This window comes from Eleutherodactylus coqui, chromosome 12 (assembly GCF_035609145.1).
Source record: "Eleutherodactylus coqui strain aEleCoq1 chromosome 12, aEleCoq1.hap1, whole genome shotgun sequence".
In the NCBI taxonomy this organism is placed as follows: domain Eukaryota; kingdom Metazoa; phylum Chordata; class Amphibia; order Anura; family Eleutherodactylidae; genus Eleutherodactylus; species Eleutherodactylus coqui.
This window is the reverse complement of record NC_089848.1, coordinates 43643461-43787639: the sequence shown is the minus strand read 5'-3', so window position 1 is coordinate 43787639 and position 144179 is coordinate 43643461. Positions and strand designations below refer to the sequence as shown.

The 144179-nt window shown below is 46.3% G+C and overlaps 1 protein-coding gene across 2 annotated transcripts; it reads right to left on the bottom strand.

Moving 5' to 3' along the window:
- Window positions 1-28594: 28594 nt before the first annotated feature.
- SNRK (SNF related kinase) lies at window positions 28595-86615 on the bottom strand. Of its 2 annotated transcripts, XM_066584856.1 has the most exons (6): window positions 86358-86615; window positions 56316-57007; window positions 35182-35323; window positions 32952-33164; window positions 32672-32806; window positions 28595-30479 (listed from the first exon to the last, which is right to left on the bottom strand). In XM_066584856.1, exons 2-6 carry the CDS (start codon window positions 56902-56904, stop codon window positions 29267-29269), a joined length of 2292 nt encoding a protein of 763 aa, XP_066440953.1. In that variant the 5' UTR covers window positions 56905-57007; window positions 86358-86615; the 3' UTR covers window positions 28595-29266. The 2 variants fall into 2 exon arrangements, with proteins under 2 accessions (XP_066440953.1, XP_066440954.1); XM_066584857.1 differs by lacking the exons at window positions 56316-57007; window positions 86358-86615 and adding an exon at window positions 46164-46213.
- Between the last annotated feature and the right edge of the window lie 57564 nt (window positions 86616-144179).

The window sequence follows — 144179 nt, the reverse complement described above, 5'->3', positions numbered from 1 at the left end:
CCCCCCATTCTCTCCCCCCCTCTCCCCTTTCTCTCTCTCTCCCCCCCACTCTCTCCCCCCACTCTCCCTCTCCCCCCCCACTCTCTCCCCCCCCCACTCTCCCCCCCATTCTCTCCCCCCCCTCTCTCCCCCCCTCTCCCCTTTCTCTCTCTCTCCCCCCTCTCTCTCTCTCTCCCCCCTCTCTCTCCCCCCTCTCTCTCTCCCCCCTCTCTCTCTCTCCCCCCTCTCTCTCCCCCCTCTCTCTTCCTCTCACCCTCTCTCTTTCCCCCTCTCTCCCCCCCCTCTCTCTCCCTCCCCCCCCCCCTTCCTTCCCCTCCCCTCTCCCCCCTCTCTGTCCACTGTTCCATCTGCTCAGTGGCTGCTTCAGAAGTTGCTGCGTCTTCTCTGATGTCAGAAGAGGTACTGAAGAAATGATAAGAGAGAAGACGGCGTTACTGCGGAGTAGCAAGACTGAGCATGTGTGACCACCTTGGGACATTTACTGAGGCGGACCACAAAGACTCAATAAAAACAGCAGGTGGCGCTATTCTAACAGTCCTGGAATATCTGGAAATAGAATCACTTTTTTAATAAGTGTAAATGCTAAATATGTTTATAATTATGGGCTGGATTTAACTATAAACCATACTTTTTGTGGAACAGCCATAAAAAAAGAGGCCCCTTATCCTAGCTATAAGCTCAGTCAAGAAGGCTGACAATTGCTGGCCACATAGACCAAGGAGAGAAAAATTACGTAAGGCCTCGTAGATATGACAGAGGGCTTGTATAGCGGCACACGCAGTGTTTGTGGGGTTCGGGGGCTGCATGTTGCACCGTGTTGCACATCCACATGGTGCCGAATTATGGAGCAGTTCATCCATAATCCAATGTCCAAAATTCTGTGTACTTCCATATGAAATTGGAGGTATATGGTGGTAGAGTAGGGTGCCAAACCATGGCTTTCTACAGCCCGGCGGAGGTTCTAGTCAGCTGTAATACAGTAATGTGCATGAGCGGAATTTCACAGTTCGAGTGAACTAATTTTTTTGGCAATGATTTCCATGTTGCTCCTCTTCGGGGCGGGTTGAGGAGATGGGAGATATCTTCTAGTTGGGGACGGAATGATGTGAAGTGTTGTTTATATTTCTTCTTGTGATAGAAGCGATTTAGGCTCTTCACATAAATAAAATATTTAACGCATAAATATGGTTACAAGGCTGCATAGCTTTACTAATTCCCCCGGCGAGCGTTGCTAGAGATGGAAATGATTGCTCCTGGCCACTTGTCATTTCCTAGAGAGCAAATCTGCTGAGTTGGGACATCTGCTTTCTTGCTAGCAGTACAATACAAGACAATACCTACATCTGCTGCTCAAGGAAGAGGGGGGGAGCGCCGAGCAGGGTCTCGCTATTCTCTCTGATCACCATGCTGTTGGAGGAAGGAGGCAAACAAAAACCTTTTCATCTTGGTCTCCTGCAGGCAACTGTAACAATACAGAAAGGAAAGCCACCACAATGACGCTGCTGTATGTCAATTGTTAGAACTTCATTCATTTCAGTTTGCCTGCGGATGGCGGGACACTTCATCAGGGTCGCGTTCTGCATAAAACCTGCCATACGTATAAGCGTATGATCACCGTTAATGCAGCCAATAGTGTGAAACGAAAAAAACTGAAGCTGCTCCTATTTTTGCATGATTCTAAATAATATACACATGTGAACTAACCCATTGAAATCAATGGGTTCTATTTACTGCATATCACGTTCTTAAAAATTGCCTGCCTAATATGCGGGCCAAATACGCCCGTGGGAACGAACCATAAGGGCAACTTTAGATGTGCCACATATCGACTGAAAAATCGCTCAAATTACCCTTTTCACACACCTAATACATTCCTATTGACTTTTTTTTAGCTTATTTATGGGCTTATATTTCAAGCCTCCCCGAAAATCCTAAAAAAATCATGCTAGGGCTTATTTTCAGGGAAACATGGTATGTAAAGCCCAAGCTGACAGATCACTTATTTAAGAGATGAGCAGTGTTAGGCACCATGTATTTTAGATGGAATTATTTTCACCTACAGCTAGCTTCTAGCCACATGCAAAACTGTCTGAAAAAAGTCACTAAAAATCTGACATTTTTCAAAAAAGCACAAGGTGTGAAATTGCCATTAAAGCATAAAAATGGAGCCCAAATGCTACCAAACTTAGAGACGCTTTCACAACTGTGATAATAGATAATGACCCCTCCTGATTGTGTCTATGATGCTAAATTAAAAGGGTACAAGCTGGCAGTTATTAAACATGTGATTAATCTTTTTGACCTATGTGGCAATCATTGTCAGTGATCATGCACTGTGACCCGTAATAACCATACCAGGGGGGGCGGTACACGAGCACGAGCCGATGCCATTAGTGCTCAGGATTGGTCAATAATTACCAGGCTGAACTTGCAGCCTAACAATGTGTAAGTGGGGCTCATGTAATCACGCACTGGGGCCGCCTTCACGCAGGCGGGGAATGCTGCGGAAGTTCCATAGCATTTACAGAACGAGCCACATTTTGTAGGTTTCAAGAATCTCCAAGTGGTGCGGAAATGTTCTGCAATGTATCCACAGCATGCCCATTACTGCTGTGGAACTCAAAGCTTGAAATATTAGGGCTAAAATCTGCTGAGTGAAACACATGTTGCTGTACGGGCCTCATATTGCCGCAAATGGCGCATTCCATTTACCTGTTTATAATTTACTTGTCATGCTTGATATCGCTGAATAGATAAAATCATGACCAGATATAGGCCGGGCATATATTCCTGATTGGAGGATTTCTTGCGGAGATATGGCCAAAATGGTGAATTATGGTTTTTCAGAGGTCGTACGCATCTAACCCACCCCTCTCTAAATGACCTTAGAGGGGGCAAGGGGAGGTGTTTAATGGGGAATCCTATATAACGCGGAGCTCAAAGAACCCCTATTGACAGACCTTCAGAGGTATGCCACAGTGTATGGACTATTCCATTTCTTCCTGTGACTCCACACAAATCGGAACCTTGGGCCGAGCATCCCAAATCTGGTAGCTGTTATTTTCTCCTTGTTTTATTTTAAATACTGTCTGTTGTGTATACCTTACCTCTATTGTAACATCGTTTTCTGTATATTTTTGTATGCTTATAAATATTTAGCACTGATAGTCTTTTTTAGATTAAATCTGCAGTTTATTAGTCAAGCCTTGTCCGTTTTAAAACGAACCATAACTCCAAAGATTGCGTTCATAATTCCTAGTCCGGGTTCCAAGTTCCCTGTGATAAAAGCTGGTGTGGCAGCGAGTGTGTGTGTGGGGGTATTGCAGAGTGCTGGAGGCGTTATACCATATCAGGAGATGATTTAAGGTTTCATTCTGCATGCGTGCAGAAGCCTGGTAAAGCTGGGTACAAATCCGCTGGTATTCTAACGACTCCGTGCTTGCAACCCTGCTAGAGTGCTTGATTGAGGCTCTGCCATGAGAAAAGGTCCAGGTGGCAAGCACGCTTGGAATAGTCGATCTGTGGTAAAATGGCTACAGAGGCAGGATCGGTCGGGTCCCCACTCTCTATCCCTGACAAATATCTCTGTACTTTGCTCCATTCAGCTTTCCATCAACCCTCACCAGTTTCCCTATCTGAAGCACTGAAAAATACCCCCACAGCATGATGCTTCCACCACCAGGCTTCACTGTAGGGATGGTATTAGGCAGGTGATGAGCGGCGCCTGGTTTCCTCCGAACATAGCGCTTAGAATTGAGGTTGAAAAGTTCAATCTTGGTTTCTTCAGACTAGAGAATTTTATTTCTCACAGTCTGAGAGTCCTTTAGGTGTTCTTTGGCAAACTCCAGGCAGGCTTTCATATGTCTCTTATTGAGGAGAAGCTTCTTTCTGGCCACTCTGTCATAAAGCCCGGATTGGTAGAGTGCTGCTGTTGATGGTTGACCTTCTGGAATGAGCTCGAAAGATCTTGTGTGCAGAGTGATCACCTCTCTTATCAAGGCTTTTCTAGCCCGTTTAATTAGAGCTAGCCGACCCACCAAACTTTTTCCATTTAAGAATTATGGAGGCCGCTCTGCTCTTGGGATCTTTCAGTTCAGCAGAATTTTTGGTATCCTTCTCCAGGTCTATGCCTCCACATAATCCAGTCTCTGAGCTCTACAAGCAGTTCTTCCATCCTTGTGGCTTGGTTTGAGCTCTGATATGCATTGTGAGCTGTGTGATCTTATATAGACAGGGGGTTGTATTTTAAAATAATGCCCAATCAACTGAATTTACCGCAGGTGACTCCAAACAAGGAGTAGAAACATCTTGAAGATGATTAAAAATTAAGGCCCTTTGGTACGACACTTGAAATTTAGCTCTGGGGGCCTCCCGTTTTTCTTAAACAATTTACAAAGATTTTTAACATTCTGTTGTCACTTTGTTATTATGGGGTATTTAGTGCAGAATGATGGTGGACAAAACTTAAATTTTGTTTTACATTTTATCTCATGGCCTTGTGAAAATTGTTTAAAAATTCAACGGTCTGAAGACATTCAAAATTCATTGAATCTCTTTTTTTTTTCATTCTATCGGTGCTGTATGATACATTGAGTACCTATTAATCTTTCCATTATTTGTTGGTTGTGCTTGCCTTTCCATTTGTATAAGGCAGCACAACCAACTACGAATCAACATCACTGCTGCCTGCATGCAAGCAGATACTAGTGCAGGAACTTGAAGTGCTGGATGACGTGGGGCAGAAAGCAGGCAAGTAGTTTTTATGTTGTAGCCGATTTTCCCCAATTACCCCTTTAAATCTCTGATCAGCTCTAGCATGTCCGCTGCGGGAGGACCACCCTACAGCTATCTTCTACAGCCTCCACCGTAAGCTTAACTGCCCAGATTGGTCTAGCATTCACATGTGTTATAATAAAGACACTTAAAAGTAGCAATGGTTAAACTTTGCCCCACTTTGAACTATATTGTCTTCAGCATACATTGAAGTAGGTGTTCATTACTTAGGAGGAGGTGGTCCTGATTAAGAGCTTCTGACCTATCAAGCCCGATCCAAAACGCAGTAATTGCAGTTTCACATAAATGTGCTGCTCTGTAGCGGCTACTGAAATTGTGGATTTATGAAAAGAAATGTTCTTCTATAATACAATTACTTTGTAAAGTGCAAATTGCTGGTCCTTGAAAGGGAATGGAATTTATTTAGTGAAAGCTGCTTCTATTTCATAAGTTGTGAATAATTATTCCTATGGTTACAGATGCCCAAGAAGGTCAAAATTAATGTCGCTTGCTTTGTTTCCATAGTTATCTGTCATGTTGAGGTCAGCCGGTCCAGGATCCGCACATACCTGTAATAGCAGTTCTTTGAATATGTCTAAATAGAGATGAGCGAACGTACTCGTCCGAGCTTGATACTCATTCGAGTATTAGCGTGTTCGAGATGCTCGTTACTAGAGGCGAGCACCACGCGATGTTCGAGTTACTTTCACTTTCATCTCTGAGACAGCGCGCTTTTCTGGCCAATAGAAAGACAGGGAAGGCATTACAACTTCCCCCTGCGACGTTCAAGCCCTATACCACCCCCCTGCAGTGAGTAGCTGGCGAGATCAGGTGTCACCCGAGTATATAAATCGGCCCCTCCCGCGGCTTGCCACAGATGCATTCTGACATAGCTCAGGGAAAGTGCTGCTGGTGCCGGAGCTGCTATAGGGAGAGTGTTAGGAGTGATTTTAGGCTTCAAGAACCCCAACGGTTCTTCTTAGGGCCACATCTGACTGTGTGCAGTACTGTTGAGGCTGCTTTTTGCAGTGTTGCACTTTTTTTTTTTTTGTATGTCGGTCGTGCAGAGCATTGCGTCCTCAGTCTGCAGTAATTTTACATAGTCCAGGGCCAGTAGTGGTGAGCCAGGGACAGTGAAAGAGATATACTGTGTATATAGGCAGTGGGCTTTTCCAAAAAAATTTAGGAAAAAACATTCTATTTGGGCTGCCTGTGACCGTCCTGAGTGTACTGCGTCTCTGCTGGGGGTAGTAGTCCTAATTAATACGCAGCCAGCTAAGTGTTACAACAGGCTTGCGCAAAGTTCTTTCCTGGCTCTGCTGTGCGTTCCGTTTCTGCACTACTGGTAACACACCATGCTGAGGGGTAGGGGTAGGCCTAGAGGACGTGGACGCGGGCGAGGACACGGAGGCCCAAGTCAGGGTGTGGGCACAGGCCGAGCTCCTGATCCAGGTGTATCGCAGCCGACTGCTGCGGGATTAGGAGAGAGGCACATTTCTGGCGTCCCTACATTCATCTCACAATTAATGGGTCCACGCGGTAGACCTTTATTAGAAAATGAGCAGTGTGAGCAGGTCCTGTCGTGGATGGCAGAAAGTGCATCCAGCAATCTATCGACCACCCAGAATTCTGCGCCGTCCACTGCTGCAACTCTGAATCCTCTGGCTGCTGCTCCTCCTTCCTCCCAGCCTCTTCACTCCATTACAATGACACATTCTAAGGAGCAGGCAGACTCCCAGGAACCGTTCTCGGGCCCCTGCCCAGAATGGGCAGCAATGGTTCCGAATCCTCTCCCACTGGAGGAGTTTGTCGTGACTGATGCTCAACCTTTGGAAAGTTCCCGGGGTCCGGGGGATGAGGCTGGGGACTTCCGGCAACTGTCTCAAGAGCTTTCAGTGGGTGAGGAGGACGATGACGATGAGACACAGTTGTCTATCACTCAGGTAGTAGTAATTGGAGTAAGTCCGAGGGAGGAGCGCACGAAGGATTCGGAGGAAGAGCAGCAGGACGATGAGGTGACTGACCCCACCTGGTTTGCTACGCCTACGGAGGACAGGTCTTCAGAGGGGGAGGCAAGTGCAGCAGCAGGGCAGGTTGGAAGAGGCAGTGCGGTGGCCAGGGGTAGAGGCAGGGCCAGACCGAATAATCTACCAACTGTTTCCCAAAGCGCCCCCTCGCGCCATGCCACCCTGCAGAGGCCGAGGTGCTCAAAGGTCTGGCAGTTTTTCACTGAGAGTGCAGACGACCGACGAACAGTGGTGTGCAACCTTTGTCGCGCTAAGATCAGCCGGGGAGCCACCACCAGCATGCGCAGACATATGATGGCCAAGCACCCCACAAGGTGGGATGAAGGCCGTTCACCGCCTCCGGTTTGCACCGCTGCCTCTCCCCCTGTGCCCCAACCTGCCACTGAGATCCAACCCCCCTCTCAGGACACAGGCACTACCGTCTCCTGGCCTGCACCCACACCCTCACCTCCGCTGTCCTCGGCCCCATCCACCAATGTCTCTCAGCGCACCGTCCAGCCGTCGCTAGCGCAAGTGTTGGAGCGCAAGCGCAAGTGCGCCGCCACGCACCCGCACTACTCAGTTCCCAGTCGCCACTACTTTTCCCAATGTGCCGTCCCAGCCCTGCACGACCACGTCTCCTGCAACATTGTACGCGCCCTCACCAACGCGGTTACTGCCAAGGTCCACTTAACAACGGACACGTGGACAAGCACAGGCGGGCAGGGCCACTATATCTCCCTGACGGCACATTGGGTGAATTTAGTGGAGGCTGGGACAGAGTCAGAGCCTGGGACCGCTCACGTCCTACCCACCCCCAGAATTGCGGGCCCCAGCTCGGTGGTGGTATCTGCGGCGGTGTATGCTTCCTCCACTAAACCACCCTCCTCCTCCTCCTACGCAACCTCTGTCTCGCAATCAAGATGTGTCAGCAGCAGCACGTCGCCAGCAGTCGGTGTCGCGCGGCGTGGCAGCACAGCGGTGGGCAAGCGTCAGCAAGCCGTGCTGAAACTACTCAGCTTAGGAGAGAAGAGGCACACGGCCCACGAACTGCTGCAGGGTCTGACAGAGCAGACCGACCGCTGGCTTGCGCCGCTGAGCCTCCAACCGGGCATGGTCGTGTGTGACAACGGCCGTAAGCTGGTGGCGGCTCTGCAGCACGGCAGCCTCACGCACGTGCCATGCCTGGCCCACGTCTTTAATTTGGTGGTTCAGCGCTTTCTGAAAAGCTACCCACGCTTGTCAGACCTGCTCAGAAAGGTCCGCCGGCTCTGCGCACATTTCCGCAAGTCCCACACAGACGCTGCCACCCTGCACACCCTGCAACATCGGTTTAATCTGCCAGTGCACCGACTGCTGTGCGACGTGCCCACACGGTGGAACTCTACGCTCCACATGTTGGCCAGTCTCTATGAGCAGCGTAGAGCTATAGTGGAATACCAACTCCAACATGGGCGGCGCACTGGGAGTCAGCCTCCTCAATTCTTTACAGAAGAGTGGGCCTGGTTGGCAGACATCTGCCAGGTCCTTGGAAACTTTGAGGAGTCTACCCAGATGGTGAGCGGGGATGCTGCAATCATTAGCGTCACCATTCCTCTGCTATGCCTCTTGAGAAGTTCCCTGCAAAGCATAAAGGCAGACGCTTTGCGCTCGTAAACAGAGCCGGGGGAAGACAGTATGTCGCTGGATAGTCAGAGCACCCTCCTGTCTATATCTCAGTGCGTTGGAGGAGGTGGAGGAGCATGAGGAGGAGGGGGAAGAGACAGCTTGGCCCACTGCTGAGGGTACCCATGCTGCTTGCCTGTCATCATTTCAGCGTGTATGGCCGGAGGAGGAGGAGGAGGAGGAGGAGGAGGAGGATCCTGAAAGTGATCTTCCTAGTGAGGACAGCCATGTGTTGCGTACAGGTACCCTGGCACACATGGCTGACTTCATGTTAGGATGCCTTTCTCGTGACCCTCGCGTTACATGCATTCTGGCCACTAGAGAATTACTGGGTGTACACACTGCTCGACCCACGGTATAAGGAGAACCTTTGCACTCTCATACCCGAAGAGGAAAGGGGTTCGAGAGTGATGCTATACCACAGGACCCTGGCGGACAAACTGATGGTAAAATTCCCATATGACAGCGCTAGTGGCAGAAGGCGCAGTTCTGAGGGCCAGGTAGCAGGGGAGGTGCAGAGATCAGGCAGCATGTACAGCACAGGCAGGGGAACACTCTCTAAGGCCTTTGACAGCTTTCTGGCTCCCCAGTCAAGGCTGAGTCGGCGAGAGCACTGTAAAAGGATGGTGAGGGAGTACGTAGCCGATCGCACGACCGTCCTCCGTGACGCCTCTGCCCCCTACAACTACTTGGTGTCGAAGTTGGACACGTGGCCTGAACTCATGCTGTATGCCCTGGAGGTGCTTGCTTGTCCTGCGGCTAGCGTCTTGTCAGAGAGGGTGTTTAGTGCGGCTGGGGGAATCCTCACGGATAAGCGTACCCGCCTGTCAACCGACAGTGCCGACAGGCTTACACTCATCAAGATGAACAAAGCCTGGATTTCCCCAGACTTCTCTTCTCCACCAGCGGACAGCAGCGATACCTAAGCAATACGTAGGCTACACCCGCGGATGGAAGCATCGTTCTCTATCACCATCAAAAACGGGGACCTTTTAGCTTCATCAATCTGTGTATTCTATTCATCCTCCTCCTCCTGCTCCTCCTCCTGAAACCTGACGTAATCACGCCGAACAGGCAATTTTTCTTAGGCCCACAAGGCTCACTCATATAATTTTTGTAAACAATTTTTATACCTTTCAATGCTCATTAAAGCGTTGAAACTTGCACCTGAACCAATTTTTATTTTAACTGGGCTGCCTCCTGGCCTAGTTAGAAATTAAGCCACATTAACCAAAGCGATTAATGGGTTTCACCTGCCCTCTTGGTTGGGCATGGGCAATTTTTCTGAGGTACATTAGTACTGTTGGTACACCAATTTTTTTGGGCCCTCGCCTACAGTGTAATCCAATTAATTTTTTGCCCACCTGCATTAAAGCGGACGTTACATCGGCTGTGATGGGCACTGCAATGGGATATATTTATGTACCGCCGATGGCTTCCTGGGACCCACCCATGCTGTCGGTCCACACGGAGTTATAACTGCACGTGTCCACTTCTAAAGAACCCCAGTCTGACTGGGGCATGCAGTGTGGGCCCTAGCCCACCTGCATTAAACATGACATTACCTCAGCTGTGCTGGGCAATGCAATGGGATATATTTATGTACCACCGGTGGCTTCCTGGGACCCACCCATGCTGTCGGTCCACACGGAGTTGTAACTGCATGTGTCCACTTCTAAAGAACCCCAGTCTGACTGGGGCATGCAGTGTGGGCACAAGCCCACCTGCATTAAACATGACATTATCTCAGCTGTGATGGGCAATGCAATGGGATATATTTATGTACCGCCGGTGGGTTCCAGGGAGCCACCCATGCTGTTCGTCCACACGGACTTCACAATAGGGAGTTGTACCTGCCTGTGTCTACTTATAAAAAACCCCAGTCTGACTGGGGCATGCAGTGTGGGCCGAAGCCCACCTGCATTTAATCTGATGTTAGCTCTGCTGGCCAGGGCACTGCAATGGGATACATTTATGTACAGCCCGTGGGTTCCAAGGAGCCAGCCATGCTGTGGGTGCACACGGAATTCCCATTGCGGAGTTGTACCTGCCTGTGACTATAAAAAACCCCGGTCTGACTGGGGCATGCAGACACCTTGACAGAATGAATAGTGTGTGGCACATAGGTTCCCCATTGCTATGCCCACGTGTGCAGCTCCTGATGGCGGTGGCACAGGATTATATTTCTCATTGCTTCTGTACAGCATTGTGGGCTATCGTCCTGCCCCTTTTAAAGAGGGTCGCTGCCTAGCCGTGCCAACCCTCTGCAGTGTGTGCCTGCGGTTCCTCCTCATGGCAGACGCACTTACAAATAGGCATGAGGGCAGCTGAAGGCTGCGCAGGGACACTTTGGTGTGTGCTGTGGACACTGGGTCGTGCGGGGGAGGGGGGGGGGTTGGGCAGCATGTAACCCAGGAGAAGTAGCAGCGGAGTGTCATGCAGGCAGTGATTGTGCTTTTTTGGAGGTAGTGTGGTGCTTAGTTACGGTATGCATTGCTAATGAGGGCTCTTCATAAGTAAAAATTGTTGGGAGGGGGGGGGGGCACTCTTGCCGCTATTGTGGCTTAATAGTGGGACCTGGGAACTTGAGATGCAGCCCAACATGTAGCCCCTCGCCTGCCCTATCCGTTGCTGTGTCACTCCCATCACTTTCTTGAATTGCCCAGATTTTGACAAATGGAAACCTTAGCGAGCATCGGCGATATACAAAAATGCTCGGGTCGCCCATTGACTTCAATGGGGTTCGTTATTCGAAATGAACCCTCGAGAATCGCAAAATTTTCGTCCCGAGTAACGAGAACCCGAGCATTTTGGTGCTCGCTCATCTCTAGTCTAAAACCATTATAAAGTCAACCAGTGTATTCTTTACTCATAAACTATATTAGAAGACAGCCTGAAAGTTGAAGAATATGAAAAATTACTTGTCTTATATTTTTTGTGACCTGGAGTCCAAAGACAGGGTGGCAGTGGGTGAAATTGAACCCTGAATTAGGGTGAGCATACATGTTACATATTGCAGCCTACCAACTCTTCCCCAATGACAGAGGTTGGCGGGAGATAAGGCATTGGCCGATGTCTGGCAGCGGCTTTCTCCCCTCACTACATACAAAATACACACACTCCTGAGCCCAAGTGTATATGTATGAGGGGAGAGATAATACTGGTCAAAGGAGTGTTTCAACTGCAAGGTCTCTCGTGTACGGGCAGCCGTAGAGCCATTTACATGGAACGAGTATCATTCAAATAACCGTTGAATAGAGCAAACCGGAAGGATAATCGTTCGTCGGCCAACAATTAAGCGATCATTGGTTCACTTATGATTCAACATTATTTCGCTAGTATAAATATTTTGTTTGCTGGTTCAGTTATTGCAAAACCTTCCCAAACATTTCCAGACTCTCCTGAGATAGACCAACACTGGACTGAATAAGCCATGATGAAGAAGAATGAAACAATGTAAATGATTATTAGTGTGTGTAAATGGACGCCATTGAAAGCAAATGACGTGTTCACTCGTTCCAACAATTGCTCTGCGTAAAAACACTCTAAGGCTGCATTCACGCGAACGTATATCGGCTCGGTTTTCACGCCGAGCCGATATACATCGTCCTCATCTGCGCGGGGGGGTGGGGGGAATGGAAGAGCCAGGAGCAGGAACTGAGCTCCCACCCCCTCTCTGCCTCCTCTCCGCCCCTCTGCACTATTTGCAATGGGGAAAGGTGGGGTGGGGGTGGGGCTAATTCTCAGAACTTAGCCCCGCCCCCATCCCGCCTCCTTTCGGAGAGGAGGCAGAGAGGGGGCGGGAGCTCAGTTCCTGCTCCTGGCTCTTCCACCTCCCTCTGCAGATGAGGACAACGTATATCGGCTCGGCGTGAAAACCGAGCTGATATATGTTCATGTGAATGCAGCCTTAGGCTTGGGTGTAGTTGACTGGTTTTTGTAACAGCAGCACTTATTTTATACAACACCGCCAGCAGTGTTTATTTCCGTCCTTCAGGCCCGATCCTGGTGGATGTGTACTAAGTTGTATGGTTTATATGCTTAATGTATACTGTACATGCTTATGTCAAATGTGATGTTAGCTAATAAAATACTTGAACACAAAACTCTTAGGCTAACTTCACATGGGCGTGAATCACACCTCGATATCGCACTCGCCAACATGCGCTTTCCCTGCGGATGTGATGTGTTTTTATGTCAAAACCTATCACTTTGGGGGAAGTAGCCATGCTGTTAGCTGTCAGTGGGGAAACCTCGCACCATCTGCATCTACAATGTGCTGCGATGCTGCCGCCGGCCCCATTGAGAGCAATGGGAGATGCATTGTGAGAGCACGCCCAAAGATAGAACATGCCGCGATTTGTTTCATCGCTTGTGTGTGACTCCATTGAAAAGAATAGGGTTCATATTCATACGTCTCACAACACACACATTTCACCCGAATTTCTCATAATTGCCAGGCTGTACCTGCAAACGCAGGTGTAGCCCAACAATTAGCGCTAATACACAAGCATTAACGGCATGTAATAGTGCTAATTGGCAGACTACACCTGTGTTTGTAGGTGCAGCCCAGCAATTGTCAGGAAACAGTGAGCAGTAGTCGCTAGTGCTTATGTATTAGCGCCCTAAGCCCACTTTCACACGGCCGAGAAAATTGTGTGAGATTTCTGCTTTTCGAGCCGCACAAATATGAGCCCCAATCTTTTGAATGGAGTCATATAAATAAACAGCATGTCCTATATTTTCACGTTCCTAGGAACACATCACCTATTGATTTCAGTAGGGCAGGAAAACACATTGCATGGCGTGCAATGCAAGGTTTCTCATTGTAAACAATAAATTACCTGAAAGCGCTGCAGAATAAGTTGGCGCTATACCAATAAGATTTATTTTTTAATTTAGATGGCAATCCAAAGCAAAGGCAAGTTTGCAGGTTCCTCTGCTACCATTAAAAATAATCAAAGCCATGTTGGCTGCCTGAATCACCACTTCTTTATTGTAGAGGATCGTAAGTATACTAAAGTCTGCCCACTGGTCCCTAAGTCTCACAGCTTTGAGGACCTCACAGAGTCTTGGTGTGATCATTTGCACTGTGCCTACAGATCTCCAAGCTGGGCAGCCCAACCAGAGCAGGATGCATCTGTAGTTAGGACACCTCGAAGGTTTTTGCTAAGAGATAGGAGACACTTGGCTTGACTCAACACAGAGTGCTTTTGGAGATCAACTTCTCTATGCCTCAAAAGATCTAGGATTTAGGCCAAAACGTTTCATTATAGAACTCTGAGTTTTTGGCCAAGAAACCATATCAATGAAGGATGTCATCAGACCCAAGACTTGCATGGTTTCACTCTCTGCTGTAACAGGATTAGAGTTTGAAAGAAAAGGATGTGTTCAAACATTCTTCATCTCCTGTCTGCCTGGAGACACCTTGAGCAACGTTAAAGTTAGAATTCACCATGATCACCCATCGAATACGATGAGCCTTCTCATTGCTGATCATGAAGCTGTGTTACTGCACCGTGTTGACGGTGAGCAGAATATGAGATTGGGGTAGATCTTAAGTAGATGGAAAATAATAAACTCTTTAGACTACTGTTGTAATGACCACCACTAGTTTGGTAAAAATCCTTGGGGCTGCAGACAAGCCAAATGGGGAAAAAAAGTAAACTGAAGATGGAGAAGATCAGGACCCACACTGCCTGCTCTGTGCCTAGTATCCATTTGTTCCCTTCTTTAGGAACCACGACGACACAGGAATAGACTCCTGAAAGCATCAGAGCTGAAAGGTCAGTTTCCAAAACCCCTTTTTGGTTGAAGTCTTGTAAGAATATAAGAACTTGGAGATTGGCTCTTAAGTCAGTAAAAAAAATATGGTGGAATGCTGCTGAGGCTAGGGAACACCAAAGGATAACAGATTTGACCTTTTGCAGCTGCTGAGGTCTGTAGCCAGGCTGGAGCGAGAAAGGAATACCATTCTTTCTACTGGCAGATCCAATTTAGCATCCAAGACTGTCAAGCTTTGAGTCCTTGGAAGTGTTTTTCTAGACAGATTGTTCCCGTTTTGCTTCTAGTTTTTCCTTCGCTTAGATCTTTTGAATTGCAAACCAAAAGGGAGTCTCCTCTTAGACTTGGTAAAGGAAACACATTTGCTTTCGGCTAAGAACACCAAAATTTGTCAATTAGGGACTACTTGTGTTAAATGGCTGGCAGAGAGCAAAAATTATTTGTTAGGAATATCACCTTCCTATTGCTTAAAGGGGTTGTCCTACTTCTAGCTGTTTTGCTGTAGTAAGCAGACCACTCTGTACTTTTTGAAGTGGTCTGGGTTGGTACTGCACTCTGTACTTTCTGAAGTGGTCTGGGTTGGTACTGCAGGCAGAGTCCTACATGACTGTGACACAAAGTGGTCACAGTCTGGGTCCCTATCTTATAGGTTCATTGACATTAGCAGATAAACTAACATGTGTTGAGTAAATGGTGGCAGTTTGCTGCACGTGAGTTTAGTTTCATTTGCATGTTGCAATCATGAAGGGATTGTCAAACCCCTTCTCTCAAATAGATTGGGCTGTTTACATAAGATGTGCTGCCAACAAATAATTTTTATACCAAAAAGAGTGGATCAATGTCTTATAAGCTGTCCATTATTTCTTGCTCACGGGCCGGGCGATGATCTAAAAATCGTTAATTTGGGGTTGAAATACAATCTGTAAAAAAATAAATTAAAAACCAATCCCGCGCCTAGAAGATCATGATCTTTTTCTGCAAAACCCATCCTGCAGTTCCATCTCAGGCAGGTATATAAATGATGAGAGTTGTGGTGATTGGCTAAACAGTCTTGTCACCGGAGGCTCGAAAAGTGGTTCCTCCCCCTTGGCCTATAAGAGGCTCTCGGAGGCTCCTTGTGTGTAGTGACCTCTTTTTTCTGCTTGAATAGAGCTTGTTGACAATGACAGCTCAGCGATATGTTCAGGACATCCTGCAGCCACGTGTTCCTCTCATGGTGGCTTCCAAGAGACTGCAGGCTGATGCACGGCCGCACACACACAAGGGAGTCACAGGAAGCCCCCACAACATTGCCATGCTTCTGTGGCCTGCTTAGTTATCACCAATAGAACATGTATGGGATCATCTGGGACACAAACTTCAACAGCTTATGAGTTTGCATGTTCTAGAGGCTCAGTTACAGCAAATACGGACTGATATGCTGTAGGATCACATATGAAACCTGTATGACCCAATTGCCGATCTGTATCACATCTTGTATCTAAGCTAGAGGCTGTACAACAGGGTACTAGAACCTCCATGCCTGCCCATATCACATCTTACATCCAAGCTAGAGGTCCAACAGGGTACTAGAGCCTCCATGCCCACCTATATCACATCTTGTATTCAAGCTAAAGGCGGTACAATAAGATACTAGAGCCTCCATGCCCGACCGTATCACATCTTGCATCTAAGCTAGAGGCGGTACAACAGGATACTAGAGCCTCCATGCCCATCCATATCACATTTTGTATCCAAACTAGAGGCGGTACAACAGGGTACTAGAGTCTCCATGCCCACCCATATCACATTTTGTACCAAGCTAGAGGAGGTACAAGAGGGTACTAGAGCCTCCATGCCCATCCATATCACATTTTGTATCCAAACTAGAGGCGGTACAACAGGGTACTAGAGTCTCCATGCCCACCCATATCACATTTTGTACCAAGCTAGAGGAGGTACAAGAGGGTACTAGAGCCTCCATGCCCACCTATATCACATCTTGTATTCAAGCTAAAGGCGGTACAATAAGATACTAGAGCCTCCATGCCCGGCCGTATCACATCTTGCATCTAAGCTAGAGGCGGTACAACAGGGTACTAGAGCCTCCATGCCCATCCATATCACATTTTGTATCCAAACTAGAGGCGGTACAACAGGGTACTAGAGCCTCCATGCCCATCCATATCACATTTTGTATCCAAACTGGAGGCGGTACAACAGGATGCTAGAGCCTCCATGCCCATCCATATCACATTTTGTATCCAAACTGGAGGCGGTACAACAGGATACTAGAGCCTCCATGCCCATCCATATCACATTTTGTATCCAAACTAGAGGCGGTACAACAGGATACTAGAGCCTCCATGCCCATCCATATCACATTTTGTACCAAGCTAGAGGAGGTACAAGAGGGTACTAGAGCCTCCATGCCCATCCATATCACATTTTGTATCCAAACTAGAGGTGGTACAGCAGGGTACTAGAGCCTCCATGCCTGCCCGTATCACATCTTGCATCTAAGCTAGAGGCGGTACAACAGGGTACTAGAGCCTCTATGCCCGTCTGTATCACATCTTGTACCACCTCTAGCTTGGATACAACAGCGTGCTAGAGCCTCCCTTCAGGAAGTCAATTTTCCACAATAAATTCTCCTTTTGCTCGGATATTGTGATCTCTTACTGAGATCAGTGTTACAATCACAAAGAAAGTTTCACTCAATTCCAACAACTCCTCCTAGGGGGAGGGGGGGGGGGGTGGAGGGACTGTATTGTTTTTTGGCAATGCTTGTATTCTATACACTTGTCATCGTCTGCATCCTTGTCACAGTTTAAATAACTAAATCTTACACTAAATAGCAGAACTGTCTGTTCACATTCTCAAGTTCAAAACCCAAAGACAACATAATATCCTTGTCAGAGGCTTCCGGGATGTCCTGTTCTTTCCTACAGTAAAGGAAGCTGCCTGCTCTTCATCCAGACGGCCATTTACATGCATTGTCCTTCCTTTAGGGCTGCCAAAATAAAGGCTAATACAGCCTTAAACATTAAATACTGTATATTAGGAGTGAACCACAAAATGCTCTTAGTGTATGATTCAGCTATGACAGAGGACTTTGCCCATGTTAGACTCTTCCACCCAGTCTTGGTCTTCCCTGAAGCAGATCCGGGAGTCGGTCAGCAATACTTAGGCTACCCAGAAGCTCACGTACTGCAGCATGAAAGGGAAGAAACCATAGTCTAATAGTATGCATCTTGCATCAGCCCTTCTATCTATTTAGGTTGGGGCAACATGGTAAACCCGTCACCTGCAGTACTGCTCGCAGCAGACAATGCTGTCACAGCGCTGTGTTCACTTGCCCATTATTTTACATTTTAGTATTTTATTTAAATATAAAACAAATGTTGTACAATGTAACAATCATATGGATATATATGTATACTACAAGGCCTCTATCACATGGGCAATTGTGATATTGGCGCAAGAGAATCACAGCAATAGCGCATTTGTGTTCTGTGAACTATCTCGTTTTCTCAAAGAGACATCGCGATTTTGTAGTGCTCTTTTGGCTGGATTTTTTTGTGGTGTAGGGGCAGGGCTGAAATATAAGCCCTTTTAGCATTAAAAAAAACAAAAAAAGAACAATACATCACCTAACAGGCGCTGTCAGGTCCGCCACACTTCCTCTCTGCAGATTCGGCAGGCTCGCTTGTAGTTTTCAGCCAGCACTTCCTGGTCAGAGGTTCAAAAACCCCACCTCCGAGCAGCGCTGGCTGTGATTGGTTCTTGAGCACTGCAGCTCCGCCAATCACTGCAGCACTTGATAAACCAATCACAGCCATTCAATGCGATGACTGATTGGTTCTCGAGCACTGCAGCTCAGCCAATCACAGCTAGCACTTCCTGGAGGTAGGAGTTTTTGAACCTCCAAACCAGAAGCACTGGCTGAAACCTACAAGCAACTCTGGAGCTGCTGAGGAGACGTGCGCCGGAGCTTACGCCACCTGTTAGGCCTTATTTTAGAGGAAACAGTAAAACTTCCTACTGTAAAAGTTGCATTGCACAAAAACTGCATTTTTGTATGATGCGATAAATAAGGAGGCTCCATATGGAAACATGGGCTACAAAACATCGCAAATCGCGGCTGCATAGAGCATGCTGTGATTTTGTATTCTCGCAACGTAGCAGCCTACAAAATATCTGTACTACAAGTACTGTCACATTGCGAGAAAATGGTGAGGTTTTTGTCACCCGTGTGAAACCAGCCTAAACAGTATGAATAACGCCAGGGTAAGATATGAATGTGGAAGAACTAGTTTACACTGTATAGGCCGGGCTCACTAGACAGTGAGCGCCGACACAGCAGGTAGGCAATGACATGCATACTTGCTACATGCCAACAATCCCCTCTCTTTCGGAACTGAGCCTCTAGATCATGCAAACTCGAAGGCCCTACATGTTCTATTGGTGATAAATCTGTCAATCGGGGACCACAGTGGCTGAGCTGTCATTGCCCCTCGTACCACTACTAGGTCCATGTCCAAACTAAACCAGGAGTTGTTGCTGAAGACAATACATTTCCACTCTGCAGCAGTCCAGTTTCATCATTCACACCACTAAAAACTGTATTTATGGTATGAGCTTTGTTCTGGTATCCCTGGATATTTCTGCACTTACGTTGGTTCCGGTATGGGTATGCTGCTATCTTGTTGCTTCCAGCACAAGTAGAATACAGGCAAACTGTCCATCAGTGCAGAATGTCTTGTTCATTTCTTATGATGGGGGCTAGAGACACCAAAAAAAAAATTACACAAGGGGTTCCATGTGACTCAAGGCTGGTAGTGCCTGCAGCTTAGCTGTCCACCGTAGAGCTGGACCTTCACTAACCACCACCGAGTTATGAAAGGACAGGCAGAGCAAAAAAAGAAAAAGGCACAGGTATCACTACTCAAGGCTCTGCACATGGAAGGCAGACCGCACAATGTACGCTTTGCTGGGGTGCAGGGAAAGACAGCATCAACAGCGGCGGGTGGTAAGATCGCTGAATGCACACACCTGTTCTACTCCTATTGCTTTCTATGGGCTCCATAGAAGTACATTGACATGGTCAAGCATGTGCAGGAAGTAGCAGAAGATAAAGTACGGAAAGCCCTGATCAGATAAAGACAAGCACACAGCCTCCCTGCAAAGACCAGACCATATACAGGATAAAAAACTTTGACCACTTACCAATTTGAGGACATAGAACACGGGTACATTTACCACCTGACACTGGCACAGTAATTTCAGTTGAAGTATATTAGAAAGTGTTTTCACTTTTAAGATATAAAAAGTTATTAAGGACAATTTGGTTAATGGGAAAAATCGGGACCAGAGATTCAGCTTTTCTTTTTCTTGGGGAAGAAAGAGCAATAGCTTAAAAAAAGTTCGATTGACACAGCCGTATGAGATCTTGTTTCTTGTGGGACAAGTTGTAATTTTTAATAGTGCTATTTAATATCCTGTATAAAAAAAAATTTAAAAAAGGGGGGGATGGGGAAAACTATCAACCATGGTTAAGTGGGTTTAGTTTTTACAGGGTTCACACTGCAGTAAAAACAACATGGCCCTTGTTCTGGGATCAATACGATTACAGCGATACCAAATTTATAGAGTTTTCTATTTTTAATTATTTACATCACCATATTCTGAAACCTGTAACTTTATTTTATTTTGTGAATTGGCTATGTGAGGGCCTTTTTTTTTTATTGAACCCCCACAGGGAATTTGAACTTGTGATCAGTTGATTACTTGTACTATACACTGCAATAAATAGCGATTTCTGATATTGCCTTTCATGCCTTGCTATAGGCAGGACTGAGAAAGCATCTGTGTGTGGCATACCTAGGAGCCTTCAGAAGGCTCCAGGCTGCTATGCTAGCCCATCAGCTTTGACTGTGGCACTCAAACAGTTAACTCCCGGGTCCCACTCCATACACACTTCAGGAGCGTAGGATGTTTATAGTTGTTCAGCAGTCCTGAAGAGGTTAAGCTTCTAGGACTGAAGCCGCTATATTGACTCTACTTTCCTTAACGGTTTGGTAGTTCACCACAGCAAGGCACAACAGACCCTGTTTCCTTCCATCTTTCACTGTGCGCAGATATATTTAATTAGGCTAGAAGGAAAGAGGTTCTAGAGACCACATCGCCAAACATCACATGATTCACGGAAAAGACCGGTGAATATCAGACAGATCTATACATATGTTTCATGGACTACAGCAAGGCTTTCGACTGCACTGAATATGTCAAGCTCTGGCCGGCCCTGCATCACTTGATCAAGCTTATCAGATCACTGTATATCAATGAAGAAGCAATGGTGCCAACACTATGGTGGTACAAACTGGTTTGGCACGGGTGTGAGACAGGGCTACATATTGTCCCCATTTCCCTTCAACCTTTATGCTGAGGGGATCATGAAGAAATTAGACCTGAACTCGCCCAACATTGGAGTGAAGATCGGAGGAAGCGCCATCAACAACTTCATATGCAGATACGACTGCTGGCTGAAAGAAAGGAGGACCTAAAAAACATGATAGTGAAAAGAAAAAATAATGAGACTGCAACTTAAGCTTAAACAAAAAATCATAACAGCTGCTATTGGAAAATGGAAGCCTAAAATTAACAAAAAAAATTTGAATCAGTTCAGGAATTACTCTTCCTTTGATCAAAAGTCAACCACGATGGTGAATGAAGCCCAGAAATCAAGCATAGGCCCACATTGGGCCGCTGTGCAATGGTTGGGATGATTAAGATGTGGAAGAGCAAAGATATCACTCTAACTACCAGAAGCAGACTAGTTAGAGCCATCGCCTTTCTTATGACGACATACAGGTCTAAGAGTTGGACACTAAGAAAGGCCGACAGAAGGAGACTAGAACTTGAAATGTGCTGGTGGTGGAAATTATTATGAATACCATGGACAGCCAGGGTAACAGAGAAGGGCTGGATCGCATAAAACCAGGAACATCACCAGAAGCTAAAGTCACTAGACTGCGACTGACTTACTATGGCCACGTCATGTGTGAAAACTCGCTAGAGAAGTCAATAATGTTGTGAATGGCCAGTGAAACCAGAAGGGCCAACAAACACCACGCTGGCTTGACATCATCAAAATAGATATCAATTTTGACATCAGCAGTTAAAAGAAGCTATGCTCTAGAGCCATGTGGGTGGAAGAGTTGAATGACCTCATGCGCTTTGATGAGCTGGGAGCGGAGGAGGGTGACACCCAAGAGAATTTCTACCACACCTGGCAGACGTGGATCGCCTTCAGGTCCGCTGAGAAATTCAAAACCTGGGTGGAGTCGGGACGACTATAGAGAACTCGGAGACGTACCGAGGAGAAACCCGGGACCTGGGTGTGGCCCTCCTTTGAGACCTACTCCATTACTCCAGACCGCTCTCCGGTAAATCACCTAACCCCCTTCCCTCCCCTCCCCCTCCCTTTTTTTTTTTTTTCCCCCCCTATTATACTTGTCTGTCAGTTTTGTCTTTGTCTTGGTTTTGCAGTTAACATGGGTAGACAGTAATTACTGTCCAAGAGGGGAGGGGGAAAAAAAAAAAAGGAAACATATTTGATTTCTTGATACGGAAGTACGTTTATTCGCAGCTGGCGACACTAATCTACAACGTTTTAACTGTACTCATTTTTGGATAAACGTATGTTTACCACCTTGAAAATATGTAATAAAAATACTTTTTGAACGAAAAGAAGCCATGCTCGACAGGGAAGCATGGAGACGGTTCGCATATAAAGTCACCAAGAGTCGGATACGACTAAATGGATAGACTGATTGATTCGGCAACTAAGGGTTCAACATAAATTGCATAGCCAAAGATCTCAGTGTGAGCTTGCATTGCAAGTAATGTAACTGAATGTGGTTGCAAGTTGCCCCGACCCAATCACTGCAAGAAAGAAAGCAACAGGTTTGGGTTTTTGTGACCGCTGAGTTAACTGCTCATGTCTTAGCTAGGAATAGTAGTCCTACTTATTTTATTACTGCTCCTCAGTTAGCAGTCCCCAACAGGCTTTTCTGACCTGTCAAACTGGTGTGAAAGTCTTTTGTGGGAAAGTATGCATAAAGTAGTTGTCCCGGGCTTCAAGAAGGGTCTTAAATATAACCTTTATTATAATTGTGACTTTATGGAGATGTTACATTTAGGATACTTCTGCAGTAACATTGAGTTTGCATGAACAAGCAAACAGAATTTCTTAATGCTACCCACCCTCAAGATTTTCCGGTGAACAGTCCCCAAGGTAAAGGCTACATGTAACACTTTACATAGTGGAACATGTGGCATCACTTATTGGGGAATAGACAATACACATAGCATCCATTCACAACACACACCGGATCACACAAAGCACCAGGTTAGAAATCCATCTTCTCATTCATAATGCATTCATACATTGGTGTTAATTACATTTATAATAGGAGCAGCTGTTCATTTCCATACAGCCATATTACCCCCCAAATTTACAGTTGTTCCAGGCAGAACAACAATTTGGTCTAAATGCTGTTCATTAATCCCAATTAACATTCTGTGAAGAACATTAGATTTACCACAATGCTGCTGAAGACGTCTACAATGTTCCCAGCTTTGTATTTGTAATATACTACAGAAAGCTCCCAGTAGCCGCGTAGAAGTATGGCCGTGCATTTAGAACAGTTCCTTTACAGTCTTTACTTACCATGGGGATCATTTGTTATAACCTACTCCTACTACCGTTTATCCTCCAAAGGGGTTTCTATGAACATCATCTATTACCAATGGCAAATGTGTTCTTACACACTGAGGCACTTGCAGAACACATCCCCTTTGAAAAGGAGAACACCCAGTTGTCAATCCTATAATTGTATGAATAATTTAACAGTGGAACCTTACCATACAGAGTTCTTAAAAAAATATGTTCTGGACTTGCTATATTATGAGGAATGGTTTACATAAAGTCGGAAAAACAAAAAAAGGGCCAGGGAGTTTTTTTTTTTCTGTCAATACCCCATGCAGTAACACAAGTAACCAGCATATATTCACTTCTGACATTTTACAGGACATAACAGGCCAACAACAGAGCTTAGTGATCGATTTCTGATCTGTCACTGGCTGCAGTAGCCTGTGATGTCCCCTAAAACAGGCAGGACAGCAGTCTGTAAAACGGGAGTGGAGGACCGGGCAGTGGTGCAGGACACAGCGGGGAGTGGCGAGTACATGCCAGTTATGTTATTACATGGGAAACATGGTTAACATTACATTAAAGAGGTGGTCAGAGACAGGAGTCTATATCTATATCCCTTTCACAATGATTAGTACTTTCCATCAGGAAGCTCGCCGCAATTAGAAAAACCTATTCCCAGCTCTTGGAAAAACCCCTAAAATTTGTATGCATGTTCTTACAGTTGTTATTTCGCATTCACCAGCTGCCCACCCCCTTAGACAGCCGCAGCTCTGATGCAGGACATTTTTTTGAATTGTGACGTCAACCATCAAGTCTTATTGGTCAAGAGGGCCAATTGCCGATGGTCACGGTGATGACACCCAAGTAGTGACTGTCGGATATGTTGACGGGATAGTATGGCTTTATGGAAAGTGAATCATTCCGCTTCCACACCAATGATACAAAATACCACCGGGATCCGATCCCATTAATGTTCAACCACAATTATTTGACACAAGAAAGGCAGAAAAAACATGGGAGATAAAGATTCCTTTGTTCCACAGCTTCTTTATTTATTTGCTCTTGTCTGCAAATAAGAGGACTGACCTAACACAGGTAAAAGTTAAGCGTTTCTACGCTACTCTAATAACCCTTGTACACACTGTTGGTTGATTGGCTTTCACCATTAGGTATAGACACACTGATACTGAACACAACTTCATTTTTAGTGCTACAGCCTTACACCTACATAAGATTGTTAGATCTTCAGCTACATATTGTTGCCAGTTACATCATATACACATACAGGAAAAATACAAGACTTCATTGATTTTCACAATATTTAATTTGTACACTAATGTAACTATATGCAACTTCTGAAGACAATTGAAGGTACAAGAAAAGGTTCAGAGCACGCTAATAGTTTGGTCCGATATTATCGTAATGTAGTGCTTAAAATTTCTCCTTCCCGTTTAGAGAACAAGGGAAAAAACATGACGGACGTCACATGCACACACTCACTTGTGAACAAGTTTAGAAACAGTTTAACTGCTGTACACCCCCGGTATGTCAACCATACATGTCTAATAAGGCTATTATAATACATCTATATGCAGCATTAAATCTGTCGACACAGCCATTCAGAAGTCAGCACCGTATATACATATGTATATATAAACAGTTGGAAAACAGCAGATGCATGGGGGGGGGGGGGGGGGGGGAATTAAAAAGTGCCATTCCAAGGCTGCACATAAAAATAATATAACATATTTACAAAGCTTGGAAAGTCAACTGCAAAATAAGTTATTGCCAATGCCCTTTAAGAACAAAAAATATGGCCGTTTTTATACATTACAGTAAAATTTATCACTTTATATAATCTCTTTCTCTCTCTTTTTGCATTTACAACATATCCTGGCCTGAGTGTTGCTCAGCCAAACCTTTTCTATGGCTTTACCATGTTAAAAGGGTAATAAATAAAGCATGCTAAAAATGTGTATGTCCATTTGGTCATGAAGCTATCCGGCTAATACCAACTATACATGTCAGCTTAGTAGGTGAACAACCAGATAATAGGGGAGCGGTGAAGGGTTCGGAGAGGCGAGGGGACCAGTGTTGGACTACATCATTCCTGTCCATGTTGAAGATCTTTGGTTGGTTGTTGACGGAGCACAGGGACCAGTATGGTAGACGGTTGGCCGACATCCCGATCCGTCATCTTCTCTACATTTCGTGCTGCTTACCTTTCTTTTGAATATAACTTTTTTGAGAGAAAGCCAATTATAAGCTTTCATTATGTACGATAATGGAGCTCGTTTATATCTAAAAACCAGCAACGACACCGGGGCAGAGTTTATCAAAATGTAGCTGGACCCTACAACAACGATGACCATTCTTAGGACTTATTTAGGGGGAACATCTGGGGAAAAATAGGATGATGCCAGTAGATTGAAAACTAGTGCAAAGGGGAAAAAAATATTCTTTGATCCACATCAATCACCGGTCAACGATCTTGGGTTTTAAAAGTGCAATGTTTCCCTCAGTGAATGTCCAGCCTTGAAGACCATTTTGTTTTGGGTTGGTTTTAATTAGTGATATATTTTTTTTATAAATCCTTGTATAACCCCTTTATAAACTGTCACCTGGTGAGTCGGAAGAGCCATTTCTGCCCGAGATCCGATGAGCCGTCATGTAGTATTGCGGCCCTCTTGTATCAGACGTCACAGCTGAGGATCTGGCTGTCAACTAGTTATAATAACTAAGCCAGCCCCTATTTCTATCGATGTCGATGCAGTGACAGAAAGATGAGCTGACCTAGGGAGCCGATGGCCAATCCCTCAGACGTCACCAACACTAGAAAACTGCAATAATATTTCTTTTAATTCCTATATAATCCCTTTAACCCCTTAATGACGCAGACTTTTCCCCCCCATTTTTGTATTTTCCTCCCCCCTTAAAAAATGGTAACACCTGTATTTAGCCATTGACGTCGCTGTATGAGGGCTTGTTTTTTGCGGGACAAGTTGTATTTTTCAATGGTGCCATTTAATGTACCATATAATGTACTGAAAAACCTTTAAACAATTCTAAGTGGAGTAGACTGAAAAAAAGGAAAAAAAAAGATTCCACAGCGATACCAAATTTGTATTTTTGTTTTATGGTTTAGATGTTTTTGTTAAAGATGGCAAAAGGGGGGCGATTTAAACTTATTACTTTATTGATCTTATTTTAATTTTATTAATTGCAAAAACAAAAAAACTTTATTGATCTTATTTTTCCTTTTTTTTTGTGGGGCCACAGCCAACAATACTTTGATCGCTCCTGCAGTATGATGTAATGCCATAGCATTACACCATACTGTAATCTGACAGGCTGTCTATCAAGCCATCCCATGGGGACGGCTTGATAGGCAGTCTGCTAAGGCAGCCCTGGGGCCTTTCAGAAGGAACCCGGCTGCCATGATACCACTACGGTTTCCCTGCGATCTCGTGGGGGGGTTGACCAGGACCACCGAACATTGTTCAGGGGATCTAAATGCCGCTGTCAGAATTGACATTTAAAGGGTTAATAGCCACGATCGGCCGCGCGGCTGATTGCAGCTATTGCCCGCGGGTGTCAGCTGTAATAAACAGCTGACGCCTGCGCTGTATGAAGAGAGGTCGTCCCGCGATCCCTCTTCATACATAGGTCGCCGATACAGGCCGTCAAAAAGGCGTATTGGCGGTCGTTAAGGGGTTAATGCATCTTAGTACCAGGTAAACAGACCTGCGGCTGCTATAGAAGTTCCAAACTCCCTGGATAAGGTAAATAATGGCTAAAGGGTAAAAATACGTGTGCCTGCAGCCTCCGCTAGAGGAGCTTCGCTCAAACATTGAGGAGGTTGACGAATTTTAGGAATGATGATTATCGTTTGCCTTCGCTCGTTTTAACAAATTTTTGAACGATAATGGTTCAGTTTAAATACGAGCCAACGACAGCGACGAACAATTTCTCGTTTGAATGAGCCAACAATGCATCAGTCTAAACAGGCTGCACGAGAGCGAACGCGTTAGCGGTGACGTCACTCCTCGTTCAAACAAAAAATGGCTCGTCTAAAAGGACCCTGAGAAAAAGGAAATAAAATAACCCCCAAACCAATGAAGCCGTACTCACCCGTCCTCTGCCACAGCAACCCTGCATTCTCTCCTGCGGTCCCCTGACGGTCTCGGTCTATGTCCCTGCGGCAGTGACGTTTTGTACTGCTGGCAACTGTTGCATTTGTTTTCATCGAATCAAGGGCCACAGCTAAAGTGGTACTCCCTCCCCATCCTCTGCCCTGGCTGTCCAGCACTGCAGCTCCACAATCCCCCTCCAGTCTCTGCTTACATGCAGCCAGCCGTGAAGTCTCATATGGCTGTTGACCAATGCAGCGGTCATGTGCCAAACTCCGTGCATCATGGTTCCCATCATGGAAAGGTGATGCCAGTAGTAAGGGCATGTAACCACCATGGCCACTATTTGGCAGCAGCAGTCACATGCTGTCCACATGCAAGCAAAGACAGGGACAATAGAGCAAGTGCTAGATCACCAAGGCAAAATACAGCTTTTAATTTTTTTTATCACAATTGCAAACCACACCCCGCCCCCCCCCCCCCCCCCCCCCAAAAAAAATAGATACTCTTTAAAGGTGTTGAACTTCAAACATCCTGCAGGAAGCTCCACCCAATTGCAGTTTGCCATTGTTTTATCGTCTATGTGTATGCGGAGAACTTACAGCACTTACAAGCAGCACAAACCACTTGACGGGTGTGTTCACCAGTAGTGTCATTTGGTGCGTCTCTGCACCAAAATCTGCAACATATTTCGAGCTGTGGATTTTCGTGCGGATCCTCAGCAGATTTCACCCTTTCATTTGAAGGCGTGAGGTTTGCTGTGGATTTTCTGCACCAATTCCGCATCATGTGAACGCACCCCCAAAAATATGTAAAAACGATTCATCTCAGATCAGTCAGTCCTAAACTGGACACGGTGTTAAAAGTTGGACATTCATTGTAAATTTCCAAAAGTAATCAGATTCCATATTTCCCCCTTCAGAACTTTTTCACCTTCCCAGGCGGCGCCATGACTGAACCCGGCTGCTGTAAACTATGAATGGGCTTTATGGGGTAATCAGGTCATCCTACAAGTCATTGTAGCAAGCATTCCGCACCTTTGATTACAGTAACTACCCTAGGATTAGATCCATCTCTTTATACAAACCAGAAAGTAATTTGATTTAGAGCAAAAAAAGTTATACAAATAATTTATGTCTATTAAGCTTTAAAAATTATATTTATAGATACTATATATCGTATAAGATCATATATGGAAAAATTACTTTACATATTCGTTTAACAATAGGATTCTGGGACCTACTTGGCTCTGTAAACTACCACATACTAGTGGTTCATCATCAATCAAGTAAATGGTCTAGTGGAATTAAGGACACATATGAATTTCTGTATTAAAACCTGTAATGATGGGGCTCACAGGACCCGGGGGGAAGGGGGGGGGGGGGCCGGCGGTGAGGTGGGGTAAAAGGGGGGGGAGGTAAAAGGGGAGGTGGGGCAATGGCGGAGGGGGAGGTAAAAGGGGAGGGGGGGCAATGGCAGAGGAGGGGGGCAAAAGGGGAGGAGGGGCAAGAGGGGGCAAGGGGGGGGGAAGAGGGTAATAAGGATTGTCTTTCCTTTATGTAAAAAAAAAAAAAAAAAATGAAGGTTGCCGTAATCTTTTGGGATAATACTTTATATTGGAGGCCGATCAGACAAAAGAGGGACTTAACGTGTTCAAACACTATTTCAGTGCAGATTTAATTTGTGCAAGCCTTGGAATATAAGAAGCCACCCTAGAAGAGGATTCTACAACAAAACATTATTGCTTTGGTTCTCTCTCAGACACACAATAATACACCACAATCACAATAGTAAGGACTGGAATTATGAGAAAAAAGAAAAAAATATAAGGAAATCTAAAAAAAAAAAAAAGGTCTCCTTAGCTTAAGTGCTGAAAATGAGATTTGCAAGTGCTCCTCACAAAGTATGTTTGAAGGTCGCACTCAAAAGCGATTCCTTTTTGTTTTCGTTAAAACAATTGAAATTTACACAGTAAAAATATTCAAAATGAGCTACAAAAAAAAAAAAAAAAAAAAGGGTCAGCGAACAGCCTGCATATAAATACGTGTGCCGCCGATCTACCTGGCAAAAAAAAACGGTAATAAATAACTGCCTGTGAAGCCCACTTTAAAAAAAAAACCAAAACAGACAACAAAATGGCATAGACAAAAACAGTAAATGTTCTCAGCCTTGAACAATGGCGCCACACTGCTATGTACATCGAGCGACTGCTAAATAACGTGGCAACAGCTTGCCTGACTAGCGGTACAGAATAGTCCCTCCTTAGGATTCCGTTGGATATTCACAGATATAGTTTTTTCGCAAAGAGGTAGCTGTAAAACATTGTTCTTGAAGTTCTTGCTCTTCAGAAGTTGGAGTTCATTAGCCGTGTCTGACATTTGGTCAGAGAACAATTTTATACTGCCGGTAGGTGCGGTTTTACTGGCAGCGCCATTGGAGCTAATGCACATCTTCCAGCTGGACTTCTCCTGCACTTTGACACTTGAGAATGACAGATTTTGAGGGTCAATTATATACTTGGCCCCATTATGGATTTGGGAGCCTAGACACAAACCCATGAGTTTCAGGCTTTCTACTAGTTCTCCTGCACTTCTTGGGGACTGTTGCACTGAGTTTCCAGAACCAGCGCAAGTACGGCTGTTCCCAGAGGAATTGTTGTTGTTACCGCCAGAAGTATTGGACGGACTGCCACCTCCTTTGCTATCACTTGGACTGGTCTTGTCAACACCTGTACTTCCATTGCTTGGTTTACCTTGTCCTCCTCCATCACCTTGATTGCCTGGTGGACCTTCGCTGCTGTCTCTTCTGTGCCAGGAATAGGTAAAGCCACTATCTTTATCCAGCCGCCTCCTGCTCTCAGAGTCGTCATCACTTGTTTCCGAACTGCTGCAGCTTGATCCCCGACCTTGACTTTTCCTTCTGTGGTATCTTTTATGCACAGTACCAGGAGATGCGATGTTCATTTTTAATCTACTTAGCTTTGGGGGAAGATTTTCATCCATATCAAACTCATCATCAGATTCTCCTTCTTCAAAGATCTGGTTGAGGACTGGGGCACTCTTCCTAGATGTTAGACGATTTGTAACGGAGGGTTTGCGACGCAAAACAACTTGTGTGGCAAGGGGAATAGGCTTCTTATCTTCTTCATCTTCCTCCTCATCTTCTTCAACTCTGAAAAGACATTTCCTCCCACTTGTTGATGGGTTCAGAGCCACAGGAGGTACACCGGAAGTTGCTGGGCCAGGAAAATCTGTCACATCCTCCTTTTTCAGTGGTTCCACAAGACCTTTGTTTCGGTGGCCATTCAGCACATTTTCTGCACTGCGTGCTGGTGTAGGTGGTCCGGACACATGGGCTATTGAAGCGGCCGTTAGATCATCATCCAAGTCTTGTGGAACATCAATCTTTGTGGGCCATGATTGCCTAAGGAACAAAGTATATAGAGTTATTGTAAAGCACCAACACCACACTACAATAGCAACAGACATATATGGACACTGTTTTGCAACCCTCCAATTTTAGGACAAAATTCTACGACAAGATCGGAGGTGGAGGGCCTGTACTACCCGCAATTCTTCTCTGCCACCCCTTTGATCCACCAGGTCCTGGTTTTGGCCATTCCAAGATGGCCAATGTGATCTTCTGACTACCTAATCCTTTACAGTGCATTGGTAGTATTCAATTATACCAAGGCATTATGTCTGCGCTGACTGGCCATAGTTGTTCACATGGTCAACACTGGCCAATCAGAAAGAAGTGGACATTGTAATAGGTAGTTAAAAAATTGCTACAGCCATTTTTGACAGCTGAAAATGGAACTAGCGGATTGGAAAGGGGAAAAGAAAAAACTGGAGGTAGTACACTCCCCTCCCAGTCCTGTCCGAGGACAAAATTTTGTCCAAAATTGCAGGTTTTTAACTAATTCAGAAATAGGTGTTTTTAATGAATTGTAAAATTCTTGCAACTTCGTTTGTGGTCACAAAATAATTGGATCCCCTGTAGTTCTAAAGCCAATTTACAGATTACATTGAAAATAAATTGGCCTAAGGCAATATTCTACAAGTTTCATCTCAGCATATACATTTTGGGCCTTTCTCTTCTGCTGTTAGACACGTGCAAGGGCCCCAGCTCTGTTTGTAGTAGATTGATATTTGACTTTACTTGATTACAGTTCTCACTTAATAGGCACAATGAGAACAATCCCAGGAGCTGGCCGGTCTCTGCCCCTCGCTACGCCACTTCCAGTTGCTATGATACAAAGAACCACCACAGAACCGGCGAGCAGTCACATATTTGCATTGTACAGATTCGGTGCATATACAAAGCAGAAATAGAATGCTCGTTTAACCCATATCTAGCACTTTCTATTTAACCATTATCATGCCTTTTTATTTAAAGACCACCATTGGGGGTTCATGCAACATAAGCACAGAATATAGATGTGCTAATGATAATCAATCTGCCATTTAGTAGCCAACAGACCTGGAATACATTGATTGCTATGGACTGTTCTGGTTTTCATAAAAATTTCCCTACATTCGCCCCAGGAACTCACAACCGCGTCCCTCAATTTGTATGCAGCTGTGTACTACCAATCTCGATCCTCTAGAAGCTTACTGTATGTGAAAATAACTTGTCAATCATTTTACAGTCTTTTTACCAAGAACGTTAATTAGAAACTGTGCCTTTAGTGCTGGAAATTCCCAACAGAAATGCATATATTTTGTAAGATTGATTCTTACATTTCAAGTTTCTAACAATTCATCAGCCATTACCTTCCCCCTTGGGGGCAGGAGACTAATTATTGGAGCCAACAACGGTCATGGTCCTTTACAAGGCGGTTCCTCAATGTGACCAACCTCTATTTACAGTCCATCGTCAATAAATGAGCTTTATTCAAAAAAATACGTATAAACAAACTACTCATGAACTCGCTACTGCTGTTGACCGGGTCGGCGCCTTTATTCAATAGGGAGCAGGAAAATAGGATACAACATGGGGAAAATCAAACATGTTGGAACTTGAATTTCATCAATGGAAGCATCAGAGGATCATCCCACTAAAGACCTGAGAATACAAGTGAACTTTGGCAGAACTGATGGGATCCACCACGAAAAATCTAGCGTCTCTATAGCACCCAACGATAGATTTATATATTTAAAGAGTAACTACACTTTCCGCTAACTTTTGACATGTCAAAAGTACCGGCAGTGGGGGTCCCGCTGCTGCTCCATTGATCGCTAGAAAGAGGAGGCTGCAGCGCTCACCTGGGCTCGGCGCCCCCTCAGCTGACTTTGTTGGGTTTTCGACTCCTTCCAGCAGCTATAGACGGCCTCAGATCTATAGCGTTTTCTATAGACTGCTATGCAGACTGTCTTCTGCTGCTGCCAAAAAGCAGTGAAGACACCCAAGGGTGCACAGTGCTCGGCCCTCGTTCTAGCCATCAGTGGCGGTCTCGGCAGCGGGACTCCCACTGATCAATTCTTTTGATGTCTTTATGACATGTTGAAAAAGTTAGCTGAAAGTGCAGATACTCTAATCGTATCCAATTAAAGTATCAGCAGCAAAAACTTGCAGGGTTCAACTCAAAGTGATAGAAATGCAGAGATCAGTACCTAAATTGGGCCTTGATGTTGCTGGGACTAGCAGACCGTGTCTGGATCTCCTTTTCTTGCTTTTCTCTCAAAATCCTCTCAGCCAACAAGAAGTACGTCGCTGTAATGTGGTTGTATTTATTGGTTTCCAAGGCACTGAGGAACAAACATAAAATGAGGAATATAAGAGCGATCTATACTAGGAAGCGCAGCAATATCTGTACAGGACTATTAAACACACACCAAGTTTAGTTCACGGATCAGAAGACAATCCTGGAGGGAAGCAGCAGGAACCACTTACTCAACAATGGCATCCCGATCTGCGATGTCCCCCAGAACCATCCTCTGTATAATGCTGTTGTGTTCCTCCTCGGAGAGGTTTTTGTAGGACACTAGAGGAATGTTGTATTTTGTCGCAGGTGACGGATCAACTCCTTGGAGCCAAGGATGGTTTTCGATTTCCTCTAGAGACGCTCTTCTCTTCGGGTCTCTCTGGAGCATACGTGTGATCAGGCTGGGGACAGATGTGACAAAGCGTTAGAACATAGGAGACCGCGCGTACACAACAGAGCGGGTATACAGATGCCGACTGTAAGAAGAATTATACACAGACATTAGTGTGAGCACTTAAAAGGTTATGCTTGTTTTACATGGCGCTTTTGGTTGCAGCGCCAGTTCCATCCCTGCCATCTTTGCAGAAAACTGCATAGGGACAGAAGTAGGATGGAACCAAAAAGTGGTCAATATATGAGACCGAGACCTATTTGATTTCTGTTCCCATCAATCTTTTAAACCTCATAGACACTTACCAGAGGCTTAAAAAAAAAAAAAAAAAAAAAAAAAGGTATTTAATCCATTAAGGACCAGGCACAGTAATTTACGGCGGCTGGTCCTGGGCTTAAAGCACCGCCGATAGTAAAATTACGGTGGTGCTTTAAGCCTTCTGCCCTCTGCAATCAATCAATCAGAGGCAGTAATGGGTTATCAGCTGTTCGTAACAGCTGATAACCCAGAGAAGACGACAGGAGGGGTGTTTTAGCTGTGCAGCGTGAGCACGGCAGAGCGGCCCCATTCAACGGGACAGAGAGGCAGACTGCGCAAGCGCGTCTAATCGAGGCAGAAGGTGGCTTCAGTCAGTGCCATGGAGACGGGGACGCCAACATCGGAGGGGGTAAGTATATAACTTCTGTATGGCTAATATTTAATGCACGATGTATATTACAAAGTGCTTAACCCCACTTGCTGCCGCGAGACAACCCCTTTAAGTACAGGTAAGCCCTTACTGACAGAAAAAGAAATAGGCCATCAAGGCGAGTTTGTGCAATTGAATGACTATAAAACCAGCAAAAGCGGCGACTGCTCACTGAGGCCAAATATATAGTTTTCATAATGGGTTAGACCGTTGTGTTGATCTGCGTACGTGAAACCATTGGCACCTACACATCACCAACACTAGGTAGCAAATGTACATCTTGGGTTATTTGTCAGCGAGGTCCACAAAAGGTCTTAATTGGGCTGCTAAAAATATACACAGGAGCCATTTTTAGCATGTGTACATAGGTGTATAAAAACTGCCTCCTAAAAACAACCTTTTTTTGCCCCACCGTAGCAGTCCTCAGTTACCCATGCACATGTTACTGCTTGGGGCATTTGTCCTTTTATTTCTATAGCTGCAATAGGGTTTAGAGTGTGTAGTTGGAAATTCATAAAAGGTAGGAACCCCCAGTTGTCCGTAAAAAGCCAAAATGAGGGGGCATGGAGGTAGTCGTTGATGCATCAGTCTGGACTACCTCAGGGACATCCAATCTCCGTGCCATGTAGAACATAGCTAAAATTAGGGCTTCAGGGTATGTCTAACCCTTCCCAAAACAGTGTCGGACCTCCTCAGACTTTCAGATTTCCCAGCACTACTCTAATGTCAGGCGAGGTCTAACAGATGTTTCTAACACTATGCAGAACAGCGCTCCGATGCATATGTAATATGCATATGCAAAACAGTGTCAGACATCAGAGCTCTGTTCTGCATACTCTATATGTCAATTGGAAATGGAGTATGCAGAACAGAGCTCTGATGTCAGACTGTTCTGCGTACGTATATTACATCTGCATCGGAGCTCTGTTCTGCAAACTCTATTCATTTCTAATTGACACAAGACTCATTTCTAATTTCTCTAATGAGATCTATCATTAGAGAAATTAGAAATGGAATCTTATAATATAAAATGTCCATACAAGTATTTACAGGATTACTACAAATGATCTTTTCGATGTGAAAACACTCATAATTCACGTCTAGCTTTCAAAAACATTGCTAAAAAAATCAGCACGACAGGTCATTTTTAGGTGTTTGTTGAGTAATTCCAAAGGAATCCACAAGGCGCTTTCCCACCCAACAATATATAATAGCTTGGGATTGTGCAGGTGGTGGGGAAATGGGATTGGGAAGGGTTAATACTATAGAAAGCCATTGCTGTCGAAAGCTATAGTTTTGAATAATCTGATCATTCAAATCTAGAAAGGCCAGCACTTACTCTTTGCACTCTTTGGACACATGCTTGGGCACCGTGTATTTACAGTCCATGATCATCGTCAGAGTTTCACTGTCGTTGGCTTCTTGGAATGGAGGAGTCCCGCACACCAGCATGAACAGGATGACACCCAGACTCCAAATATCTGAAAGGACAACAGAATCAAGTCAATCTATTAGCATTTATAAGTGCCAGGTCCTGTCCGAAATATCAGTCCTACACCTGGTCTCCGAGTACTTACAGGTCCCATCCGAAACATCAGTCCTGGTCTCCAAACACTTACATTACAACTCATAAGATCCATTAACCCTTTCCAATCCAATTTGTATTCTGGTTTTCCTAGGGGGCTTACTCTATTTCTGCTGTTATACAACGGCGCTATATGCTGGCTAAAGCCAGTACTGCATGAGGTGACACGTTGGATAGGCTCTGACAGCAGAGAGGCTGGCAATATACAGTAAGAGAACCCCGACGGATGTCTTCCAACGTCGGAGCTGTACAGCCTTAAATAATAATGTCTTCAGACGTCAGACAGTGGATTGGAAAGGGTTAAGATCAAGGGGAAAGGACTCAACAGCTGATCTGGTTTCCTGATCATAACTAAGCTTTTTAGGATTAATGAAATGCATAATAGTTGAACAGATTTCCCAAAAAGTAAAGGTGCTTTTACATGGGATGATCATCACTCAGTATAACGGCATGCACCAACTGAACAACGAATGAGAAGTCATTCACTTCTCATTCGTCATTCAGTTTCTGCATGCAGATAACCAATTGTATGGTTCCATGTAAACAGGCAGCTGGTCACTTATGAACGACTGCCTGCTTACTGCGAATAGAGGCGGGTGGGCGGCATGGAACGATCTGTGACCCGTCCCGCCTCCGGTCAGTGATGATCGGTCCCGTGTAAAAGCACTAAGACTCCATAAAAGATCATGTTCCTCCAGGGCAAAACAGCAAGTAGGTTTCCAACAACCTTCAGGTTTTAAGGAGAACTTGATGGATTACTACTAGGGATGAGCGAGTATACTCGCTAAGGCACTACTCGCTCGAGTAATGTTCCTTAGCCGAGTATCTCCTGGCTCGTCCCTAAAGATTCGGGAGCCGGCGCAGGGCGGGGAGCTGCGGGGGAGAGCCAGGAGGAATGGAGGGGAGATCTCTCTCCCGCCCGCTCTCCCCTGCTCCCCGCTGCAACTCACCTGTCAGCTGCGACGGTTCCCGAATCTTTCGGGACGAGCGGGGAGATACTCGGCTAAGGCACATTACTTGAGCGAGTAGTGCCTTAGCGAGTATACTCGCTCATCCCTAATTACTACGCAAAAAAAATAACGCTAATGCCCTGATGATTTACCATCATATCACCTGTTCTGCATGAACGGACCCTCATTATGTGCTATACAAGCGGCAGGAAACCATATAAATAGCTCCATCTATTAAAGCAAAAACCTTGGCATTCTGACAATCACCTCTGCATTCTTCTATAGTTTCCACTAGAAACATTTCCTCTAGCGAAAAATGAAAAAAACACAGTCCATGGGGGAACATAGGCTGCAATTTTTGCTTTAAAAAAAAACACCCTCTAAAAATGCAAAGCGTACAACAAGACATTATGGGATCACATTAAGGGTGGGTATTTGGGATCTGTACATCAGATTCTGAATATGCCTACACACCCAACACCAGCTCCATATTTGGAACCTTTTTCAGTATGGAACTAACAGATCCCCGATAAGGTCTTCTAGAATCTCCCAAAGTAAGGTAGATGTAAGCTTAGTATATCATCATGGCCATTTGGCAGCACATCTCCGATGAACCAGAGACTGCCTTCACATCTCGCTGGTTCCTCCGTCTGGAGGTTCCATTGCGGATTCGGCACAAAAAAAAAACGGAGGAAAAATAAAAATAAATAAAAAAAACAAGACAAAAAAAACAAGACAAAAAAAACGGGCAGCTGAGTGAAAACCGAACGGTCCCCATTATAGTTAATGGGTCCCTTCAGCGCCATTCTGTTCCATCGTAAGGCGGACCCGTTCGGCCAGAGGACGAGACAAACGGAACCCTGAGAGCCGATGTGGAAGAAGCCTAATGACGAGAGTCAGAAAAATCTGTATATTTAAGAGACGTTGTTGCAACAACCGTCCAAAAGGGGAAGTTCACAACAGTATATTGTAATGTATTGCTGCACACACCCATAACAACGGGAAACATTCAGCAAACAGCGTTAAGCTGAATCTCCCAGTACCCAGGAGGTGACAAGGGCCCCTCAGGCCATGTCTGGCACTCGGTATTTACTGTAAACCTACTAGTACATGTTACTACTCTCCGGTAGGTTTTTCTCACGTCCTCCTAGTCATTCACACTACAGAACGAGTCTGACTTTAATTTTCTTAAAATGTGTGTGGCATTTCCAAGAATTTTTGTTGGACGGAGCAATGTGTTTTTCATTTATAATGAATTGCAGTCCTAGCAGAGAGCAGCGGCGTACAATCCACAATGAGAAGATTGCGCAACGCTATGGCCTCGGGCATTAATGCATTGCAAGCCAATTTCAAATAGTAGCATGTACAATAGTATGTGGAGTTTTCAAAAAAGTTCTCCAAAACGGTTCCTTCACAGGGAATGCAATCACTAGAACAAACCCGTCAGGACATCTACCCCTAGGTTTGTCTTCAAAATACGACGACATGTTTGAAAGGACCCTTACGGATCGGCTAAGCATCACTCCACCTCTTTCTTCATCTTTGACTTATCGCCCTACCGTTGTTTCTGGTAAACCGTATTTTGAATTTTGTTTTCTTCATATATTGATCCCCAATTCTGATTAACACTTTCTAAGTAGGAGGTTTACACTTCAGTGTTAGCATGCACGTAGCGTAAAGAAAAACCGCCATCTTCCCACTGACTGCTAAACCATTTTTTATTTTAGGACCAGATCTCGTTTGCCTACAATGTTTCCTGCCACTTTCAGAGTCTGATACTAGTTCACTTTCGAGTGACCCCACCACCTGATGTCAATGGTTGACTTGACATTTGCTTGACAGTAAAGGAATGGAGATCGCCCACCCAATGGATAGGGTCACCGTTAGTGCTAATACTTGTCAGATTGATCTTCAAGACCCATCTGCCAAGTGCCATGCCTTCACATAAATTCCTGCTAATTCGCCTTGAGATTATTTTTGACGCTTGTCTGGTTACAAGGATTCCATAAACAAAAAAAAGCTTTCTAAATTTGAAGTGTACCTAACTTTTCAGATGACTTCTTAGAATAAGCTGTCATGTGTACATGAGGAACACCACTATTTATGGCCTTTATATGACTTGTATCCTGTATTTTTCCTTTCTGCAGGCTATATATCGGATTCTCGGTTCTCTCAGAGCTGGTGGGAGGAGGCTGGCTGCCATGCTGTGTTCTATAGACTATACATAGAATTGCAGATTCTGGACTCCAACTCTCTGTATCACATCACCATGAAGGAAACTATAGCAATACTGAGCAGTGGAGATGCAATTTCAGTAGCTAAAACATAGTAAACTGTCACCATTAGGCCTGCACGAGTCTGTCCTCTTCTCCTCCTCCACTCTATATACTTAAATACAAATGAGGACTCCTCTCCTCCACTTTCGGTTCTGCTGTTGTCCTGACACTTAATAGCAGTGTTCAGCAAGTTAGGACGATAGATGAGCAATTTTACTTACAGTATTCTGCTGGTCACTAACGTTTCAAATAACTTGCTAAATGGATGTTCAATCATATAAAACACAAGTACAGATCGCTTTATTTACCTGAAAATGATGTTTTTGACCTGAAACATCACTCTAAAGTGCTGGCCACTAAGATTCTCCCTTCTGATTTTCTGTCCACTGCCTGTTGTGGAATGAAGTCCGTCTTTAGTAACGGAGATACAACTGATTAAAGGAAGTGGAGGAGGGTAATAACTCATGCTGCCCATCGTAGTCTATAGATAAGCAAGGGAGAGGAAGAGGTGTAACCAACAGACATTCATAGATTGGCCTACAGCCATTAGGGATTGCTTAGAACCCCTTTATACAGACATTTGTCAGGCGCCAAAGCATCCGACAGTCATCCCAGCGACAATCGCTCTTGTGCTTTCAAACAGGAGCGATGATCACCCAGCAGTGATGCATTATAATGGTTTTCAGCCGTACGCCATTATTCACAATGAATAGGCAGTCGTTTGATTATTATATCTGCTGAAACTGAACAAAGAACAATAAAGCGGACAGCATTTACAGGGAACGATCATCATTGAGATTCTAGCGATCAAGCGAGAATATGAATGATAAAGAATTCAGTATAAGACGCTCCTTACTGGGTTATAGCTGATGGAATCACATCTACACTGCTCAGTACTTCCCTAGTGTCCTCCATGCTGATGTTACTTATCTGTGTGTTACAGTTAAGGACTAGAATCCTCAGTGCATAGAACACAGCATGACAGCAATCTCCTCCGACCAGCTCAGAGAAAACTGAAAATTGGAGATAGTGTCTGCAGAGGGAAAAATACAGACAAGTCATATAACGGCCAGAAATTATTACTCATGTATACAAATGGCAGCTCACTCCGGGTCATCTGAAAAGTTAGGTACGCTTTAATGTTAATCTCTACTTTTGTTGACCTTTCAATGGGTTTGGCAGAGTAAAAGGTTGCATGAAGTGCAGGTACCCATGTTCTGGATTGAAACGGAAGGTGAAAAGGTCTCTTTGAAGGAACACATTGGGTAAACGGATATACAGTTATGTCTATAGCAGAGCCTGAGAGGGAGGTGCATGACACCAGGGGGTGGATCATGCCAGCGATTCCAAGGGCCTGCACTAGACATTTTGCACCTACCCGACAAGAGAATTACCAGGAAGAATTCATTGTTCACCAAAGCTATATCAGAACCCACGTTGCCTTCCAAGCCTCCCAGGATTACTCCTGCAGGTATGGCATACCCACTCCTCAGAAATCACCACTTGCAGGTCAAGAATCAGCCCAAGTGCCAATGCTTGTTACGGTCATTCACACTGGCGGAGAATCACTGGACCGGGGGAAGAAGGATTGACTACTATTAAAGATGATTATTATTATTATTGCTACCCGCTTACATGGGAAGGTGGGCTGCTGACCAGCAATCATTTTTTATGCCAGGATGAAAGTTAGGGTTTGCCCTTACATCTCCTGACTGCCAACATATTCAGCCAGGGCAATGATCAGGCAAACACACATTCGGGCGGTCATATCGGATCATCAGGCTGTGTAAAACAGCCAAGGCCTGACAAGAGGCTGGAGAACATGGCCTATAATATGCAGTTTATCATAGGATTACATTCCTATTACTAGAAGATCAGCAAACTCAGAGGATCTCATGACATTCTGGAAGAGTGGAAAGAGGCTTTCCGCAGAAAATGTTCTAAAATTAAATTGTGCTTCCACTGGAAAAGAAAATAATGGGCATTTTGTTGCTTCACGTCTGTCTGTTATTCGGACAAGTCGCTGTCTCCTAGGATCCCAGCCACTAAAATTAGATCATAAGCTTGAATGGGCAGAGAGCGCCTGAAAACGTCTGTGTACCGTACAGCACTGCAAGACAACGGGGGCGACTGCAACCTCCCATCGGCACATAGAAAGTAGGAATGGGGATATCAGCTGCATATCAGCCCTTCACATCCGCCATCTGCATGTATACGGCCTAATTGTTGATGCACCATGCAGCTAGGACATATATGTAAATATTCGCCCTCCGCCAGTAAAGAGGTCGGGCCGCAACGTTGTCCGTTCAACCCGTCTGATGTAATGATCAGCTCTCAGCATGAACAGGGACACACATGGCGGTCAAAGCCAGCCGAATTACCAGACCCCAAAGAGAGAAATATGGGGACCTTTAATCCAAGGTATTCCAGTGATGGCCGCTTACCCAAGAGTACAATTTGGTATGGTTGTACACCAGAGTGCAAAATGCTTTCCTTCTAAAAATTTGGGTTTTTACTTCAATGTAATCATTTGAAGAAACAGGAAAAAAAAAAAAATTTGAATTTTATACAATTTCTGCACATTTTTTATCAGTATAAAATTAAAAGCGAATGTCCCCGTCCCATAAGAAAGCCCCATCTATGCCACAAGAAATAACATTTGGCATCAAGTAAAAAGAGAGCCTTAGGCTGCCTGTCCACGGGCGAATTTTCATTGTGTTCCCCGTGGCGATAAACTGCATAGTTTCTGTATAATTGCGAACCTCATGCGCTGGTGAGAAAAGCAAGTGTTTTACCATTGACTTCAATGGGAAGCATCGCACGGCATGACAGTGCTATGCGATGCCTTTTAAAGGTCCCATTAAAACCTATGGGTGAGGATTAGATGGAATGTCCAGTGATCCTGCGAGGAGAATCAGATTCTTCACTCACGGGCAGCGAGTGCGGAGAACAGTCAGCTCTCCTCTGCTCACGGGCGGTGGCTCCTGCGGCGAAGATCTGCCACGGGATGTCGCTACGCCCGGACAGGCAGCCTAAGAGTGAATGCAGACGGCCGGGGCAGACTCCAACTAAGATTCTCGCAGTGGGATGTGACCCATGCCCCTGCAGTGACCCGCAGCTTACCTTTTCGTTGCCTTTGCTCTGCGGATGTGCGGAGCCGGCACGTCAGAGGAGGCTCACATTAAAATAGAACATGCCGCGATTGTTACTGCGAAAGTTTTCCGCGATCAAAATCCCGTCTGTCTGCATAGGATTACATAAACCAATGCAGTCCTATGGCAGCGTGCAACCGTGGAAATGCCGCATGAAATCTCGCCGCAGAATTGTCGCCCGTCTGCATTTAGCCTTAGAATGTATGGTTTTGAAAATATGAAATGTGACATTTTTGGTATCAAAGTCGTTAATGTAACTGGTGTAGATGAAGCGGGCCGGTCAGCTCTCCAGGCAAGCCTTACTTATTAAAATACTTGCACTGTCCAATGCTGGAGCACATTTCCTTAGAATGCTGAATTCAGCCACTCCTCTGTTATTCCTCCTGGAAATGCGAGTATAACTTAACTATCCCTCTTGTAAAGTCCCGCTGTCCAATCAGCAGAGACTGCTTCATGCTCTACTGACACTGGCAATTTTACATTTTACCCTGTGGGGGCTTTGGCAAATACTGATGTGTTCTGTCTAAATCCAGAAGGGAAGGAACACAAGCCCTAATATAACCTGATCTTATTGACTTCATTAAAGGGGTTGTCCCGCGCCGAAACGGGTTTTTTTTTTTTTTTTTAACCCCCCCCCGTTCGGCGCGAGACAACCCCGATGCAGGGGTTAAAAAAACAAACCGGGTAGTACTTACCCGAATCCCGGCGGTCCGGCGTCTTCATACTCACCTGCTGAAGATGGCCGCCGGGGTCTGCTCCCTCCGTGGACCGCAGCTCTTCTGTGTGGTCCATTGCCGATTCCAGCCTCCTGATTGGCTGGAATTGGCACGTGACGGGGCGGAGCTACACAGAGCCGGCATCCTGCACGAGCGATCCCATTCATAAAAGAAGAAGACCCGGACTGCGCAAGCGCGGCTAATTTGGCCATCGGAGGCCGAAAATTAGTCGGCACCATGGAGACGAGGACGCCAGCAACGGAGCAGGTAAGTATAAAACTTTTGATAACTTCTGTATGGCTCATAATTAATGCACGATGTACATTACAAAGTGCATTAATATGGCCATACAGAAGTGTATAACCCCACTTGCTGCCGCGGGACAACCCCTATATGAATTAACTTTGATTATACAAGTTTCTGTATGCAAAACAGATCTTTGGGGGGGGGGGGGGGGGTTTAACAAAAAAAACAACGTGAGAAAATTGCAAGAGGCAGTGATGAGTTTGCAGGAAAAAGCATTGCTGATGCTCAGACATCATGGTGACATCAAATGAGTTAATGACCCTAAGAATAAAAAGCTTGAATGGCTGCATCTTTCTATGCTGCATAAATTACCAAAATGACAACTTCCTGCCCTACTGCTATTGGCCAAGGCTGCCCCACCGCTATTTGCCAAGGCTGCCCCACAGACTTCCTGATCTAAGCCCCTCCCACACATTGAGAAGATTAAGACTGATCTTCATGCTCAGTATTCCCTTTACTATATACAAGAGCTGTCAGAGGTGCAGTGATTTGGGCAGCCTTAGGCCTGGTGCCCACGGCCGTGACGGCCTCCGCAAGCGGGATTCCGCAGCGGAGCCCGTCACGACCCCCCCCCCCCCCCCCCAGAGACCCCATACTCACCTCCGGATCCGCTGCCTGAATCCCGCGCCGGCCGCGTCACGCCTGGTGGGGGAAGCATTTTCACGCCATCAGCGGAAGATAGCGTGACGGACGGCTTCCATTAACTGCAATGGAAGCCTTCTGCGCGTATACCCGCGACAAATAGAACATGCCGCGGGTGAGGACGTGTAATTTCACAGTGCGGAAGTCTGCACCGTGAGCATTGCGCTTTTAGGTTCAGTAGAACCTAATAGCTGCGGGGCAACGCGGCGAAACTCCGCTCGTGGGAATTAGCCCTTAGGCCTCATGTCCACTAGAAAAATACAATCCGCGCAGATTTGCTTTAAATTTTTTTTTTTTTTAATGCGGATATCCGCACCTATTGATAGCAATGTGGCCGACCTGCACGGAATCTGCACTGAAATGGAGCATGCTGTGTTTTTTTTTTCCCGCGCATGAAAAACGCAAATCAATTAAAATGCCATTTACAGGTGCAATTTAATTGACTGCAGATGGCCAATGATTTCCTATGGGCAAAATTTCACCCGCAGAATCCGCAGTTCAATTTTGCTAGTGGACATGAGGCCTTATACAGCCCAGCCCTGTAATCTGGGCAGACCTTGTACACTGACAGAACGTGGATAACGAAGCCTTGTACGAGCTATCAAAGCATCACAGTCTGCCGAAACACTCGCTCAGGGGGTCTCACAGGCCATTGGAACATCTATTAGCCACGGGACCATCCGTAGGGAACTGCATGCGAAGGGTTACCATGGATGAGCCGCTGCACACATCACAGCAGTGAATGCACAGAGGCGATGGTGCCTGCAGCGTTGGTCTAGGAGTTTAAATTAGAAGCAAGCGTTGTGGACAGATTAACCCCGGTCACCATCTTCCGTTCGGATGGCCACACTTTGGTGTGGTGGTTGTCTGCAGAGCGGTTTCTACAAGACTGCATCGTCCCAACAGTGAAGTTTGGAGGGGGTTCTGTTATGGGGTCGGGGTGCTTCTGCTGGGATGGACTAAGGCCGTTGGTTATAGTGAAGTCAACCCTCAACACCAATGGCTACAGCGACATTCTGGACAACGTGGCATTACTTTGTTACAGCTCTTATGTCCCTACCAACATGACTGAGCACCATGTCATACAGCCGGCAGTGTTGACGCCTGGTTTGAAGAGCAGAACATCTCCAAACTTCGTTGGCCAGCACAAAGTCTGGAGATCCAAATCCCATTGAGCATCTTTGGGATGAACTACAACGCCATATTTGTGCACTGCCAACAAGCCCATCGTCTTCTGCTTCACTGTCTGATGCTCTCCTCAGATGTGTGGAGGGATCTGCCTCTATTCCTTATCAGTATCTGGAAAGCATGCCTAGGAGGTTTACTGCAGCCATTGAGGCCCAAAGGTGGCCCAACACTGTATTGAAAAATGTGAGTAAACCTGAATTTCATCACCTTCTGCGTGTCCCAGTACTTCTGTAAGCATATTGTATCTACAGAACCCGAAACCAGTCTTGTAGAAATCCTGCAGATGAGGGCAACTCTGGCTCTTCAGTTTTAGGTTTAGTGTTCCGTTAAAGAACCCTAGTCAATCCATTTTACCAATTATGAAAATTTTCCCAGATCTTTCATTAAAACTGGTTTGCTGGTTTTAGACAATATTCATTTTTTAGGACTGTAGATAACGTAAAGAAAAAATCCAAATTAAAGCTTTGAAATTCACATGTGTTTGTGGAATCTACGACAGCAGAGATGCAATCAAGAAGGAGCAACCAAAGGATTTCCTGACATGATGGGACTTGGTCATCCGATACCTTCACATGAGCACATCAGCCTCGTTTCCCTATTCTGCGTGTTCACGTATCACGGGCGAGGCAGTAGAGCGGCCGCACAAAACGGGCTTTACGTTTACTGCTTGCTGGATTGTTTATGCATCGTTGGGTTATAAACTAAGTAAAAGCTAGAGGATTTAAATAGGGATATAGAAAACTGTTCCACTTTTTGATATGGGCTGAAACGCACAGAGGCCAGTTAGAAGGATGCTGGGAGCTCTGGAGGTTCACCAATAGAACCTCAATGTTTGGCCTTAAAGAATGCGAAGGCGGGATAACGCCAGAGACGGGTAAATGACGGCAGGCGGGATAACGCCAGGGACGGGTAAATGACGGCAGGCGGGATAACGCCAGGGACGGGTAAATGACGGCAGGCGGGATAACGCCAGGGGCGGGTAAATGACGGCAGGCGGGATAACGCCAGGGGCGGGTAAATGACGGCAGGCGGGATAACGCCAGGGGCGGGTAAATGACGGCAGGCGGGATAACGCCAGGGGCGGGTAAATGACGGCAGGCGGGATAACGCCAGGGGCGGGTAAATGACGGCAGGCGGGATAACGCCAGGGGCGGGTAAATGACGGCAGGCGGGATAACGCCAGGGGCGGGTAAATGACGGCAAGCGGGATAACGCCAGAGACGGGTAAATGACGGCAAGCGGGATAACGCCAGAGACGGGTAAATGACGGCAAGCGGGATAACGCCAGAGACGGGTAAATGATGGTAGGCAACGAGTCAGATTTTATTTTCTGGCCAGACATTAAAATACAAAAATAAACAGGAAACAACCCAAAAAAGGTAGCTGCCAGCAGCAATTTGCTAGTAAATTAAGCCTCAACAGTAAGGCAGGTAATCTCTGCACATCACCAGGTTGGAAGCACAACATTACTACAGCCAAAGCAAACCCAGCACCATCGATACATACAACCTCATTCATCGGTCTGATGTCAGGCGCTCCTACTCCTGACCTTGTCCTCCTCTTGTTAAGGGATCCAGGAAACTTTTTAAAGTTCTACCAACTATGCAGTCATCGCTTAGTCAGCGGGTAACAGAACGCACGGCGCCTGATGTCTCATCCCCTTCCTTTCATGTCCCAGAGGATCCTCCTGTTTTACACGGATTTCAATGCAGTCCCTTAACTATTGCGGCTTTGCAAACCAGGGGAGATATTTTAAAGGGTCTCTCCATCCCCGTCCCCCCCCACTCCTGATTGGCTGTCACACTCTGGGAGGTCTCCTCTGTATATTGCAGTCACTCATGCAGTGCAGCGTCTTGTCTAATAGTTATCAGGCAATCCTATTGATGCTGAGATTTTTCAGCTTTTTCCTTCCACTATGCTGTGCTCTCAATCCCATAATGCATCAGCACATCATCACAAGAGCAGCTAGAGACTGTACCATCTCTGCCTGCTGGGAGGACAGTTCTATTATAAATCGGTATTTATCTAAATAAGCTACAGGCAATAAGTGTACAGTCAAGAGCACAAACTGTCATCTCTATTATAACTGTCACAAGAGGCGCCAATCATCTGCAGTAACTGAAGAGAGTATGTGTCTCCCCTCTAAAGAGCTTGTGCGGTAGGGTCCATCAGACAGGGATTCTATTAACTTAAAAACGGACTGACAGCCCAGTAAAGCTCAGGTGGTCAGAATAAGATTACATGACCTAACCAACAAGGTCTTCTAGATGTTTCAGATCGTACTACCTTGTTTATTCATTTCTAAGTTAGTTATATATTCTGGGAGCTAGTTACATAATGAATGAAAAAAATAAAACAGAATTCACCAGGGAGTGGCTTTTTAGTGAAATATGGTTGTCTTGAAAAAAAATTAAAGGATGCTGGAGACCTCTCAACCTGAAGTTTTATGGGGTGCTGACATATTAGCTGTAGCATTCAATTTTCCTGTTCAGTCATGAGAACAGAAAAACTGAATGCCATCTGTGGGTGGACCCTTAGCGGCTGACAGACCCCACTGACAAGCAGGAGCAGTTAGAGCAGCGGGAACAGTCACCCATCAGGCCACATGGCATGTTCTGGGTCAGAATAGCAAAGCGGCCTATGGGATTGTGTCTGGGATTTAGTGCTGGTGGGTCTGCAGGCAGCTGCTTACCAAATGTGAACAAAGCCTTACCTGCTGATCCGCTGTAACATGTACAATGCATTCAGAAAGGAGTCAGACCTTTTTTTTTTGCACATTTTGGTAAGTTATGGCCTTGTGCAAATTAAAAAAAAAAGATCAAATAAATATTCAAGTTTTCCCCATAATTCTGCACTTAACACCAACAATAACAAAAGTGAAAACTGAAAAAGCTAAGATCTCTAACCTTCATTTTTAAAAAATGCCCACACATTTTGAATGACGTAAGTAATCTAATGACATAAGTATAACTTGGTTGAAGCACCTGCCAGTGACCACAGCCTCTATTCTACTTGGGGATGTCAAAAGATTGGCACGCCTGATTTGGGGATTTTCTGCCATTCTTCTTTGTAGATCCTCTTGGGCTCTGTCAAGTTGGATGGGGGCCGTCTGTGGACACCATTCTTAGGTCTCTCCAGAAATCTAGATTGGGTTCACGTCAGGGATCTGTCCGGGCCACTCAAGGACATTCACGAGTGGTCTTGGCTGGGTGCTTAGGGTTGTCTTGTTGGAAGGTGACCCTTCTGCCCAGTCTGAGGTCTTTTGCGCTCTGGATCAGGCTTTCATTAAGATGATCTCTGTACTTTGCTCCATTCAGCTTTCCATCCACCATGACCAGACTGTCCGAGCCGCTGAAAAACACCTCATAGTAAGATGTTGCTGCCACCGCCAGGCTTCACTGTAGGGTTGGTGTTGGGCAGGTGATGAGCGGCGCCTGGTTTCTTCCAGATACAACGCTTAGAATCGAGGCCAAAAAGCTCCATCTCTGTTTCTTCAGACCAGAGAATCTTGTTTCTCACTCCGAGAAGCTTTAGGTGCTTTTTGGCAAAGTCCTGGTGGGCTTTTATGTGCCTTTTACTGAGGAGAGCCTTCTTCCTGGCCACTCTGCCATTAAGCCCAGATTGGTGGAGGCTGTAGTGATGGTCGACCTTCTGGACGTTTCTCCCATCTGCACACGAGATCTTTGGAGTTCATGCAGAGTGACCATTGGGTTCTTGGTCGCCGCTCTTACCAAAACCCTTCTCCCCAGAATACTCAGTTTGGGAGTCGGACTGCTCTAGGAAGAGCCCTGGCTGTCCCAAACGTCTTACATTTAAGAATCATATCAATAGGGACTAAATACTCCTGTCAATGCAAAGGGTTAGAAGTTTTTTGTTTTGTTTTTTTTTGACAAACCTTCAGTTTTCACTTTATATTATGGGGTGGTACGTGGCGCAGAATGATGGGGAAAACGTGAACTTTTATTTATTTTGCACACGGCCATAACATAATGTAAAAAAGTGACAGGGTGTGAAGACTTTCCGAATGCATGGTACATTACAAATGTTAGAACGTGACTGTATCATGTGCAACTAAGTCAGTCTGTACATTTATCATAGTCCTCAGAAGGTAATTGGAGACCACAGACACTACATAAGCGACATCTGATTCAGTGAATAGGGATGTGATCAGACAGGGTTAATGGACTTAAAAAAAAAAAAAAAAAGCCAGCCTATCCAGCGGGAGAGAAAGCCACGGGGCACAGAGCAATTTGTGTGCACAGTGTGCCGCACATCATTCCCATTAAGGAGGGAATTACATTGCACATTTCCAATGACTGGCCATCGCATAGAATGATCCAGAAGCAGAAGCACATGTACAGCGGCGGACAGAACCGTTTGCCCGGCTCATCTCTGGCAAACTGTATTCTAGACTTGCTGATGGCATCCAGGCTTCGGCTCCAGAGGTCTACAAGGCAAGACATAGGGTAGAGTCACAGAGATAAATGGGAGACGACTCGTGCACAATAATGGCCGCTAGTGATGTCAAAGCGGAACGCTTTGTGCAGAAATGGGTGCAAAACTGAGCAGAGGGCGAAAACGAGGTGTCCAACACCATCGCCAGAGCGCTCAGAGATGGGAAAAACGAAACTGTGGCGTGGGGTCCATGTTTTGTTACTGGTAAGTAGGACACAGACAGGTTGCTCTACTCCCGCACTACATCTGTCTTGCCTGCCATATCATCCTCCTCCGCAGTCACATTATTATGGGGGTCTAAAGTGGTCTGTAGCCATTTTGGGGTCTGCTGAAGAGGGTTATACGTACCATTTGACTGTCTGGGGGGGAAAGGGGGGGGTGACGGACGACGTCACTTCATACATCAATCACCTTGCCTCCATAACACATCCAATATTACCATTTTCATTTGTTGAGTCTTCCATGTAGCCAACTATGAGAAACACGGACATATTTCTAGAAGACGTAAAGGCTATGTACACCTTGCAGAGCAGTGAGGGCGGAAGAGAAACAGCAGCTACTAAGAGTAGGAGATAAGCTTTGCAGTATTGAGTGGTTGTGGCCTATGAAGGAAGAGGGGAGGGAGGGGAAGCGGAGCTTTTGCACATATTAAAGAGACCAGTTGATCAGTGCCTGGAATGCCCCCAGAAACTTGAATGTAGGAGAAGCTGCAAACCAAAGTATGAGGCTTTCTAAATGCATGAGAAGGAAAGCTCAGTGCAAAAAGATATTTGTGTATCATTTTTCCCTGCAGGAGCTTAGTAAGAAATGTGTGTATTGATTTTTTTTTTTTTTTTTTTATATACACACAATAAAAGGTTTCTATAGCCTTTAAACAGTCAGGAAAAATGCTGGCATGTGCAAACTATTGGCTCAGGGGGCGGGAAAAAAAAATGGTACCCTTACTGCAACCTTACGGTAGGCTCGGCTTCTCATCAGAAAGCTATAATCTGAGGAGTGTACCCATTAATTTAGGGAACTTGTACTATAAAGCTGCAACTCTGTTTATTGTTCTTTTACATTCCTTAACTGCTGAGAGTACAGCGGAGAGAACAAACTGATTGTGAAAACAAAGATAAGAACATTGAACAAGTTCCTTCTGAAGTCTTGAAACATCAAAAGTTCAATAGGGGAAACTGAAGAGGAGCGGTAACAAGTGAGGGAGGATCTAAGGCCGAGCCGGGCAGGCAGTGGACTGTGAGTGGCCGTTTCAGGTCATTCAGCCGACTATTTCCGCACATCTTGTAGATGACAGCATATAATTTGTGGAGACTTCCAGACTGATGCTTCTATCAATCATAGAAATTAGTCGGCAGACCTTTTCCTGCAGGTATAAATAGTTTCATGAAGCCTTTTTAAAAAAAGCAAGAACAAAAAGATTAATCTAAAATTAATGAATCGGTATCTAGATGGAAAGCTTTATAAGTACGGCTTCTTCAATGATGGGTTCTAATGTTCCCCTTCTAAATATAGCAGGCGATGCTTCACATCTGCTCTCAGAATGTAGAAAATGCAATTTAGATAAAGACTGAGAGGAAAGGGAAGAGAATTATAATAGGTACCCAGTCTAGTTACCGGAGAGACGCCAATTCTGGCTTCTGCCAAATCAGTCCTAATACCGAAGGTAAGATTAATAACATAGTATGTAAGGCCAAAAAGACATATGTCCATCCATTTCAGCTTACTACTCCCCAATGTTGATCCAGAGGAAGGCAAAAGAAAACAATGAGGTAGAAGCCAATTTTCCCCATTTAGGGAGGGGGGGGGGGGGGGTGTAGACACTCCTTCTCAACTCCAATCTGGCAATCGTAATAATTCCTGGATCAACAACCCTAGAACATATAATATTGTATCACTTCAGGCTCCTCTTGTACCCTCATTGAATTAACCATCACCACATCCTCAGGCAGAGAGTTCCCTAGTCTCACTGCTCTTACAGTAAAGAACCCCCCTTCTATGTCGGTGTAGGAATTCCTAATATACAGCAGCAATATCAGCTCTACCAGCAGGAATGACTAACATACTTCCAATCCCTTCTAGTAGACATGCGATCACTGCATATTACACATCCCAATTCTGAGTCCGCTCTCCTGAGAGATTTCCTAGGTTTATCTCTGGTCAGGTGTAAGGTCCCGATAACGGCGTATGGCGTCTAATCAGCATTTATATCTGAAAGGTAAAGTGGAGTGTGAACGCGGATATGGATGGCGATTTGGGGTTGTGTTAAGTTGTAGAACTTTGTTGCAATTTCTCAAACCTTGTCTAAACAGAAAGTCACAAAATTGGCAAGAAAGAACTCAATAGTCAATACTGGATCATTTTATGCTCATGGCGACGCGCTTTAAAAAGGACAAAAACAAAAAACATTGCTTCGTTATTATTTGAAGTGATCTCTGCTAATGAAGTGTACGCAGCAGCGGTCGCCACGGCAACCGGTGATGTCACCCCTAGCACATCAGGAGTCGGCGATGGAAAGCCATGCAGACAGCGACATTCGTGTGCGGCGCTCGTCTCCAGGCTCCGCTCCAGCAGCTGAACATGCTGCAAGTACCGCCAAGAAAGCAATTATATTCTGGGGAGAGCTAATAAGCCATGCAAGAAATAAAGGAGTAAATACAATGTTTATACCATAAACCCAACAAAATGTTCATTAGACGGTCTTCACCAGAGTTTACATTCGCTTGATTGCTGTATTATCTACAAGTTGGCTGACAACACAGGCGATGCGAAGACAGAAGAGAGCAAACAGCTGAAAAGAACCAAGACAGACAACTTGAAGGTGGTCTTGTATGCGAAAATTTATAATGGCACTAGTGTTCAGCTTAACACAATGCCAAGGTGCCTGTATGCCACCCAATGCTAGACCCTTGGGTGAAAACTGCCAGATACAAAGGCTGGCAGGGCGATGCTGTCCATCGGATATACACACACTGTAGTGGAATAGAGCAAGAGTGAACAAGTTATAAAAACTCATCCGATAACTCTGGATGGAAAACGTAAGTTAGATTTCAACGGGATTCAAGCAGTCTATTTCACTTCCATCCCTGACCACCAATGACTACATTTTGGACCACTGGGTGGGATGATCAGCTGATCGGCGGGGATCCCTATTCTCATTTGCACAAGGAAAGACTAGAAGCAATGGGATGAAACTGAATGGGAGGAGACACAGATTAGATATTAGACAGTGAGGGTGATCAATGAGTGGAACAGGTTACCACAGGAGGTGGTGAGTTCTCCTTCAATGGAAGTGTTCAAACAGAGGCTGGACAGACATCTGTCTGGGATGATTTAGTGATCCTGCATTGAGTAGGGGGTTGGACCAGATGACCCTGGAGGTCCCTTCCAACTCTAACATTCTAGGACATCCAGGAGCACCACAGCCCCTTTATAAGATATACATAGGACATACCAGAAAGTCAATTTTGGGTTGATTTCCCCTCTAAGTGAAAGAATAAAGCACGATTGGACAATTTGACAAGAGACAGATGTGTACGAGAAACTGTGCACGACAGGATGGACATGGAAACATCCATTTTTGTAGAATACTAAATCCCATTATTGCGAAGAGACTGTGAAATAGTAAGTGCTCCCCTAGAGACCAAACCACTACATGGTTTTAATTTCAAAAGTCGAAATGTGTGGCGTGGACATTTATGACAATAGACCCGGTTCCCTCAGCCCGTTCCGACACCCGGGGTGTCAGCAGCCTCACGGCTGGAAAGTTTCTGTTATGTAATATCGGCCGTCACATCTTAGAGAACAACCAAAAGATGCCAACTTTCAGGACAGACTTGTTTAATGACAGCTGGGTTAATAATTAAGATACAGTTACATAACTGTATAGAATCATTGTTGGTCCCGGAGACGTTGCTCAACACGCTGGAACTTTCCGGTTATCACATACGGAGCAGCCGGGAACAAAGCAGCACTTCACCTATATAGTAGAGCATAGACCATTATACAGCCTATATAGTTGGTCTGTGGACCTGAATTTTCCCTCTTGTGTATGACCATGCCGTCCGTCATGTGCAGTACAGTTTAGTTTTTTTTAATGCGTTTGCATTACCTGCGTGATCGCCAAGCGATGATGTGGGTACCCGCGGCCCATACACAATGTGGGTCGTGCGGCCTTCAATGGCGGCAGTCTGCAGCAACATAGAGCATGCTGTGATTTTTCTTCTGCCTACGGAATATGCAATGCATATCCACGAGTGTGAACGAAAAGGCGAAAGTGCATGCTTTTCAATGCCTGCGGATCCTCCGCACGGTCGCCAATGCCGCAATTGGAATCAGTCATTGTAAGCCCGGCCTTAGACGAGCCAATTATCGTTTTGAATGAGTGACATCGCTAGCTCGTTCGCGCTCATGCACTTTGTTTATACCGGCATATACGTCGCTGGCTCGTTCAAACGAGAATCGTTCAGACTATCACATTCACTGTGTAAGGGACATAATGAGCGCCGTTTAAACTGAATGATAGGTGAACGAGCCGACAATGGATTTTATGCTGAATAAAAGGGACAAATGAAAAGCGAACGATCATCTTCTTCGTTTGGCCGTTGGCTCGCGTTTCTGAACTCTGATGGTTTCATCTAAAAGCACCTGGAGGGTAGCAGCGATTGATCACTGACCTACAACCATCACCACTTAGGCCGGTCTCACAACTGGATTTGAATTGTTGATTCCACAATCGCTTGATCCGTAGTAATACGCTGTTCAATCAAATGCATTGGATTACGCAATTCCCCTCACATTAGCAGGTTGGAATCGCGTAATCCAATTACTAGAAGGCAACGTGTTCTATTTTATCCATAACAGATCCCATAGTGCTCTAAGGTCATAGATATACCCGCAGCCCATACGCAATTACATTTAAGCAATAGCACAGAAATACAAGCAAAAAAAAAAAAAAGCCGTACTGTGCACAACCGCCCATGTGCGTACAGGGTCATACTCCGTACACTACACAGCCGCGCGAATCCGGCACTGCAGAAACCCCCGTGTATCCTGAGAGATGCAGCTTCATACTGCTCTTCCCTGCCAGGAGATGGGAGAGCAGGGTGAGGCCGTATAAGATGGACAGCAGAAAAGGATCATGGGACCATCTCATCTGTCCCGTTATTACCTTCCATTGTTCTTAGAATGGATATATATTTATCCGGACTGATACAATGAAGCAGAAAGCACCCGAGTAGCAAAACCCAAATAAAGCTGCTGCGTAGGAGCACTATAGTTCCAAATAAGAAGGTCCTCCAAGTGTGCGCAGACCCAAGGATAAATCACCTAACTAGCATCTACAAGTGCCGCCTCCATCCATAAGTGTAAGCCGCTTCCTTCAGGGCTTAATAAACAGGAGAAATGAGATAAGCCCAACTATGCTGACAGACTTCACAGCACTCACCCCTCCAGTGCTGATTATGTCTGGGATGACGGACAAGGCAGCGCTGTGAAATAGCAAGTCGGGTCAGTTTAAAAGAAAGAGGAGAAGGCAGCTAAATTATCAAAGAGACATGAAAATACCCCATGTGTGGGGTACCTGGGGTGGCAGCGCCCCATGTGCAGTTGGTGCAAACGGTGGCAGAGAGTACCAAGAGTGATAAAGGTACCCCAAAGCGTTTCAAGAAGTACAACAGTCCTCTTCCTGAGGAATCTGCACGTACATCTTAAGGCAGTGGCTCAGTCGACCACTGACAGCCAGGCTCCTGTTCTAACCGGCAGATACGGAGAAACCTCAGATCCCAGTGGTTTAACCCCTTACATGCCACAATCAATAGCAACTGCAGCATGTAAGTAGATGACAGAGGGATCGTTATGTCACCTATCAGCAACCTGCAATGGTTTCTGTCATAGGCCTACTAGAATTCACTACATAAGCAATGCGGTATACTAGCCCAACAATCAAAATATCCCATATTTAAGTCCCACTCAGGTGCTGAAACTAAGCTCAGTAAGGCTTAACGTAAAGAAAAAAAACCCGTTTAATACAAATATGCATTTTTCCGCACCAAAATCCCTTTTTAAATGTATAAGATACCAGAGAAAGTGTAAAAAAGCAACACATAGTAGTTATTATTGTGTACATAATGATCCAGGCAATGAAAAGACTTTGTTTTTTATCGTACTCTGAACTTTGTAAAACATTTTTTAAAAACGCCAGAATTTCTGCCATTTCTTTTATTTCCCTCCTAAAAACCACAATAAAAAGCAATCCAAAAATCCCACGAACATCAAAGTGGTACCAATAAAAAAACCTAAACATAATTGTCTTAGGTGAGACCACCCCTTCTTTAAAGGCATGCGAGTTCTAGAATGGATGCGGTTACACAACGCTTTTAAAAAGTCAAAAACAGTGCCAAAGAGGATAGAAATAAAAAAATCCAAGTAGTGAGAGCCCCCCGGAGTACAGCAGACCACCAGTCGTTTACAAGTGCTTAGTATGTGACCGATGCAGCCCCATGCCGCACTACTGGCATCTACGCTCAGCTGCGGGAACCACAATGCCAGTATTGTAGCATGTGACAGCCATCAACTGACTGCGGCACACGCACTTTGGCCACTTGTGAACTAGGACTGTTGGAGCACCAGTGCTGGACCACCAGGGGAAACAAGGTCAGTGGCATTTTGTCTTTATTCTACACCATTTGCAACCATTTAAACAAGCCCATAAGAGGTTCCAATTTAACCATTTCTTTAAAGGGGTTGTCCGGTATTTACTACTGATGACCTATCCTAAGGATAGGTAATCAATAGTTGATTGACAGGGGTTCACCACTCAAGAGCCCCTCCAATCACCTGGTCCCAGGGCCCGCTGTCAGCGCAGACAGCGCCGTCTGTATTGCAGGGGCCCCGTTTGGTACTGCAGGCACAGCCCGCATTAAATAAGAGCTCTACCTGCAGTACCAAAACTGGGTCCCTGAAAAATAAACCGCTCTAGCTACTTCCAGCGGCACCGACAGCGGTCCCGGCAATCAGTGGGGATCCTGATAGAAAACCTCCTAGGCAACCCCTTTAAGAATTACTAGGACATGTTTTCTTCTTGATTTCGCAAGCGTGAAAAAGGATTGACCGTACAAGACCCTTAACTTCGGGAACATTTTTGAAATATTTGTATGACTACTATGAAACAGGAATTAAGGAACACTTTTAAGGAACACCACGTACCTACTGCAGGAGCGTCATATTCATCCCCCAGCAAGATCTCAGGAGCGGAATAAGCCAGCGAGCCGCAGCTTGTCGTCAGCTTTTTCCCAGGCTGGAACTTGTTGCTAAAGCCGAAATCCGTCAGTTTCACGAGTCCTTGTTTTTCAAAGAACACCACGTTCTCGGGTTTGAGGTCCCTATGCACCACGTGCAACTTATGGCAGTAAGATATTGCATGAACGATCTGAGCAAAGTATTTCTTGGCCAAATCCTCGCTGAGACCTTCCTCGTGCTTCATTATGTAATCGTACATATCGCCTCCATCTCCGAGTTCCAAAATGAGATATAATTTGGTCTGCGTGTCGATCACTTCGTATAGGCGGACTATGTTGGGATGTTGCACCAGCTTCATACATCTGACTTCTTGGAAAAGATGCCCAGTAGCTAAAGAATCTAATTTGGTCTTGTCAATGACTTTCACGGCTACTTTTTCACCAGTGAAGACATGGCGGGCGAGCTTGACAACCGCGAAGTGTCCTCTCCCCAAGGTCTTATCCAGGTCGTAAAGTCCTGCGATCTTCCCATCATATCCTCTCTTGAAACCCGCCATGATGCTCCGACGAACAGAACTCTTAGAATGGATTACGATGTTCTTCTCATAACAGAATATCTGAGGCGAGCAAGGAATGCATCTTCACTGCCGACAAGCACATCTGCAAGGGAAACAGTCAGCAAGTTAGGATTCATAGTCTAAGAATTAGTCTTCATATGCTATAAGATTGTAATCTGCGCAGATATAACCCCTTTTACTTCCCTCAACGGCATCATAACCTCATTGAGAGAGGTGACAGGTTCCCTTTACATGGGCCTTGCTGGGATATCCATTTCAGTAAATATTTATATTTTTAGTAAACAATTTTGGCGCATCTTTCCTACACTGTGCCGATACTCAGTTATTCCTCAGTGAAATTGATCTATAATTCGACAAATTGGGTGTTACCAGTTCGGGGTAGCTGGGGGGGGGGGGTCCCTAAATAGTCTAGCACTGTCCAATCTGTGCTGCCAGTTGTCCAGGGCCACATACTTTTACAAGGAGAAGGTTTACACCCAGCTGTCCGTTTCTTCAGGAAGAGTAACAGAGGAACGGTACGAAGCAGAGTTATAAGAGAAGAGAAGAGATGCTCTAGAACTAGTTCAGGGGAAGCGCATCGCCTACAACATGTCAGGAGAGCCGACAGCTCCTCTTTGAAGAGACGGCACCTACATAAAATATAAAAAGGATCACTTGTATTTCGGTTAATAAAAGTATAAGAATGGAGCCACTTTGATGCCTCCGGCCATCAGAAAGGAAGGTACGGTCAGTACCAAGCCCCTCAGGCCGGCAGACAAAGGGATAGCTTCTACTGATATCAATGCATATCTGTTCTCCCCTGATAGATGCTCTTCTAGTCCGGGCTCTGCTCAAACGTGGCATTCATGGGCAACTCATCAGTCATGACAATTAGCACATATACTTGGGAATGTTGTTCAGGGACATTAGCATCCTCACAGAAATATCTAGAGCTGTATGTAATAAGAGACATTATTATATATGTCTCCATATACTTACAAGCAAAAGAGCTACTTCTTGCAGGACAATCTGGAATCCTACACGGTCAGAAAGACTCCACTGATTAAGAGCCATAGTCCAAATTAGCAATATATTTAAGGCTGTTTTCGAGGGGGTGACGCCACCCAAAATGCATGTAATTTTTGTAATACAATTTCCCATAGCCACATGTGTTCAAAAGTCCATTGAATTCTCTGATGCAACAAAACCCAAACAGTTGATTTTCAGCATTAAATGGGCTTGCCCCACTTTTAGCAGTCGTTAGCAGACCCCTCCAAACATTTTGCCATCGCCCATATTGGTACCCATTCACTTCAACAGAATTCAGCTTGCAGTAAGGCCTCTGCAGCGGATTTTGCCCATAGGGAATCATTGCCATCCGCGGGTCCATTAAATTGATTTTTGCAGCCGCGGATGGCATTTTTAAAGAATTGCGTTTTTTACGAGCACGAGGAAAAACGCGGCATGCTCCATTCTGCTGCGCGGATCGGCAACATTGCTATCACATTGATAGCAATGTGAGCAGATATCTGCATGCAAAAAAAAAACAAAAACATTTAAAGCAAATCCGCCGCGGAAATCCGCGGCAGATTCTGCGCGGATTGTATTTTTCAAGTGGACATGAAGCCTGACAACCTGGGCCACTGCGCAATGTATGGAGCCATCTGCTTCCTGCAGCAATCCACCTAAAAAAGACAGACTCTGCTGAAGTCCACGGCGCACAGCAGTGCTGCCCCCTCCAGGACGTCTGAGCTGGACTAAACACAAATAATCAGTTCTAGCATAATGGAAGCCCCTTATCTGCTTTTGTAAGATCTCCCCCTCCTGTGCTGTAAGGGGATGTTGAAGACGATCACCCCCAGATGCAGAACCCATCAAACAGCCTAAGCTTTTAAAGACGATCAGTCCTTCAACTTAAAGGGGTTGTCCCGCGAAAGCAAGTGGGGTTAAGCACTTCTGTATGGCCATATTAATGCACTTTGTAATGTACATCGTGCAATATTGGCCATACAGAAGTTATATACTTAACCCCCCCCCAGGTGTTGGCATCTCCGTCTCCATGGCGCCGACCGAAGCCTTCTTCTGCCTGGATTAGACGCGCTTGCGCAGTGTTCCTCTTCTGTCCCGTTAAAGGGGCCACTCTGGCGTGCTCGCGCCGCACAGCTGGTCTGAGCATGCACAGAAGACCTGTGTGGCGCGAGCACGCTGGAGCGGCCCCATTCAACGGGACAGAGGCAGACTGCGCAAGCGCGACTAATCAAGGAGAAGGATTCGGCCGGCGCCAGGGAGACGGGGCCGGCGCCAGGGAGACGGGGCCGGCGCCAGGGAGACGGGGCCGGCGCCAGGGAGACGGGGCCGGCGCCAGGGAGACGGGGCCGGCGCCAGGGAGACGGGGCCGGCGCCAGGGAGACGGGGCCGGCGCCAGGGAGACGGGGCCGGCGCCAGGGAGACGGGGCCGGCGCCAGGGAGACGGGGCCGGCGCCAGGGAGACGGGGCCGGCGCCAGGGAGACGGGGCCGGCGCCAGGGAGACGGGGCCGGCGCCAGGGAGACGGGGCCGGCGCCAGGGAGACGGGGCCGGCGCCAGGGAGACGGGGCCGGCGCCAGGGAGACGGGGCCGGCGCCAGGGAGACGGGGCCGGCGCCAGGGAGACGGGGCCGGCGCCAGGGAGACGGGGCCGGCGCCAGGGAGACGGGGCCGGCGCCAGGGAGACGGGGCCGGCGCCAGGGAGACGGGGCCGGCGCCAGGGAGACGGGGCCGGCGCCAGGGAGACGGGGCCGGCGCCAGGGAGACGGGGCCGGCGCCAGGGAGACGGGGCCGGCGCCAGGGAGACGGGGCCGGCGCCAGGGAGACGGGGCCGGCGCCAACACAGGAAGGGGGACCCCCTGTAGGTAAGTATATAACTTCTGTATGACCAATATTTAATGCTTGATGTATATTACAAAGTGCATTTATATGGCCATACAGAAGTGTTTAACTGCACTTGCTTTCGCGGGACAACCCCTTTAAGTTTAATTGCAGTTTTATGGCTTTGTAAAAATGTGCAGCAGGTGTCCACAGCCTTTAAGAATTTGTATCATCTTGTGTAACAATCTGTACATTGGATTCATCCTTCCAGAGTCAGTACACTGGAGAATGGACGGACGGCGAAGCTACGTATATACTTAGGTCATCTGATAAGATGCAACCATGAGCTCTGGATATACAAAGTACAAGTAAGAGTAATATGACTCCACCGCCCATATGGCACCACAGTCCGCTATTGGCTGATGCAGTACCCCGTGTGCCATTAACCAAAGTGCATTGTACAGAGCAGCATTGTAGATCTGCAGGTGTGAGCGGCCCAATACCAATTAATGGGCTACTGACGCGCAATGACAATACGCCTGTGTGACACCGACCTGAATGTGCCGTGTATAGCTACCGCGTCTATACATGTACACACTGGTATACTTGTCTCAGAGGGATGACAGACTTCATTTCTGAAGTCATGCTTAAAAGATTTGACCTTTGTTCGTTCCTTCATTTTTCCTTTAAACTGTAGTTTTATTAGTTGTTAATATCGTAAATTACACAGTGAATGGTATTATAAACCAGACCACAGAGAAAGTAACAGAGCAAGATCTTCAAGATTCCATGTAGAAGAAGCGATAAGAACTAGAGCACTGGAGAAGTAAGAGGAGGCGATTCAAACAGATACCGGATTATGCGGATACTTTTTATATACACAGAACTCAGAATTTATAAAATCTGCATGGCAGATCCGTGCGTCTTGCTGCCCATAGAGCTGCATTAGCATCCATAGGGCAGCTAAAAGCATGCGGGTGGGAAGAAATCGCAGCATGCTCCATTTCCGTATAATGTATTTTCCCTCGGGCACGCACGGATTTCACTGCGGGATTCAGCAGTGAAATCAGTGCATGCGAGTGGACATGAGGCCCTAGGTTGGTCTCACATCTGTATCAGAACCCCCCGGCTGAAGGTTCAGTCACAGACCTTACTGAAAATACCGGAAGAAAAAGCGCTGAATGCAATGTTTACTTCCGTCCAAAAACCGTATGCTTCCGGCAGCCAAACAACTAGCGGTGGCACAACCCCTTTAAGCATCTACGTCCTGAAAGTTGCCATCATGCATTCTAAAATGAGTGCATAGGGGTCCATTGTTTTTTATTTTTTGTATTTTTGGCTTTTTACTAATAAACACCTATTTATTACTCCAAGTGTGAACCCAGCCTTAGGACTCATACACATGGGCAGATTTGATGCGCAGAATCCGCAAATCAGCACCCGCCGTACTAGTCACCCATAGAAAAGCATGGAGCTTCCCTAGCTCCATGCACACATGTGGACTTGACTTGCGGAAGAGAAATCGCAGCATGCTCCAGTTCACCGCAATTCCTGCACGAATGGGCTCCATTAATCTTTATGGAAGCGAGCGATCCACAATACCTCTGCTTGCTTGGAGACCACGCAGGGAGGAGGGGAAAGACAGTCACTTTTTGGGCTTGCAGTTTTTTATTATTTCTGCATTAACCCACAGGTCTTCCGCTGCCGAAATCCGCGCCTGCCGTGTGCACGAGGCCTATAGAGCAGGGAGCAGAGAGAGCTGCAATGACTGAACTTGCTGGGTAAAGCTGGCAGGAAGGATGTTCTTTATCTATAGGGCTTCATGTTACAGCCATCATCAGCAATTAACCCCGAATGCCAAGGAGCCCCGCTCTGCCCCTATTCTGGTGCTTTGTGACCACAGCAGTTCCTCTCCATATGAACACTGGAGTCTTGGGGATAGAAAGGACCACGAACACATGCTTGTGTTATGCTATGGGACGCGGCTGTTTGCACTGTGGGAGGGGGGCAACAGATGTAAATATCCAAGAAAACCCCCGAGGCACGTAGGACAACTGGCGCACATGACATGCGAATACAGCAGGCCACGAAGAGAAACTAACTTTTAGATGGCTTGCAGCCAAAGGCCTTCTAGGGTAGGGCAAAAAACGTACACAAACAATTCCTTATTCTTGAGGACAAGGCAGCATCAAAAGCGATACAATGTTACTATTGGCATAAGAAACTGCTAGGGAGGGCATTTAACTAGGCACTGGGCTTTAACAAACTGGTACCTATGTGATCAGCCCATACAATAATCACCAAGACATTTGGGGTAAAGAACAAAAACTGGCAACTCAGGGTCCAATTTGCTGCCTGTTATGTAAAGTCCAGTTCTTGTAATGAAGACACAGATGGATCAAGTTGGGTTGTTCTCAATGCTGCCCCTAGAGGGCTATAGAGAGATAAGTGGGAAGGAGGAAGCTGCTGCAGAGGGAGAGAAGAGCAGACACACAACCAATAGAGTTTACTGTCTCACGGCTACTGAAATCACATGTACACTGCTCAGTACACTGCCCTCTATCTCCCTCCAGCAGTCTCCTTGAAATGGATGCCATACATCTAGAAGGCACTTTCTCTATGGCAAGACAGACCTGCCATGATACAATCCCTTTAAAGAGGCAAGCTAACGTAGGCTGTGGCAAAATAGAGTATGCTGCGATTTTTCCTCCGCTAGTGGAATATGCCATTCGTATCCGCGAGTGTAAAAGCGCAACTACATGCTTTGCAATGCCCGCAATTTGCTGCAGATGCTAATCGTGGATTCGGCAATTGGAACCCACCCGTGTGAGCCCGGCCTAACTCAGATTTCTGCACAAGTTCATGGTGTTCCTTCATGAAAACAGAAGACGACTAGAGAACCACACAATGTAAACGGACGAAAACTGAATGCTAGGTCGGCTCAGGAAAAGAAGACAGGGAAGAGTTTTCGTTTTTCAAAAAAGAATTTAAATCCTAAAGGGAGGGGGAAAAAAAAAAATGAAAGAGAAAGGGGGAAAAAATTAAAAAAAACAAACAAAATCATATGAAAGAGAAAGGGAAGAGAAAAAAAACAAAACAAAAAAAACCGACCTTCAGTTTTTCTCCAGCTACTGAGTTAAATCATATTTCTATTCTGCTTTTATTGTAGGTTTAATTCTATAGTCAGTGCATGACTGTGGGGGGCTGTGACCTCATGAGCTGCAATGAACAGGAGCTGACTCATTGACTTTTATGAGTCAGTTCTGTGAACTGTGCAGAGAGGGGGAGGAGGTGAGCTGTGACCACAACCTATTGTAAATGGTGGATCCGGTGTTATTTTTCTTTGTAATCATGCCTGTGATAGGAAGTGTCACACTATTAGGGCTTAGTGGTCAGTGTGAGAACTGCAGGGTTTTAGGATTTATTTATTTTTTTACATCTAGATCGTGACATTGATATTTAAAAATCTGTTAACATATAAACCTGATTCATACAATAGGTCATCCTCTGAGGATACATTCCTCTTAAACACCGAACCCTTATTACTTAAGGCCCATTTACATGCAACGATATTGCTCGAATGTTCGTTCAAAAACGACTGAATTTCAGCGATAATCGCGACATGTAAACGTGGGCATCGGGCACTTTTCGCTTGAACAATGATTTTAAGATGAACTTAAAATCCATCGTTCAGTTACTGGAGATAAAGCAAACATCTTTGTCAGTAGACTGCAGGGTGTTTCCTCCGTGGGGAGCCAGCAGTTAACATTGTATTCTGCTGGCACCCTCAACGAGAACAATGCAGCTGGGCTCTGCAAACAGCTCCTGGAGGCCCTTTTTCGTGCAAATGAAGTGTTAACGGCCATCAGGAAACTTGCATACAGCGTTCTATTTTTTTTTAGAGCATATAAATAAAACTGTATTTTCAAGCACAAACAGCAGAAGGGCCGAAATACACGGGGAATGTATGCATTTTGGTCACATAAATAGGCTGCACATTACACGCTCATTTTACTGACGTGCCCGTGTGAACGAGCCCCAAGAATCAATTTCCATATGTAGCATCTCAAGTGGCCTCAAAGCTCCTCAAGACTGTTCCATTCAGAGTCTGACACTAGCCCACTGTCAAGCATCAACTGGTTTCGAGCCCCCTAAAGTAAAGGAAGCGGAACAAATGGGGGGGGGGGTTCAGGGGGCTAAAAATAAAAGCAGCAATGGAATCATGGGGACCCAGCCGTATAGTAGAGCAGCCGTTCTCTTCAGATGTCGCCTCAGATCTACTTCAAAGGAAACCCGTTATGTCCCACAGCACCAACCAAGTTATGCTGCAGATAAGGGTGGTGACCCGGGTTGTATGTTTTATACCCACCCGCTCCCACAACCATGCACTGTCACCCGCTGAAGTCAGCATGCGGCACAAAAATGGGACTCTCTTCAGAGTCCAGTGTTCACACTCCTGTACAAGTTTATGGGAGAGCGCATGCATGAGACTCGGGGGGTGGGGGGTGGGGGGGGGAAGAGTAGGTTTGTGCTGTGTGCCGACTTCAGAGGCGGAAAGTGCTAGATTGCGGGGAGCAGCTGGATATAGAAACTCAGCTCCCCGTCACCATAAGGCCAGGCTCACACAAGCCCATTTGAATTGCGTATCATACACATTAAATTGCGGCAATTCAAAAATCTAGCTTTTTTCTGTTCCATGCACACTTGCGTATATTCATCGCATATAATATGCATGTAAAATAAGACACAGAATGTTCTATCTTACCGCGTATGATGTGCAGTACAGACCTGTTGTGCTCTATGGGCGCGTATGAAAATGCTGTACGTCCACAATTACATTGTGCGTGTGTATGGCGTTTTTACGTGACGTTGCTCAGAGGCAATAGAAGTATATATTTAAAAAAAAGCTAAAACTAGGAAGCCTGTGCATGAGAAACGCTGTCACGAAGGCATAAAAAAACCAAAAACACGGTGTTACACGGCTCCACGCACTGGTAGACAGCTATGATTTTTACGCAGTGTTTTACCATGCGGTCGCATGGGCCCGGACTAATGTACACGGTTGTACGGGGTCATAATGGGGTGCACTATACGCCTCCATCTATAAGGCCTTAGTGTTCCAAGCCGCCTAGTACGTGCCGGGGATACAAGTGTCCGCGGCTGCGCGCCGGGGATACAAGTGTCCGCGGCTGCGCGCCGGGGATACAAGTGTCCGCGGCTGCGCGCCGGGGATACAAGTGTCCGCGGCTACGCGCCGGGGATACAAGTGTCCGCGGCTACGCGCCGGGGATACAAGTGTCCGCGGCTACGCGCCGGGGATACAAGTGTCCGCGGCTACGCGCCGGGGATACAAGTGTCCGCGGCTACGCGCCGGGGATACAAGTGTCCGCGGCTACGCGCCGGGGATACAAGTGTCCGCGGCTACGCGCCGGGGATACAAGTGTCCGCGGCTACGCGCCGGGGATACAAGTGTCCGCGGCTACGCGCCGGGGATACAAGTGTCCGCGGCTACGCGCCGGGGATACAAGTGTCCGCGGCTACGCGCCGGGGATACAAGTGTCCGCGGCTACGCGCCGGGGATACAAGTGTCCGCGGCTACGCGCCGGGGATACAAGTGTCCGCGGCTACGCGCCGGGGATACAAGTGTCAGCGGCTACGCGCCGGGGATACAAGTGTCAGCGGCTACGCGCCGGGGATACAAGTGTCAGCGGCTACGCGCCGGGGATACAAGTGTCAGCGGCTACGCGCCGGGGATACAAGTGTCAGCGGCTACGCGCCGGGGATACAAGTGTCAGCGGCTACGCGCCGGGGATACAAGTGTCAGCGGCTACGCGCCGGGGATACAAGTGTCAGCGGCTACGCGCCGGGGATACAAGTGTCAGCGGCTACGCGCCGGGGATACAAGTGTCAGCGGCTACGCGCCGGGGATACAAGTGTCAGCGGCTACGCGCCGGGGATACAAGTGTCAGCGGCTACGCGCCGGGGATACAAGTGTCAGCGGCTACGCGCCGGGGATACAAGTGTCAGCGGCTACGCGCCGGGGATACAAGTGTCAGCGGCTACGCGCCGGGGATACAAGTGTCAGCGGCTACGCGCCGGGGATACAAGTGTCAGCGGCTACGCGCCGGGGATACAAGTGTCAGCGGCTACGCGCCGGGGATACAAGTGTCAGCGGCTCCGTTGCTTCTGTTCAGCGGGGCCACCAAGGCTTGTTGATAAACATCGGCTGCTTCATTCCAGCAAGAAAGCCGAAATAAAAAAAAACGCTGGATCACATTCAAAAAGAAGCAAACGAAAGCGGAGTCCAAGGTGTCTTCTACACGGACAAGAAATCATTTGCCCCAGCGACCAGTAATGACAGACTACTAATGTACAGTGTCATTCGGCGTGTGTGCCAGTAAGTGGGAACGCCTCTACAATCACTGCTCAAACCAAAGGATTACCCAATGAGCCAACATCAGGTGGACGAATTATCGTTTACATGGAACGATAGCGGTCAAATGTGTTTTTTTTCCCTTTGGAAAGAATGGTTCCGTGTAAGAGGGCCCTAATAATGGAGTCCCAATTGTGTCTTGACATCGCACATATATCAGCATCAGCGCGTCTAGACAAGAACGTGATAAGTAACGCTCCCCGATAAAGACGTGGGTAGGGACCTAGACCCATACCAATCTATTCTTACAGGAGCTGTCCAGGGTTTAGTAAATCATAATATACTGCAATCATGCGTTGCATGTTACACTGCTGCAAGGTACGCTAGAGTAGTGCAGGAGTTTTCACCCCCCCCCCCCCCCCTACACAGGAAGCTCAAACAGTAACTTTTTTTCAATAGTACAAGCAAATATAATGTTAGTATAAAAATCTCCAGCAAGCTTCTCCACAGTTCGGATTGACAGCTGAAATGGTCTCCTGGTCGAATGCTACGGATATTAGTCGGCGCTGAGGAGCACTTGGTTAAGAAGTCGCGCCTCCAGAGTGCTTAGGCATCAAACTTTGGCTTCTCACTGTCAGAGACCCTGAAAGCGTCCATCAAGGAGCATTTCCACCCATTTCCCGCAGCTTTGTGTGGGGCAGAGTGTTAGGGCAGCAGAAATGCAGTAACGATCTGAAGGTTGCAGGTTCAATCCCTGCACAGGTCAGGTAGCCGGCTCACGGTCGACTCAGCCTTCCATCCTGCTGAGGTTGGTGAAATGAGTGCCCAACTTGACTTTAAAAAAATTGTAAATAAAACCGGTCTACCAGCATAGATTTCCGCTCGCCCCTTCAAGAACATGACCGCTTTTCAAATTTGGTGTGAATAGTTGCAGCTTTTTCCTTTTTAATGCAAATTTGGACGACATGATTGCAGGTTTTTTTGGTACCAATTATGCCAAAAACTGGCATAGAACACTTCTAAGCAGGCAGCTTGTATGTTTCTACAATCAGGATCTTTCACCATCTTGAAAACTTTCCAAGACACTTGCCAGAGGCTGATAATGCAAAACCAATAATACCCGCAGCTGGGAGTATATGCTATAACCGTATCCAGTCTCTGCAATCTTCTGTGAGCTAAATATATCAGCAGCACAAATCCTCCGGAGCCGGGAGAAGTATTAAGAATTCATTCTGTGGATGAAGCAAGTTTCCAAATCCTGAGTCTGCCGGCTCCTGGGAGCCCAAAAACCACAGCGCTCGGACTATTCAGCCCCAAATCCACACTGCCAACGTGCAGATTTGGTGCGGAATTGAAGATTGTGGAATTTCCATCAGGATTCCACTTCATAACAGAGGAAAAACTGCATGGAAACTAACAGAAAATCACACTAAAATCCGCACTGAAAAAAAAAAAAAAAAAAAAGGAAAAAAATCATTGCACCATTAGCTGAGAAAAACATTATGAAATCCGCAATAAACAGCAACTTTATGTCTTGCAGATATCAGGACGGTTTATCAACTGCCCTAAGGAAATTTCGTCCCGTGTGAACAGTCTATAAAAACCGTTAAAGTCAGAAGGCAAATAACTAAAGATACAGCATTCACAATAGAGGATTGTCACAGCTCACCTCCTCCTCATCCCTGCAAAATGACCTCTGCAGTGTCTAGAGCACTCTCCCATAGACCGGTATTTATCTTTGGTTTAGAAAACCTATTTGCGCTTTGAATTAAAGCAACCCTCTGGTTTTGGGACACTAACTACACAATGCACTGCTCTGTGATTGGCCGACACCGATCTCATGAGCAACCAGGACTGTGGAGTTGCTAAGCCAATCCTTCAACTAGGACTCCTCAATTTTCCCCAGACTCCTTAACATAAGAGTCACGTTTTTTGTGTGTGATAAAGTTTACAGTATTAAAGTGGTAATTTAGGCTTTACATCCCCATTATGATAAAGTCATCAGCTACATCCTCGTTACCAATGTTTTTGAGTAATAGGCTCTTGGATGAATAAAAAAAAAAAAAAAACTTTCCCAAATTCCTACGAAAGGAAATATGCAACAAATTCTGCATGTAAATATTTAAACCATAGATATCTGGCCAATCACAGAGCAGCGTGCAGCGGCAGCCCCAACGGTACCAATGCACTATAGGCGATTAGGTAGTCTGAAGAGGACATCAGCCATCCTGGCCTCCCGAAAATGAAAGTCAAAACAAGCTAAAAGAGGGATGGGCAAGAAAATGGAGTCCAGGTAATGTACCTCTGGTTTCCAGACCAGATTCTGCCCCGGGTCCAGAGGGCCGCTTTAATTCTAAGTATCATTGACTTCTGAATCTTGGCACAGTGGACAGCCAGCTACAGAGAACGTCTCTTGCGTTACGCGGGCAACCCATTGATTAAGACTGGTCACCATGTTTATTTCCTCCGGGTGGAACTGCGGAGAACTAGAACACTTACAACCACATTTCCCCAAGGATTACATCTGATCCCCAGCAGGGGTACGCTTAGGGATCACTTTAATAAAGGGAACTTTCCAATAGGAATTGTCCAAAACTGGAGAACCCCTTTAGGCTGCATTCACTCGTAGGGCCTTTAGGTTGGATCTTCTACACTAAAAAAAAAAAAAAAAATCTATATCAATTCAACAACTGGATCAACGAAAGATCTTTCATCTGACTATTGTACAAAAACTTCAATCGTGACTGACCTTTCTCCAGAGGAGGACAGTGTTTTAGCCGACCAATGACAATCATTTGTTTTTAAATTTCATCTAACAGTTTTAGTTGAAATTGTCCATTTTTACTAATTTAGGGCCCTTTCACACGGGCCGATATCATTCAGTCCAAACACTGAACTACGGAGGATAAATTTGTTCGGCGTTCAAACTCTGCGTGCATAAAGAGTGGACATAGTAGCATAACCTAGTAGGTTTGTCTTGTTTCAGCCTATGTCCATCCTGATTACCTTCGTTGATCCAGAGGAAGGCAAAAAAAACCCAAAAACCCTCTAATGAGGCAGAAGGATCGGCCCGTGTAAACAGGCAGTCATTACTCTATGAGCAGCTGCCTGTTTACTGTAAATGGAGGCGGGCGGCCTCCATTCATTAATGACGATTATTCCTGTGCCCAACGGGCCGTCCCGTGTAAACACACCCTGAGGCCTCTTTCACACGGTCAATAAAATCGTGCCAGATTTGTGCGCCTTCAGAATGGAGTCACTTACATGAGCAATTTTATTTCCCGCATCGCGGAATGTTCTAACTTTTCGCGTGCCTCGGAACGCATCGCCCATTGTTTTCAACGGGAGAGGAAAACACATTGCACGGTGTACGTTGTGCACGCTCGTGCGATGTGAGGCTTCCCATTGCAAAAAGTGAAAACTGCGCCGAAGAATCGCTATTTCACTAAAGTGATGGGAGGTGTTTGACATAAAACCATCTTGTACCCGCCGGTACTTCAGTTTCACGGCCCGACGTCGCGCTCAGCCACGTGTAGGAAGCCTTAGTCCAAAGTGTACAGGCAACCTAAGTGTCTGGTCTCCCGTACATGCGTCAGATTATTCTGTCAAGATAGAAGAGAAAAACCATTAGGCAACAAGCGATCTGCGCCTCCGGGCACCGCACCTACATGCACTGCGCAGAAGAGCCAGATCCCATCCATCACTTGTTATCTGCGGGCCATTATCACAATGTGTTTATTAAGCATCATCACATGGAACGTGCTATAAGAAGGCATCCAGGCCTGAAATCAGACGGAACGAGACAAACATGTGATAAGAGCCTTGATGAGTCTGTAATAGCGGCCGCGGGGATCCGTGCTCGCCATACGTGAAGTGCCGTCACCTGCCTCTACAAGCACATTTACAGCCTGACCCATATATAGCTCCCATCTCAGCAATCTGACCTGACCTTATATTGGATTAGCGTGGCTTTAAGCCGCTCACATCAACCGGCCACCGAAGTCATTTACCCTTCATAAAGAGCGGGGAGCCATAGCCTACAAGGAAGAGGAGAAATCCCATCTCCACGAAATAATGGACAGATCCGTATCTGCAGTCAGCGCGGATGTGATGAGAGAACGCTCCGAAGCGCGAAATAACGGCTCTGCAATTAGACGGATCGCCCACAGAAACCTGACGGGGCACCGAGGAAAAGAATTCAGCAAGGCCGGCGTATTTGCACACAATATGTAGAGAATAGAACTCATTCGTGTCACATTGCCGTATTTTGGCGCAAGCATTTCGCTATGCAAAAAGAAAAAAAAAAAAGTTATACATCTTCTATCTTCCTGCAAACAAAGCCGGCTACAGCGTCCGCCTACACCAAACGATTCTTCTCCGAGCGGGCGATGTCGGAGTTCGCAGGCTGTTTATACAGAAGATACATCGTTGGCTCGGTCACACCAGAAATAAATCGTTCAGTGGTTCGCGTTCGCCGTATAAGTGAGAACCACTGAACAATCACTCTTTAACAGCTAAACGAGCCAACAGTGATTTTTTACACGTGCAGAACACGAACGAACAGCGAACAATTTCCCGTTCGTTGCGTGCAGACTGAACGATTTTTGCTCGTTTTAGACAAAACGATTATCGGTCCAAAAATTGTTCAAAAGAGGGCCTTAAGAAATAAGAGTACAAACTGATCAACCAAAACATGAGGCGAATGATCAGCTCGTGACAATGGCGCCCGTCAAGGAGCGGGATATATGAGGCAGCAAGTGAACGGTCGGCGCTTGAAGCGGATGTGTTGGAAGCAGAAAAAAAATGGGCAAGTGCAAGAATCTGGGCGACTTTCACAAGACGATGGAGTCAGAGCATCTCGGAGACAGCAGGTCTTGTAGTGCGTTCCTGGTGGCTACTACCTACCAAAAGTAATCCACGGAAGGACAATACAGTAGTGACACCGAGAAAGGCACCACGAGTTATTGAGGCAACAGGCACGGTCAAAAAACAAAAAATAAAAATTTGCATGCCATGCAATGTACAAGCGAGTACAATGCAATTTTTTCCCCATTGTGGTCTATGAGAAACACTTGCAATTTTTTCACTCGCGTGAAGATCACAATTTTACAGAAGTGACACAACTTTTAAATCAAACACATAGCCTAAAAATAAATAAATTAAAAAAAAAAACACTAGCAAGCATGATACCAGACAGAGTTTCTCACCCAGATATAGCACTCGCCTGTGTGAATGTAGCCCGACAGTCTTTACTGACTGATAACATGTATGTATCTAACCCATTAAGGGACTGTAGAATAAAAAGTTCCAAGTAAACCGGAGTGAGGCCGAGGAACCGCCATAGAATGGATGCAACAAGTTGTACAGAGTGGTGATTGGTAACGTACCAACATTCAAGGCCCCATCACACGCTTACAGATCGCACCCTGGTCAACTAAGCTTCATGCGAAAGGCAACTTTACACCGGCCGCCTGCGAGGGGAGGTGGCTGGGCGAGGACGATCGCCGGCCGCCTGCGAGGGGAGGTGGCTGGGCGAGGACGATCGCCGGCCGCCTGCGAGGGGAGGTGGCTGGGCGAGGACGATCGCCGGCCGCCTGCGAGGGGAGGTGGCTGGGCGAGGACGATCGCCGGCCGCCTGCGAGGGGAGGTGGCTGGGCGAGGACGATCGCCGGCCGCCTGCGAGGGGAGGTGGCTGGGCGAGGACGATCGCCGGCCGCCTGCGAGGGGAGGTGGCTGGGCGAGGACGATCGCCGGCCGCCTGCGAGGGGAGGTGGCTGGGCGAGGACGATCGCCGGCCGCCTGCGAGGGGAGGTGGCTGGGCGAGGACGATCGCCGGCCGCCTGCGAGGGGAGGTGGTCGGGGCAAGGACGATCGCCGGCCGCTCCGCCTCTATTCACTAGTAAAACTTGTCCTGTGTAAAAGCACAAGAACGATCATCGCTGGGACTCGTGGTCAGGCCATCCCGTGTCAGAGCACCAATAGGCAGGTTGCAGATTTGCAACATCCACGGTGTGCTTAGAATATGCTGCACATTTTGTACATTGTGAGTGAATGGGGTTTGTTAAAAACTATTCACCTGAATTGTACTCTAGTTGCAGAATCTGCACTGCACCTACGATGTGACTCTGCACACAATACGGCAAAGCCCTATTCACATATGCATTTTTCTGTCACATCACAGTACAAAAAAAAAAAAACTTCCCACAAATATAACGGCGTGCCGAGCTCTTCAAGCAGACAATCTATTGACCAAAACGGGTTCCATCAGGTGTCACGCTGCGCTATTTTTTCCAGTATTTATAACGGAAACTCTGGAAGGGGACACCTAATGGAAATGTGAATAGTACCTCATGCAACTGTTCTCCCTTCGATGCACGCAAGGACCAGAAGACCATATATAATATGCTATTTTACAGGTTGCTATGAATATGGGGGATGCTAAGTATTTATACAAGATTAGATGCTATATTAACCCCTTCGAGGTGTGGGTATGAAGTGGACTAGAGACCGCTTACATTCTCCACAAACCGCCACGAGATAGCTGTTGCTATGACAGCCCTGGGCCAAGTGAAGACTCCCAAGACTGCCATGTGAGTAACACTATTGATATGGGAACATGAAAAAGAAAATATACCGCAATACTGAAGTACTGCAGCATGTTGTAGAAGCGATCAAATGATCTCAAGTTGGCACAAAAAATAAACATGATAATTGGCAGTCATGTCTGAAAACATCAGAACTAAGCATCACATTATCTTACACGGTAAATGCTATCATTTAAAATGTGTTTTTTGTTTTTTCTTCATTTTTTTTTTTTTTTTTTGAGTAGCCGTTTTTGGTCACCATCTCCCAGTAAAAATTGAAGGGAACAAAAGGTCATGCAACCCAAAAAATGGTGGCATGAAAACAACTCAACCTGTAAAAGCTAAGCCCCCACCGACAGAAAAATAAAAGTTATGGAACTCTGAATAGGGCGATTAAAAGTTGTTGTTTTTTTTTATTAGAAAGTAAAACGTTTTAAGTAGTAAAAAAAAAAAAAAAATAGAAACAAAGAAAAGTTCTACAAACATAATCTAACCATAATGATACTAGACTCAGCAGGAAGATAACATGCCATTTTTAAAGCACCATGAACACTGCAAAAGCAACCCCTCTGAAAAATAGCGCATTTATGTTTTTTCATTTCACCCGACTATTTAACGTTTTCCAATACATTAAATGGTCTTTTTTAAAAAGACACACACTATGAGCAGAGCTAGCTAGCTGTGTTTTTCTCCCAACCCTAATAGGCAACGATGAAGGTATCTGTGCAGGTTGCACCCCGGTGAGATCAGGAGGTTACTCTATTCACAAGGTAGAAAAGGAGGAGCCAACACTATACAAAAAATATAAAAAATAAAATGAGCCATGATATTTAACTGAAAATAAATACCTAAATCTAGGGAGCGGTCCTGCACCACGTCGCTGCGGTGCTCACCAGGGTGGTTTACTTCACCTCATATACAGGAGGCCAAGTGGAAAGTTCCAACAATAGAACTAGCAGCAGAGCCTCGCTGGGGAGTCGGGGGCCGCTGGGACCATCCGTGGAGATCAAACTTTAAACAAGCCTCAAGTTATATCCCTCAGCGGCACGACACATGACCGGGCTCTGTAGACGCTGGATGCTTCAGGTCTGACAATAGTCAATATTTCACTTATTTTCATATTTAATCTTATTTTCTTCTTAACCCCATAAGGGCCAGACACTTTCGCGTTTTTATCTATGTTGTGGTTTTAATGCTATTTTTCTCCAGCTACCAAAATTAGTTTTGTTGCTTTTTATCCTCACCGCAACATATGTTTTTTTTGTGCTATTTTTTTTTTGTTTGGCTTTTTTAATATATGTTTCTTCACTGACTTTTCCATTTTTTTGTTTTAGTTTTATTGCTGGGAGGGGGGGGGGAAGCTTAATTTTTTTATATAGTTATTTTAGTATAAAAACTTTAAAAATAAAAGTACAGATATGGTTTCCTCATTTTGTTATGGATTACATGCCTCATATGGCAACAGTTTTGGTTGGAGTTGGGTCATTTTCTTCTTTATGTATACATTTTTATTTTATTCTGCAATTTTTATTTTTTTACTTAGTTTTGTAACCATTTTTTTTTACCATCTATGTCCCATATGACATCATAAACATCTAAGGATCATTCACATTGTATTTTTTTTTTTGCCACTGTAGTCGGGGCATCCATAGGAGCCCCAGTGACAAGGGAAAACATCCCCCTGTAGTAACAATAGTCACTTACAGAGCTGATCAGGGTCTGCTAGGACCCTGCAGCACTTCTATGCCAGGGGGCTCCCAGTGCTTGGGTGATCGCCAGGTCACATAGTGGAAGTAGTACTTCCACTCTCACTCATTAAGCGCTATGTAGCCTGGGAAGAAGGCATAAATGGTTAAAACCAACTTCTCCCTTCTCCACTGAGTCTTCTACTGTGTCTGACAGCTGATGACCTGGCCTCTGCTCCCGAGATATTTTTGCAATCGTCCGGGATTAAGACACAGGCACAAGTGCTGTATATTTACTGTGCTTGGTCCTTAAGGGGTTAAAAGCCATCAGAACTGTGTGTTTTGTTGGCACATGCTAGTTTTCATAGTAAGGGCTCTAAATTTTTCTGTTCTTGCTGAGAAAAAATAAATTCTATATACACACATACATACAGCCACCATTTATGTAGAGTTCACGATTATGCCATAGACTTTAAAGTCCCATCTTTGCAGCGGTGTGCGAGTCCGGCCACAAAGCACCAGATGCACGGTGTGTGGGTAATGCACTGGTTAAACCACCAGCGGTGTCTACACAGTTCTGCTGGGACAGCTCCCTGCCCAACCAGGCTTGTCATGTATTATTGTTGGCGGACATGGACGCACGGAGACAAAAGCCTCTTGTCCAAGGAACTGACCCCGGGATGTGAGCTGGTGTCATCCAGCCATTGTCATCCACAGCCCTGGTCTCCGTGCCAGCTCCTTCTTGCCCTACACAAGTGACTTCTGTCTCAGTACTAGATGGTAAGCGTAGTTGGGCAATAACCCGGCTTTAGAGCAAAGGCGCAGTAACAAGGACCGCAGACCGGCTGGATTTATTTTCCACATTCAGGCTACATAACACAGAAAAGCCTTAACGAGAGTCATTAGTATTAGTGTTGTTTCACTTTACAACAAGGGAGCTGCTGTCGAAAGCGAAAGTAAAATCACGGCAAAGCGCTGCGTTAGATATTGCGTCGCTCAGCCGCATTCACGTGAGAGAGCGGCCTTAAGGAGCGAGCGATTTCCATTATTGCAAGAGAATACTAATTGACATAAATTATTGTTTTTGTCTAGTTTTTTTTAAGGACAAGTATGCGTTTTTGCCGGATTATCACCGCAGGGAACGCAGTGCACGCTTTACATAGCGTTGCTATGGAAAGCTCCGCCTCCTGTCCATGAGTGGAGAATCATTACAATTCTCCGCTCGCAGCGGACGATTCGCAGCATGCTGCGAATTGCCCTGATTCTACGCGGCCAGCCTATCTATTAGATAGGGCTGACCCGCGGAGAATCGGCGGCGGCTCCTGCTCCTGGGCGGCGGCTCCCGTGGCGGAGATCTGCCGTGGGACTTCGCATTGCCCGTGGACAGGGGGCCTAAAACTGAATAAAAACCTGAGTAGACAAGCAAATACAGAGAAAATATTTTAATCTGACATCAGAAAGTCTGATCATTTCCCAAGACCCCGAGTGCCACTGAGCAAAAGTCCTACTAGTGTTCTGCGTCAGCATTCTATCCTGTTCTTTTCTCCTAGAACGTTCTCTACTTTATTACTTTCTTTCCAGTCATCCAAAATATCAGATAACCGTGTAATATGTCGCCAGCGGGACTTCTTCTGTGTTCGGTCTGTCCGTCCCGCAGCCTGAACAACCCCTTCATGTCAATGGGTTAATTGGCACGTGTGATTCTCCACTCGGACTGATAGGACATGCAGTCATTTTGTAACTATTTTTTGTGGGATTCTTCTTCAAGAATCATCCACTATTTTCTATGGAAGCAGTCAAAAGCATATTATACCAGCAGGGCAGGCTGATAGATGCGAGTGGATCCGTTCTTAAACGTATGTTACTTTGAGGACCACACATGGAAAAGACCTGCTAGAAGGGCAAAGCCACTTTGCAGAAGATGTGAGAAACCGATGCAAAATCACGTGGAAAAGGAAAAATAAAAATGGGTAAAACACATGGGCAAAAAAGTAGCACTAAAATTACATAAAAATGATTCTTTAACTTACCAAAAAAATAACTGAAAAAAAAACAAAAACCACGCACTCACCCACGTGAATACAGCCTTATGCTGAATGGCCGATCACAGACTCCCAGAGTGCAGCACAAAGAAGTAAGCAAGATTTTATGGATCAGTTTCACATTTGAATAGGAAAATGGAGCGATCTGATCAACTTCAAGTAAGACCTGATCATCTGTGCTGGACTAGTGGGGGACCAGGACTTCACTGCCAACCTTAGGGTTATAGGGTTGGCCAAATGTTTTCAAATTTGTCGATTTTAAAAAAAAAAACAAAAAATTATTATATCACACAGACCACACACGCCCCTGTCAGCAGTACCTGCTCACTTCTCTGACATTGTTTACAGGCTGCAGTAGCCAATGACAGAGCTTAGAGATTAGTCACCCAGCTCTGTTATTCGCTGCTGCAGCCTGTAGGCAGCGCATCAGAGAGGAGACTCTGCCAATCAGGGACGTGTAAAGAGGTAGGATAGGCGAATATTTGGTAGTCTATTTTTTTCTTTTACCATGGGTGCCCTTCATCTACAAATTAAAAATAACCTGAACAACTGCTTAAAGTCTCGTTCCCATCAGCGTCTTGATTTTGAACATTTTGTTAAACATTATTCTGTAGAAGGATTCACTAAATAAACAGGAAGCGGAAAGGAATTCCGCAGGTATAAACAAACAAACAAAAAAAAAGTCCTCGCTGGCCATCGTGGAAAAATGCGCTTTTTACCGCGGTCTCCATTAACACTATACTAGTGGAGGCCTCCTGCTAGTAAAATAGAACATGCCGCCATTTTTTCCCCCACAGTGTAAATCCACAGCAGAATCCCGCTTGTGAACACTGAACCATTAGGTTCAATAGAACCCAATAGCTGCATTATTCTGCCGCGGGGAACACGGCATAAATCTGTCCGCGGGCATTAGCCCTAACGTCTAAGGATCCATTAAACAGAAATCAAATGGAAACCGTTCCGTTCCGCCACCCATCGGCTACAATGCAAAAATAAAATACAATTAAAAAACAAAAACAAAAAACACTTTTCTCAGAGACAATGGCGCAGCAGTCTGCGCTATTGTTTCCATAGAGGAAAAAAAAAAAGCAGAAATCAAGTGGAACGGAAGCAAATAGAATCAAGCACTTCAAATTCCACTGAAATTAACCTTAAAAAGGTAAACTAGTTTTCCCATTTGGCCGTTCCTAAGAAGATGAAACTACAATAAAACCAGTAAAGCCGCGTTCGGTTTAATCTGCATTACCCCCTACATGTCGTTCAACCGCAATACACAGTAAGCAACGCAATACCCATCGCTCCGTATAGCAGAGCCGCATATATAGTACACAAAATACATAAACATAAGACAATCAAGAGGACCATAACTGACAGCGAGTCCATACCTAACAGCTGCCAATAGGAGTAGAAAACCGTATAGTCGCATGCGCCAAACACCCTCTAACCGCCGAGTCTCCGGCAGAACCCAACCCAGCATCACATTGCATCCCCCACGCCCCATCTGTATAGTCAGCAGCTTTATGTATACTACCCTGTTTATAGGAGATGGCTGGACTATTACACAGCAAGTACTTCTACCTGCTGATAGATTGTAAGCTCTTGTGATCAGGGCCCTCCCTCCTAGTCTTCAGGCTGTATCACTGCACGTAACGTCTGATGTTCCCTGACTTGTACCGTGCGGCGGATTATGTTGCTGCTAGATATTACATTTTTGCCAAAATGTTTTGAGTGTAAAATGTTGATTCTGCAGTAAGTAGCCGGATCAGTCAGCAGATCGGCATCACTAGCCCAGAACTCTCTGGTGTAGGACTGTGGGAAAAAAGAGCATATGCCATTACTACTAACCTAGAAATACAACTCCGGATTGTTTGCAGTTTTTTCACCAATAAGTCACACAACACTCTGCACCAGACCCCAGTATAAAGCCTCGGGCACACTAGGGGGGGCATCTATGTTGTCAGTTTAAAAAAAAAAAAAAAAAAGTTCTATCCATGTAAAAAAAAAAAAACCCTTCATTTCTCTTTCTCCATATACAGTCTGTCAAAAAAAAACACTATGCAGGGAAATAGAAAAAAAATTTATAGAAATTTTGTTTTTTTAGATGCAAGTGTGCATCTAGCCTAAGGCCCATTATATATAACCATTGAGGTTCTGCACATGGATGGTCTGTGTAGAAAAATTCATCAATGTCCTGTTCCTGTCCGTATCACAAATAAGAAATGACATGCTAATAAGAAAAACTGACCAGTTTTTATAGGCAATATACACTTTTTGCCATGCTATGCATGAAAGTCGAAGAAGAAATCCGCATGATATTCTGCATTTGACCCTTGGTGCCTAACAACTGGCACTTGCGATAAAGCTAGCTTGTGTCTATTCTACGTGACGCTACTGCTGTGCCTGCAAGTACAAGTCGGGCACTGACGTCACGATAATCCAACCTGATCTCCTTCCTACAGGTGAATCCTTAAGACGGCTGTATTATAGATGCCTGTGGAATAATCTGCATCATGCGCACCTCCACTTTTAAGCAGAGGGTTTCTTGTTCATGGAAATTCATACAGAAACCTTGCTGCGTTAGGCCATGTTCACATGGGGTGGATTTTCCGTGCGGCATTTACAGTAGCAGCAAGGTGGAGGAAATTTTCAAGATCTCAGCCACACGCTGCTTTAATTAAAAAAAATAAAAAAAAAAGCAAAAACCAATGTGGAAAGTGAAATGCTACTTTATGACAAGAAAACGCACAGAAATGAGATTTTCCACATCGAAAATTCGCACGTAAATTTTGCCCGTTGACAAACACCACAAGTGGTTACAAAAACATAGCTGCTTTTTTCCCCCAAACACAGCGCCACCAATGTGTGTTGAGTTGTGTCTGGTATTGCAGCTCAGCTACATTAAAGTGAATGGGACCTGATCTGCACTACCAGACAACCCACGGACAAGGGTGGCGCTGCGATTGGAAGGAAGCAGCTATTTTTTCTAACTCTGGACAACGCAAGTAAAAGTATACCTAAAAAACTTTCAGTAAACTTTGCATTAATCAATAGTCCAGCGTCTGTTCAGTTTGCTTGTGTCTTTGGGCAAATTTATCACTCAAAAATATGAAATCCGAGTCCTACATGAGGGAGCCGGAAGTCTGAGCTGGAATCGAAGAGAACAAGGTCTCCACCGCTTATTCTCAATGGGCGAGGTCTGTCCATCAAGTTCAACATCACCCAACATACACACACCAATAGCTGGGCGGGCGAAGCAAGGAGACTATGGGGGAAAGAAAAACAGGGGGACAATTAGCCCTGCTGATTTTAACTCCCGACAGGACCCCCCTTTAAAAGAAACTGAAATTGAGAATATCTTACAACTACCAAAAGTTACAAACTTTTTCCTTTTACAGACAGATTTCTGGCCAAGCAAGTCAAATTGGCCAATATTTAAAGGACCTTTTTTTTTTTTTTTTTAACATGGACCAAAGGAAGCTGTATGGAAACAAACTACTGTTAAAGAAGGGGGGGGGGGTCCGATTTTTGAAAAGCCATTTCACAAGGTTCCTCTGTGGTGTAAAAATAAGGCAGCCGATATTCTCACCTCTCCCCGCGGAGGCGTCGGCCGGAGATGTCCCGTAAACCTGCTTGAAGCCAATGACAGCGCTCAGTGATGACAGCCGAGCGCTGCCATTGGCTGCAGCAGCTTTTTTGTAGACAGGTCAGGCTGACTGCAGCGGGACATGGAAATAATCGGGAAGGAACATTCATTAGACCAATTCCTGCCCCTGTTGAGGCGCTACCCCTTCCTCACCAGAATATCTAGACTCATGGGTCTTCATCTCAGACTGAAGCCTTCACATGTAGTTGATAGATTAAATAAAATCGCAGCCTGCTCTATTTTGCAGCGGACTCTGCGCAGACGGCTTCCATTGCAGTCAATGGAGGCTGTATGACCCGCAGCCCATCCACAGAGCTCGAAGAACCAATCACATCCATCGCTTTGCGAGTCCCATAACCAGCAAGTGATCCTGTGTGGGCGGCCTAGGACTGCGGGAGCCGCACGGGAAAGGACCTGGACTGAGCGACTTGGCTGACCTGCGTCAAAATAGGACATGCCCTGAAAATAAGCCCTAGCCTATCTTCTGCAGCAGAAATTAATACAGGACCCAATCTTATTTTCAGGGAAACACAGCATGTTCTACCAGAGCCAGGTCTTGTGCTTCCCTCACCAGAAATTCTCCACAATTGGCAGTAAGACAAGCGAGTCGTGTGGACCAACTCCGGTGCTCCTGGGGGGTCATCCTGACAAACGGGGCATTCTAACCAGGAACATCTCCACCAGCAGTACGGGCCTGTCCATGACAATTAGGAGCCACCGCCAACATCACATACTGATTAAAGGCGACTTCCAGCTTCCGAGGTTTGTCTCATCACATTAGTTTCTGGTGCGATCCCATCAGCCAACGCTGTATGACGGGGGGCAGTATTACTAGTCCCACCACTCCACAGACAGCTCTTCTCTTGGATATAGGAACGTTCCACCACATGCGGCCATAGCTTGTGAACAGTGCTGGCCGTCAACATGCTAGAAAACCTTGTTAAGGGCGCGTTCACACGGCCAGGAAAAAAAAAAAGTGCTGCGGGTCGGCACCAAAGTCTGTTATGCATTAATGTACCCCAAGGTTCGGGACACACTGTTTTTACAGCAATTTTTGATAAATTTTTGGTGCCAATGCTAGGGAGCGGATCAAGAATGCAAAAACCTAAAAGGAGGGCTACAGCCGCCGGCACTCATAGCGCTGCCCTCACTGCCATGTAAGTCTGCTGTATTTCTTACAATTACTTAGTCCTGGCGAGGTGCGGGTCACAGAGCAGACAGTCACTGTCATTGTACTGTGCCCCGTGAAGGTAATGTGACACGGCCAAAGCTGGCATGTGGTCCCAGCCTAAGCGTGCGTTCACAAGTAGCGCATAATGGTGCGGCTCTGCACTGAAGCCCACAACAAAATTTGCGCTGTTGTAGGGGCAGATCGGCAGCAGATTTCACCTTTTTAATTGTGTGGATTTTGACATGGAATTTCCAGGACAGAAAATCTGCACCAAACCTGCAAGGTGTGAGCGCCACCTACAGGAGAGGCTGATACTTCACTTTCATATCCACTCCACTGCTTGGCTCAAAATAAAAAAAAAACAAAAAAAAACGCATGTGCAATTCTGTTCTAAAAGCCATCTTGATTCTTCAAGGGCAGAACAGACAGCCAGGTATGTGCGCCCGGCTGCCTAATCTGGTTGGTATAACCTCTGTAAGGGCAGAACAGACGGCCAGGTATGTGCGCCCGGCTGCCTAATCTGGGTGGTGTACCCTCTGTAAGGGCAGAACAGACGGCCAGGTATGTGCGCCCGGCTGCCTAATCTGGGTGGTGTACCCTCTGTAAGGGCAGAACAGACGGCCAGGTATGTGCGCCCGGCTGCCTAATCTGGGTGGTGTACCCTCTGTAAGGGCAGAACAGACGGCCAGGTATGTGCGCCCGGCTGCCTAATCTGGGTGGTGTACCCTCTGTAAGGGCAGAACAGACGGCCAGGTATGTGCGCCCGGCTGCCTAATCTGGGTGGTGTACCCTCTGTAAGGGCAGAACAGACGGCCAGGTATGTGCGCCCGGCTGCCTAATATGGGTGGTGTACCCTCTGTAAGGGCAGAACAGACGGCCAGGTATGTGCGCCCGGCTGCCTAATCTGGGTGGTGTACCCTCTGTAAGGGCAGAACAGACGGACAGGTATGTGCGCCCGGCTGCCTAAGCTCAGTGGTATTGCCTCTGTAAGGGCAGAACAGACGGCCAGGTATGTGTACCCTCTGTAAGGGCAGGGCAGAACAGACGGCCAGGTATGTGCGCCCGGCTGCCTAATCTGGGTGGTGTACCCTCTGTAAGGGCAGAACAGGCGGCCAGGTATATGCGCCCGGCTGCCTAATCTCAGTGGTGTTGCCTCTGTAAGGGCAGAACAGACGGCCAGGTATGTGCGCCCGGCTGCCTAATCTGGGTGGTGTACCCTCTGTAAGGGCAGAACAGACGGCCAGGTATGTGCGCCCGGCTGCCTAATATGGGTGGTGTACCCTCTGTAAGGGCAGAACAGACGGCCAGGTATGTGCGCCCGGCTGCCTAATCTGGGTGGTGTACCCTCTGTAAGGGCAGAACAGACGGACAGGTATGTGCGCCCGGCTGCCTAAGCTCAGTGGTATTGCCTCTGTAAGGGCAGAACAGACGGCCAGGTATGTGTACCCTCTGTAAGGGCAGGGCAGAACAGACGGCCAGGTATGTGCGCCCGGCTGCCTAATCTGGGTGGTGTACCCTCTGTAAGGGCAGAACAGGCGGCCAGGTATATGCGCCCGGCTGCCTAATCTCAGTGGTGTTGCCTCTGTAAGGGCAGAACAGACGGCCAGGTATGTGCGCCCAGCTGCCTAATCTGGGTGGTGTACCCTCTGTAAGGGCGGAACAGACGGCCAGGTATGTGCGCCCGGCTGCCTAATCTGGGTGGTGTACCCTCTGTAAAGGCTCACTCACACGGGCATATGTCACCCGTGCATTGACTGCGTATTTTTCACATACGTAATATGTGGCACTAAAAACACTTGGATTTCTAGAAGATAACAAAATGCCTGCATTATTGTTTTTTATTACGTGCATGAAAAAAAAACAAAAAAAAAATAAAAACCCACAAAATGTAACAAGTTGTATTTTGGCGCATAATTCGCACTGATATAGTCTATGGAAATTTGACATGAGCATGAAGTACACACGTGCATCCGTATTTACTGTGCGTTTCACCTCCGCTGAAAGCGCGAGCCTAATACGTGGGACACACTCGCCCGTGTGGGCGAGCTCCGGCACACCACATTGGTACGGGCCCTATAACATGGCCCCCACAGCCCATCATGTACCTCCCTACATACTGCGGCTGGTAGATTACTAAAAACCGATCCGTCTTTAATACGCTATAACGCCCCGGGCTGCGGTTACTGCTTAGACGGCACAACTAATGCTGCCTACACACACACATTTGCGCACACAAAACAGTGTGAAAAAAAACCATTGAATTCAATCTATTTGTTCGCACGTACGCATTTTGACCACGCAAAAATAAAAGATATACCGTGCTCCATTCACTCACCCAAAGGTTCCCATAGAAGTCAACGGGGGTGTACTACTGTGCGCGCAGTATGTAAGGAAATGAGTTTACACTGCGTAATTCTGCTCGAACGCTCACATCTGGGGCTCATTAGCCATGTCAGTCAGTGTGCGTTTGTGTCCTGCGCGCAAAATAAAACACGCATTGCAGGCAGAAAAAGTACAGTGAAATATGCCAACATGTTAAAAAAAAAAAAAAAAAAAAGTCGTTCATAGCATAAAAAAAGTTGCACTAAGGCGTGCGCCATTGTGTATACGTCCATGTGGAGCCGGCCTTACCAAAGAATGGAGCGCTACGTAAATAGCTGGGCTGAGGCAGTAATTGGGGGCTTTTACACGGAACGGTTTATCGTTCACACGAGTGAATGACGACAGTTCACTCATCCAGCAGCCCGTTTATACGGGCAGATCAATCGTTCGCTAAATGGTTCACATTCGCCGTACAAGTGAATGAGAACGACTAGCGGGTGAGCCAACCATGGCTTTCATGTCTGTGAAAAATGATCGATAAGCAAACGCGTCATCGTCCGATTGTCAGCCATGTTTACAGGCAGCGATTCGGCGGCTTTTTTTATACGATAATCGTTGCGTGTAAAAGCAGCTTTATATCTGCGCAGCGAATACTGACGAGTCTCAGGCGGCCGGCAACCAACGCTAGATTCCTGGGCTGTTCTCTAGTCACGTCTTATTGACGGAGACTTTAGCAGCGCCGGATGGCGGCAGGATGTCGTACTACAAGACTAAAGGGCGATAGGTGGGACTACACATACATGGCACACACGGTGGACATTACATGTACTGCCATAACATACAGGGGGCCACGGAAACATAGGCCGGAACCACTCTGTTAAGGCTGTCTAAAATGAAATCTGTATGTTGCCCCTAGCAACCAATCACAGCACAGCTTTCATTTCTTATACTGCTGAGGTAAAATGAAAGCCGTGTTGTGATTGGTTGCTATGGGCAACAGACATATCCTTTTACAAAGCCTTCATAACAGTGTGGTGCCGGCCTACTTTTGTGTGGCCCGCCGCTGAGCAGTTCTAGGCCGCCTCCATCATGACCCCCCCCCCCTCCCATGTTCACAGCTTAGAGCACCGACTAAATGCCAGTTGTGATTTGAGCCTTTTTATATGAAGTGACACAACTCACTATAGTACTAATAAATGTGCATTATACATATAGAGGGTGATAACAGATATCCGCTCGCCCCGTGTGGATATCATCAGCCCATTCCCAGATCTGTATATTACTACCAGAAGATTTAATCGCAGATAGTATGTTGGGCGGACAAAAGGTCCATCCAATTACCCCAAATGTTAATCCAGAGGAAGGCAAAAAAAAACAAAACCCACAAATGACAAAGAAGCCAAATTTTCCTCATTTAAAGGGGAAAAAAAAATTCCTTCCCAACTCAGAATAATCCACGGATCACCGACGCTTGTAAAGTAATCAGTGATATAATATTGTATCAGGCCCCTCTTGTACTCTATTAGTGAGTTCACCATCACCACATCCTCAGGCAGAGAGTTCCACAGTCTCACTGCTCTTACAGTAAAGAACCTCCTATGTTGGTGATGAAACCTGCTTTCCTCTAGATATAGGGGGCGCCTCTTGTTACCATCGTAGTCCTGGGTATAAACAGATCATAGGAGAGATCCTTGTATTGTCCCCTAATGTATTTATACATTAGGTCACCCATCAGCCTTCCCCCCCCCCCCCCCCCCCTTCTCTTTTTGTAAACTAACACAAATCTTCATAACCTCTCTGGGTATTGTAGTCCACCCATTCCATTTATTACTTTGAACAGGCTCAAGCTCGGATAGGTCCTTGAGTATTGGTACCCAAAACGGTCCACAATATTCCATGTGTGGTCTGACCAGTGACTGATCTGCATCCAGCAGCAAATCACTGCCCCCTCTCCAACACAATAAGAAGCCCCCATCTCGAAAGTCAACTCCAACTTCTCCAAGTCATCTACAAGTAAACAATCCAACACATCTGCGCTCCAACACAGCTTCTACACATCTGCGCTCCAACACAGCTTCTACACATCTGCGCTCCAACACAGCTTCTACACAACCACAGACACGGCCTGGCGCAGAATAGAAACCTCCTATCCATCACCTCCTAGAAAAGCCTGTATGTACTAAGCAACAATGCCCGTCCCTGACCACAGAGTGCCTCCATCCCCGCCGATACAAATGTATCAAGATGTTGTCCTCCGCAGCCCATCACTAATGAACAATAGAGCAGCACGCTCCTCCGTCTATGTATCCTGCCAGACGGGATTAGCCATAATCTCTCGGCTTAAGAATTCCCGTCCTCCTTAATATGATCCATACATGTAACATACAAGAGGGCATCATCTATGGAGCCAGCGGCATCCTGCAGCGGCGGCGGCTCTTGCATCAGCTCTGCAGCTCTCCCCGCTGCAATGTCTAATCAGGGGAAATAATGATGGCCCCCAGCAAGCCAGCAGTGTGCTACCAAGTCATGGCACACTGCAAGAGCCGTGCAGTGTAGCATACCACACCTATGCCATGCACAACACATGGCATTGATGAAGGATGGCACGACACTGCCATAGTGCGCATCCTCTCCGGGCTCCACGGCGGCTGTGAATGGAGGCACGCCGCATTATATGAATGAGCTGCCCCCCGCACACTAGTGGCGGCGCTGCCACCCAGCACAGCAGTACAGGAAGGAGGGGGACTGCGGCCGTTGTCTGCGGAGCGCAGGGCTGCAGCACACTTACATCCACCAGTAGGGAAGCCGGGAACAGTCGGGTGAACAGCAGGAGTAGCTGGAGCAGGGCACGTCCTCCGGGTGGCGGTGGTATTCGATAGAATACGGTAGCGGCAGGGTTTCTTCTTCTTCTTCTTCCTTCTCCTCCTGCCCGTGCTGCTCTCACTGGTGTCGTAGGTGCAGCTGCTCCATTGCTGTGCGCTGAGCAGGACGGGCGGCGGCGCGGGCTCCGCGCACCAACATTATGGAGCTGCTGCTACTATTATTATGAGGGACTGCAGGCTAAGGAGAGAGATGAAGAGCGCAGCCGCACTCCGCCGCAGCCCCTCCCTTCGATGACGTCCGGCGACTGGGCGTGTCTTCACGGGCACTGCACGTCGCTAACCAAGGAAGTGGGCGTGGCCAGGAAGTAGCCTATAAGACGAAGCGTGTGTCTCTAGATGCCGCGGTTGTTTTTTTTTTCGTTTTTTTTTCCACTCAACAACTTTATTTAAAAGCAGTCTGCCGAAATCTCACAAACAGGCTGAGCATAGATTTATTATCCCTGGTGACGTCACCAGAAAACATTTATAGCATTATAATCGGTTGTTTCCCAACTGCAGTCCCCCCAACAGGTCGTGTTTTCAGGGTTTTCTCCCATCTAATTCTTGACACTGCTACAGGTGGTCTTACTATAGGATATCCTGAAAATTTGACCTGTTGAGGGTCCCTGAGGACTGGAGCTGGTTCTAATAGTGACCCCAGACCAGGGTGCACTCTGCCCCGGACCTACCCGTAGGAGCAGCCTACATTGGGCCTTCCGTGCTTCTCAGAAACTGCTATTTTCATTTATTCCATCGCTGCGTACCAAAAGCGATCAGGCCTGCGTCACACGAGCGTACCCGTATTTGTGCACCCGTATTTGTGCACATCAGACGTTGCGTATTTGTGTGCGCAAGAGGTTTTTTCACTGTAGTTCTGCGAGAACAAGTCGTGCACATGCAAAAAAAACTATGAAATGGCCAATTAGTTTAATGCGCAATTACATCGGAAAATAGACCAAAATATGCCCTCGTGCCTAAACCGTTGAAATCAATGGGTTGTAATTTCTGCGTATAGTGTATGCGCAAAATGTTGGCCTAACTTTTTGATTTTCCCCTCAAGGTAGCTCTGTGAAGGTTGTTTTTTTATCTGTGACACGTTGTAAGTTTTAGTATATATCATTTTTTAAATTAGATTTTAGCAATTTTGTTTTTGTGATAATGTGGAGAAAAACAGAAAATCCGCTTTTTCCTTTTTTTCCCATGCAGTATAAGTAATATGGAGTTGGTACAGTTGCGGGGATACCATCTACCTCTGTGTAAGGCATCGGGGCGTTTCCTTTGCCTTAAGGCCGAACAGCTAAAATATTGGAACTACCAGATGTGGCATATGTCAAACAGTGCCAAACAGATCCCATTGACTATAATAGGGTTTGTGTAGCGTACGGCATTTTGACATTTACCTGGCTGCGCTCTTTCGTCCATAATTTTCTGCACTGGAGGTTTAGATGAGCCATAAAGCAGTTTAGATGCTGCAGTCACTATTAACTAATATTTTTAATCCCTTGGAGCCATATACTGCACTTCCTTGAAAATAAGACCTATCCCGAAAATATTGAAATATAAGCCCTACCTCAAAAATAAGCCCTAGCTAGACTACATTAAATTAAAAAAAGGAATACATTACCTAGCGGGCACGGTCCGGGTCCCTCCCGCTGCTCTCCAGAGTCCCGAAGTCCTCGGCCGCTCATACAACATTACTTCCTGGTTACGGGATTCATAAATCTCGCCTCAAGGAAGCGATGGCTGTGATTGGTTCTTGGACCGCTGCTCAGCCAATCAATGCAGCACACAATGAACCAATCACAACCGTCGCATTGGTTCATCGAGTGCTGCATTGATTGGCTGAGCAGCGGTTGAAGGACGCCCATACCTGTATAAGTTGTGGGGCTGAACAGTGTCCAGCGTGCTCATGGCAAGATGATGTGAATTACCAGAGTTTGAACGAGGCATGATAGTGGGTGCCACGCAATTGGATACTTCATTTCTGAAATTGTGGGGGCATTAAACATCCCTAAATCCATAGTGTCACATGTCTACCAGGAATACATTATTTAAGGCATTACCACCCAAAGTGGACAACGCCAAGGCCGCCCACTGGTGCTCATTGAACCCAACTGGCATCATTTATCTTGAATTGTCCATGCGAATAGACAGGTAGAAGAAATCTCATCCACATTCAGTGCTGGAGGTCCCATATGCATATCCTGTAGGCCAGTAGAGCATTCTTTAGTTTCCATGGGATATGGGAGCAGAAGACCCACCAGAATGCCTCTATTAACACCACAACACCGGACACAGCACCTCACCTCCGCTCATGAGGTTGCCAGGTGGACTCTAAAGGCCTGGCAACGTGGCGTGGTCCAAAAAGTCACCGATTCTTTAGGGCTGATGGTAGGGTTTGTGTGTGGCACAGACCCCATGACCATATGGATCCCAGTTGTCAACAAGACATTATGTAAGCTGGTGGTATTGTTTGTATGTGGCGCAGACCCCATGACCACATGGACCCCAGTTGTCAACAAGGCTTTATGTAAGCTAGTGGTAGGGTTCGTATGTGGCGTAGACCCCATTACCACAGGGATCCCAATTGTCAAAAAGGCTTTATGTAAGCTAGTGGTAGGGTTCGTATGTGGCGCAGACCCCATGACCACATGGATCCCAGTTGTCAAAAAGGCTTTATGTAAGCAAGTGGTAGGGTTCGTATGTGGCGCAGACCCCATGACCACATGGACCCCAGTTGTCAACAAGGCTTTATGTAAGCTAGTGGCAGGGTTCGTATGTGGAGCAGGCCCCATGACCACAGGGATCCCAATTGTCAACAAGACATTATGTAAGCTAGTGGTAGGGTTCGTATGTGGCACAGGTCCCATGACCACATGGATCCCAGTTGTCAACAAGGCTTTATGTAAGCTGATAGTAGGGTTCATATGTGGCGCAGACCACATGGATCCCAGTTGTTAACCAAGCTTTTTGCAGGCTGGTGATCTCATGGCATGAATTGAGTCTACTGGTCCACCTAAATATGTCATTGACTGGTGTCTGTTTGCAGCTCTTCATGGACTTCATTTACCTCCCACAATGTTGGGAAAACCCATATGATACATCGTGCCATTAGGCTCAAGTTGTCCAGAATAGGTTCACGTAGCATTCTGGAGAGTCTTTATGAATGGTGTGGCCTTCACGTTTACCCAACACAAGTATTTATGGGATGTGGTGGAGTTTCAGCACCTACAAATATCACATGGCTGTGTGTGGCTATCCTGAAGCCATGGCCCACAACCCTCCAGAAATCTTCCATCCATTTGTGGAATTAATGCTATGTTGAGTTGTTGCACTTTGCTGGGCTAGAGGGAATCCTACACGGTATTAATTCCTGTCCCATGACTTTAGCGTGTTCGTGTATATTAAATGTATGAAGAATGGATGGGCTGGTACAGCTGTTGATAAATATTAGACCGTGCCACACTCTCCATACAAACAAATACACTCCCTCAAAAAATAGAACATGGTGCGACTTTTCTATCCCACAGCATCGCCAATTGCAAATAATGGCTTCCATTCGCATGCAAGTTTTCACAATGCATAAAACTCACTCTTGAAAATCACTTGTGTAAGTAAGTAAACCCTTCTTCACACCGTATTTGTACAGGTATTTGCGCACTCAAAATCTCTGTGCGAAAACACAGAGAATAGAACCTATTATTTCAATGGGTTTGTTCCCATGGGGGCATTTTTCGTGCACGGGAAAAAGTAGGACCTGCTCTATTTTGCACCGCAAAAGTCCCATAGAAGTCTATGGGAGGTGCGAAAATACGCAAGGGGAAGGATGTGACACTGCGCAAAATGTAGGGTAAAGAAGACATCTGGAGCTCATTAGGCTTTAAATAACTATTAAATCCACAGAAAGGGTGTGTCACGCGTGCATGTGAAATGGCCTTGCATGAGCAAAAAGTACAGGGTATTAGTGTATCTTGACGCCACCAGGAAATTCTGGTGGAGTCAAGACTTACAAGGGGTTGACGTCCCCTGTACCTGATTGGTTGGACAGCTGCCAAGGCAGTAGGTCCTGGAAGGTAATAAAAAGTATTTGAAAAAGCCATACAGTGTTGCCCACTGCAGGACCAGCCTAGTAAGCAGTGAGGCGAAAGAGCCGTGAAACGCCTTGTCCTGCAGCCCACTTGCACGCTCCCCATTTAATTTACTGATTCTGTCCGCAGCAGGGACGGCACTGCGGCGGGGGGAGGCACTTTCAGAGCCTGCCAGAAGGACAGAGCAGCAGACCATGGATCGCAGTGTGTGGCGGGACGGAAGGAGAATTATGACCACCGGCGCGGGGACATTGTCAGAGTAGTAGGCTTCTCCTGCAGGACAGTAGCGGACCCCAGCATGTCACTTACTTATGGCAGCTGCCCCAAGGAGCTCCCTGCAGTGGCGGAAAGGCACTGTGACAGGCGGCCAGACACACAGTCCTGCAGCAGCAGAGATGGGACGGGAGTGGGCTGTGGAACCGCATCATCAGCTTATGCATAGGGGCCAACACATGGCCAAGTGCCTGTGCGCGGTGGAGCAGCCTTACGGGAGCACACAGGTGGCGGAATGCTCGCAGCAGGTAGCCGGCCGCTGGAACAGAAGATACAGCTGCCATGCATCCATCAGCCCGCATCCACCCTGCGGCCGTGAGGCATCACAGACAAGCAGCGGTGATAGTCACAGGTGCACGTTCTACGTTACTTTCTTGCCAGCCCTGGTAGCTTACGGTGAGGGTTACTTTTCTTGTTCCAGCTGACAATGTAAGCCTACATGGAACACTTACCCTCACCCTAAGCCACCACAGCCTGCAATAACCAATGCACAGTGTCCTGCTAGCACCTTCGTCTCTTCACCCTATTGGGAGCTGGGGTGTGGGAGGGGCGTTCCTCCTGTCAAACCTCTAGCTCCCAGTGGCGTCAAAATACACTAATACCAAAGTACAGTATTAGGGCTTATTCACACTGGCGTATATTGGCAGGGTTTTTACGCCCGGCCAATATATGCTGACCCTCTGATGCATTGGCTTACAATGCATCAGTGCACAGGGGCGTATTTTTGCGGTGTGAAAACCCCCTGTCGGGTGCTTTCACGCCGCCAGGTGCATAGATTTCTATGGGAGCCTATGCTAGCTGCCGAAGAAGGGAGGTGGGAGGGAGTTTAACAGCGTCAATGCTAAACTCCTTCCCCCTTCTCTTCTCCTCTCCTTACCTTGCTGTTGTTTGCAATGGGTGGGGGTGAAGCTAAGCTCAGGAACCTGAAATCCTGCAATTACGGAATCCATGCAATAACATTCTTTTGGTTCCCGAAAAAACTGTCCTATTGGCAGTAGAAACGCGTCAAACCAATTAATAACTATCAGAACTGGTTAATAACTACCGCATTAAGTACAGAATTAGTGCAGAAATAGCACAATTGTAGGGATTGAGGAAGGAGATGTTTGCTAGCTTGGGGCACATTTTTGCGTTGCTACATCATACGCATAATTTCTGGTTCCTCAGGCCACTGTGACTGACTCAGTGTGTGTACTGGTCAGCTCTTTCTGTGTCTAGTCCTCACTAGGCCTGGGGTCATTTTTTGGTATACTGGACACATCCTATATGGTTGGATGCCATCTTTTAGTATACCAGACACGGACTATCTAGAATCTCGCTGTCATTCCTTACCACATCAGACACACCAAGCTAGTAGTTGTTCTGGGGGTTTGGAGGCTATCCTTCCCTAATCTATGACCTATCACTGACACTTAGGTGTCACGTGTTATAGATTTATGTTTGTTTGTCTAAAGTATTGTCAATGATTTGAGATATAGGTATAATACAGGTAAATTTTTAATAGACGGAAAAAGGGATCTTTACAGTGAAGTCTTAATACTTACCTGGTAGGCGCCGTTCCCGTGCCTCCCGCCGCTCTCCAGGTGCTGCAGCAGCCTTCCGTGTCATCCTCAGAGGTGACAGAGCATTCTCTTCCTGTTAACGTGAGTTGAATACCCCGTCTCCAGCAAGAGAATGCTGTGATTGGCTCAGGACCGCAGCCTGAGCCAATCACAGCTGGCGCTTTATGAGCCAATCACAGCCATTCAGTGAATGACATAATTGAATGGCTGTGATTGGCTCATCGAGTCACTAGCAGAGCTGATCAGTGTCTGCTAGGACCCTGCAGCTCTGTTGTGCCAAGAAAGACCCCGGTGGTCACGTGATTGCTGGATTGAATAGTGGAAGTAATACTTACACTTTGACTCTTTAGTGCATAGAGCGCTATGTAGCTTGGAAAGGAGAAGGCAGAAGCTGTTAAAAACTGCTTGGTTGTGTCTGACAGCTGAGAACCCGACCTGCTTGATCGCAGGAGCAGAGGCTTTAATCCCGCGCTGTGCTTCTACTATCAGCCAGTATTAAAGCCCAGGACCAAGCGCCGTATATTTACAGCGCTTGATCGTTAAGGAGTTAAATAAAACAAGTCGCTCACGCACACCTGATTGTCGCCCCATTGGCTGAAAGCACCTGACTCTAATATCATCTTCGAATTATCTGCTAATCCTAAAGGTTCACATACTTTTGCTATTTACACACATGTGATATTGGATTATCGTCAATGAATAAAAGTCCTGGTGTAACATTTTTTACTCCCTTGTTTGATTTGTTTTACTTTTGGGACATTTCTAAAAATCTGATGTCATTTTAGGTCAAATGTAAGCCGAAATATAGAAGATTCTAAAGGGTTCACAAACTTTCAAGCTTTGCTGTATAATAAGTCAGCTGAAGACATTGTTCATCTTCATTAGAAGCATCTGGTTCTTCTATTTGTGATCATTTATGACAGCATTACTATGGAAACCGAAACATGACATCATCTGGACTGTATCAGCCGTCATATGCCAGACGCGGTGACCACCTAATCGGCGGCCGTGACAGACGGCTTGGGCTGATACACAATATCACAGCATTGTCTAACTTGACTTATTTTAACTCACAGCTCCAAATCTACTGCTACTAAAGGCTGGAATCACTAATATCTATGCAACACTTGTCAGCGGGCAATCTGCCATAGCCGGTAGACCTTACGGTACGTAAATTTCTACAAGCCCATGATTCAGAGGCCTTAGGGATTGTTGTTCAGGATTAGAAAAACATGGCCGCTTTCTTCCAATCGCAGCGCCACCCTTGTCCATGGGTTGTTTGTTGTATTGCAGCTCAGCTCCCATTTACTTCAATGGAGCTGAGCTGCAATACCACACACAACCTATGGACAAGGGTGGGGCTGTTTTTGGAAGAGGGCAGCCAATTTTTTTTTTATTTTTAATCCCAGAAAACCCCATTAAACTTTAGTCATCCATCTGCATGTCTATAAGTATAGAACAAAGTCCAACTCCTCACTGAAATGCAAGGAAAGAAATACATGGCACACTATAGAGTAGTATGTGCGGAACATGATGAAAACATATGATGAAAAGACAAATGAATGTTGATCTCCAGAGCCTGTGCAGATGTAGGCAAAACTAAAATGAAGGCACAAACACAATTCTAAGGCTCCTTCACGCGTGCATATGCGCAATTGCGTGCGACTCAATGCAATGCATCTGTGCGATAAACACGTTTTTTTGCGCACAGGACATAACCACGCCCTAATTTAAATGGCTACTTAGCTTAATAATTTCCAGATGTGTTCTTTGTCCAGCAGTCAGAAACGCTCTCTTTTCTCCTTAGGGAGAGCACCTAGATGGTGAGTGAGGAGATTCAGAAGGCCATTCATGCTCTGGGTAATATGCAAATAAGGGAGATGGAATAAAACCTCCACAGTGCCACATATTGGAAGGCAGCATTCCTTCAAGCCAAAGGCAGACTTTTCATACAAGCCTTGTAACAATGACCGGGAGTTAAAAGCAAAGCCAGATTCCATGTACATACATGTCCTGAAGAATTGCACAGCGTATTGTGCATCTCCCTGCGTATTGTGCGCACATTTGCGTACTCCCAGAGACTTCTTGGGGACCTTTAGTGTGAAAATGTCCACAAAAGTAAAGCATGCTACGTTTTATTTGTCCAGTTGTCACATTTGTCCATTGGGGCAGGCCAGGGGACCCTGAAGGCTCTATGCGGATGTTTCACTTGGCCGGTTTTGAACCCTGAAGCTTTGGCACTGAGAGGTGGCATTGTGCTGCCCACCCAGTATTTATGCCCATGTGTATGCCATAAATCTTTTCCTGTCCTTCGGAGTTCGGTGCACAACTCGCCCTCGCTTACGATTTGCAGTTTTTTACTTTTTGATATTACCCATGGTCATGCAGGATCCAGTCCCCATTCAGCCCTTTTATCAGATGTACTTATGTTTGTATAGATTTTAATGCTGTGCCTGTAGTGCATTTTAGAGTATTTACTGTATATAGAAACAACAGATTCTGCAGCGCTTTACAAATCACATAAACAGACAAAATAAGGCATTACATACAATCTATGAGGAAATAGGGGTGACGCAATGTACAATGGTCTAGCCTTTTTTTCTTTTACTAATTAGGTTAATATACATAAACCTGTATGGGCCGTTCCCTATCCAGTATCTGTGTATGTACTTATATGACTCCCTAAAGAGATGTGTTTTCATGGCATGCTTAAGGGTACTTTTAGATGAGCTGATTTATGGTTTGAACAAGCCAATGATGTCAGAGTTAGCTTGTTTGCTCTTGTAAAGCCTATTAGACAGGCAGATACAACATGGGCTCTTTCAAACGTTCAGTCTTTCACATTTGCTGTATAAGTGAATGTGTCAGTACTTGAACCGGGAATCTCCTGTACTCCAAGCAGTATTGAGCCATCAGCTCTTTGGACCAGCCATGTCCTAGCTCCACACGGTTCTTGATTAGACTTTCTATAAAACCCTGGCCCTGCCACTGCACCAGCACATAATTAATCTGCTTCACAGCATGGTTTAATCCAGCTCCACGTTGCCTGCTTTTCCGCTATTTCTGCAAGACCTCCTGATATTGACTTCTGGCTTCCTCTCTGACTACGCTACCTACCTAATCCCTTTGTACTGCGAACCGAGACCTCCTGTTGATGACTTCTGGCTTCCTCTTTGACTACGTTACCTGCCTAATACCTTTGTACTGTAAACCAAGACCTCCCATTGATGACTTCTGGATTCCTCTCTGACTACGTTACCTGGCTAATCCCTTTGTACTGTAAATGGAGACCTCCCGCTGATAACGTCTGGCTTCCTCTCTGACTATATTACCCGCCTTGTCCCTTTGTACTGTAAACCAAGACTTCCTGTTGATGACTTTTTGCCTCCTCTCTGACTACATTACCTGCCTAATCCCTTTGTACTGTAAACTGAGACCTCCCACCAATAACATCTGGCTTCCTCTCTGACTACATTACCCGCCTTGTCCCTTTGTATTGTAAACCGAGACTTCCTGTTGATGACTTTTTGCTTCCTCTCTGACTACGTTACCTGCCTCATCCATTTGTACTGCAACTGAGATTTCCCAATAACGACTCCTGGCTATCCTGACTACTGACTTGCATGGCTACTACACCCACGACTCCTATCCAGTGCCGGTAAGACGTTACAAAATGAGAAGGATTGAACGAGTGCTATTTAAACTGCACGATAAGTAAACAAGCCAACAATGATTTTTATGTCTGCATAAAATGAACAATGGGCGAAAAGGAAATAATTATCAGTCGTGGTTTTTGAAAGATTCTGCTTTTGTAGGGCGAGGATATGATGTTGGGAACAGAGGACAGGCAATCACTGGTGTTTTGCAGTAGTGAAGGGATAATGTCCTTTTCTTCAGCACTGAGATTTGTCATAGGAGGCTGCACTTTCGCACTAAGAAGGGAATGGAGCGTATCATAGAGTCATTTTGGATTATTGGATGAGGGTGGTGCTATAGGCTTGTTTGGCACGGTGAAGGGCAGATTTGTTCCGAGCATGAACTTGTGATGGAGGAAATCTGCTGATGTGGGTCATTTTTTCCACAGGCGTTCAGCACATCTAGTGCACCACTGAAGAGGACATGTTTGATGCATGTGCCGAGGCCGTTGCAGTCTATGCCAGGAAGCATGGAGTGTACGGGAGCTGCGGTGTACCGGGAGCTTTTGAAAGTTTTGTCTTCAATATATTTTTACAAACCTGTGTTGTTTGTGTCAGGGTGTTCCCACATGAGTGTATGTTACGGCGTGCTACACATGTGTAATATGCAGTACCGATCCCATATTCACTTTCAAGTGTGCCTATCACAGACAGCGTATGAAATGCACACGCAAAAAAGGTCTCGGCATGCACTATCTTGGCACATATTATGCGCACATACACGTCAAGATAGTGCATGGGAATCATCGGCACACAGCAAGTACGCATGTCATTGCATATTTTCTGTGTGCTCCCATGGTACGCTGCAAAAAAACGCTCATCTGGGTTCACATCTGCGTTGGAACTTCTAGTCGTTGGTACTGTTGCTGAACAGAGCAGGAAAGAGGAGCCACCGCCGCAAATTTGGAACCACTCACTGAACCCGATGAAAGGAGCTGCTGCAGAAAACACGGTGTCCAATACAGTATATTCTACCATACTACATATTCCATCTGTGGATGTCCAAGTGTACTTTCATCCAGAAAGCATAGTCAATACCCTTCAGTCTTCACATTTATATACTTATACTGGGCACTTTATTAGAGACACCAGCCCTTTCACAATTGACGTTTTCTTGCATAGAAATTAGAAATGCGACCCCAAAGTGCTGCATAAAATGAAGGGATCAGGTTTTCCGTGGATCAGTTTCAATGTTCATCTTTATTAGAATGGGAAATTCAAGTAATCTGAGCGATTTAGCACATGTCATGGTCATCGGTCGTAGACTAGCCAGGGCCAGCATTTCATAATCTGTTGAGAGTACACTGAGAGTATTGGGAGCAAGGGAAAACATCAGACGAACCTGTGGACATAAGCAACTCATTGATGAAAGGGGTCAGAAGAGGATGTCAAGAATAGTTCTCATGAACAGGTGGTGCACGGTCAGCAAATTGCAGCCAAATACAATTCTGGTGCTTCGATAACATGATAGGCTATAACAGCAGACAATCATATTGAGTGCCATTGCTGTTTAAGAGAAACAAGAAAAGACTCCAGTGGGCAAAAGAGTGCAAAAATTAGATCAATGAGCAGTGGAAAAACATCCCCTGGTCACAGAGGCATAACTTGAAGCTCCTGGGCCCCAATGCAACATCTATAACAGGGCCCCCAACTATAATGCTTTACTCATAGTACTGGGCTCCCTATATGGAGAAGAGAAGCCTTATGGGCTCCCTAAGGCTCCTGCGCCCGGGTGCAACCGCATCCCCTGCAACCCCTATAGTTACGCCAGTGTCTGGTCAGATAAATCCAGATTTTTGTTCCACAATGCTGAGGGAAAGCTTAGAATTTGTTGAAAGAGTCATGAATCTAATGAACCCTTCCTGTCAGATTTCAACAGATCAGGCTGGTGGGGCTGGAGTAGTGGTGTGGCAGAATGTTTTCTTGGCACACCTTGGGTGATCAGATAGCGATGCATGAACATTTGGACAGTAGGGCTTATCCAAGGTCCCTTTTACATGGGCTGATAAATTGTTAAGATCCCACATCCAGCAGAAATCCGAAACAGTGTAACGACCCGTGTAAACAGGCATTCGGTCACCTATGAACGACTACCTGCTTACTGTCAATGGAGGTAGGTGGACCGGGACGATCCCTGACTCGCTCTATCTTCACTCACTAACGATGATCGTTCCTGTGTAAAAGCACGGGAATGATTTTCACTGGGACGACCTGTCGGACATCTGCCCCAGACAAGTCGTTCCGTGTAAAAGGGCCCTAAGCATTGTAGCCAACCAAGTTCATCTCTTCATGGTAGCTGTTTACCCTGAAGACAACTTCAGCAGGACCATGCAACATGCCACAAGGATTGTAGGGATTGGTTCCAGTGGTCATTCAGTGTATTTGGGACACTATGAAGTCTTGACGTTCAATATATTGTGAAATTCAATAAAAATGATATGACATGTGTTTACTCAGTTTCTTTCTGTCTTATATAACATTTTCTTCAACACATTCATACCATGCAGTGTCACCAATATGCAAAATAAGTGATGTGTGAAAAAAGCAAACACTTCTTCAATGTTCCGGATCAAAGACTTGAATACTCCTGAGGGTTACAAGAAGGAAAATAAATAGTCTTCTTTTTCTTGTCTTACACGAGGCATAAACTTTGAGGCTATTATACTTTTTTTTGGATCTACTACTGTAGATCTAAATGCATCTGCAGCCATGGACCTAAGGGTCAACAACAAGTTTTCGCCCTCCCAATGATGTTCCTTTGAAGTTAAGGCCGTGACCTCACTTCCTCACATCTTCTGCAAGTTCTCATAATCTGTTCCTCTTATAGCTTTTGTATCTGCTGTTTTTCCTTCTGTTTACTAAAAAGGAATAACATAGCAACTTAGTGAGGGTAGAACTCACACTAGTCCCTGCCCGACAATAGTGAACACGACTAGGCTGGTTTCACACGAGCGTATTCTGTATACGTAATATGGACAAGTGTCCTGGCCCGATCACGGATCTCCTGACCTAAGCTCAGAGCATCATAGTAATCTATGATGCTCTGCTTTTGGGTTACGAGACCCACAACCAGGCCAAGACATTCGTCCACATTACGGATGCATAAGTATGTCCATAATACACTTGTGTGAAACCGGCATTAGACATGTTTCTTTTAAGCTGGGTACTCATTTTACCGACCTTGGAAGTGTGAGGGTATATATATATATTGCCATATGTTTTTTTATGCTTTATACCTATATGCAAGTTTTATTCAATTCCAAATGAGAAAAAACTTATATGTCGCCTTACATCAGATATTCCAAGGCTTTATAAGGCGAAGACAAGATGTTTCTAGAAATTCAGAGAAGATACGGAACCAGACACAAGGCCGCGTGTACTTGGCCGATTTCCCAGAAGCGCTGGAACAAGATATCAAGATGTTCCACTATGTACATAATTTTCACTGTCTCAGGCCGGAAATCTGGACTTCCCATATATGGTTATAAGCCCATCACCCCTTGTTGGTGATGGGACAAAGGGTATAAGATCTCATGTAATCTGTAATAAAGCACGTCGGCGAAGCGCAGCCATGCCCCGTGTGAGGAATTATACCAGACCTCCCTGTGTGGTGTCTCTTCTTACCGCCGGCAACGGGGCAAGTGGGGTGGGCCCGATTGGTGCTGTACTTAGAATATTTTATTACCCTAACAGAAGGATGGAGCCGGCTACCTGAACCAGGCAGGGATGGCTCTTGCAACCTTCAGGTCGTGAGCAAGATACATCAAATTGCAAAGTGTCAGAACCGGCAACTCTCGGGGCCGCCGTGCCCGCACCACCGGTCCGGCCACCCGGGGTACAGGAGCACGGCGCAGAGGTACCCCGGTTCTTGTGATCTCCCCGGGCCGCTGTAAGACTGGTCGCCGCCGGGTTGCTAGGGAGCCAGCTGGTGCTTCTAGTCGCTTGACTACCAGGCTGGCTTCCCTGGTAACTGTCTGTGCAGTGAGACTGGGGGCGTGCCCCCAGCACCGCCCTGATTAGCCCTGCTGCTGTCAGGCTCCCCGCCCCAATCAGCTTCTGGGGCGGGAGCGCTGACAGCATTTAAATAGGTGTGTTTTCCTCTCAGGCCTTGCCAGTGTTAGTTTGGTCTTCCAGCTGCACCCGCGTATTCTTTTGACTCCTGTTTGTGACCCCGGCTTTCCTGACCTCTGCTTTTGGACCTTGACTACGTTTTTGCCTGACCCCCCTGTACTGCGTACCCTCCTGTTGCCGACCCGGATTGTCTGACCATTCTACCGTTGTTTGTCTTCAGTGTCTGTTTGTCTTCCCGTGTCCCGCTTCCCTAGTGAGGGTAGGGACCGCCGCCCAGTTGTCGCCCTGGGGGTTAGCCCAGGGGGGCAAGTAGGCAGGGACAGGGGTTGCGGGATATCTCAGGGACCCCCATATCCCGGACACTGTCCTGACAGTAACACTGGCCGAAGGTAGGTCAGACTCGTGCATCCGCCCGGCTACTTTGAATCCCTCGATGGAGGCCGTGGCTGCGTTAGCGAACCAGGTCCAGGTCCTTACTAACCTGGTCCAGGACCTAACCGCCCGCACGCAGCTACAGGAACAAGTGGCGGCTGCAGGTCCCATGCAGCCCCCTTCCGCTCCCGGGACTATGTCAGAACCCCGAGCCACGCTGCCGGACTGCTTCTCTGGAGAGAGAGGTCAGTTCTTTGCATTTAGAGAGAGCTGCAAGCTCTACTTTGATCTCCGACCCCACTCCTCTGGTACTGAATACCAGAAAGTGGGAATTGTAATTACCCGCCTGAGGGGGGACCCCCAAAATTGGGCTTTCTCGCTACCAGCAGGCTCTCCAGCCCGACTATCCCTTGACGTTTTTTTTTCCGCCCTGGGTCAAATTTATGACGAACCCGACCGGGCGGGCTACGCAGTCTCCAAACTTCTGGCCCTGCGCCAGGGTTGTAAAATGGCGGAGGACTACTGTTCCCAATTCCGTCAACATTGTACGGAATCCGGGTGGAACGATGCCGCCCTAAAAGACTTATTTTTGACCGGTCTGTCTGAGGGTCTCAAGGACCTACTTGTGGCCCACCCAGAGCCTAGAACCCTGGAGCAAGCCATGACGCTTGCTATTCGGGCCGACCGACGTTTGAGGGGCCGACACGCCGCTCGGACCACTCCACTCCCCACGCCCACTTCTTCTACTGACCCGACTTTTCCACCTCCCACCACCGAGGCCATGGAGCTGGGAGCCATGAACCCCAAGCAGCGACGGGAAAATCGCCTGAAGAAGAACCTCTGCTTCTACTGTGGGGAGCCGGGTCACCGCATTGCAACCTGCGCCAAGAAGCCATGGCAGGGAAAACGTCCGCTCCTAGGCAGTTGTCCGGAGGACTGTCTAGGAGCCAAGGTACTCCCTGTGTTGTCCAAAATGTTATTGCCTTGCACCCTAGAATTCCATGCTTTCCACCGTACTGGGCAAGCCTTCGTTGATTCTGGGGCTGCTGCTAATTTCGTTAACTTTAATTTCGTTGCTCAACTGTCCGGGGTTCTGTTACGTTTAGAGACTCCGATTCTTGTTTCAGGAGTGGACTCCACTCCACTGCAAGCAGGGGTAGTTAATCTGGTTACCCCTGAAGTAAGGTTTACGATAGGAGCCTTACACGTGGAAACCTGCACCTTTCTAGTGATGAGAGATTTGTCTGTGGACGTCGTCCTAGGCCTCCCCTGGCTCCGGGAGCACAACCCGGTAGTAAATTGGGACACGTTGGAACTGGTAAAGTGGGGTCCCCGCTGTGCCAACCACCTTTGTGCGGTGAAGGTGGGAATCTCCACCTGCGAGGGGACCCCCCTACCAGATTACCTCTCCGAGTTTTCTGACGTGTTCTCCAAACAATTATCTGAAGCTCTGCCCCCTCATAGGGAATGGGACTGTAAAATAGACTTGATTCCTGGGGCCAAACTTCCTAAGGGCCGCATTTATAACGTTACGGTTCCTGAGAGAGAATCCATGAGGGACTATATCCAGGACAGCCTGGCCAAGGGGCACATCCGGCCCTCAGAATCCCCGGTGGGTGCCGGGTTTTTCTTCGTTGAGAAGAAGGATGGGGGCCTCCGGCCCTGTATTGACTATAGAGAGCTAAACAAAATCACAGTACGAAACCAGTATGCCCTTCCACTCATTCCTGACCTCCTCAACCAGGTCGCTGGTGCCCGATGGTTTTCTAAACTTGATCTCAGGGGAGCATACAACCTCATCCGCATTCGGGAGGGGGATGAGTGGAAAACCGCCTTCAATACGCCCCTCGGGCATTTTGAATACCTAGTTATGCCTTTTGGATTGTGTAACGCCCCCGCCATTTTTCAGGGGTACATGAACTCAGTGTTTCAGGATATCATGGGGGTGTTCGTGGTTGTATATCTGGACGACATTTTGATTTTTTCCTCCGACTTGCCAAGTCACCATACTCACGTTCAGACTGTACTAGCTCGACTCAGACATAACAAGCTGTTTGCTAAACTCGAGAAATGTGTGTTCGGGGTACAAAAGATATCATTTTTGGGGTATATCATCACGCCATGCGACTTCCAGATGGATCCTGAAAAGGTGAAAGCCATCACGGAGTGGGCCCAGCCAGGGTCGTTGAAAGCCCTTCAACGCTTCCTCGGCTTCGCCAACTACTATCGCAAATTCATCAAAGACTTCTCCGTGGTGGCTAAACCTCTAACGGACCTCACCAGAAAGGGGGCAGATGTGAGGACCTGGTCTTCTGAGGCTCTGAGGGCCTTCGATACCTTAAAGGCGGCGTTCTCTTCTGCACCTGTCCTAGTACAACCAGATCTGTCCAGCCCTTTTTTGGTGGAAGTAGATGCCTCTAAGTTTGGTGTGGGAGCGGTACTGTCCCAAGGTCCCTCCACTCTCACCAACCTTAGACCGTGTGCCTATTTTTCTAGGAAGTTTTCTTCCACCGAACGGAACTATGATATAGGCAACCGGGAATTGCTGGCGATTAAGTGGGCTTTCGAAGAGTGGAGGCATTTTTTGGAAGGAGCCCATCACCAGATCACGGTACTCACAGACCATAAAAACCTCACCTATCTAGATTCCGCTAAGAGGTTAAATGCTCGGCAAGCCCGCTGGGCCTTGTTCTTCTCTCGGTTCAATTTTGTGGTTACCTATAGACCCGGTTCTAAGAATGTCAAGGCTGATGCCCTGTCTAGGAGCTTTGGTTCTCCGGAACCTGCCGAGCCGGAGCCTGAGAGCATTCTCTCCCCTGGGGTGGTCCTCGCTGCTGTCTCCTCCGACCTTTCACCTCTCATGCACGCCGCTCAACAATCTGCTCCTGAAGCCCTTCCGGAAGGCAAATTATTTGTCCCATCGTCACTGAGATTGAAAGTGTTAGAGGAGACACACGCTTCTGTCCTAGCTGGACACCCCGGCATCAGGGGTACGCTGGAGTTAGTATCCAGACTCTATTGGTGGCCGCACATGGCCAAGGAGGTACGGGTATTTGTGTCCGCGTGCCCGGTTTGCGCAAGGGGGAAGAATCTCAGGAGACGTCCTGAGGGTCCTCTTCTTCCCTTGCCCATTCCGTCCAGGCCATGGTCCCATTTGTCCATGGATTTTATTACTGATCTGCCATCCTCGCTGGGGAATACGGTCATCTGGGTAATAGTAGACCGTTTCTCTAAAATGTCACATTTTGTTCCGCTTTGCAAGTTGCCTAACGCCAAACTTCTGTCTGAAATGTTCATCAAGGAGATTGTTCGGTTACATGGGATCCCCGAGGACATTGTGTCAGATAGAGGGGTTCAGTTCGTCGCTCGCTTCTGGCGAGCCTTCTGTAAAAATCTAAACGTAAATTTGTCCTTCTCCTCCGCTTTCCATCCCGAGAGTAACGGACAAACGGAACGAATGAACCAAGAACTTATCCAGTATCTGCGACTGTTTGTCTCTGATAACCAGTATCAGTGGGCCAACTACTTACCTCTCGCCGAATTTGCTATCAACAACCATGTTAACTCGGCGACCCAATTGTCACCTTTTTTTTGTAACTATGGGTTTCATCCCCGGTTCTCGCTTTCCACTCCTGTGGTCTCGAACAATCCGGCCGCCGACATATCCTCTGAGGAACTGTGCACAGTTTGGGCCCAGGTTCGTAAGAACCTTCAGGGTTCCCAAGAGAAACTGCGTAAATACGCAAATAAAAGATGTACCATCTCTGCACCTTTTGTAGTCGGGGAGCAAGTTTTGTTGTCCTCCAAGAATCTGAGACTCAAGGTTCCCTCCCTGAAACTTGCTCCTCGGTTCATTGGCCCATTTACTGTTTCTCAGGTCATCAACCCGGTGTCATATAAGTTGGCACTTCCTGACCCCTGGAAGGTCCACAAGGTGTTTCACAAAAGCTTACTTAAGAAGTATGTGACTCCAGTTCTACCCACCCAGAACCGCCTCCTCCTTCTCTGGTACAGGGGGAACTGGAGTATGAAGTAGAAAGGCTGGTGGATGCCCGACGGGTTAGAGGTGTGCTGCAGTACCTGGTCCACTGGAGAGGATTTGGCCCTGAGGATAGGACGTGGGTCCCTGCCAGGGACGTTCATGCGCCACGCCTAGTCCAGGCATTCCACAGGGCTTTCCCGCTTAAGCCCGCACCTGGCCATGGGGGTCCGGTGTCCCCCCGTAGAAGGGGGGGTACTGTCAGAACCGGCAACTCTCGGGGCCGCCGTGCCCGCACCACCGGTCCGGCCACCCGGGGTACAGGAGCACGGCGCAGAGGTACCCCGGTTCTTGTGATCTCCCCGGGCCGCTGTAAGACTGGTCGCCGCCGGGTTGCTAGGGAGCCAGCTGGTGCTTCTAGTCGCTTGACTACCAGGCTGGCTTCCCTGGTAACTGTCTGTGCAGTGAGACTGGGGGCGTGCCCCCAGCACCGCCCTGATTAGCCCTGCTGCTGTCAGGCTCCCCGCCCCAATCAGCTTCTGGGGCGGGAGCGCTGACAGCATTTAAATAGGTGTGTTTTCCTCTCAGGCCTTGCCAGTGTTAGTTTGGTCTTCCAGCTGCACCCGCGTATTCTTTTGACTCCTGTTTGTGACCCCGGCTTTCCTGACCTCTGCTTTTGGACCTTGACTACGTTTTTGCCTGACCCCCCTGTACTGCGTACCCTCCTGTTGCCGACCCGGATTGTCTGACCATTCTACCGTTGTTTGTCTTCAGTGTCTGTTTGTCTTCCCGTGTCCCGCTTCCCTAGTGAGGGTAGGGACCGCCGCCCAGTTGTCGCCCTGGGGGTTAGCCCAGGGGGGCAAGTAGGCAGGGACAGGGGTTGCGGGATATCTCAGGGACCCCCATATCCCGGACACTGTCCTGACACAAAGTGTGAATTGGGCCGTACAATCAGGTCATATGCTGGATATAGTGACAATCAGAAGAGTTAATGTCAAATTAAGTTTTTTCTTAATACTGCACACCCTACGTAGTCAACAATTTTTTTCTTTTACAATTGATTTTGTTCCATGCAGGACTCCAGTTTCCATGATTTTTGTATTCTCTGGCATTCACTAGGGTGGTTTATTTTGGGGTTATTATCCTGTAATTTTAAAAAAATATTATTACAGTTGCGATACCTATTAAACATAATGACCCCTGCAAGTCTAATGCCTTCAAATGAATCTACGCCAAGACATGATAAATCAGAAGACTGTTCCTTCTTACAAAAGTGTAGCTTGAAGTTTCTGAGTCCAGGTGCAAAAACTCTACCTTGGCTGTCACTCAATAACCCTAAAGCAGTGCTGACTGTCAAGCACTTTTGACATTAATGTAATATACATATGAAGCAATCATCTCCATATTTGGTTAGCTCTGCCAAGTGTGAAAACATCATTAATAGTGTCATGTAGCCAAAAAACTCATACCCTGAGGCAGCAGTGGTTATGTAGAATTTTCATAATGTGGTCTCCGGTAGTTAGGGTCATAGTCTGCATATACTGTATATTTAAAAGCTTAGTGACCAGAATTATATTCAGTAGTCTACCTAGTGGTACTTCTTTTTAGACATTGAAATTCCTGTTTTTCTTTTATACAGGCTGAGGCAGAAGTCTGGACACACCCTTTTAACTGGTTTAATAATGAGAAAATTGACTTCCAATACGTGAAAGTATTAATTTTTTGGTGGAGGATACGTTTTATACGGCCATTTTGAATTCAGCAATATCATATCATGTGATATATCAGTCTTGGCTACAGTTTACTCGGGAACACACTGGAAGAGTCAGTTATGCCCTTTCTTTAATTGTTTGGGAGATAAGTGAGGGCAAAGATGGTAATTTGTGTCTAATATCTAGGGTTCTTTTTTCATTAACAGATCACTTAAGGGGTGAGAGGTACCTCCAGATGTTACAGATTATCATATTCCCATCTGTGCTTAATGAGAACTGTGAGTTCCCATGTTATTTTCAACAGGATGGTGCAACCCAACACTTTGCTGTGACTGTAAGCACATGGCTGGAAGTGCAATTCTCTGTGCACTGATTTGGCATAGAGGTCCGGTAGACTTAACACCTTTGGACTTCTATCTCTGGAGCCATTTATAGTCCCTTGTATATGTGGAAAAAAAACACCGTATGGTTCACCTGAAATGGCAAATCCTACAGTGCTGTGAAGAAATATCACTTGCAGTTCTTCAGCATGTTCATGAAGACTGGACTAAATGTTTAACCATGTGCATTTGGCCGAATGAGGGACACATCAAGAACTTTGTCAAACTTTGCCCTTACTTAACACCCCTAAACAAGTAAAGAGGGCAAAACTGACATTCCCTCTGCATAAACATTGCAGGAAAATAGGCTGAACTGGATGGACATGTGTCTTTCCTCAGCCTAACATACTATGTTAATGTATTATCGAATGTGTATGGTACCTCCTGACTCTTCCCTGATGGCATATGTCAGGGAGATAAGGATCAGGCAGTTGGTTTTCAACTACCCAATTTTTTTGTGCTTGGGAAAACAAGCTTTCAGAGGCTTTTTCCTCTTAGTACATTTATGACACATGCATGTTCAGCCAAGCGTACATGTATATGGTAGTGTTTGCCTGCATTTCTAGTAGTTGAGTGATAGTATAGATGACTAAACTATTTTCTTTGTCACAAAAAAAGAACAGACTGGGCTAAAACAGAGAGCTCATTGGTCTATCGTTGAGTATTGGAAGCCTACGGTTTTGTTTCGATTGCCATCTGAATGCCACTTTTGTTGATCCCCAAGTTACCGCGAGATGAAACTCAAAGTCGGAGTTTGACTGTATAATTTCCTCTTGTAGGAAGGAACGGCGGTCTGAAAGTAGGGTGAGCCAATGTGTTTGACTCCTAGGCAAGTATAACAAGCTAGAGGTCGAAATGAGATGCGAACAAGCTCTTAGGTCTAGCAGAACATCCTAAAACCCTTTCACCCTTGCTGCACAGGACATAAAATAAACAATTACTACCAGAAGACAACATAAAAAGGTAAGACGCGAGGGTTAGAGAGTCAATTTGGTTGCCTAATGACAACGTAAGGGATGTACTTACATTAGTCACCTATATGACACTACATCTTGGTTAGTATGGACGTCATTATTGGCAACTTAGTCATACATCCAGCTTATAAAATGGAAAGCTCATTTACAAAAGCCTTTTAAGAGTCATGTTGTCACCTATGTTTATAGAGGTGAAACATGGAAGGTTGTGTACCGGCTCTGGTGCCTGTCGTACTGTCTGGCCTGTTACTACAGTGTATACACAGATGCTTATCCGTCTACTTTACGGAAAAGACAGCGTATATTACTAGCTTGTTTACTTATAGGGTTCAGTCGTAACTCAGTCACCATTCCAGCTGTGACAGTCACAGCCTGGAAGGAATGTTTGTAGGTGTGTATCAGTATCTGTGCAGGCCAACATCTAAATTACACAGAAGAGAAAGAGGTGAACTCAAATAGTTACAATATGTCCAGCGTAATCTATTAAAAGACTGATTGGAGTGAGCTTGGAGTGTGGAAGATGTTGGAAATGTTCTGCAGGTCATCAAAGCGATTGTCTGATCTTATGGAAGTAAGGGTGGCTTCACACGAGGCCGAGCACAAAAACGCTTGCCGCAGCATATTCGCAGATGAACAAGGTTTGAAGAGGCACATAATCAGCGTATTGTGTGCATCGCTGCGCATAGTACTGTACTTTTTCCGCACACAAGGCCAATCCACATGCATGCGTCACACACACCCTTTCCATGGATTTAATGGTTAGACACTAGAGATGAGCGAGCGTACTCGCTAAGGCAAACTACTCGAGCGAGTAGTGCCTTATGCGAGTACCTGCCCGCTCGCCTCTAAAGATTCGGGTGCCGGCGGGGGAGAGCAGTGAGTTGCGGGAGTGAGCAGGGAGGAGCGGGGGGAAGAGAGTGAGAGAGAGAGATCTCCCCCCCGTTCGTCCCTGCTCTCCCCCGCCGCTCCCCGCCCCCCGCCGGCACCTGAATCTTTAGAGACGAGCGGGCAGGTACTCACATAAGGCACTACTCGCTCGAGTAGTTTGATTAGCGAATACGCTCGCTCATCTCTACTAGACACACCTTTTTGGTGGATTTCATGGCTATTTAACGCCTAATAAGCTCAGATGTGTTCGTTTCCCTGTGTTTTACGCAGTGTCACACTCTTCCCATTGCGTATTTTTGCACCCCCCATAGACTTTTATGGGATTTTTGCCTTGCAAACACAGGAAAATAGAGCAAGTGATACTTTTTACCGTGCGCGGAATGCGCTTATGAGAACAAGCCCATTAAAATCAAATGGTTCTATTCTCTGTGTTTAGCGCACATAGATTTTGCATGGGCAAATACCTGCTCAAACATGGTAGTGTGAAGAAAGCTTGAAATGTTCTCCAGTCTTGGGCTGCAGCCAGTCAGACCGACCTACCAGAATACCGGGGGATCTCTGGTGGTCTCAGGCTCTGATACAATAATGGGCCTGCAGATTCAGCAAGAGACAACCCTTTGGAAACAATCATTTGCCACCAGGGTACATTCTTATTGGATGATTCACAAATAACCTATTAGACCTTATTGATATGTCCTACATCTGCAATGGAAACACAAAGTATACAGTGCAATTCAAAGTGTAAAGCTGGAGGGCGACCATCGGGATAATTTCCTCTTGCGGGAAGGAACAGCAGTCTGAAACTGGTTACAGCAGGAAAAGTAGGGTGAACCAATATGTTTGACTCCTAGGCAAGTATAGCAAGCTAGAGGCCTCTACTGAGATGTTGATCGCTCATGACCTGAAGGTTGTGAGTTCAATCCCTGCATGGTGCAGGTAGCTGCTCAAGGTTGACTCAGTGTTCCATCCTTCCGAGGTCGGTAAAATGAGAAGCCAGCTTGCTGTGGGGTAATAAATAAATTACCTGAAAGCGCTGTGGAATAAGTTGGCGCTATAAAAAGTACAATATTTATTTTTTATTATTATTATTTTTTAAGCTTTAAAGTGAAACTGTGCTTTTAAAATACTTTTGACATGTCATAAAGACATGTCAAAAGTTTTAGCTTCTTGGGTGCAGGTACTAAGACCCCACCACCACGGATTGCTACAATAGAGAAGCTGAAGTGCTCAACCAAGCACAGTCATTTCCTATTAGCTGAAGACAGACGCATAGACTCTCTAGCCCTGTCTTCAGATAGCAAGTAGTGACAGTGCTCAAATAATCACTCCAGCTGCTTTGTTTTGGCGATAGGTGGAGGTCTCAGAGCCCGGACCCTAGCGATCAAAACTTTTCAAACGTCCCTATGATAGGTCAAAAGTAAAAAAAAAAAAATAAAAAAAAATAAATATATATATATATATATATACAGATATTCTTTAAGTGAAGCCATATAAATGAATCTAAGGAAAAATATGTTTTGTCTTCTTTGGGATTCTTCTTTCTTGATTCACATTTACTCATCAGCCAGTCGATGTTGTGCATTACAGAGGCATTTTCTATCAGGTTGGCAATGCATTGTGATCAGATCTCATGACTAAACACATCTCGTTAGGCAAGTTGAGGCTGCTCAGAGAGGTGTTGACGTGACGTAGGAGGCATTCTTCACAATCATATCACAGAATAATGTAGAGGCGAGCCCAGAGCCCAGGAAACAGATAGTGACGTTCTGACTGTGTGTACAGAAATCCTCTGCTTTCTCACCCTATCGTTGCCTCCCGGCATTTCTTACAAATAGGAGTCATGCAAATTACAAGTTCATTTTCTAGTGATGTAATTGAGTTCACTTGTCATCGAACACAAATCCTATGTTGCAAATAGATTTAATTATGGCTTGCTGTAATCGCCGGCTATCTGTGGTCTGGGTTCTACATGCAGCATCTATGGCTACGGCTTCAGTGTGGGACAACACAATACAAGGACACGTTACTATGTAGCGATTGTCGTCTTCAGTAAACAAAAGTAACTATTGTTGTTAAATAAAGCAACATTACGTAGAAGTGATCATGAGGCGATGTAACTTGGGGAAATCGGAGTCGAAATTGGGGGTAGAATCATCAAAAACTTTCGATGACACCACCCTGTTTGCGGAAAGTGAAAGGGACCTGAAATACTTTGTCCAACGAGTACAAAAGGAAAGCGAACACATGGGACTAGGGTCAAAAACGCTATCTTTTCTCCTTAGGGAGAGCAACTATAAACTAAGTAAGGAGACTCAAATGGCCATGCACGCTCCTCTGGGTAATATGCAAATAAGGGAGATGGAATAGTCCACATGGGACTATACCTGAACCGCAAGAAAACGAAAGCCATGATCGCAGTAGGCAACGGTACAGTGAACATAAACATCAACAACAATGAAAAGGTTGAGACGGTCCAAGATTTCATCTTCCTTGGATCCAAAATCAGTTGCAGCGGGCAATCTGGACCCGAGATCAAGAGACGGATTACACTTGGTAGGAATGTAATGCAAGGAATGGAAAAGATCTGGGAAATCAAGGATATTAGCATTGCAACAAAAACATTTTTGACGTGGTCTGTTGATGCGCATAAAAGAATCTCATTATCGTAGCATGTCCTATTTTGGTCCATATTCACGGACCGAAATCGTCCATTAATTACATTCCCTTATGCAGTTCCGCTCACATCAGCATGTTGAAAATGTGTAATCCGCAATCGCGAAATAGAAAGCAGCATATCCACGAAATAGAACCCATTGTGTATGGGCTGCGGGTATACGCATTATCGCTAAGGGATGGCATGGGAGATATAAACAAAAAAAACCCAAAACAGGTGTACCGCACATGACCGCCTGGTGAGTACGCAGTCATGCGCAGTATTATTTTGCCGCCGTACTCAGGGTCACGGTTGGGTTCACAGCTGTAAAACCTCACACGAGCCCCGCAGCGTTTTACATTTAGGCTGGCTTCACACGGGCGTAAGGGTATTTGCACGTGCTGGAACGCTGCATATAGTTTATTGAGTTCCAGATGTGTTCTTTTTCCACTAGAATTACGTAGCGCTTCATGCATCTTCTGGCGTACATTTGCGCACCCCACATCGACTTCTTTGGGGATCTTTGGTGCACAAATATGCAGAAAAACAGGACATGTTCTATTTTTTTTTTTTTTTGCACAGCTGAAACATGCGTGCAAAATACGGAAATGTGAATTAACCAATTGAAGTCAATGGTTTCTATTCTCTGCGTATTGCGCAAGTAAATTTTCTATTTGCAAAAACTACGCAAATATGCCTGTGTGAATGAATGCGAATTTAACATTGGAAAGTCCCATTGACATTTGGAAAAAAACGCAACGAATTAGCAGCGAAAAAAAACTGTAGTGGGTAAAAGCATCTACTGAAGTGCATGCACTGATTGGCTGTCTTGGAGCGCCTCTCTACAGTACAGTGCGGTACTGCATGTTCTGTACTGCTCCTTACCTATGTCAGCATGAGTTGATGTTTTGGACACCAGATGAGGGTGGCTCAGTTTCTGGTACACTCTGTATTCTGTACAGGACCCAGAAGAAGCTGCTGTACTCACCACAGAAAGTGATTTGCAGCTTCCAACAGCAAATGTCATTTTCTTTAACCCTTTGTAATCCAATTTTGCATTTAGGGTTTCCTAGTGGGCTTTCTCTTTCTGCCATTATACAATGGCGCCATCTGCTGGCTAGAGCCAGTACTGCGGTATTGGACATGCTGGAGAGGCCCCCGACAACAGAGCGGCCAGTAATATACAGTAAGAATACCCTGCCGGACGTCTTCCGACATCGGATCTGTACAGCCTTTAATCAGAATGTCTTCAGACGTCAGACAGTGGATTGGAAAGGGTTAATCTTCATTTTGTATTAAATTTGGATGAGATGTTGTCAGCTTTGATACCAATTAACTATTTTCAATAGTTATGGTTTCAACATACAGTGGTTGCCCTGAAACAAATGAATATTGTTTGTTGGGTGACCACTATATTTTGCCCCTCTGTGACCTCCTCCATATAAGATTGAGGCCTCTGTGTATCCTGCTGGAAACTGGAGTTCTATCCTTGCATCAGTAAGTATAGTCTTTCTCAGTGATATATTGTAAATGAGATTTTCCACGAGAAGCTCTTGCTAGACAAGGATATTGGCTTTCCATAGTAAGGAAGCAGAGGAGTTTGAATGGAGCAGTGGTCACGTATGTCTCAGAATGAGCGCTCTTTCCATTAGCCCTATAAACTGCAGTGAATAGAAGTAGGAAGCCCCTCCTGTTCTAGTTGTACCACAGTACATGCCAAAGCTCCCTCTCGTGTCTACCACATGCTAGTACTGTATATCCCTCTACTGTGTAGCATATGGTACTACTTCCAATTTTCAAGAACTTTCTCTGATGTTGCATTCCACCTATCTAATAGGACTGCCTATAAACCTTGTTCTGAGCACCAACAGGTCCCATCCTGACTCCAGCACTCTTATATTCGTAACTGAGCCTGGCCTCTGACTTCTTTGGTCTTGAGCTAGTGATTAGGAACAGCTTTTTCAAACCATCACTTGTCTATCATCAAGTAGTTGATGGGTGGGGGTTCAATCGCGAGAACATGGCTCCTGTTTGACCCACTTATGGTAGCTTCTGCATCACAGCTCCAACCAGAATGACGCCTTTTTAAATGATGCTGCTCCATTCTTTTCAATTGGGCTGCCGAAAATAGCTGGACTATTTCCAGCAGCCCCATTGAAATGAATGGGGCGGCACTGTGTATGTGCAGTCAGTTCTCCATTCACTTTGGTCAGAGCAGCGATACTACTGTGACCAGAAGTGGGGCAGATGGGAACTGATCTATCAGTATTCACCCATCCAGTGGATAGATGAAATACCCCTTTAAGGGGGCAGTTAGAGGGCCACAAACAGCAGGTCCCTGGTAGCTAAATCAATACTGCCATACGGTGGTCCCTGGTAAAGACTTAGGGGGCTTGTTAGACTCAACACTGCCAGTGCTCACCCTAGACTGGCGAACCAGAATGCTATACGTCCCGCCATATTTCTTACAGTCTTTGCCTTGTTTAGAACTTGCATTAATTATTACCAACAACAATTTGACTGACAATTTTTTACTCAATTCCAAAAACAGATTGTTCTTTGTTTCTCACATCCCACATAGCACCTTTAGCTTTGCTCATCAAACACCTACCCAGTTAGTGAAGATACTGTTATAATTAGCTCCAGTTTACCTGCATGTGGATTAGAACTCTCAAACACCTTGTTTGCTTGCTGTTTGATCTTGATAAATATCTTCCTAGTCCTTGGCGCAAACTTCATTCCCCCACTGGATTTGATCATTTACCACCCTACACCGTGTTTTTAGACACTTGAAACTTCCTTCTTCTATCAACTTGCTTGCTTTATGATTTTTCTTACCATTGGTAATCAAGGACCAGGGTGTTTTAGTCTTAAAGGACCAGACATTTTTTAAGGATTTTATGCATGTGGTGGTTTTACTGCCCTATTTCTTTTTTTTCAGCTACCAGAATTATTTTTCCAACATTTTTGACATATAGGACTATTTTTTAAAATTATTTTTCACTTAATTTTTTTCAGTTTTTTTCTTTTAGTTTTAAAAAAAATTTTTAGTTGCTTCTTTTTAGTATATTTACGCTAAAATAAGGTTCAGGAATAGGTTCTTCATCTTGTTTCGGATGTTTTGATATATAATTTGTATAGTCTCGGATAACAAGGTGCATATGGCGATGGTTTAGATTGGCGGCTCATTTTCTTTATATATATAGTATTTATTTTATTCTGTAATTTTATTTTTTACTTATACTTGTATCAATTTTCTTTTAACATCTATGTCCCCCATAATGTCATATAAGTCCTCTGGGGGTCATTCACACTGTCTTCTTTTTTATTATTTCACATTTTTCCACTATAACTGGGGCATTCATGGTAGTCACTAACAGAGCTGATCTGGGTCTGCTAGGGCCCAGCAGCTCTGCTGTAACAGGGGTGATCGCTGGGTCGAATAGAGGAAGTAACACTTCTGCTTTCTCCCAGCATTAAATAGTGCTCATTTTGCACTATGTAGCCTCTAAAGGAGAAAGCAGAAGTTGTTAAAAAAAATCCTTCTGCCTTCTCCTTCAGGTCCTTGGTTGCGACTAACACCCGAGGACCCAACCTGCTCCTGCTTCATTGCAAGAACAGGAGCTTTAATCCTGCACCTTATTTTTACTATTAGTTGGGATTATAGCCCAGGACCAAGTGCCATAAATTTACTGTGTTTGGTCCTTAAAGGGGTAACACTGGCCGATTCTTGGCTTATTGTAAATGAATACCAATCAACAGGCATGTCAATCGGCACTCGTTTGCATAGGCCAAGAATCGTAGCCATTTTTTTAATCTCCATGGTCAACTGTGCATCTTCCTGTTCACATGGGGAGATCTGCAGTATTATTAGCAAGCCCTTTTATGCTTGCTGAAAATCACATATCATTGAATTCAATGGGAGCTGTGCCAGCAATTATGGACCTTGGCTGTTGCAATGTGGATGGAGCTGTCAGTTTCTGCCTCCATCCGCCCTGATGGCAGGGCCAAGAACAGCTGTTCGCCATGGGCCCTGAGCGGCAGACCCCACCTAGCAGCTAATGTTGACCTGTCCTGTGGATAGGTCATCAATAGTAAGATCCCGGAAAACCCCTTTGATATTGATTAGTCAGCAGTCTATCTAAGTTCAAAATGGCTGAAGACTACTTACAGGGGTATTCCGGTTATGCAAAGCTGCTGTCAAATGAATGGTTAAAGTTTGTACTGTAGTTCTGCTTTGGATTTTGTGTCTGTAGTTCTATAAACCATTACCATCTCCTAGCATTTCAGACTGCCAAGCAAAAAGTTCTCTGCAACTTAAAGTGAAGACCCCTTTCATGCGTCACATTGCTTTTGTTTATCTACTCAGATCTAGAATTCTGTCCGAGATCAATACCATTGGTGGTAATTGAAAGTGTTGCACCCATAAGGAATTGGTGAAATTTCATGAAACATGGTTCATCTGTACAGGGTCATTCTCAGAATAAATGACAGCAAGTTGGAATGATTCAAAGTTTATTATGGTTTGGTATAGGTTTCAGTAAGACGTGAGCCCACCATGAGCACCTCTACACTCTTGGATCCTTGTAGGCATTCAATCAATAAGTGTTTGAATATCTTATTAGGGTCTCTCCTTGCCTACATGACTTGTGCAGTCAGTTATTGCACAATTTGTGGTAGGTGGTCATATGATGTAATGCGTCAACCTATGGCGTCCCAGACATGCTCTATCGTTGATAAATCTGGGGACCATGCAGGTCAATCCATGCTCCTGACACCTTGCAAGGTGTGTCTTGTGATGGGTGAAGTATGTGGATAGGCAATATCCTCTTGAAGATACTATTTTGGACGATGGTCATGGAGGATATGGCAACAGGGTGTACCACTGTCCACATACTGGAGGGCAGTCATTGTGCCTTCAACAACGACCAACTCAGTCCTGCTGTCATAACTGATTGTTCTCCAAACCATGGCTCCAAGGGTTGGACCTGTATAGTGCTGTGAAATTACAGCAGGGTGGGCCCTTTCTCCAAAATGCCAAGAGATACATTGATGATTCACACTATGCCTCAGACAGAATCGGTATTGGTCACTAAACACAAGTGCTCTACATTCATGTGTCCAGTTGCATCTAGCAGTATACCAGGTTAGTTGTTGCTGGCAGTACAATCGGGTGAACAAAACACACAGCACGGGGGTCCGAGAGTGCAACCTAGATTCAAATAATCTGGTTCAGAGCTGCATGCCATCTAAAGACCCATTTACACGCAAAGCTAATCTTTCAAACGATTGAAAGATTTTGTAATCTATTTGCATAAAGTGTTAATGGCCATTAATACTTTAGCATCTTCATTTACATATAAAAGGGCCTCAAGGAGCTGTTTACAGAGCCCAGTGTGTGATTAATCACATGCCCAGCTGTGCAAACAGCTGCATTGTTCTGCTTGCAGCTGCCAGCAAATTACATTGTTATCTACTGTCTCCCATGGAGATAACAGCGTGCTGTCTATTGAGAGACACTTTATCTCTCAGTGTTTGAATGATGGATTTTAAGTTCACCCTAAAATCATCGTTCAAACAAAAAGTGCACGATGCCCTTGTTTACACGTAACGATTATCGCTCATTTCCGGTCGTTTGAACGAATTTTGAGCGATAATCATTACGTGTAAATAGGCCTTAAAGGGGTTGTCCTGCGCCGAAACAGTTTTTTTTTTTTCAATAGCCCCCCCGTTCGGCGCGAGACAAACCCGATGCAGGGATAAAAAAAAACAAAACGGGTAGTACTTACCCGAATCCCCGCGCTCCGGTGACTTCTTACTTACCTTGTGAAGATGGCCGCCGGGATCTTCACCCTCGGTGGACCGCAGGTCTTCTGTGCGGTCCATTGCCGATTCCAGCCTCCTGATTGGCTGGAATCGGCACACGTGACGGGGCGGAGCTACGAGGAGCCGCTCTCTGGCACGAGCGGCCCCATTCAGAAGACAGAAGACAGGACTGCGCAAGCGCGTCTAATCGGGCGATTAGACGCTGAAGATTAGACGGCACCATGGAGACGGGGACGCCAGCAACGGAACAGGTAAGTGAATAACTTCTGTATGGCTCATAATTAATGCACAATGTACATTACAAAGTGCATTAATATGGCCATACAGAAGTGTATACCCCCACTTGCTTTCGCGGGACAACCCCTTTAAGTTTACCTTGCATAGTAGTCTTACCAACCACCTGCCTGTACAGGGTACTACAGCACAACCCTATTCACTTAGGCAAGGAGCAAAGTGCTGGGACCCGCAGGCTGGTGGGGGGATCCCAATGTTTGAGTCCCAATCAGTCACAATGTGATGGCCTATCCTAGCAATATGTTGTCGCTTTATAAGATAGGAAGAACCCTGTAAGTTCAAACAACTAATTTCTTGCTGTTCAGTGGAGGAGAACTAAACTTTTTATGACTTTTGTTGTACATTAGCACATTGGCTTTACTTGGCATGCCCAGATTTGGAATGGCGTCGTTTGCTCCACGAGCTCCCAGCTTCAGGATTCTATAAATGGTTTCTAAAGCCACTGATGCCAAAACGCAGTGTGAGCGCTCCATGGCTTCAGCATATTTGAAAAGATAAAGAGTAAAATTAAGTGAGCATGTGAGTCTGACCTCTAAGTTGGTTAGTGAAGCATAAATGCTCTTGGCTACAACATGACCTAATTCTGGATTTGCAGTGCAAATAACATCAGATAATCAGAACATTAACCTGATCTCTTTTGACCACATTATTCAAATGTTTCCTATTCCTTGATAAGGTGGAAAATAATTCACAGCCTAATCAGACGGCCTCCAGTCAGAGATGTGCGCTAGGCTGGGCCTGTATACTACATCCCCTTTAGGGGAATAATCCCGAATCAGAGGTCTCTGGAGAAAAAAATGAAAGGCTAAATGAGACGTCATACAACCTCTTATTCTCTGTGCTACTCATGAAAATTCAACATTCTTTCTTTTCTAATTTTCTAGACTCCAGTTTTAATATAAAAGATTGTCGTAGACCAGGGATCCTCAATAGAGATGAGCGAGTATACTTGCTAAGGCACATTACTCAATCGAGTAGTGCCTTAGCCAAGTATCTCCCCGCTCGTCTCTAAAGATTCGGGGCCGGTGGAGGGCGGGGAGCGGGGCGGGGGAGAGCGGGGAGGAATGGAAGGGAGATCTCTCTCTCCCCCCCACTCCCCGCCACAACTCACCTGTCACCCGTGCCGGCCCCCGAATCTTTAGAGACGAGTGGGGATATACTCGGCTAAGGCACTACTCGCTCGAGTAATGTGCCTTAGCGAGTGTACTCGCTCATCTCTAATCCTTAACCTTTGGCTCTCCAGTTGTTACAAAGCTATAACTCCCAACATACCCAGGGCATGCAGGGAGTTGTACTTTTGCAACAGCAGGACAGTCCTATAGACGATCACTGCCGTAGTCTTGGCAATTTCAAGGCTAGTCTGAGGTCATGCTTACACAGGCATCCAATTGCGGAATTAGTGGTCGGCGTCCGCTTGGAGGATCCGCAGCAAAACGCAGGCATTGAAAAGCATGTATTTTCGCTCACACTCATGGATACAAAGTGGGTATTCCACGAGCGGAGGAAAAATCACAGCATGCTCTATGTTGCCACGGACTGCGCGCAGACGGCCTCCATTGAAGTCAATGGAGGGCATCCGACCCGCAGCTCATGCGCAATTAACATTGTGTATGGGCTGTGGGTACCCGTGTCATTGCTAAGCGACGGCGCAGGAAATACAAATTTTGAAAAAAAGCAATACTGGGAAATAAGGTACATAGGGTTTCCGGCCTGAAGTGTAATGTATGGTTATAATGATAGTCTGTCTAATGTGCTTGACACAAAATGTGGCTGGTAGACAGTCATCGGTCCAGGGTGGCATTGGCCTCGGCCCATGTGATGCGCTTTGTCGTCTCCTGTTCACTTTTTGTCAGCAGTGGTCATCAAGAAGTTAGGGTGGTTTCACATCTACTTTGGGGGTTCCGCATTCCCGCTTTATTCGGGGAGCAGGAAAGGGGAACCTCAGCGACCATACAGCTCCATCTTAGGATGGAAATGAACAGCACCAAATGGACCCCATTGACTATAATGGGGTCAGTTCACTTTCCACTTACGGTGTTTCTGCCGCATCTGCAATGGAACCACCAATCCTTGCTGTTGAGTGGTTTATTTACTGGCTGGAGTAGTTGGCTGTTCAGCCAGTAAGTCAGTATTATTTGTTTTTTTTACCAGTGTTTCGCAACTCCAGTCCTCAGGGACCCCAACAGGTCATGTTTTCAGGATATCCTATAGTATGAACATCTGTGGCAATGTCTGAGGCACGACAATAATTACATCACCTGTGCAATACTGAGGAAATCCTGAAAACATGACCTGTTTGGGGTCCCTGAGGACTGGAGTTGAGAAACACTGATTTAGACCAGGACTTCTGAACAGAAAGTGCTGGTTATACTTTCTGTTTGGAGGTGTTTCTGGTCTGGTCTGCGGCTCCTGGGTTGGAACTGCGTTTCAGTTAGATAAGTCTACTTTTTTTCTACTTATTTATCTGGGGTATTTGAGCATCTTTTTTTCTGCACTAGCAGTTGTATATATTTTGATTGTCATCATACTTTTGCCACTATTGCATGTCACCATCTAGGGAAATTCAGGGTCGCCCCAAGTTCTCAACATGGAGTCGCCCTTATCAGGGCGATTGCTCTTCTTATAGGTATGGTCTTCTTGTATTAGAAGGTTTACTGTTAGATTGCCTGTTTTTCTTTTTGGTATTTCCTTATTAAACATTTGTGTTATCTGTGTTTATATTGTATGTGTATGCATCCAGTTTGGACACAACCTATATGTCCAGGTTGGACATAATTGTGGTAAAACAATAAGCAATGACTGGGGAAATGTATTTTTTTCATTTTGTTATCAGTGCGCAGGTATCCAAATGATCAGAAAGGAAGCATTTCAGATATTGAATGTGGGATAGAATAATTACGCTATTTAGATAACTAGCTTTCGATTGCTTGTTTTGCACTTTTTGGATTTTTTTTTCTATTAGTCCTCAAGTATCAAAAATGAGTGTTCAACCCCTCTATATACTTTTGCTGTGTTTGTTAGAGACACTTCTTAAAAGGTCATTGTCATGACAGCTCTGCTGTCAATGTTGTTGAACCCAGGGAGGCCAATTATCTCAAGTGTCGGAACCTTTACTGAAAAAATCTCAGGATGGGTAGAAGGGGTCCTCAAACCACTGGTGAGGAATACAACTAGCTACTTGCAGGACACCACGGACCTCCTGAACAAACTGTCAATCATAGATCCCCTCCCCAGTGGTGCCATCCGGGCCACCATGGATGTGGAGTCCTTATATTCTAACATCCCACCCAAAGATGGATTGACCACCTACCAGGCACACCTGGAGGCCAATGGGGTCACCTCTGAGTTGGTGTTACAACTCACAAGATTCATCCTCACACACAACTATTTCTCCTTTTGGCAAAGAGATATTCCTGCAACTCACAGGAACTACCATGGGGAGTAAAATGGCACAGCAATATGCAAACCTTTTAATGGCAAAACTGTACAGTGACTTTCTGGCCTCCTGCCCTAGAAAACAATTGGCCTACTTCCGCTATATTAATAACATCATAATCATCTGGACCGAACAAGAACTAATAAAATTCCATGAGAGATCCAATGCATTCCACCCCACCATAAACCTGACACTGAGCTACTCGTATACAGAAATCAACTTTTTGGACACCACCATAATAATTTCAAACAACTCAATACAGACATCCCTGTATGGGAATCCGATTGATCGGCCCACATACCTCAGATGGGACAGTTGCCTTTAAATAAAGGATACTCCGTCATCCCATTTTACTTTCCTGTGCAGCAGCGCCATGGTCCTCCCCTTTCCTCATTCTTCCCGCAATGTGCCTGGGGTCGGATTGTCCGTGTCCGCTGAAGGAGCAGCATTATCATCATTCGTTCCGCAAAAACACTATGCTCATGTGAGCGCAAATATGCATATGCCTATGAGAAATCGGCCTAAGAAATATACAGATAGACTATCTGGATTCCTTTGAAACTAAAGCTGCCCACACATATTAAATACCTGTCCACTAGATGATGGCGCCAATTGCAGAAATGTTGTGGCTTTTTCATGGTGTTTTTTTACTCACAGACCTACATTTAAAAAAAATAATAAAATCTTGCTAAAAAGTGCAGCTGCCTGTGTGATCTGTGTCACCATCTTCACAGCAGCTTTATATGGTGTTCTAGTGGGTTTTATTAAACAGTTTTATCTGATTCGTAAACCTTTGCAGAATCACAGCTGATACCACAAGTATTTATTCCTTAGCAATGCGGATATGCCATCCATAACACTTGAGTTTTGCTTACATTATCTGGGGAGCTGGGGGGGGGGGGGGGGGGGGGTTGCTTGTCTACAATAGAAGGTTTCTTAGAAACGGTTCTCTTAAAAGTTGAAGGAGTTAGGCTGCTTACACCTCTGTGCTCAAGGGTTCTGTTCTCCTGCTCCATTCAGGAAGCAGAAAAGGGGAGTCACTTGGCTGAACAGATTTGTCTTATGACTGAACTGAGCAGCTCCGCACAGACCCCATTGAGTATAATGGGGTTTGTTCAATTTTTGTTTAGCTGTCCGGCATTTTACCATGCTGCATGCAGCGCTTTTTCTTCTGGCATTTTGTCCCGGATCCGCAACGGAGATTGCAGCACATATGTGAAAGCGGCCTTAGACAGCTTGCTTATATCACGGCTGGGTAACTGGCACACACTGCATTATTTATAACTCCTAGTATTTACTCCTTAGTAATTGGGGTTATTTAGTTTAGAAAAGAGACAGCTGAGGGGCGACCTAATAACTATGGATAAATACATTAGGGGACAATACAGCGATCTCTCCCATCATCTATATATATCCAGGACTGTACCTGTAACAAGAGGGCGCCCTCTACATCTTGAGGAAAGAAAGTTTCTACACCGACATAGAAGAGGGTTCTTTACAGTAAAAGCATTGAGACTATGGAACTCTCTGCCTGAGTACGTGGTGATGGCGAATTCGATAAGAGTTCAAAAGGGGCCTAGACGTCTTTCTTGATCGATGCAATATTATATTTTATAATCACTAATAACTTCAAAAGGGTTGGCGATCCGGGGATTATTCTGATTGCCAGATGGGAGTCGGGAAGGACTTTTTTCCTTTAAATGGGGAAGATTAGCTTCTACCTCATTGGGGTCTTTTTGCCTTCCTCTGGATCAACATTGGGGGTAATAGGCTGAACTGGATGGACAGAGGGTTCTTTCAGCCTTACATACTATGTTACTATCAGTATCCCTCATAGATCCGAGTTCACGCAATACTGCAGGAGTTAGAACACAGATGTCTATTTAGCAGAAAATCATCCAGAAGTGGAGTTAGACGAGAAGAGAACTAAGGCAGCAACATTCCAACATCTAATCGACAGCTTTCCTAGCAGAATACAGCCTGTCAAAAAGGCCAAAGGAGATTAATTTTATATTATAATGCCCATGGTTTCTGACTGAGATGATCAAGTACATGGATATGATGTCCCAGTCTACACATGCTTTTAGCCAGGTAGTCAAACTTCTAAGGGTAGATATGTGCTATTAGATCTGTAGCATACTTGGAGAATAGTCTAGCTCCGTGATCTCCGGCTTGTGAGTCTTCAACTATTACAAAATGACAACTCCAAGTAGGCAATGCCAACCACGGGCTGTCAGAGCATGCTAGGAGTTGTGGTTTTGAAAGAAATAGAAAGCCACAGGTTGAACACCACCGGTCTAGATTGAAGGGCTAAAGAATGGATGGATGGCTAGTTTAGCTTTTCAGAACCCCAAGCCTCCATTCATCCCTTGTTTCTGGCACTCAATGTGACCATTAAAAAGACCTCCATCACTTTGCAATTGGAGATCCTTAGAAGGTAGAGGTAGCAATAATAGTAATGGCTCTTTTAAACAAGCTGATTCTCATTTGAGCGAGTGACGTCACCGCTAACTCATTCGCAATTCACATAGTGGAGAATCGTTCAATTCTTGTTCAGTGTTTTACATTTCTATGGGCAAATAAGGAAGATAGAACAATACCTCTGCAGCGCCACCTATTGGATGGCAGCATTCCTGCAAATTAATGCCAGACCCTTTAAACAAGTCTTTAAAACAATGGTTGGGAATTGAAAACCAAGCCAGAATCCACAGACAGCTCTTTTGGGTTTTTTTACCCCCTCATCAGTGTGCAGTAGGTTTCTAGCTTGGCTAGTGAGAGACCTATGACGTGTGTCAGGAAGGGTCTGGCATTGATTTGCAGGTGGCGCTGCAGAGGTATTGTTCCATTTGCTTATTTGCATATATTACCGAGAGGAGCATGCATGGCCTTATAAGCCTCCTCACTCTCCTCTTAGGTGCTCTCCTTAAGGAGAGATGATACCCTTCTTGACCCACATTCCTATGTAAAAAAAACTTAGCACAGAGTGAATGAACAATTCAATCAATGATTGAATGATTCTCGTTAGTCGTTCAGTCATTGGCTTGCGATTAGAGCTCCTTCACAAGAGTGTATGTGTTTTTACGGTCGCCCGCACATGCATTAAATCACATGAATGAAGAAAAGACACGATCAAGTCCTGAGCTTAATTACTGTTTTCTCGTCCATTCACACAGCCGGGTGTGACGTATTAGCGAAAAAATGTGCCGCAGCCTGGAAATCGCTCGCTTGGCATACATCCTCGGAATGAGTTTTAATACCTAAACAGAGGCACCTGTACACTTTTCTCTGCGCTGGATTTTGCCAAACTGCCTCCCCTTCTCTTTTTCCAGCTCCCATAGGACTCTATGGGAGCTGCTAGCATATATCGGTCAAAAGATAAAGCAAGACCTATCCTTTCCGGCAGCGTATAAATTCGGTCGCCAATTTCGGTTGCGTATGTGCTATTTTTTCTGTCGCAGCATTTTTACACAGGTTCAAAAACAGTGATCCTTTACTATATGTGGGCATCTCTCCATGCTACGATATACAATATTAAAACAGCAAAAAATAAGACAATACGAAAAAAGAAAAGAACAGACAAATTAACTAAAATAATAGGAAAATAATCCTTTTATTGTGCATTACATTGATGTGTAACTAGATGATAGTCTTGCCTTAATTGATATATGTGCAGTAGGATGTTATCATCGCTTACAATTACATCCCTGGGGTGAAAGTGCTTGTAGCTCTTAACCAATGTTTAATAAATTAAACTGTTTTAATCAAATCCAAAGCCGCGATGATAACACTTGGATCTATTTTAATTTCATGTTCTTTGATCTCCAGACAATTGCATATTAATTAAATGCACTTATGTTTTGTATTTATAATTATCTTCCTGATTTTACAATAAAACTTCTTCCTTGCATGAAGCCTTTCATAAAGTAAGGCACCATAGAATCGTATAATATCATCCCAATGTTATTGGGATCAGTGATCTGCATGGTAGAAGTACTATGGGGACTAATATTACACTATTACAATACTAGGTGTTTGGTCTTCATGCTTCCGGTTCATTGAGATGAGACAACGGTGGCTGGAGTGCTTGAAGATTCTTTAGACAGATGAAGAACATCGGATGACAAGATGGGGGTAAACAGAAGTGTTATTCCGAAAATGGCATATTTTAATGCTAGAATGGCATCTGTGATGAAGTTGAGGGCTGATCATTGATAATGAATAATGGTGTTGTTGAGATGGGATAGAATGCTATTAATTTATGCTATGTGCTAGAGTTCTAAAAAGTTTTTGGAAGTTAGTAGCTGCATGCTTTACACTGCAGCTCTGCTTTGTTCTAATTGTCTGACATAGTACAAGGTCACCAAGAAATCAGAACATGGTGTTTTTATTTTCAGGTCGAAAAAAATGACAATAAGCTACAAGAAACTCAACCTCCAATGATAGAAATTGTCAACTACCTACATATATATTACACATATGAAGAAGAAAAGTAATCTCAGTAAAGGAGGGCCTGGAGATCAGTTTTAACTTATGAGTGCTTCGTCGACAACAAGGTACCATTCAATTAAAGGGGTTGTGTTATCTCAGCAAGCCCTCCATATGTCCAAATAGCTCTCTCCTTGTATTGTATGGTCAGGTATTTAATTGCTGGATTTTAATACTTTTCTCCCACAGTATTGCCAAAGCAGCTTCAATTGAATAGGGGGTTGTCAAGATAAGATAACGCCATTAAGGACCACCCATTTTTCTTGTCCGTTTTCTTACTTACTTCTCAGTCATGTACCCCATAGCCAGTCTATAGCTTACTTCTAATTTTAGTGACTGTGTGGTCTGCATAGAGATGTTTAATTTTTTTTTTTTTCCAACATATTTTATTGCTTTTTGTTGCATGTATAACATAACTTAACAAGTATTATTAATAGTGTGAAATTCACATCTCGAACTGATTATTGCAACTATTAAAGAGAACATTATGAAGAACAATATTATTTTGTATAAATTCTCTTCTGTTACTGGACAGACATGGGAAGGTGGGGGGGGTAAGATATTAGGGGGAGAGCGTGGTCAGGGGGGGGGGGTGAGGGGGGGGGGAATCCAGGTTGAAACCCTTTGGTTTTTATTCACAATTGCCGTCCCGCAGCCACCTAGTGATTACGGGAGAGTCACGTGTGTCTATCCAGGCTGCCCAGGTGCGATAGAAATTCTCTCTTCCGGATTCGTCGTCCTGTGATCTCAGTCTCTCTAATCTTTCTATTTCATCCATTGCCCCTACCCACGCGCCTCTGGGGATTTCCATGTCCTGTTTCCAGAATCTGGGTATTACCTGCCTCGTGGCCATGATAAAGAATTTCAGCAGGCCCTTCCTGAGCGAGTGGGTTCCTGATGGAGGAATGGATAGAAGTGCCACCTCTGGTGTCAGGGTCAATGGTTCCCTGCACACCTTCCCGTATAATTTTTCCATGTCTCGCCAGATGGGTTTGATCATGGGGCACTCCCACCATATATGTAGCATCGAACCCACTTCCCCCAGGCATCGCCAGCAGGTATTTGAGGCTGATGGGAAGAGGGAGCGAAGCCTCTCTGGTGTCATGTACCATCTTGATAGTATTTTAAAGTTCAGTTCCTGTAACCGACTGGCCACCGACATCTTATGGGTATGATGGAATGCTTTGCTCCAGAGCTCTCCGGGGAAGGACCTGCCCAGGACCTCCTCCCACGCAGTGATCCACCTGGGGGTATGACCATCAAGTTTCTCCTCTAGTAGCTGACTGTACAGTATTGACACGGTATGCCTCGGCGCCTCTTCCCCACTGCATAATTTCTCAAACGGGGTAAGATTTAGGTTCCACCCCTGTTCCGGTCTCACCCTACTCAGGTAACTACGAATCTGTAGGTATTGCATCCATGAGCCCGGGGGAGTTCCCCCCCGCTCCCTGCATATTCGTCAGGTCGCGCACGCCCTGAGAGTCTATCACCTCCCCTACTTTAGCTTCCGTTCCGAGGGGTAGGAATCCCAGACTGCGAATGCCCAGTGTTGCAGGGATCTGAGGGTTTCCGGTTAAAGGGGTGAGGGGACCCGGGACTGTTGTCCGGCAGCCCCCTTTCCATGCGCCCAGGAGGGTGGTCATCAGGCTTGAAGCCTCCGCCTTCTCCCAATTGACCCCTTTCGGGACCCAAAATGCTCCTTTTGGTGAAAAGGTGCTACTCTCATTTTCGATTTGTACCCATAGTTTATCTGATTCATGGTGGTGTAGGTCTAGTATTAGGGTTCCTATAGTGGCTTTATGGTAAAGGTTAAAGTCGGGTAGGCCCGCCCCTCCCTTAGATTTTGGCTTGGACAGACTTTTGTAACTGAGTCTTTTAGAACCTCCCTTCCATATGAACCGGAGTATCAAACTTCTCAATCTGTCGAAGAAGATTCTCGAGGGGTTGCATGGTGCTGATTGGAAGATATATAATATCCTAGGGAGGATATCCATTTTAACTGCGCTCATTCTGCCAAACCAGGACAGCGAGCCTCTTGCCCAACTTTCCATGTCCTTTTTCAGGGTCAGTAGTAACGGCTTGTAATTCAGTTCGAACAGCTGGATTGGGTCAGCTGGGATGTGAATTCCCAGATATTTAAGTGAGTCGTTTCTCCATAGAAATGGGAAGGCTGCAGCCGTATTACTGGCCTCCTGTTGTGGGATAGTGATGTTTAGGACTACAGATTTCTGGGTATTTACTTTATAATTGCTAAGCTTGCCAAAAGTGGCGAACTCTTGTATGATATTGGGGAAGCTTACGTGTGGTTCGGTGGCGTACAGCAGGAGGTCGTCCGCGTATAGAGATAGCTTTCGATCCTCCCTACCAGTCTGTATTTCGCGTATTGAGGGGTTGTTCCTAACTGCGTTAGCTAATGCTTCCATAACTAAGATGTGTAATGTGGGGGATAAGGGACACCCCTGTCGTGTGCCATTCCTAACCTCAAACGGGGTTGACAACTTGCCATTGACCCTGACCTGTGCCGAGGGGCGATGATAGAGGGCCATTATCCGAGCTAGAGCTCTTGGTCCGAGTCCCACCTTGCGGAGAGTTGCTTCTAAGAATTTCCAACTGATTCTGTCGAACGCTTTTTCAGCGTCGACAGATAACAGGCATAATGGGATTCTTTTCTTTCTTGCCCGGTCGATCAAGGCCAAGGTCTTTATGGAGTTGTCTCTCGCTTCTCTCCCCAGAACGAAGCCCACCTGATCTCCATGGATAATTCGGGGGATTGCAGGGTTTAACCTATTTGCTATCATTTTTGAGAATATTTTTAAGTCACAATTGATGAGAGAAATTGGACGATAACTGCCACACGACAGGGGGTCCTTCCCGGGTTTGGGTATCAGAACGATATGGGCCTGAAGGGCTTGAGGTGGGAAGGGGCAGCCCCCTGAAACCTCGTTGAAGGCTTTAAGTAACATATCTGAGATCAGGTCTCCACAAGTCTTATAAAATCTCGGGGAGAACCCGTCCGGGCCTGGGCTTCTCCCTGGTTTAGTTTCTGAGAGCACCTGTTTGAGTTCCTCTGGCTCAAAGTCCTTTTCTAGACCCTCGGATTCCTCTGGTAAGAGGGGTCCTGGGGCATGAGAATCCAGATATTCTGATATCCTTTGTGCGTTTTGGGTCCCTGCTCCCTCCTCAGTCCCGCGTATGTTATATAGTTTGGAGTAAAATGATCTAAATTCCCCTAGTATTTCTTGTGGAGCATGGACCCTCCCCCCTTTTGCTGAGTTAATGGAGTGTATGTGTGGATGTGACTTTCTTGGATGTAGAGCTTTGGCAAGCCAGCTACCACACTTGTCCCCGTATTCATAATACCCGGCTTTCAATTTGTCTCTATTGCCTACTGCTCTTTGGTCTAATATGTCTAGGATTTTGTGCCGGAGATCCGATATCTCTGTTTGTAGAGTGGCCGATGACGCTGTTTTGTTAGAGATTTCCTTTATGTTAAGATCCCGTATTAATTGGGTGAGGCGTGCGGTGTGGTCTCTTTTGATCCTTGCGCTATGTGAGATGAAGACACCTCTCAACACGCACTTTAGGGTTTCCCACTTTATTGGGGCGCTAGTGGGATCTGATTCGTGGTCCTTCTTAAAATTTTCTATAGTTTTCCTGATGTCCTGTGCACATGCGGTGTCTTTGAGCAGGCTGTCGTTGAGCCGCCAGGTACGTGTCCCCCCCCCTGTGTCCCCCGAGCCCAATGATGCAAATACCGGGGAGTGGTCAGACCAAAGGAACATGTCTAGGGAACACTTGGGGGCTCCATCAAGCAGACCGTGTGAGATAAATATGTAGTCAATTCTACTGTAGGAATTATGTGCCATCGAGTGAAAGCTGTAGTCACGCTTACCGGGGTGGAGGATGCGCCAGAGGTCAACCAGGTCCATACTCACTAGTATCCTCTGTACCTTACGGATAGCCGCTTTGGATAATGTTGAGCGTCCCGAGGAGGCGTCCAGTCGGGGTTCCATACACATATTGAAATCACCGCCTAGCACGATCGGTGATCCTTCTGCGAATTCTGCAAGCTCCCGGAGAGCTCCGGAAGCAAACCCCACCTGTCCCTGGTTAGGAAAATACAAATTGGCAATTGTAAAAATTTTGTTGGCGATGAGTATTTTCAGTAATATGTACCTCCCTTCTTCATCAGACTTCTGGGCCAATACCTCTGGGGCTATTGATTTGTGAAATGCTATCGAGGCCCCACAGGTTTTGTTTTCGGGATGAGTAGAGTGAAACCACTTGGGGTAATATTTGTTCCTGTTGCAGTCCGGCATGCCGATGCGTGGGAAATGTGTCTCTTGGAGCATCGCTATCATCACCCCTTTCCTGTGGAGCCTGTACAGCACTTGGTTACGCTTACTGGGACAATTGAGGCCCTTTACATTAAAAGAGCATATCGTCAGGTTGGCCATTGGGATCTGTTGGGGGTATCCGTTGTTTGTGGTGGGCATCTTGGCACCTTATCGTTCCTGCGGGTATAACCTAGAACGGGAGGGGGTGTGGGGAACACGAGAGGGTAGAGAGGGGGGGGGAAGAGGGGGGAAACATAAGTCCACATATGAACAATGACAAGAAAACAACAGGTAATTTTGCGTTCAATTGTGGAAAGCATTCTACAAATATAGACGGCAAACGTCTATGCAGCAGTGTGATGCTGCGGTCCCTAGTGGGGGGGTGGCTGGGTAGGTCGAGTCCGAGAGCCACGCCTCCCCACTCCACGTCTATTATTGAAAGTTGTGATGGGCATCCAGACCCGTTTGCGGTTAGTAAGAGGGACAAATAGGTGGGGCACACTAGAGAGGGTAGATACGTGGTTATATGAATGTTAGTGTGAAGGAAAGGAGGACAGGAGTAGGGGCTTCTTGTCTTAGAGGGAGACGGAGAGGACCCTCTGACTGTGGTGTTTAGGAGGCATACTGTTAGTTGGAAATACTGTTAGAAATGAAACAGGTAGGAAACTATAGAGGGATTTGACATATAAAAGAAGGGCCCGGTTGCCCGGGGTCCTGGGTCAAGATTCCCAGGAGACTGCGCGTCCATCTTGAGGTTCGGTTGGTCAGTCCTCCTTTGTCGGGTAAGATGGTTCCTTTAGCAGTCCCCTTATGTTGTCACAGGCTGGATATTCTGCATCGATTGTCGGGAACCCTGCTGGAGGCAATGTCTCTACTTTGTGAGTTCTTTAGGTCCTTCCCTCCGGGGGTGATGTTCGAGGTTCAGCAAGGTCTCTTGCGTATGTCCGGTTGTATCAAACTCATTTGTGGTGTTCTCTTGGTGGACGAGTTCTGTCCTCTTTGTGTGGCTGTTTGCGCCCGCGGTTGACCACCTGCCATTGGCCCCTAGGGGGGGAGGGCGTCGGGGCGCTTGTTTTCTGCCACTCCGGTAGCGACACCATCGGGAGTTTCAATGCTGAGAGGAACTTGGGTAGATCTCCCAGTGATCTAAATGTGGCTGTCTCGCTCCCCGTACCCGCTATCAATTCGAAGGGGTACCCCCATCTATACGGGATTTCTTTTTCTTTTAGTGTTGACAATAAAGGTTTCAGTGCTCGCCGTTGTTGAAGTGTTCTTTTGGAGAGGTCCGGCAGTATCAGGAGGTTTCTTTCTCGGAACTTTATCGGGCCCTTGGATCTGATCTGGCGTAGGATCTCTTCTTTTTCCTTATAGAAATGAATCCGGCACACCACATCTCTCGGTCTTTCGGGGTCTATTGATCTCGGGCCTAGCGCTCTATGTATCCTATCTATTTCGATTGGGTCGTTCGGGGTCCTGCTCAGGAGTTCACCGAAGCTTTTTTGTGCCCACGCCTCCAAGTGTTTGTTCTCGACTTCTTCTCCTAATCCCCTTATCCTCAAGTTGTTACGCCTGTGGCGATTCTCTATGTCATCTAGCTGAGTTGTGAGCTCCGCAATTTGACTCGCATGCTTGCTTAGGATGTCGTGATGCTCGTCTATGCGCTGGAATACTTGTTCTTGAGTCTCCTCCGTTTCCATCAGTCGTTGTCCCATCTGGTGGATTTCTTTTTGTAAGGCTTCTAGGGCAGATTTTTGTGACGAGGCGAATTGAGCAAACAGGTTGTCCAAGTCGCCCTTGGTTGGGATAGCTCTCAGGTGCTCCTTCCAATTCCAGTCATCTAAATCCGACTCAGTTGATCTTGTCTGATTACTGGTTCTACTCTGGGACCGATGCGCGTCGCTGTTCGTGGGGCGATTTTCTGTTCGCGGTATATCCTGTTGTGGGGAGCTGCCGGGCCTAGCCCTATGTTGCCCTGCGTTTGGAGCGTTGTCTTCAAGTTTGGGTGTGCGCAGCAGCTCTCCATTTCTCTCCTCTTTTCTCTTGGGAATTGCCCCTTCATGTGCTCTTTGTGGGGGGGCCCACCAATCGGGGTCTCCAATGACTTTAGGGTGTTCTGCCCCTCTATTTCCCTGGGGTCTAGGTGGAGGTCCAGGGGAGGCTGCCCACTCCTCTTCACTTTCTTGTAGGGGGTCTTGGGGTTGATGTGCCTGTTTTATGCCCTCCTTCTGACCCCTTTTGGGTACCTCAGGGTCCCTGGTGGGTGTGGGGGGCGGCTGGTTCATATTGCGGGTTATAGGGCTCCCGCGCTTCTCCCCCCCTGTACCTGTATCCTTTGCAGGTGTCCCCCGTGCTTCGGCGCCTCTCCCCGCTGCCCCCCCTACTGTGGCGTCCCGGTCTTCCTCCACTTCCGGTTTCGCGGCCGGAGAAGATGGCGGCCGGACCCGCACTTCCGGTGGGGCTTCCCGGCGCAGATGCTCCGCTGTCTCCGTCCCCGGGGCTCTCGCTGAGGGTGAGTACCTCATGCTCTGTGGGGAGACAGAGGCAGCTGTCAGTCCCCCGCCGGTGCTGTCCGAGGGCTCGGAGTGTCGGCGCGGTCCCGCGCTTTCTCCCGGCGTCCGCTCGTCTGGTCGGGCTGGAGGTGGTGGCAGGCTGGTGTGCGGCGATCCGTCGGGAGACTTGCTGGGTGAGTAGTCGCTCTGGTCCGGGTCCCCTCCGTCCTCCGGCAGGCGTCCTCTCCCTTCTCCTGGCTGCTCCGCCGGGGGCCGCTTCCGGCTCTTCTCCTGCAGCTTGCGGCGGTCACCGGCGGCTGTGATGAAGCGGTCCAGCGGGCCTAAATCCTCCTCTTCTCTTCTGGGAACGCAAGTCCCCCTCTTCTTCTTGCCCATTTCTGCCTTCTGGGCTGTTGGTTTTCGGGTCTGGATGCTTTTTTAGGTGTTTTAGGCGTGGGGAAGACGGAGCTCTAGCAAAATGCGACTCAGCTCCTCATGGTCCAGGCCACGCCCCTCCGAGATGTTTAATTTAAAGGGTTCACTACTTTATGATAAGAGCTGCTCTGTAGCAAGCAGCTGACTTCGCAGGTAGAAACCACAGACAGCCACATATGTATCCTGCAAGAGTAGAACGCTTCCAACTCTGCAAGAGCCACTGCACTGGCTCATAGAGGGAACTCCCTCTATGATGTCCGTATGTGCTACTAGGGTACATAAGCAGAGGATTGTACTAATATGACTGTCATGAGGTTAACCAGAGTTGATGTGGACCCACTGGTTTGCTCAAGCAGTCTGGAGTCTAAGGGATTGTGAATCCTAGAAACCTCCCAAGGAAGTATGGACTTTTCGACAGGGACTACCCAGTTCCCTATACTTGGAGTAGTCTTTATTAGCAACAGCTGATGTTTGGCTGGACTGAAAACACCAATTTATGGTGCCAAACATCAGACAGAAATCATAGTCAGATGAGCTAAAGGTTTCTTTCCCACGAGCGTATATCGGCCGGCATTTTCATGGCTGGCCAATACACGCTATCATCTGGGGGCGTAGAAGCTCATGAACGGGTGCACAAATCTAACGTTTGTGGGCCTGTTCACACGGCACGGGCCCTGGTGTATATGCGCCGAGGTCACCATGCTGTTGCCCCTTTCCCCTTCCTCCCCATTGCAGGCTCACCTCTGCTCTCCTCCCTGCTCGTTCTTTGCAATGGGAGGGGGCGGGACAGGGGCAAAGCTAAGCGTCAGCCCATCCCGCATCCTCCCATAAATGGCTATGGACAAGGGGCGGGGAGAGGGTGGGAGCTTAGCTCCGCCCCACCCCGCCCCTCCCATTGCAAAAACGAGCAGGGAGGAGAGCAGAGGTGAGCCTGCATGGGGGAGGAGAGCAGAGGGAGGGAGTTTAGCAACCACGCTGCTAAACTCTCTCCCACCTCTGGCCGCTGCCATGGGCTCTCATAGGAGCCCATGCAGCGGCTAACATATTCTGGCCCAAAAGATAGTTCTATCTTTTGGGCCCAACGTAAAAACGCCCGGCGCTATATTGGCTGGCTGGGCGCTTTTACGTCTCAGCAATACGCCTATGTAATCTGATGCATTGGAACCCAATGCATCAGATCATAGCGTATATCAGCCGACCGTGAAAACGGCTGGCCAATATACGCTCATGGGAAAGAGCCCGAAGTCAAAGCACGTGGAGTTCCTTAAACAGTAGACAAGCCAAAGTCAAGGTGGGTGAAGTTTAGGAACTAGACAAGATAGGCAATGGTAGGGTAGACGAGGTCAGAAGACAAGCTGAGTCAATGCCAAGGAATACTAACCAGAAGAACATCTTTGCAGCTAATGGGTACCTAAAGAAATTATCGCCCAGAGCAATGGGGCGGTGTCCCTCATAGAAAGTTCAGAAAGTGATTGAGGAATTACACAGGAAATTGGCTCTACTGGCTAGGAGCTGCGCTCAACTGAGTAGGGGAGAGGGAAGACCAAGAAGAGCAGCAGGATACGTTTCTGCTTTTCAGACTGCCCAATGTTATCAACAGAATGAATTCTTTTCATAGGAATCTCATAGCCAGCAGCTAAAGAGGTAATTAAACTCATGAGAACAATGCGAAATCTCCTAATCAAATATACAAGTGTATTAGAATGTTTTACAAAAGGTGTAATAATTTTAACAGTTGGATAAGAGGATAATAACACACAGCTGGATGAAGCATTCGTGTCGGCTCCACTGACTGTGCCGATGACATCAGAAATTCAAACCCAACAACAGGTATTCATTGTGCGCTTCTGGATGTTTTATACCTCGAATAAAGAACGGTAGCTGTTTGTGACTCACACTAATGAAAGCAAACATTAAATTATTAGCGGGTCTTAAACAGAAAAGGAAACCATAGAAAACTGTTTGGATTTGGAAAAGGATAAAAACTCTTAATCTGCGTGACATCAATTGATACTAATTTTGAGATTATGAATAGTTATGTTATTTTTTCAAGCTACAGAAGGCAAAAATAGATACAACAAAAGCCAAAGGTACCGGTAGTACTTCAGTACAGAGCTGGTTGTGACTGATGGATGGGCCAGGAAAATAATGCAGATTCTACACGCAAAACTTGTTCTGGGACCACATAAGAAAATGTCTCGGATTTGTGCGGGGGCGTTTTATTTAACCCATTAACAACCAAAAAGGTTCTCAAATTATGACTTTATTCAACTGCCACTAGAATGAGCTCCTCCTAGTGGTATTTGCAGACTGCCAGACTTATATAAATGAAAGGGGTATTCCACTAAAAGTTTTGCATGGCATATTTGCACTAAACTTTGCAATTTTCAGCCTCTTGCCTCTTTTCAAAAGCAGAGTTTTACAGAAAATGAGCAGTATTTATTGAGTGGGCGGGGCATCCGCGGCCCAACGCATTTACTATAACTTGAGCTAGAAATTGACGAAAATTATAGCTGCTGTAGATTTAGCCAAAGATGCACCAGATATATTATTAAGCATGCATCTTTTAATAAATTTGCCATATTTTACTCCAAATAACTTTTGATTAAAACCAGTGTATGATACACGAGTCCTAGTAAGTCTCCCCTATAAACTCTTTCCTATCCAATTTTGGATTCAGGGTTTCCTAAAAGGCTTTCTCTTTTTGCTCTTATACAACGGTGCCATCTGCTGGCTAAAGCCAGTGTGTGTGCGCCAGAGAGGCTCTGACTGCAGAGTGGCTGGCAATAGATGGTAAGAATACCCTGTCGGATGTCTTCTGATATTGGAGCTGTACAATCTTCAATCAGAATGTAGGAGGACATCAGACAATGGATTGGAAAGGGTTAAAGGGGTTTTCCATGGAAAATACTATTAATGACCTATCCTCAGGACAGGTCATCAAAAGTTGTTCGGCTGGGGTCCGTCGCTTCGGACCACGAATGATCAGCTGAGCTGGCGCATGCTGTCAGTGCTGCAAATACACAGAGGTTGGAGCGGAAGCAGCGGAAGTCTCTGCTCCGTACTTTGTGTAGTGGTCAGCGCTCGTAACTGCAGGTACGGCTCTCACTGAAATCAATGCTTGCTGTGCCTGCAGTTACAAGCACCAGCCACTACATGGACGTCGGCACAGAGACTTCTGCTATGACCTCTGTGTATCTATGGCGCTGACAGAATGCGCCTGCTCAGCTGATCAGTCGGGGTCCAAGACGACGGACCCAAGCCGATCAATTATTGATGACTTATCCTGGCGATAGGTCATCAATAGTATTCTCCCTGGAAAACCCCTTTAACTCTCAAGTTTGAGCTCTGTATCAGAAAAAGAGAACTCTAAAAATGTGTTAAAACTAATTTGGAACAAATCGCAGCATGTTTTATCTAGCTGCTAGATATCACAGCCCCATTGTTTCCAATGGGGCCGACAGAGCAGAACCAGTCCCATTGAAAGCAATGGGAGAAATCCGCAATCCAAGGCTGTTTTGACATGAAAACAGCTTGCATAAACAGGGGGGTTTCACATGGCGGGAGCGCGATATGGGGGGCGATATTCACGGCCCCATATCACACTCACCATTGTGAAGTTAGCCTAAGGAGAAACTATACTGTTCCTGACCCACATCAAATGCCTCTCACTTGCCAAGCCAGCAACCTACTGCACACTGATGAGGGGCAAATACCCCGAAACAGCTGTCTATGTATGGATATTCTGACTTTGGCTTACATTCCCAGTCATTGTTACAAGGCTTGGTAAAAAGGCTGAAATTGACTTACAGGAATGTTGCCTTCCAATAAGTGGTGCTGTAGAGCCATTGTTCCATCTTCCTATTTGCATATATTTCCCAGGGGAGCATGCATGGCCTCCACACTAGGTGCTCTCCCTAAGGAGAAACCAAACCCTTCCTGACCGAAGAAATATGTCACACATAGGAATAAATCCAGGACACTTATGTGTACTTGAAAATGTTGTAAAATCATTAATTCTTATTCATTATTAACTAATTAATTAGAATTCTATTCCCCAAGTAAATGGTGTTCCGTATAGTAGTATTTTCTTGCTTTCATCTACTAAGAAACTTGCACAAACTGGCTTCTGTCAAAATAAGAATCTTGGTTTACTTGGTACAATGAGCTCTACAACATTAAGACATTTCCAGAACTGAAGGTTGAGATTCGAAATACATAAAACAAACCGCTATTGTACAATGTCTGAGCGCTTTTATTGACCACGGACTGTATAATGACTCCAAGGAGAAGATATTTGTTTGGTGAATGGCCTGATATAGTGACAGGCATGTTCCATAAATGTATTTCAATAGGATTACTTTAATCTGGGTCCAAGGAAAATGTGTGATTTGTCTTGTGATCGCAGCATGTGTGAAAAATGTCACAAAGCTTATTTATTGAATTTATGTTTTCCTCCCATTGCAGTCATTTTATGCACCATTGCTGTGCGAATTCAATTTTCCGGCACAAGAATATCAGAGCAATTTATACGACGGCCGTTTTCAAGGTTTATGAGTAACTTTCATCTATTTGGGTCATTTTTATTCCTTGAGGCAAAGTATTAAAGTCACCTGCATACACAATACTGACAGTTTATGACATTTTATAAATCATAAATGGATGTCAGGTATTTGTAAGACATGGATATTTAAGAGGAGGCATATTGCTACATGTGTATTACAGCATGGGGAGCAGATAGTTCACATACTGCTGATGAATTGCTATAGCAGTCAATGGCCTAACAATGGCCACCAGGTCTGCTACATACTAGAGCAGTGGTGGCGAACCTATGACACACCTGCCAGCATGGGCACTCAGAGCCTTCTCTGTGGGCACGCACGCTGTCGCCCCAGCACAAACGATAGTCAGGTAAATGACTGCACGAGTGCTAATGTCATCGCTAAGGTTGTTAGCGCTCGTTCGTGCATAGCGTTTAAGGCCCTTTTAGACACAACGGGAATCGCTCAAAGCTGTCTTGTGAGTGATTCTTGTTTTGTCTAAATGCAGGGACATCGTGCAGTTTCGTGCATTAGTCGCTGATCGCTGATTTCTAGCAAGCTGTTTTTAGTGGAGCAAGCTGCTATCAGCCTGCTGCACTGATAAGATTCTCTGTCCCTGTGTCCTGTTGTGAATTCACAGCAGGGCACGGGCTGTAAGCACTGAGAACAGTACAGCTGTTTGCATATGCAAAGCAGCTGTATTGCCCTATTAGGGGCCACGGCTTTGTCCAGCTCCGCTTGCATATTCTATAGTAGCCAATTAGCTACTATAAAGTATGCAAAGATAATCACTCAAAACTGTCACTCAGACTATCGTTTGAGAAACTTTTGAGTGATTATCAGTGTAAATGGGGCTTTAACCAGACAGAGCTGTAGACGAGACGAGCAGCCAGGCAAACGATGCTTGACAGCGTGTCCCAGTGGTGCTCGCTCCTGTGCTGTTACACAAAAATGAGTATTGCTAGCATCACTGAAAGCACTGCTGGCATGGAGGCAGGGCGGCTGGGAAACGCTCTCCCCCCACCCGCCTCCATTCATTTCAGGGCTTCTTCACATGGTCATGATTTTGTCCCATTATGTGTCCATGATAATATTATTACGGCCTCATAACAGGATGATACGAGACTATTGAATTCAATAAATGGCCAAGCGCTGTCTTTCAATGAATGGCTGAGTGCTGTCTGTGATTGGCTGAGCACTCAGCCAATCACATACAGCCCTTTCAGCAGGTGGGGATTTTAAATCCCTGCCAGCTGAAAGAGATTCAGAGCAGTGTAGGGAGAAGACAGGCTGGATGTGCCTGAGACCCGGCAGCTGAGGAGAGGTGAGTATATACTTTTTTATTTTTAACACATTCTAGAGATTATTTTCAGGGAAGGTCTTATATTTAAAGCCCTTCCCCAAAAATCCCTGCAGGGCTTGCCAGCAGCCCATTGCTTTCAATGGGACTGCAGAAGCGCCGGTCCCCTTGAAAGCAATAGGAGAACATTGCAATCCTCTGTCACAGCTGTGGCAGGGGATTCTTTACTCCACGCGGAAAGTCCTCATCACCGAACACCGTGACAGTGCTGTCACAGTGTTCAATGTCAAGGGGACTCCCCGTGGGGAATATTTACACACATCACGGACCTATGGTGCACGCATGTCCTATCTTTTACAGGTGTGCGCATTTGCACGCCTGTAAAACACGGACATGTGAACATACCATAGGGAACCAATGGTTCTAATAGATGCATGGTTATGTGCGCACAATTGTACGCACATAAACACGCTTGTCTGAATCCACCCTCAAGCCAGTCTTTTGGAATTCATTAGAAACTATTTTCCATTAAATATTGTTTTATTTACTGAAAAAATTAAGTACACTTAATTAGTATCGTTGTGTTTGTATAAAACCATGCTATTAAATTGTTACATTATTCGTCTTGCATCAAATTTAAAAAAATCTATAAAAACATTGCCATTCTTTAGTTCATCCCACCTCCCAAAAATATGAATAAAAATGAATTAAAAAGTCCTGCGTACCCCAAAATGGTGCCATTGATAGACGTCCAACAAAAGCCAATCCTTTATGAAGCTCCTTCAACAAAAACATAAAAATGTTCTGGGTCCTGGAATGTAGCAAGATAAAAACAAATTATTTTGTAAAGAAAAATGCTTTTATTATACAAGAATAGTAAGATGTAACAAGAACCATATAAATTTGGTGTCCCCATAATGCATCATGAATAGAGATGAGCGAGCGTACTCGTCCGAGCTTGATACTCGTTCGAGTATTAGGGTACTCGAGATGCTCGTTACTCGAGACGAGTACCACGCGATGTTCAAGTCACTTTCATTTTCTTCCCTGAGAAATTTGTGCGCTTTTCTGTTCAATAGAAAGACAGGGAAGGCATTACAACTTCCTCCTGTGACGTTCCAGCCCTATACCACCCCCCTGCAGTGAGTGGCTGGGGAGATCAGGTGACACCCGAGTATTAAAATCTCCCCCGCCCACGGCTCGCCACAGATGCATGCTGACAGAGATCAGGGAAAGTGCTGTCTTGCTGTAGCTGCTATAGGGAGAGTGTTAGGTGTTATTTTAGTCTTCAAGAACCCCAACGGTCCTTCTTAGGGCCACATCTGACCGTGTGCAGTACTGTTCAGGCTGCTTTTAGCAGTGTTGCACAACTTTTTTTTTTTTGTATATCGGGCGTGCAGACCATTGCGTCCTCAGTCTGCAGTCATTTTACTCAGTATAGGGGCAGTACTGGTGAGGCAGGGACAGTGGTACAGGGAAAGAGATATACTGTCTATATAGGCAGTGGGCTTTTTCAAAAAAATTTGGGAAAAATACTATATTTGGGCTGCCTGTGACAGTCTTCAGTTTCCTGCGTGTCTGCTGGGGGTAGTAGTCGCTAATTAATACCCAGCTAAGCGTTACAGCAGGCTTGCGCATAATTGTTTCCTGGCTCTGCTGTGTCCGTTACATGATCGCCGTCATCCCGCCAGAGAGAAACAGTATACATAATAAAGGCTGCATACAGTATCTGTCTGCTTTTTCACCTCACCATTTTAAAAAATTGTAGCAAAATACTTAAGGCCTACCACTGCCCTTTGGCCACTTGACTGGTTCTGCGCTGTGAATTACAGTAGCTCAGTCATACGCACCTAGGTCTCACTACAGGCTTGCACATAATTGTTTCCTGGCTCTGCTGTGCGCTCCGTAAGCGAAGTCAGCCTCCAAACACAGGCCAATAAGCGGCACATTTAATTACAGCGTTCTGTTTCTGCTCTACTCGTAATACACCATGCTGAGGGGTAGGGGTAGGCCTAGAGGACGTGGACGCGGGCGAGGACGCGGAGGCCCAAGTCAGGGTGTGGGCACAGGCCGAGCTCCTGGTCCAGGTGTATCGCAGCCGACTGCTGCGGGATTAGGAGAGAGGCAAGTTTCTGGTGTCCCCAGATTCAATTCACAATTATTGGGTCCACGCGGTAGACCTTTATTAGAAACTGAGCAGTGTGAGCAGGTCCTGTCGTGGATGGCAGAAAGTGCATCCAGCAATCTATCGACCACCCAGTCTTCTACGCCGTCCACTGCTGCAACTCTGAATCCTCTGGCTGCTGCTCCTTCTTTCTCCCAGCCTCCTCACTCCATGAAAATGACATATTCTGAGGAGCAGGCAGACTCCCAGGAACTGCTCTCGGGCCCCTGCCCAGATTGGGCAACAATGGTTCCTCTCCCACCGGAGGAGTTTGTCGTGACCGATGCCCAACCTTTGGAAAGTTCCTGGGGTCCGGGGAATGAGGCTGGGGACTTCCGGCAACTGTCTCAAGAGCTTTCAGTGGGTGAGGAGGACGATGACGATGAGACACAGTTGTCTATCAGTGAGGTAGTAGTAAGGGCAGTAAGTCCGAGGGAGGAGCGCACAGAGGATTCAGGGGAAGAGCAGCTGGACGATGAGGTGACTGACCCCACCTGGTTTGCTAAGCCTACTGAGGACAGGTCTTCAGAGGGGGAGGCAAGTGCAGCAGCAGGGCGGGTTGGAAGAGGCAGTGGGGTGGCCAAGAGTAGAGGCAGGGCCAGACCGAATAATCCACCAACTGTTTCCCAAAGCGCCTCCTCGCGCCATGCCACCCTGCAGAGGCCGGGGTGCTCAAAGGTGTGGCAGGTTTTCACTGAGAGTGCAGACGGCCGACGAACTGTGGTGTGCAAGGTTTGTCGTGCCAAGATCAGCCGGGGAGCCACCACCACCAGCATGCGCAGGCATATGATGGCCAAGCACCCCACAAGGCGGGACGAAGGCCGTTCACCGCATCCGGTTTGCACTACTGCCTCTCCCCCTGTGCCCCAACCTGCCACTGAGATCCAACCCCCCTCTCAGGACGCAGGCACGCCGTCTCCCGACCTGCACCCACACCCTCACCTCTGCTGTCCTCGGCCCCATCCAGCAATGTCTCTCAGCGCAGTGTCCAGCCGTCGCTAGCGCAACTGTTTGAGCGCAAGCGCAAGTACGCCGCCACGCACCCGCACCCGCACGCTCAAGCGTTAAACGTGCACATAGCCAAATTGATCAGCCTGGAGATGCTGCCGTATAGGCTTGTGGAAACGGAGGCTTTCAAAAACATGATGGCGCTACTCGGTTCCCAGTCGCCACTACTTTTCCCGATGTGCCGTCCCAGCCCTGCATGGCCACGTCTCTCGCAACATTGTACGCGCGCTCACCAACTGCCAAGGTCCACTTAACAACGGACACGCGGACAAGCACAGGCGGGCAGGGCCACTATATCTCCCTGACGGCACATTGGGTGAATTTAGTGGAGGCTGGGACCGAGTCAGAGCCTGGCACCGCTCGAGAGTGATGCTATACCACAGGACCCTGGCGGACAAACTGATGGTAAAATTCCCATCCGACAGCGCTAGTGGCAGAAGGCGCAGTTCCGAGGGCCAGGTAGCAGGGGAGGCGCGGAGATCAGGCAGCATGTACAGCGCAGGCAGGGGAACACTCTCCAAGGCCTTTGACAGCTTTATGGCTCCCCAGCAAGACTGTGTCACCGCTCCCCAGTCAAGGCTGAGTCGGCGGGAGCACTGTAAAAGGATGGTGAGGGAGTACGTAGCCGATCGCACGACCGTCCTCCGTGACGCCTCTGCTCCCTACAACTACTGGGTGTCGAAGCTGAACACGTGGCCTGAACTCGCGCTGTATGCCCTGGAGGTGCTTGCTTGTCCTGCGGCTAGCGTCTTGTCAGAGAGTGTGTTTAGTGTGGCTGGGGGAATCATCACGGATAAGCGTACCCACCTGTCAACCGACAGTGCCGACAGGCTAACACTCATCAAGATGAACAAAGCCTGGATTTCCCCAGACTTCTCTTCTCCACCAGCGGACAGCAGCGGTACCTAAACAATACGTAGGCTGCACCCGCGGATGGAAGCATTGTTTTCTATAACCATAAAAAACGGGGACCTTTTAGCTTCATCAATCTGTGTATTATATTCATCCTCCTCCTCCTGCTCCTCCTCCTGCTCCTCCTCCTGAAACCTCACGTAATCACGCCGAACGGGCAATTTTTCTTAGGCCCACAAGGCTCAGTCATATTACTTTTGTAAACAATGTTTATACGTTTCAATTCTCATTAAAGCGTTGAAACTTGCACCTGAACCAATTTTTATCTTAACTGGGCTGCCTCCAGGCCTAGTTACAAATTAAGCCACAGTAACCAAAGCGATTAATGGGTTTCACCTGCCCTCTTGGTTGGGCATGGGCAATTTTTCTGAGGTACATTAGTACTGTTGGTACACCAATTTTTTTGGGCCCTCGCCTACAGTGTAATCCTAGTAATTTTTATGGGCTTCGCCTGCACTCATGCTGTTACAGCAAGGTGTGTGGGGTTGGCCTACACTTTTGCTACATAAATGTAACTGGGGCCTTGTCTATACTGCAACTACTGAAATGCGAAAGAGACTGTTATCTCCCTAAACTGCTGCAACGGGAATGTTACTGTGGCCTGTCTTGACTGCTACTACTACTGAAATGGAACTAAGACTGTGCTCCCCCTATACTGCTGCTAGTGATATGTTACTGGGGCCTGTCCCTAATGCTACCGCTGAAATGTTACTAATTCTGGGCTCTGATTATACCGCTGCTAATGCTATGTCACTGTGGTGTGGAAACGGAGGCTTCCCAAAGACATGATGGTGGCGAGGCCATTTGCCACCAACGCGGTTACTGTTAACGTACATATTACCAGTCTGACTGGGGCATGCACTGTGGGCCGAAGCCCACAAGTATTGTATATTACGTTAGCTCTGCTGAGCAGGGCTCTGCAATGGGATACATTTATGTACCGCCGATGGGTTCCAGGGAGCCACCCATGCTGTGGGTCCACAGGGACTTCACATTAGGGATTTGTACCTGCCAGTGTCTATGTATTAAAAACCCCGGTCAGACTGGGGCATGCAGTGTGGGCTGAAGCCCACCTGCATTTAATCTGACGTTACCTCAGCTGTGCTGGGCAATGCAATGGGATTTATTTATGTACCGCCGGTGGCTTCCTGGGACCCACCTATGCTGTCGGTCCACACGAAGTTGTAACTGCATGTGTCTACTTATAAAGTACCCCAGTCTGACTGGGGCATGCAGTGTAAGCCGAAGCCCACCTGCATTTAATCTGACGTTACCTCAGCTGTGCTGGGCACAGCAATGGGATTTGTTTATGTACCGCCGGTGGGTTCCAGGCAGCCACCCATGCTGTGGGTGCACACGGAATTCCCATTGCGGAGTTGTACCTGCCTGTGACTATTTATAAAAAACCCCGGTCTGACTCGGGCATGCAGTGTGGGCCGAAGCCCACCTGCATTTAATCTGACGTTACCTCAGCTGTGCTGGGCAATGCAATGGGATTTATTTATGTACCGCCGGTGGCTTCCTGGGACCCACCTATGCTGTCGGTCCACACGGAGTTGTAACTGCATGTGTCTACTTATAAAGAACCCCAGTCTGACTGGGGCATGCAGTGTGGGCCGAAGCCCACCTGCATTCAATCTGACGTTACCTCAGCTGTACTGGGCACTGCAATGGGATTTGTTTATGTACCGCCGGTGGGTTCCAGGGAGCCACCCATGCTGTGGGTGCACACGGAATTCCCATTGCGGAGTTGTACCTGCCTGTGACTATTTATAAAAAACCCCGGTCAGACTGGGGCATGCAGTGTGGGCCGAAGCCCACCTGTATTTAATCTGACGTTAGCTCTACTATCCGGGGCACTGCATTGGGACAAAC

What these genes read in the sequence shown, in the direction of transcription:
- SNRK (XM_066584856.1), bottom strand. Translation starts at nt 56,904, where the DNA reads ATGGCGGGTTTCAAGAGAGGATATGATGGGAAGATCGCAGGACTTTAC. An exon ending in ATATGACGCTCCTGCAGTAG is followed by an intron (nt 35,324 to 56,315) that starts GTACGTGGTGTT and finishes TTGTCCTTTCAG; the next exon opens with ATATTTGGAGTCTGGGTGTC. An exon ending in GTGTCCAAAGAGTGCAAAGA is followed by an intron (nt 33,165 to 35,181) that starts GTAAGTGCTGGC and finishes ATCTGTCCCCAG; the next exon opens with CCTGATCACACGTATGCTCC.